Genomic DNA, 138,142 nt, shown 5'->3' with positions numbered 1-138,142 from the left:
GGCCTATTTCTGGGTTTTCTATCTCTGTTCATTTGATCCATGTCTCTATCCCTCTGTCAATACCACACATCTTTGATTCCTGTAGCTACATAAGTATCGAAATAGGGCAGACTTCTGCTTCCTCCCAATTTATTCTTCTTTTTCAAAATGTTTTAACTATTTTAGTTCCTTGCCCTTTCATGTAAATTTTAGAATAATCTTGTCTACATCTACAAAAACCCATTGCTGGCAAAAACCTGTATATCAATTTGGGAAGAATTGACATCTTTATTACGTTGAGTCTTCCAACCTATGAACAATGTATGTCTCTCCATTTATTTAAATGTCTTTGATTTCTGTCATCAGTGTTTTATAGTTTTTAGCATGAGTCCTGTATGTTTGTATTAGATTAACCCCTAAGTATTTCATTTTTTGAAAGATTGTAAGTGGCATTGTATTTTTAATTTGGCTGTCCATGTGTCCGTTGCAAACATATAGAAATACAGTTGATTTTTGTGTCTGTTCATCTTGAATTCTCTGATTTTGCTGAACTCCCTTATTGGTTCTAGGAGGGTTTTTTGCTTTTTTCTTTTTAAGATTTCTGAGGATTTTCTACACAGACAATCACAGTCATGTCATCTGCCAACAGAAGTTTGTTGGTTTGTTTCCTTCTGAACTGTATGACTTTTATTTCCTTCTCTTGTCTTATTGCACTGACTAGAACTTCTGGCATTTTTTGAATAAGAGTAGTGAGAGTAGACATCCTTGCTTTGTTTCCAAAGTTTAGGGAGAAAACATCCAGTCTTTCACCATTAAATATAATTGTAGCTGTAGTTTTTTGGTAAATTTTTTTTTTAATCTAGTTGATGGAGTACCTATTGCCACCTACTCTTATTTTTCTGAGAGTTTTCATCATGAATGGATGTTGAAGTTTGTCAAATGAATTTTATGTATCAATTGATATAATCATGATTTTTCTTCTTTTACTATTGATATGCTGAGTTCCTTGATTTATTTTGAATATCAAACCAGCCTTGCTTCCTTGGAATAAACTCCACTTGGTCATGGTGTATAATTCTTTTTTTTTTTTTGAGGCAGAGTCTTGCTCTTGTTGCCCAGGCTGGAGTGCAATGGCACAATCTCGGCTCACTGAAACCTCTGCCTCCTGAGTTAAAGTGATTCTCCTGCTACAGCCTGCCCAGTAGCTGGGATTACAGGCGCCCACCACCACACCCAGCTAATTTTTTGTACTTTTAATAGAGATGGGGTTTCACAATGTTGGCCAGGCTGGTCTCAAACTCCTGACCTCAGGTGCTCCACCCACCTCGGACTCCCAAGTGCTGGGATTACAGGCGTGACCACTGCGTCCGGCCCATGTTGTATAATTCTTATTAAATGTTGCTGAACCATATTTGCTAATATTTTGTTAAAAAGTTTCACTTCTTTATTCAGGATGAATATTGGTCTGTAAATTTTTTTGGTGTTATCTTTATCTGGGTTGGCTATTAATATAACAGTAGCTTTCGGAGCCAAGATGGCCGAATAGGAACAGCTCCGGTCTCCAGCTCCCAGCCCCAGCGACACAGAAGACGGGTGATTTCTGCATTTCTGCTTGAGGTACCGGTTTCATCTCACTAGGGAGTGCCTAACAGTGGGTTCAGGACAGTCGGTGAAGCGCACTGTGCACGAGCCGAAGCAGGGCGAGGCATTGCCTCACTCGGGAAGCGCAAGGGGTCAGGGAGTTCCCTTTCCTAGTCAAAGAAAGGGGAAACAGACGGCACCTGGAATATCGGGTCAGTCCCGTCCTAATACTGCACTTTTCCAACGGGCCTGGAAAACGGCACACTAGGAGATTGTGTCCCGCACCTGGCTCGGAGGGTCCTATGCCCACAGAGTCTTGCTGATTGCTAGCACAGCAGTCTGAGATCACGCTGCAAGGCGGCAACGAGGCTGGGGGAGGGGCGCCCGCCATTGCCCAGGCTTGCTTAGGTAAACAAAGCAGCCAGGAAGCTCGAACTGGGTGGAGCCCACCACAGCTCAAGGAGGCCTGCCTGCCTCTGTAGGCTCCACCTCTGGGGGCAGGGCACAGACAACCAAAAACTCAGCGAGAACCTCCACAGCCTTAAATGTCCCTGTCTGACTGACAGCTTTGAAGAGAGTAGTGGTTCTCCCAGCACGCAGCTGGAGATCTGAGAACGGACAGACTGCCTCCTAAAGTGGGTCCCTCACCCCTGAGCAGCCTAACTGGGAGGCACCCCCCCAGTAGGGACAGACTGACACCTCATTCAACCGGGTACTCCTCTGAGACAAAACTTTCAGAGGAATTATCAGACAGCTGAATTTGTGGTCTCATGAAAATCCGCTGTTCTGCAGCCACCGGTGCTGACACCCAGCCAAACAGGGTCTGGAGTGGACCTCTAGTAAACTCCAACAGACCTGCAGCTGAGGGTCTTGTCTGGTAGAAGGAAAATTAACAAACAGAAAGGACATCCACACCAAAAACCCATCTGTACATCACCATCATCGAAGACAAAAAGTAGACAAAACCACAAAGATGGGGAAAAAACAGACCAAAAAAACTGGAAACTCTAAAAAACAGCACCTCTCCTCCTCCAAAGGAACGCAGTTCCTCACCAGCAACGGAACAAAGCTGGATGGAGGATGACTTTGATGAGTTGAGAGAAGAAGGCTTCAGACGATCAAACTACTCTGAGCTACGAGAGGAAATTCAAAACAATAGCAAAGAAGTTAAAAACTTTGAAAAAAAATTAGAAGAATGGATAACTAGAATAACCAATGGAGAGAAGGGCTTAAAGGAGATGATGGAGGTGAAAGCCAAGTTTCGAGAACTACACGAAGAATGCAGAAGCCTCAGTAGCAGATGCGATCAACTGGAAGAAAGGGTATCGCTGATAGAAGATGAAATGAATGAAATGAAGAGAGAAGGGAAGTTTAGAGAAAAAAGAATAAAAAGAAATGAACAAAGCCTCCAAGAAATTTGGGACTATGTGAAAAGACCAAACCTACGTCTGATTGGTGTACCTGAAAATGATGGGGAGAATGGAACCAAGTTGGAAAACACTCTGCAAGATATTATCCAGGAGAACTTCCCCAATCTAGCAAGGCAGGCCAGCATTCAGATTCAGGAAATACAGAGAACGCCACAAAGATACTCCTCGAGAAGGGCAACTCCAAGACACATAATTGTCAGATTCACCAAAGTTGAAATGAAGGAAAAAATGTTAAGGGCAGCCAGACAGAAAGGTCGGGTTACCCACAAAGGGAAGCCCATCAGACTAACAGCTGATCTCTCAGCAGAAACTCTACAAGCCAGAAGAGAGTGGGGGCCGATATTCAACATTCTTAAAGAAAAGAATTTTCAACCCAGAATTTCCTATCCCGCCAAACTAAGCTTCATAAGTGAAGGAGAAATAAAATACTTTACAGACAAGCAAACGCTGAGTGATTTTGTCACCACCAGGCCTGCCCTAAAAGAGCTCCTGAAGGAAGCACTAAACATGGAAAGGAACAACCGGTACCAGCCCCTGCAAAAACATGCCAAATTGTAAAGACCATCAAGGCTAGGAAGAAACTATAGCAACTAACGAGCAAAATAACCAACTAACATCATAATGACAGGATCAGATTCACACATAACAATATTCAAATTAAATGTAAATGGGCTAAATGCTCCAATCGAAAGACACAGACTGGCAAACTGGATAAGGAGTCAGGACCCATCAGTGTGCTGTATTCAGGAAACCCATCTCACGTGCAGAGACACACATAGACTCAAAATAAAGGGATGGAGGAAGATCTATCAAGCAACTGGAAAACAAAAAAAGGCAGGGGTTGCAATCCTAGTCTCTGATAAAATAGACTTTAAACCAACAAAGATCAAAAGAGACAAAGAAGGCCATTACATAATGGTAAAGGGATCAATTCAACAAGAAGAGCTAACTATCCTAAATATATATGCACCCAACACAGGAGCACCCAGATTCATAAAGCAAGTCCTCAGTGACCTACAAAGGGACTTAAACTCCCACACAATAATAACGGGAGATTTTAACACCCCACTGTCAGCATTAGACAGATCAACGAGACAGAAAGTTAACAAGGATATCCAGGAATTGAACTCAGCTCTACATAAAGTGGACCTAATAGACATCTACAGAACTCTCCACCCCAAGTCAACAGAATATACATTTTTTTCAGCACCACACCACACCTATTCCAAAATTGACCACATAGTTGGAAGTAAAGCTCTTCTCAGCAAATGTAAAAGAACAGAGATTATAACAAACTGTCTCTCAGACCACAGTGCAATCAAACTAGAACTCAGGATTAAGAAACTCAGTCAAAACCGCTCAACTACATGGAAACTGAACAACCTGCTCCTGAATGACTATTGGGTACATAATGAAATGAAGGCAGAAATAAAGATGTTCTTTGAAACCAACGAGAACAAAGACACAACATACCAGAATCTCTGGGACATGTTCAAAGCAGTGTGTAGAGGGAAATTTATAGCACTAAATGCCCACAAGAGAAAGCAGGAAAGATCCAAAATTGACACCCTAACATCACAATTAAAAGAACTAGAAAAGCAAGAGCAAACACATTCAAAAGCTAGCAGAAGGCTAGAAATAACTAAAATCAGAGCAGAACTGAAGGAAATAGAGACACAAAAAACCCTTCAAAAAATTAATGAATCCAGGAGCTGGTTTTTTGAAAAGATCAACAAAATTGATGGACCGCTAGCAAGACTAATAAAGAAGAAAAGAGAGAAGAATCAAATAGATGCAATAAAAAACGAAAAAGGGGATATCACCACCGATCCCACAGAAATACAATCTACCATCAGAGAATACTACAAACACCTCTATGCAAATAAACTAGAAAATCTAGAAGAAATGGATAAATTCCTCGACAAATACACCCTCCCAAGACTAAACCAGTAAGAAGTTGAGTCTCTGAATAGATCAATAACAGGTTCTGAAATTGTGGCAATAATCAATAGCTTACCAACCAAAAAGAGTCCAGGACCTGATGGATTCACAGCTGAATTCTACCAGAGGTACAAGGAGGAACTGGTACCATTCCTTCTGAAACTATTCCAATCGATAGAAAAAGAGGGAATCCTCCCTAACACATTTTACGAAGCCAGCATCGTCCTGATACCAAAACCTGGCAGAGACATAACCAAAAAAGAGAATTTCAGACCAATATCCTTGATGAACATTGATGCAAAAATCCTCAATAAAATACTGGCAAACCGAATCCAGCAGCACATCAAAAAGCTTATCCACCATGATCAAGTGGGCTTCATCCCTGGCATGCAAGGCTGGTTCAACATACGCAAATCAATAAATGTAATCCAGCATATAAACAGAACCAAATACAAAAACCACATGATTATCTCAATAGATGCAGAAAAGGCCTTTGACAAAATTCAACAACCCTTCATGCTAAAAACTCTCAATAAATTAGGTATTGATGGGACGTATCTCAAAATAATAAGAGCTATCTACAACAAACCCACAGCCAATATCATACTGAATGGGCAAAAACTGGAAGCATTCCCTCTGAAAACTGGCACAAGACAGGGATGCCCTCTCTCACCGCTCCTGTTCAACATAGTGCTGGAAGTTCTGGCCAGAGCAATCAGGCAGGAGAAGGAAATAAAGGGTATTCAATTAGGAAAAGAGGAAGTCAAATTGTCCCTGTTTGCAGATGACATGATTGTATATCTAGAAAACCCCATTGTCTCAGCCCAAAATCTCCTTAAGCTGATTAGCAACTTCAGCAAAGTCTCAGGATACAAAATTAATGTACAAAAATCACAAGCATTCTTGTACACCAATAACAGACAAACAGAGAGCCAAATCATGAGTGAACTCCCATTCACAATTGCTTCAAAGAGAATAAAATACCTAGGAATCCAACTTACAAGGGATGTGAAAGACCTCTTCAAGGAGAACTACAAACCACTGCTCAATGAAATAAAAGAGGATACAAACAAATGGAAGAACATTCCATGCTCATGGGTTGGAAGAATCAATATCGTGAAAATGGCCATACTGCCCAAGGTAATTTATAGATTCAATGCCATCCCCATCAAGCTACCAATGACTTTCTTCACAGAATTGGAAAAAACTACTTTAAAGTTCATATGGAACCAAAAAAGAGCCCGCATTGCCAAGTCAATCCTAAGCCAAAAGAACAAAGCTGGAGGCATCACGCTACCTGACTTTAAACTATACTACAAGGCTACAGTAACCAAAACAGCATGGTACTGGTACCACAACAGAGACATAGATCAATGGAACAGAACAGAGCCCTCAGAAATGATGCCACATAGCTACAACTCTCTGATCTTTGACAAACCTGACAAAAACAAGAAATGGGGAAAGGATTCCCTATTTAATAAATGGTGCTGGGAAAACTGGCTAGCCATATGTAGAAAGCTGCAACTGGATCCCTTCCTTACATCTTATACAAAAATTAATTCAAGATGGATTAAAGACTTATATGTTAGACCTAAAACCATTAAAATCCTACAAGAAAACCTAGGCAATACCATTCAGGACATAGGCGTGGGCAAGGACTTCATGTCTAAAACACCAAAAGCAATGGCAACAAAAGCCAAAATCGACAAATGGGATCTCATTAAACTAAAGAGCTTCTGCACAGCAAAAGAAACTATCATCAGAGTGAACAGGCAACCTACACAATTGGAGAAAATTTTTGCAACCTACTCATCTGACAAAGGGCTAATATCCAGAATCTACAATGAACTCAAACAAATTTACAAGAAAAAAACAAACAACCCCATCAAAAAGTGGGCAGAGGACATGAACAGACACTTCTCAAAAGAAGACATTTATGCAGCCAAAAAACACATGAAGAAATGCTCATCATCACTGGCCATCAGAGAAATGCAAATCAAAACCACAGTGAGATACCATCTCACACCAGTTAGAATGGCCATCATTAAAAAATCAGGAAACAACAGGTGCTGGAGAGGATGTGGAGAAATAGGAACACTTTTACACTGTTGGTGGGACTGTAAACTAGTTCAACCATTGTGGAAGTCAGTGTGGCGATTCCTCAGGGATCTCGAACTAGAAATACCATTTGACCCAGCCATCCCATTACTGGGTATATACCCAAAGGACTATAAATCATGCTGCTATAAAGACACATGCACACGTATGTTTATTGCGGCACTCTTCACAATAGCAAAGAGTTGGAACCAACCCAAATGTCCAACAACGATAGACTGGATTAAGAAAATGTGGCACATATACACCATGGAATACTATGCAGCCATAAAAAATGATGAGTTCGTGTCCTTTGTAGGGACATGGATGAAACTGGAAACCATCATTCTCAGTAAACTATCGCAAGGACAAAAAACCAAACACCGCATGTTCTCACTCATAGGTGGGAATTGAACAATGAGAACTCATGGACACAGGAAGGGGAACATCACGCTCCAGGGACTGTTATGGGGTGGGGGGAGAGGGGAGGGACAGCATTAGGAGATACACCTAATGCTAAATGACGAGTTAATGGGTGCAGGAAATCAACATGGCACATGGATACATATGTAACAAACCTGCACATTGTGCACATGTACCCTAAAACCCTAAAGTATAATAAAAAAAAAAAATAAAAATTAAAAAAAAGGCTTTCAAAAAAAAAAATATAACAGTAGCTTTGAAAGTAAATTGGGAAGTGTTCTATTTTCTCAAAGAGATTGTGTAGAATTGATGTAAATTCTTCTTTAAACGTTTGGTAGAAGCCTTCAGTGAAATTATCTGGACTTGGAGACATCTTTTTTTGAGAATTTTAAAATAACAAATTCTATTTCCTTAATACTTATAGGGTACTGAAATTATCTATTTCATATTGGGTGACTTGTGGTAGTTTGTGATCTTTGGGGAATTGGCTCATTTCATGTAAGCTGCCAAATTTATTTTTGTTGAATTATCTATAGTATTTCTTTATTATCCTTTTGATATCTGCAGGTCTGTACTGAAAACCGTGTTTCATTTCTGATATTGGTAATTTGTTTTGTTTCTCTCTCTCTTTCTCTCTTTTGGTCAGTCTTGCTAGAGGGTTGTCAATTTTATTGCTTTTGTCAGAGAACTGCCTTTTTATTTTAGTGATTTTCTCTATTGTTTTTCTGTTTTCAATTTGTGTGTGTGTGTGTGGTATTTTGTAGTAGAAGTAAGGAAAAATACATCTACTCCATTTTTCCAGAAGTGGAAATTCCTGAGTCTTGTTTTAGGACCAAATTTGCTCTTTTAAAGTGAGATTAATCCCACTCATCAGGGTGAAGCCCTCATAGCCCAATCATCTCTTACAAGTCCTACCTCTCAACACTGTAACAAAGTCAACTAAATTTTTAACATGGGGACTTTTGGAGGGGACAAACATTCAAACCATAGCATCTATCTATCTCCAAACTCCTTTCCCAGTAGTTTATGCAAGAGAAGGCAATTTATATTCTTACACTTCACTCTGTGGTCTTGTTACTCTTTGCTTCCTGTCTATCTTTCTAATCCTGACAAAGAATAAATTCATTGTCAAATTACATCATGAACAATAATTTTAATAAGTGTAGATGAAGAAGAGAGGACTGTGTGCTGTAGTGGTCAAGGAGGGCTTCATGGAGGTGGTGAAGTCTGAGCTGCATTTTGAGGTATTGGTACAGATGGAGCAAGAGTGATGAGAGAAGGACTAGGTATGCCAGTCTTGGACACAATGGGACAGAGGAGTGAACTCAGAAAAATACCAGGTGTATTAATAGACACTTAAGCAATTTGGCTTACTGTAGAAAGGCAATCAAAAATATTAAATTACCTTATATTAAACACATATTATATCTGTGCATTTATGTGCATATATGTATGTCTATAGTAGTGACCTTTTTTTATATATATATTAAAAATGAGACTCTCTTAGTCTGGCTGGAGTTTCTCTACTCCAGGCAGAGAGTGTTCAGGGAGTTCAAAATACTCTCTGATTGGTACGGAACCTGGAAGAATTGTAAGAAAGAACTGGTTGTCCCTTGGGGTTCAGATAGATCTCAGCTATTTGATGGAATTGGGGGAACCTCGGATGAGGCTGCATTAGAGAATGAGAAGAGTGGCAGAGACCATGGACTTCAAGGCTAGAAGGCCAAGTGTGAGCAGGGGAAGGTATCTGAGCTACTGGAGGGGAATCCGTGCAAGTCTACCTCAGTTCTTGCCTTCTCAGTAGAAAGAATTTAACTGAGGGGCCTAAGTCAGAAAAAGAGACTGAGACAAGTTTCAGAGCAGGAGTAAGGGTTTCTTAAAAAGCTTTAGAGCAGGAATGAAAGAAAGGAAAGTACACTTGGAAGAGGCCCAGGTGGGCGACTTGAAGGACGAGTGCCCCATTTGACCTTGGACCTAGGATTTTATATGCTGGTCGACTACTGGAGTCTAGCGCCCCTTTCCTTGGATCCTTCCTCCAGGGAGAGCTGCCTGCATGCGCAGTGGCCTACTAATCCCAGGGCGACAAGAATACACAGTGTGTTTACTGGAGTTGTACACATGCTCGCCTGAGGTGTTCTCACCTTTTCTGGTGGAATGTCCCTGGAAGGTCATACTACCCATTTTGCCTCTTAACGTGCATGCTCGAGCCCACTCACCCAGTTCGTGAGATCTTATTGGAAGCTTCTGATGACCAATTTCAGGTGTTATTATCTATGGGGAAACTGCCTCTCCCTGGCGCTGGCTGCGACCTATTGTTATTTTAGAGGGGCAGTGTGACAACTGCTTGACCATCACCTGACTTCCCTGGTGGGGTGTGGGGGAGCCCTGTCCTGCCCTGCTCATGCCTGACGAACTACCTACTGTAACACAAGCCCGGTTGTGGGGACAGATTACACGTCCAGAGCGTGAGAGTTGGGCTATTTGCATCTTTTCCGACCTTCAAATGCTTGAGCACTCTGGAGAGGAGAAACCAATGATGATACCAGTACCACAGATCTACTAGTAACCGCTTGTGTAAAACTTGGTCATGAGAGACACAAGGTGAGGCGGGAACTGAGGCTTGTGGATTGGAAGATGTGAAAGGAAAATATCTTGGGCCTCGAAATCACTAAGCTAAAAGGAAAATTCAAGCTGGGAACTGCTTAGGGCAAACCTGCCTCCCAGTGTATTCAGTCATCCTTTTACTCACTGAGATAAATGCATATCTGATGGTCTTCTTTGGAAAGACCAATCAGAAACTCAAAAGAATGCAACAGCGTGTCTCTCACCTAGCTGTGGCCTGGAAGCCTTTTCTCGTGCTTCGCGTTGTCCTGCCTTTCTGGACTGAACCAATGTTCATCTTACATATGTTGACTGATGTCTCATGTCTCCCTAAAATGTATAAAACCAAACTGTGCTCTGACCACCTTGGGCACATGTCGTCAGGACTTCCTGAGGCTGTGTAAGAGGCTGTGTCGCGGGTGCACGTCCTCAACCTCTGCAAAATAAAGCTTGATACATTAACTGAAACCTGTCTCAAATTTTCGGGCTTCACACAGAGCTCTGCCGACTTCAGACCAGCTTCAGACCACAGGGCTGCTGCGAATGCCACCAGCCCCACCCCCATCAAGGCCTCCAAGAGGAAATAATTTGGGAGAAAATTAATGGAAAGGACTGGAGTTTTGGCATGACGGATCTAGGGGACAGAGCACCGAGACTTAGGGGTAAGCTAACCGTTAGAATATTTATACTCACCAGCTGGTAAAGACTGGGATAAGTGGGTGATTTATAACATTAACACATGCTGCCCATGTACTGGGCATCAGGGAAGGTGTTTTGTGTCCATTATCTCTTTTATGTGAGGTAGGTTTTATCTTTCTGATGAATGAGAAAACGAAACCTCAGAGTAGTTAAATGCATTGCATCCAATAACAGTTAGGGGTAGATCTGATTCCAGTGTGAGAGTGACAAAAACTTAACCATGAGACCACCAGGGAGTGAACATTCTGGTTTTGCCTTGGCTCCATGACTGAGGCTCTGATCAAACTGTAAGTCTAGTACTGAAGAGCTGGGGCCATACATGAGTCATTCATTCAGTCTGGCTTCTACAGCATCTAGTACTGGCCTCAAATGGACATGTGACAAGCAACTCTTGAATTGACTTGACCACATTAAAAACAGCATCTGAGTAGTTAGGAAGTGGCCGATAGGATGCAGTCTGCAGGAAGTTTGCCGAAAGGGTGTCTTCTCCTGCCAGGCCATCAATAGGGTAGGGAGTGTAGGCAGGGTGCTCTGTGGGTTGACCTGTACATCTGTGATTCATAATGGCCTCCTTTTGCCCTATCTGGAGCTGCATGTGATTCTTGGGAGGCTCATCTCCAAGTAGTGCCTCAAAAATACGGCCAGGTGAGGCTGCTCACACCTGTAATCCCAGCACTTTGGGAGGCTGAGGCGGGTGGATCACCTGAAGTCAGGAATTCGAGACCAGCCTGGCCAACATGGTGAAACCCTGTCTCTACTAAAAATACAAAAATTGGCTGGTGTGGTGGCACATGCCTGTAATGCCACCTACTCAGGAGGCTGAGGCAGGAAAATCGCTTGAACCTGGGAGATGGAGTTTGCAGTGATCTGAGATTGTGCCACTGCACTCCAGCCTGGGTGACAGAGCGAGACTCTTTCTCAAAAAAATAATAATATAAATGGCTAAACTTTCTATTATTTTTAAGGTTGATGATGAAATAAGCCATAGGTCTGGGAAGTATGTAAGCTTGAAAGTTGAAGAGTTCTAAAGTCTTACTTCCTCTGGGGAGGATAAAAGCTGTGGTTCTTTTGTTGCGATAATGACAGACTGTCAGTGTCTGTCTGTTTGCCTGACTCCCATTCGCTGAATAAATGCTGGTAATTGTTAATTGCTTTGAGAAGAAAAGTGACTCATAGCTTGAGAGTGACTTGCATATCAATGTTTCAGGCCCTCCGTGCTGGTTTTCTCAAGAGGGCGGGGAACTGGAGATGGCATGGTTGCTTCCTCAACTGCTTTTGGCCTAGACTGATTCAAGTGTGATTTTTCTTTTTTCTTTTTTTCCCCCAAGAGATAACGTCACCGGGGAATTTAAACTGTGGGCCAGGGGAATGACTGCTTCTTTTTTCTGGTCATCTTGGTCTGCAGATCATGTCTTCCATTTCATACACAGTGGAGAAGATAAAAAGCATTTGATCAAATTTCTAGCAGGCTAGATGTTAAAGGCTGATTTAAGTGGCTGCCCACGCTTACCAGGGGCCTTAAGTGTCTTTCACTCTGATTGCTCCTCGGAAAATATATTAACCAACCACTGATTGATGGCTGTGTGTTAGGCCCAGCTGCAGCTGTAGTGATGCCCTTTTTCATTTTAAGGATAGCTATAAACTAAGAAGGCGTCCCTGGGCCCCACAGGTCAGGGGGCTTTTTCTGAGATGCTAGAGACATGAGATCCTCAAAGCACTGTTTTTGTTGATTGCTCCATCCTTGGGGCATGGTAGCTGTTTCTCTTCAGCTTATTCTGGCTTTCTTATTTTCTGGTTTATAATGTGCTCCAGGTTGAAAGAAATTTTAAAGTCAAGAGATTTTAAGGTGAGAACTCCAAGAGTTTTCAAAAGGGAAACCATTTTTAAGACCCCCAAATGAGGACTATAACCCTCCTCTTGACCTCTCCAGTGTTTGGTACACATCTTATCCTCTTCCCTTCTTGTGTGTCAGACTCTGATACCAGCGACACAAGTCAGGAATCATCCATTCCAGGAAGCCTCCCTTTGTAACCTATCAATGAGTTCACCTTACTTGCTGCCCAGACAGAGCTGATTTCTCAAGACTGGGGAATCGCAATAGGGAAAGAGTAATGCATGCAAAGCCGGCCAAGCCGGAGATCAGAGTTTTATTATTACTCAAATCAGTCTCCCAGAACATTTGGGGATCAAAGTTTTTAAAGACAATTTGGTGGGAGTGGAGGGGCGGTGAGTCAGGGAGTGCCGATTGGCTGGCTTGGAGGTGAAATCCTGGGGTGTCCCAGTCTTCTTGCACTGAGTCAGTTCCTGGGTGGGGTCACAAGATCAGATGGGCTGGTTTCTCAATCTGGGTAGTGCTGGTTGATCCATCAAGTGTAGAGTCTGCAAAACATCTCAAGCATTGATCTTAGGAGCAGTTTAGGGAGGGTCAGAATCTTGTAGCCTCCGGCTACGTGACTCCTAAACTATAATTTCTAATCTCGAGGCTATTGTTAGTCGTCTAGTCCCCAGGCAAGAAGGAGGTTTGTTTTGGGAAAGGTCTGTTATCATCTTTGTTTTAAACTCTAAACTCTAAACTAAGTTCCTCCCAAAGTTGGTTCAGCCTATGCCCAGGAATTAACAGGACCCCTTGGAGGTTAGAGGCAAGATGGAGTCATTTAAGTTGGACCTCTTTCCCTGTCTCCGTCATAATTTCGCAAAGGTGGTTTCATCTTGACACGCTCCTTCCTGGCAAACACACAGGCAGAGCTCCTTATTCCTACCATATGCTCAACCCAGAAAGCAGGCACATGAGCCTTACTGGGAGGACTTCGAGCAAAGTCCTGAGGACCAGGTCCCACCTCCAGATACTTGCTGATATAGTTCATTTGCAGCAGGTTCCAGACATTGGTATTTTTTATTTTAAAGCAATCATGCGATTCAACTGAATAACTGGCCTAGAATAACCTCTGTATGAAGGCATTCTAATTATATTAATAAATATTTTATTTAGCATTAAAATATTTAATTGTTAAAAAACTGCATGACTTTTTTTTCTGCATACTGTCTAATTTAATCCTCACGTCGATTATGAGAGATTTTGCAGTGGCAGAAACAGGCTCAGAGAGGTTAAGAATATGCTAATAAGTAGAAGGGGTGAGGAGTTACACCTGGTCAGTGTGACTTGAAAGCTCAGAATTTTAATTACTATTGTAGATGCTGGCTTGATTTTCTTTGCTTTCTGCTGGGCTCAGAACTCCTTGAAGGGGAAGACTATGTCTTTTTATATCTCTATTTCCAGTGCTCACCATTATGCCCCATGTTAGTTGGAAACAAATGAATTCTGAATATTCTTCATGAATGTGAGGGCTCTTTAACAGAGAGATGGGTCTCAGCCCTGAGTTCTGGGTCTTCAGGGTTATTTATTCTTCTGTGTCTAGTGTTATTTATTCTCCTGTGTCTGGCTCATGCAAATTCTTCTTCTTCCAACGTCCCTCTTATCCTATCCATTGATTCTGATTTCATACTTACTTCTATTTTACCTGTGAAGTTTTCCAGGCCAATTGTGGCTAAATGGTGTTTCCTTCTGAACTCTCATGGTATATAAAACGTGTTATTTGACTTAGGACTGAATCTGTACCATTCTTTTGTATGTGTAAAGGCTGTACACTTTCATTTTGATTTGTAAGATAATTGGAATAAGACTGTAAATATCACCAGAATCTTCTCTTTTGAATATCTTAAAATACCCAATGTGGCCCCTGGTATAGAGTACTTATGAATTGATTTCTGTTTATCTGTTAACTTTATTCTGTTAAATAAATTTAATAATTTATTAAATTATAGAAAAATATTTCTAACTTCGGAAATAAAATTATTAGCATCAATAACTGAGTACATAAAGGTTTATTTCTTTATTAATATAAAGCAATTTATTAGTCTTGCACAAGCATGCCACAGAAAGCAAGAATATGCAGAGGTAACATACATTTTAAAATAATACATATACTCCTATCTTTTCCTTTCTCTTTATCACTGTACATAGATATAATATTCTCTTTACCATAAGCCCACTTTTCCAATTATGGACTTGTATTTCATAGGCATTTCACCTATATTCTTGGGGAATAATTTTTGAAGGAGATAGTGTAATGTGGAGGTTAAAAGTGTAGTTTTGACATAATATATTAGCTGGGCTACTGTGGGTAATGTAATCTCTCAGGCTTTGTTTCCTAATCTGTGAAATGAGATACTAGTATTACTGTCTAAGGTTGTTGTGAAGATTAAATGAGATAATAAAGATCTTAGTGGAATGACCATAAATAGTCAGTACTTGATGAATGTTCACAGTATCATTATTAAAATTTTTATTATCATTAAAAGGTTTAAAATGTGAGCTGCTTTCAAAGGCACTTTATATCCCCAAATAGCAGCAGGAATTTTTTTTTGACAAGTAGGTGTGGGCAGCTACCTATCGCTCGGCGTGCCTCCCTTTCCACCCATCCTTTGCAAGTCACATGTTGGTGTCCCTTCAAATCCAAGCTCCATCCACATCATATGGGCAGGTCATAGAAAGCAGCTGCCAGTTTTCACCACTTTCCCCATGTATTTGAAGTAAAGGAGATGTATATTTTTGTTGTACCTGAATTTCAGACAGTGTCTTGGGCACTGTCTGTGGGGATGCTGGGCCAGTGCAGGAAGAGGGCCCAGGAACCATGCTGAGGGGCTGAGGGGCTGAGGGATTAGATGGAACATGAGATCCCCCTGGCCATTCTAGACAAGGCCCCTCAGGTGGGTATGAGAGATTTAGATGAGTTCAGTCTACAGAATCACTTAGATGTATCTGACATCTCTTTCTAGATGATTCAGCTGAAATTGACACCATTGTTTTACAAGAAGAGTCAGGGATAGCCTAATATCATACACACATTCTCATAGGAGCTGCTCTTACTTCTTCTCTCTTTCTACCTTTGGCAGAGTGTTCTTCGTATTAAATATTTAGCCTTGGAATGAAACCATGGTGCAGTCAGGGAGGGGAGGGGCAGGAGAGTGGTGATGCAGAGATAGAGACGTGGAAGCCCCAGAAAACAAAACTAGTGACAGGTTGTCACACACGTAGGGGTTTGCCTGGGATCCCTTGGCTATAGCTTCTTTTGCCTTTATGATGGCCAGGACCCAACAAATTCATATTCAGCCATTTCCATGTGATAACCCAGGTCTCTCTGGGATATGATGTTTCAGCCTTCCTAAAGGCAGAGCTGAATCACGCCTTTACAGGTGCTAAACACTCAAGAGAATGATTCTCCCTCTGTGTGTAAGTCAAAATGGTAAAAATACTCAACATAGGTAAAGCCCAGCAAGGTTTTGAGTTTAATATTCCCTACGATGCTTCTTTAGGGACTATTAAATATGAAATGTTTTCAATTTTTTTCTCTCTGTCTTGATGTTTTGGGTATACTTTCCTTTCAGAAAACACATGTCTAGTTTCAATGGGAAACTAGAAGCTTTGGCACTGCTGGGAGTACCAGGCTGTACTAGGAAAATGTCGAGTGGTGCCTACGGCTACTGCCTTCATTCCTTGGGAGACTTGGCCAAGGCCAAGAAGTTCTATATGCCTGGATATGAGGCCTAGGTACCTCAGAGAAGTTGGACACCATGGCTGGACCAAGCCTTTTATAGCCTTTTCAAGTTGGCCAGGGAGCCTGCCACTAGGAAGAAGACAGAGTTAAAAAACTAAGTTTCCCCTGGATCTGGACAAACATTAAGCTATGGTATGCTTCACAAAATATCAATATTCTTTTTTTTTTGAGATGGAGTCTCACTCTGTCGTCCAGGCTGGAGTGCAGTGGCATGATCTCGGCTCACTGCAACCTCCATCTCTCAGGTTCAAGCAATTCTCCCTGCCTTAGCCTCCCAAGTAGCTGGGATTACAGGTGCCTGCCACCATGCCTGGCTAATTTTTGTATTTTTAGTAGAGATGGGGTGTTGCCATGTTGGCCAGGCTGGTCTTGAACTCCTGACCTCAGGTGATCTACCTGCCTTGGCCTCCCAAAGTGCTGGGATTATAGGCGTGAGCCACCACACCTGGCCGAATGTCAATATTCTTTAGGATGGGTGCATAGACTTAATAAGGGAAGATATCTCTTCTCATATTCTGACACCTCCAATGAATTCCATAGTACACACAGCAAAAAAGAAATTAAAGAAGCATTGTTAGAATGTGGACTATAGATTTGACTTAGTGAAATGGTCCAAGTCTTGGCTGGCCACCAGACTGGCTCTGGGAAACCCATAGATGATGGGTGGGGATGAAAGAAGGGCTCTGACATCTTCTCTTCCCAAAATGAAACCTAATTTAAATAGTTTCTGTCAGCTATTTTTGACAGCTGGGTTAACTACTATTCTCATTTTCCCTTCTCAAATAGTGGTTTTCTTTGACTATTGTCCTAAAAAGAAATGCATATGAAATTTTAAATTCGCTGCTCAGCTAGCCAGTTTCTGGAAGAGAACTATCAGTAATTTGCAGGTTGGCCTGATCGCTCCTTCTACCTGGGTCAGAAGTTTGAGGGTGAGGAGTCTGAGCCCCAGTTGAATATCTTTTAACAAGTTGCTGTTTTGTTGTGTTTTATGGTCCTCAGTTTGGCTTCTGGATATATTATGTCTCTAGCACTGTCAGTGCTAAGTGGGTTCCCTACCTCAGCCTGGGGATTAGAGGGAGGGCAAGGGGTGATGTGAGATGCAGGGTGGGTGATTCAGGCACAGCTTCAGAACCAGGGCCATTGTATCTGCTGGTCTCTTCTTGCGCATCACAAGTCTTCTTCGCAGACATAAACCACTTCAGAGAGGGCACTCTCCTGCCTCTCAAACCAAAGCTTGGATTGAATGTTGATGCATCAGAAAGAAGTATCTGGTTGGCTTTGTTTACTCTATCTCATGGTGAGGTCTCTCTCCCACAAAGCTAGGCATGAAACAACTTCTCTTCTGCTTTGGGGTTCCAGAAGGAATAATTCATCTTCCAGAGCCTGGGTATGAATATAACTCTGTATTTAGAGTAGATATCTGGGAATTTAGGTGACAGGAATTAGGCATGGATGTTGCCTCCTAGTGATCTTTCAGAAAGACAAATCTAATCATCTGACTTCTGTGCTTAAAGATCACTGATGGTTCCCCACTGTACAGTGAATAAAGTGCATACTCCTTAAATGACAGCCAAAGTTTTTAAAAATAAGGCTTCAGCCAAACTTAAAGCTTCTGCCATTGCTCAGCTTTCAAACCCTGTATCCCAGTCAACCAAACCGTAGACCATTTCCAGTGGACAACAGTTTATCTTTATCAAAATCCCTTTGGCCTTTTCTGTGGAAATGAACAAGCTAGTTCTAAGATTTATATAGAAATGTAAAGGGTCAAGAATAGAAATGTAAAGGGTCAAGAATAGCAGTCAGTCTTGAAAATGAAGCACTTGGAGGACTTACGCTGCTAGATAATCAAGACTCATTGTAAACGCACAGTATCTAAAACAGAAAGGACAGATCAATGGAACAAATTCAACAGTTAGAAACAGACCAACACACATTGGACTGCCTGAATTCTGGCATGGGTACACGACAATGAACTTGAGAAAAATAATCTTTTCAATAAAAATAGTCTTTTCACACATTATTGGAAGGAGGGTAAACTGGTAAAGTCACTTCAGAAAACCATTTGGTATTATTTGCTGAACAATTCAATTTCTAGATAAATACTTAAGACAAATGCATGCATATGTGTACCAGAAGATGTTACACACTAGCATTATGATCACCTAAGACTGGAGGTGACCCAAATGTCTATTGATAGCAGAATGGGTGAATAAATTGTGACATGTTCACACAAAATATGAAGGCCCTTGAATGCCATGGAAAGGCATCAGACTTTAATTGTTAGGTAATAGGACACCATTCAAAGCTTTTGAGCAGAAGGACAAGATAAAAACGGTGTGTCAGGAAATTACATCTGGTAATGCTATATAGAGAGGAAATTTTTACATATTGGGACGTAGCTTTTTCTTTTCAAAAGGCCCTTGTAAATAACTCTTTTCAATAGGCAATCTAAAGTTATGCAATGTTATCTTGAGATAGTTTTTTTCTTTTTCTTTCTTTCTTTTTTTTTTTTTTGATACGGAGTCTCACTCTGTCGCCCAGGCTGGAGTGCAGTGGTGTGATTTGCGCTCACTGCAAGCTCCGCTTCCTGGGTTCACGCCCTTCTCCTGACTCAGCCTCCCGAGCAGCTGCGACTACAGGCGCCCGCCGCCACACCCGACTAATTTTTTGTATTTTTAGTAGGGACGGGGTTTCACCATGTTAGCCAGGATGGTCTCGATCTTCTGACCTCCTGATCCGCCCCCCTCAGCCTCCCAAAGTGCTGGGATTACAGGCTTGAGCCACCGTGCCCGGCCGTTTTTTTCTTACCATAAAGTGTTTTCATGTTGAGACGTTTCCACTTCAAAAAATTGTACCTAACAACCCAGAGTATGCTCTGAATTTCACCTTATCAAACTCTTTGTTTCTTGCAAATAATTTTCTTGCTCAAAACATCAAGAGCAAATTAAAAAAAAAAAGTAGACTATCAGTGGATTTAGCTGCCTATATTTTCAACTATAGACTTTACAGTGGATATTTTTCTTCTCTGTATGGTTTGGTTATAATTCTAGCTTAGGAAGTTACGGTTGTCACGGTTTAGAGACATTTTGATTCTAAAAATAGAAATAATACGTGAAGAGAGAAAGTTCACTTCTTTATTTTGAAGTATTTATTTAGTATCAAAGTTGTCTGTTACTCTAATTCTTAGGCTATTTACCTACATCACAACATTTACTTGAGGAATATTCTTTTAAAACAGATCAGTTATGTGAGAATGAGAAAGACAAGGGAAAATCTAGATTTGTATCCTTTTAGGTTTTATTTATCACATATAATTACACATTACACATTACATGCAGGAAACTCACAATATGGCCTAATATGTTTATGTATGCTGGTACATCAAGAATAATACAATGCAAAAATTCATAGTTTTTACATACAACTAACTTAAACAGTCAAATAGGAGTAGTGTAAAAATAATTTAGTGATTTGCTCACTGTTTGATATACTAGTTGACATTTTGATCTGCACATGAGACCATTATGATTTAGCAGGTAGTTCTTTTGAAAGCTACATCTGATCATCCTGTCCTACCTGGAAATGTGAAATAATAGCTTTGTCTCTACAGTAAATGAAGATATTTATTTTTCAACAGTAAACAGACATGATGATGGAACTAACACACTAATGAAGAAAAAAAAAAAAAAAAACCAAAAACTTAAAGAAAAACTCCCAGACCATCAAAAGGAAAACGACGTTGTGTTTTTTTCTTTTTTTAAACATTCCTTTTTGTGCATTATCACAACAAGAAATATATGTATTTGTCTCGATGGTGAAATAGAGGTTTCCAGGCAAATATTTTTGAAAAGCAGATGTGGGGAAAGAGCTTAAAAACACACATAGAAAGCATGTTGTGCTCACTGTTACAACTGTGGATTTCATACCATGTTTTGAAAGGTGATTGTGTTTTTATTTACTTGGATATAAAATCCGTAAAACAGAAACTATTCTAGACTTTTTTATTTTAATACGACCAGTTGACATTTCTATGTCCTGTTTAGATGTCTGGACTACTGCAAATTAAAATGTCACCCTGGCATAGAAGCTGAATCCACGTGCAGAGCAGCAGGAGTCTAGCTTTTATTTCACCCCTAACACTGTCAAGGAAACGAATTAATTCTGCCCTTCTTTCAGACTCAGGAATATAAGCAGCTACAAAGAGGACAATGGGTGTAAGGGTTGATTGCTTATGTTAGGTTTGACTTAAAGCTATAGAACAAAGAAGGAACAATTCAGTTGCCATTCCTATTCCTGGATAGAAAAAAAAGTAGTTTGTGGGCAGGAGTCTATTTAAAATGTCTGAATTTAATCAACCATGAGAGGATCTCATTTACTCAGATTCTTTTTTTTTTTTTTTGAGACGGAGTCTTGCTCTGTTGCCCAGGCTGGAGTGCAGTGGCGCCATCTCGGCTCACTGCAAGCTCCGCCTCCCAGGTTCACACCATTCTCCTGCCTCAGCCTCCTGAGTAGCTGGGACTACAGGCGCCCGCCACCACGCCTGGCTAATTTTTTGTATTTTTAGTAGAGACGGGGTTTCACCGTGTTAGCCAGGATGGTCTCGATCACCTGACCTCATGATCCACCCACCTCAGCCTCCCAAAGTGCTGGGATTACAGGTGTGAGCCACCGCACCCGGCACTCAGATTCTTTATAATATTTTGATTTTTTTCCCATGGAAACATTATATGTGTCTTTTAAAACCAAGGGTTATTAGTTACCTGAATTTCAAATGCAATTTAAAACATGGAGGACATCTTTTCTTTTCTAGTGGAAATTATATTTGGATAGCAAAAACTGTGTCATTAATGTTATAAAAAAATGTAATGACAAGTGATAGAACACCTAATCTTTAGACTTACTTTTTTTTTTAACTTTCCTATTTGCTATGTTTGACAGAGTAGTTTTTCAATTTTTAAAAAAATAAATCTGCACTTGCAGGGTTTCTTTTTTCATATAACATAACGAAAACAACAAGATCACTCATTGTTTTACATTTTAATAACTGGTTATTTAAGTATGTAAAAGTTCAGGAAATGTATTGCCAGGGGAAGGATGATTTAGTGAAAACAGGCATTTTTTTCTTTAATTCTCATTAAAATAATGGAAATGTATATGCCAATATAAATTCCCATTTATATTGGTATATATATTCCCTTTATATATTCTATTTATATTGGTAGATACATTTTCATGGAATGGCATATATACTTTCATATAATGGTACTAATGCCATTATATGGATATACAATTAGTATATAAAGGGAATATATATACTAGTATTTCTAACTTAATTCCTATTAAATTGATGGGGATTTATAGGCCAATATTCATATAGCTATGCCTAACACAGAAATTTTTATGGTAGAAGTATTAAATTATAAATGGTAGCATTGAATTTTATGGATTCAAGATTTATGAAAATTTAAATATTTCTGGCCAGGCGCGGTGGCTCACACCTGTAATCCCAACACTTTGGGAGGCCGAGGCAGGAGGATCATGAGGTCAGGAGATCGAGAACATCCTGGCTAACACAGTGAAACTCCATCTCTACTAAAAACACAAAAAATTAGCCGGGTGTGGTGGCTAGTGCCTGTAGTCCCAGCTACTCGGAAGGCTGAGGCAGGAGAATGGCGTGAACCTAGGAGGTGGAGGTTGCAGTGAGCCGAGATTGCGCCACTGCACTCCAGCCTGGGCGACAGAGCAAGGCTCCATCTCAAAAAAAAAAAAAAAAAAAGAAAATTTAAACATTTCCATGAAATTGATGATTTGGGTAGAGATAAAATAATTTAAATTTCAAATTAAGATTTAGATAGAGGAAGTATAATTGAAAGCAAATTCTAATTTTCATTTTAAGTTTACTTCCAGAGTAGAAATGTAAATAACAAGAGTGCAAGTAAATTATTGATGCTGGACTTTCAAATAAGGAGGTAACCCTTTGGTAAATTGTATTTTAGTATTGATTGCATTTTATTTTGATTACAACTATCATATAATTCCGACAGGTCCATTTCACTATGTTGTGTGTGTGTGTGTGTGTGTGTGTGTGTGCTGGGGGGGAAGGTGTTGGTGGTAAAGTACACTTAAAATGCAAAGTGCCTAAATGATAAGAGAAACTTCAACCAAACCAGCCATTTAAAAAATCACAGGAGTCTTCAACAGCTTGAGCGGCTGTAGAGCAATCCCCAACAGTCTGGGAGCTCATCAGACCTTGAACTAAAGAAATATGTTTCAAGAATAGATATAGAACTATTTTTCAAATGAATGTAGACATTCTATGAGAACTAAAATACACATCTGAAATGATTATCGACATTTTAGTTTTTCCATTATGATTTTCTATAACAGTGGGCACTAAAACTCAACTATGTGGAAGTCTCCAATCATATATGATGTTGACATGAGGTTCCTATACTTCAAAATATTAATAAAACACAGATACGTTAAAACTCCTATTCTTTTTTGACATAATAGAGCCAAATTGACTTATGTTTATAGATCCAATTTAACATTAATTTCCTGTTTTTTACAAAGATCTCTGTGCACTATGCAAAAACAGGGCTAGAAGAAACAATTCTAGTTTTTACATTTATGTCAGAAATAGCATAGCTATTACCTGGCAGTTCCCATTTATCAGACCCTCAGCTCTGCATGAGGTATAAGGTAGCCTTTTTCCTCAGTGATGTCTTTATTTGCTCAGTCTCCAGCTGTCTCTGTGGGAAACCAGCTAGTTCCAGAACAACCAGCATGATTGCTTCAACTGTCTTCAGGATCAATAAGAAAACAGTAACCAAACTGATCTCTCAATTTCCTACTGTGAGTTTCAACCTTATTATGAGAAAAACAAGCCTTAAAAGAGGTGCCTATATTTTAATATGCATGTGTACATTCATGGAGCAACATACATCCTGGCACAAGGATCCTCAATGGACTGTCCCAGTTCTTAGACCTCACTGGAATTTTGCTATGGTGAGCATTGCTTCAAATAAATGGTCCTTCAGCCATTATTAGGAATTGTATTAAATAATTTGGTGTATAGATTTGGTTATGATAAGATTTAGTTAGAAGGCAGGAGTTCATTATAAAAGTGAAAAAGGAATCCCGTAGTCAGAATTAACTCCACCCTCATTTTATTCTTTTAATAAATGGGTAGGCCGGGCGCGGTGGCTCACACTTGTAATCCCAGCACTTTGGGAGGCCGAGGCGGGTGGATCACGAGGTCAGGAGATCAAGACCACGGTGAAACCCTGTCTCTACTAAAAATACAAAAAATTAGCTGGGCGTGGTGGCAGGCGCCTGTAGTCCCAGCTACTCGGGAGGCTGAGGCAGGAGAATGGCGTGAACCCGGGAGGTGGAGCTTGCAGTGAGCCGAGATTGTGCCACTGCACTCCAGCCTGGGCGACAGAGCGAGACTCCGTCTCAAAAAAAAAAAAATTGGTAAAGTTTATTAAGAAAACACACAAATCACTGGGCAGCTCTTCAGGTAAACACCAGTTTTTCTTATTGTTATTCTCCCCCAGCCCATGCAGAAGGTATATGATTGAATTACAGGTAGCAAGGGGATCCTGAGAACACTTGCCAGATTACTATTTGTAATACTGAATTTATAAATCCTGGAAATACTCTGTGATTTGAACCTAATTTATACAGATGCAGTAGCGTGCATGGGGAGTACTCAGCTGGGGAGTAGGCCTATTGGTTTTCTCTGGTCCCTTGAGAAATAAGGGCCGTGAATTTCCATAAAGCAAATGAGTTTTGAGTTAATACAGCAGTGATCAGTTACAGCTTACCACTGAGACAGAGCACTGGGTGAGCTTGGGGGCAGACGGGAACAAATTGTATTACAGACAAAGAGAATGACAGGAAGCCCTTATTTTCCTGTTTTCTGAATGGACCCCTGCAGAGGCAGGAACAGGCATTAGGAATCAGGTTTGCCACCTGCAGAGATGCAGGAGAACAAGAATCAACCTATGGATTTCTTGTGCTAGTCAGGATATTGGAGATTGAATTCCGACTGGCTCTAAGTCAAAATGATGGAGAGAAGAGCGTTGTTATTTAGTGAAAGCAAGGGGTGGGGAGGGTTGTAGCTGGCCCACCACAATGTCATGTCATGAGCACAGATACATCTCAATTGGTGGTATGGACCTCCTAATCTAGTCTGGTAGTTCTTATCCTGAGTGTGTATCTGTGTGATGACAAATATTTCAGGGACAAGTAAAACGTCTTAAACACAACAACAAACAAATAAACAAGCAACAGCAACAAAAAACCCAAACAAAAACCCAAACAAAACCTCCCCCCAAGCCCCTAAACCCTTAAAGAGTAGGCAAGTAGGGGATAGGTGTTTCTGAAAACACCTAACTGGCCATTTTATTCAAATTCACTTTATAAATGAGACCTCTTCTTTTGGAAGTCTCTGGCGGAATCCTTAGATGATAATGGCCACTGATTTCAAAGCATGACGTCTCAGAACACAGCAAAGAAAAGCCACATGTATCACTATGGTAGGAAAAGTGTAGAATTTAATACTGCATCTCAAGGTTGTGTTGTGTAAAGGAAACTTTGGGCACATAGCATGGCACGTGGCACTTTTTTTTTTGAGATAATCTCGTTCTGTTGCCCAGGCTGGAGTGCAATGCTGAGATCTCGGCTCACTGCAACTTCTGCCTCCCCAGTTCAAGCAATTCTCCTGCCTCAGCCTCCCGACTAGCTGGGATTACAGGCGTGCACCACCACGCCTGGCTAATTTTGTATTTTTAGTAGAGATGGGGTTTCATCATATTGGCCAGGATGGTCTTGATCTCCTGACCTTGTGTTCGGCCCACCTCGGCCTTCCAAAAGTGCTGGAATTATAGGCATGAGCCACCGCACCCAGCCGGCACTTTTTTATCTGGGGAAAGTAAGAAGTCTAATATGTCACCAGCAGGACCCACATGTTTACCTCTGCTTGGAGAATCTTTGAGGCATTACTGAGGGCTGTACACCTGTCACTGAGCCTTCCTAACACAGAGCAGTGAACAACCATGGAAGCCACATCTACCCTGCAGATGAAAAGAGGCACCAGCTGATTCTAGGCTTGGTTGTTTTGGTGTCACAGCAGTGTAGGGTGGTGACATTGCCACCACAACCAGATACAGAATATGAAAAGCACTTCTGCAACCCAGAAACCCAGCTCCTGAGGGAACCAGGGAAGAAGAGCCTATGAGACATTTGAATTTTGCAAATATTGGGTAGTGTTGGGACACTTCTGCCCTTCTTGAAATGGGGGAACATAATTGTTGTTCTCCTTCCCAGAACTTCTTTGTCTTTGTCCTCTTGGACAGTGAAATCACAACCATTAGGCCACACAGATGTAATCTCCTCTCCCTTCTCTCTGGTCTTGTTAATGAAAGCAGTTTTGCTGTGCTTAAATTAATGAGGCTCACTCATGTTGTTCAGTGAATATGGCTATGTTCAATTTTACCCAGACTCTTAGGAAAACAGTTGTCTTCTTTATTTCCTCTTTTTTCTCTTCTCCTATATCTTCTGTGGTTTATACCACTTATCTCATTTCCATTTGGTATTTTGTAACCCTGTGAATTTCCTGGAAAATTTCTAGCCTTAGTGGGCAATGCAAACTTAAACAAAACATTTATGCATTTGAAGCAAAAGAGCATAAGTTTTAAGAGAGTTTAAAGCAAATGGGATGTGATAGCCTGTTTTCAACCTTTAGGTCCTTTCAAAAATCAAATTGCAAAGGAAGTTGTAGGTAATATTGGAAACCACCTTGCTCTGGAAGGTTTTTTTTGCTAAACATTCCTATTACAGTGCATGTGACAATATGAAGATGAATTTTCACCACTGTCTCAAAGGGCCTCTGTGCTCTCTCTTTAAAACCTAAAACAAATACTTATTTTTCTTTGTGAGTATGCTTATGCTAAGAATGTAATACTTTTAGTTGGAACTTAAGCAAGAAAACTCTGAATCTAAACCTGTGTAATGAAAGAGGTTTATTGCTTAAGAGGTTTAGGTTTTATGTACACAATTGTGGGGCAGGTAGAAAACAATATTTGACTCATGAAATAGCTTTGGATGACAACAAATCATTGAGATGTATGATAGAGGCAAATTCAGGTACCATCAAAATTGTCAGTAGCCCCTTACATGGGATATAATTAGTATTACTGTTCTTTCAAAATCGAAAATGAAGATACATCATCTGAAAAATATAAATATATCTATTCTTACCCTGAAACGTTTTGGGCTGCTCTGGTTAATATTGGGCAATTTTTACACTAATAAAAAACTGGTATAGTTTTGTGTTGCTCCCACAGGACAGAAGTTTTCCTGAAATACAGAGCTGTAAAACTGTCTATTGTAGCTGCCTGTGCTTGGCTGTGGCCTTCGGTATGTCCTGTACCTGGTCTGAGAGATTCTACAGAACCTTTACAACTTTGAATAGATGGCTACTTCCTCTACAAAATGTCTGAGTGCTTTTAGAGATAATTTCTTTGGATAAAAGGTAGTGAGGTGAACTACTTTCTCTTCGTAGCAGCAAGGTGTGTTGGCAAATAATTCCAATGGTAGAATGGTTAATATGAGTAAGCTTTCATCTTTTTTCCTTGCCCTTTATTATTTCTACTGGATTCTTACCTTGCTCTTCCCTTCTGCATTGTCTGAGACCCAGTAGTATGTTCTAGGAGCATAATAGTGTATTGCATTAAAGTTTTACTTTAGTTTCGAGCATATGAAGTACTTTTTGATGCAAATGGATTAAAGACTTACTGTTTTTTGAGACTGAGACAAAAAGGAAGGGGTCACCCCATGTGTCACAGGAGGTCAGAGGACTGTTTTCCGTAGGTATGCGATTCCTAGGAATTAATGTCTAGAGCTCTAACATCCCACCCCATACCTATGGAAAACAACTTCTTCTGTGATTTTGTAAAGTTTAAGTGCAATTTCAAGTGCAGGTTTTAATGAAGTTCTCAGTACAAGGTAACAGGAAATGCAAAGTGAGTTGAAAAAATATATTATTAAATTTGTATAAAATGCATGATGGGAAAAACCCCTAGAAAATTGATCTTTCTCTGAATATCTGCCTAGGGTCTAGAATAATCTTTTCATATATTTGAGTCAGAAGATGCTTTCAAAAATTGATACATTTAATTTTAATGATTTCTGAGCTCTTAAAATTTCTTTAAAAATGTATACACTGCATTTATTCAATATTGTGTGGAAAGTACCTTGCTACAAAAGTACCTTTAGTCCACTGTCAATCTGCTTTTCCTCCCTTAAAATCTCAGTGTCAATGGTCCTTATATTTGTAATTCAAGTGTCAGGGGTGTTTGAACCAGAGTGACTCCATCTTGAATAGAGGCTGGGTAAAATAAGGCTGAGACCTAGTGGGCTGCATTCCCAGGAGGTTAGGCATTCCAAGTCACAGGAAGAGACAGGAGGTTGGCACAAGGTACGAGTCACGAAGACCTTACTGATAAAAGGATGTGGTAAAGAAGCTGGCCAAACCCCACTAAAACCAAGATGGCAATGAAAGTTACCTCTGGTTTTCCTCACTGCTCATTATACGCTAATTATGTTGCATTAGCATGCTAAAAAACATTCCCGCCAGTACCATGACAGTTTACAAATGCCGTGGCAATGTCAGGAAGTTGCCCTATATGGTCTTAAAAGGGGAAGAACCCTCAGTTCTGGGAATTGCCCACTCCTTTCTCAGAAAACTCATGAATAATCCACCCCTTGTTTAGCATATAATCAAGAAATAACCACAAAAATAGCCAACCAGCAGCCCTTGGGGCTACACTGCCTATGGAGTAGCCATTCTTTATTCCTTTGCTTTCTTAATAAACTTGCTTTTGAGGGAGAAGAAAAGGACCAATCAGTTAGGTAAACAGCTAAGACTCGTTCTCAGAGAAGCGGCCTGCCTGAAAAATCATAGCTACAGGGAAAAATGGAGCAGCCTGAGGAAAACTCAGACTATAACTACTGCACTGTTAGAAAGTAAGGCCCAGCATAGAAGCCTTTTGTTCACTGTGTGATTAGCGGACTCCCAGGAAAAAGTTTCCTCCTTTTTTCTGCTCCGTGGGAACTTGCAGGGAGGAAAGTGGCTTACTTAAAACAAACCCACAATTATACAAGAGAAGCTATGCTTTGTGCATGCCTAGAGACACCCCATAGCAGCATAGATAGAGGCAGTTGTACAGACAGCTTTTCAGATAAGAGAAGTTACTCAAATAGCTACAGAGATGAGAGGAGTTTCTTATAAAAGCTTTTGGAGGCTGGGTGCGGTGGCTCACGCTTGTAATCCCAGCACTTTGGGAGGCCGAGGCGGGTGGATCACGAGGTCAGGAGATCGAGACCACGGTGAAACCCTGTCTCTACTAAAAATACAAAAAAATTAGCCAGGGGTGGTGGCGGGCGCCTGTAGTCCCAGCTACTCGGAGAGGCTGTAGTCCCAGCTACTCGGAGAGGCTGAGGCAGGAGAATGGCGTGAACCCGGGAGGTGGAGCTTGCAGTGAGCCGAGATTGCGCCACTGCACTCCAACCTGGGCGACAGAGTGAGACTCCATCTCAAAAAAAAAAAGAGCTTTTGGATTCAGCTGTAAAAACAGCAACCCACTTGGGCTCCCATCTCTGCTGCAGAGAGCTTGCCTCTTTTGCTTATTAAACTTTTGCTCCAACCTCACCCTTTGTGGCCATGCTCCTTAATTTTCTTGGTTGTGAGACAATGAGCTCGGATAACACCTTAGACAATGAGACCGTTGATCCTGACCCGTTTCACTTTCACTTTACTCCTGAATTCTTTCTGGCATGACGTCCAGGAACCCTCTTTTGGGGTCTGGATCAGACCCCTTTCCAGTAACAGAAGCGCTTAGGACACAGTAATATTGTTTGCATTAAATTGAACTTGACTCATCTGTCTACTGCTTTAAGAATGGTATTCGATATGGGTGGTATTGCATAACAAAAGGTTGAACATTTGCCACACACTGCAGCTCACAAAGCTATCCACATTTGGTTTTGCTTCTGGAGCAGTGTGTAATGTACACAATTCCTTGTACTTTTTATATTTTTGACGACAGTGAAGAACACTGACTATGGGTTGAAATTATTTGTAATTAAATGGATTAAATGGCTCTTAAATGGATGTCCCAGAGTTGGACTCATTAATTGACTTTTGCCTTAGACCTTACTTGCAGTGGTCTTAAATGCAATCTGCATGCCCTGTTCTATGACTATGTATCCTGAACCATATCGAACTGGGGGAAACACAGTGGTTAGAGTTGTAGTGGCCCAGGCATTTATTAACTTTCATGTTCTCACTCTTCTCCTGAGCCCAAGCAATAGGCCTGTGAGTAAAGACTTATGTTGAGAATCCAGGCAAGAATCTTGATATTTCTACAAGGGCAGTAGGGATTCCTTGATAAACCAATTTTCTGCTGGTGGATATTTCTATGAAGAGGATAATGTTTCTTCCAGCAACAGATTTTTTGGTTCTGATTGACCTCCAGAATTGTATAACCACAACCTGGGTGTGTGTGGCCAGTTGAGAAGCTGAAAACCTTAAGCTACCATGTCCTATTCTTAGTTTGCTTTGGCTAGAACCCTCTAGAATTTGTAAAACCACAACAGATAGTATCAGCTTCTGCAGTATTCATGGCGTAAGTGGGAGAAATTTCTAGTGCCGTCTTATCTTGGTAATTGCCAGTAGATGGAGAATATATCTGTATAAAACTGATTATCTTTATTATATGAGAGATGCAGTATGCATCTTATCATTTCCACATATTTAGATAAAACATTTAATTGAAGCATTACCAAAAAGATCTTGTTTTTAGCTTTTAAACATATAAATAGACTTGACTTAAGTAAAGATTTTGAACGTTTTGGGGACTTTTTGATAAATGGTGGTCGGAATCTTTGCAGAGGTGTTTTCTTTGTATCTTACATTTATATATATGTTTCTGAATTTCAACTTTTGCCTGGATCCTGAGATGTAAAGGGCATGCTGTGATAATGTGGGAAACAGAATTTGTTAGCATCTTTTCGGTAATATTAAATGAGCTAAGTGAGACTTTTTCAATAATAAAATTTGCAAGTGAATGGATATCAGTTTTATCAACACAGTCATATTATTGAAGGAAATGAATGCTCTCTTACCTACTCATAGCTGTGTCTTAGAAGAGTTTATTTTAAAACTGCAACTGTCTATTTCAATGTTGAGAAGTGTTTCAAATGGCCAAATTAGGAGTTCTCCTTCTGATAGCCCTGTTGGGATAGGATAGCAGGGTCCTAGAGACTCACCAGTGCCCCAGCCGAGTCTCTTTCCTCTTCTTTCCTTTCTAATGATTGGCAAGGAAAGAGGGATGAAGGAGCAAAATAACAGTGGAGACTGAAGGAGAAAAGACCACTAACTACTTGGAACACAATAAGTTAGAATTTCCACAGCAAGTGATCAGGTAAAGAAACAAAGCTTCCGCCCCATATCTACAGTCTGCATTTCTGGGGTACCAACCCAGGAAGAAGTCTCATCCTTAGGCAAGGGTGAAATTAGAAGGAAGAAAAAAGCAGAATATTCCATTTTCTTTATCTTCAGATTTTATCAGAAACCTTAGCCCATCTAGTTGAGTCAGGGTTGTTATGTCTCTCCTTGCCTTGGAATTGCAAGGTGGTTCTAGCAAATTTACCTTAAAAAATAGTTTTGAATGAAAAACGTTGACAATGCCCTTATTTATTATTTACTTTAGAACATCTTATTTTAAAAATAACTCCCTTTATTGTGTATTCTGTGTAGAGTCACAAAGATGACATGGAAGAAACTTGTTCACACACATGACATTTGTGGAAAAAGATAGATCAGGTCCTGCTTGAGGACAAAGTTGCTCTCAACAATGTGCCAGATAATTCGTACTAGGAGCTGGTACTAAGCAGAAACAATGATTGCTGAAAAACAGACTGATGAGCAAAAGCAATACTATGTCATCCCTTGGGAGAAACCATCATAGCCCATGAAAAGCATAAATTTTCCTCTTCGGTTATTTACATACAAATATTACATTGTGTTCTGTTTGAATTATCCATTTTACTTATGGAAGCTCTAGTAGTGTATATATGTAAATATATACACACTAGTACACTTATTTAACATTCTAAATCTTTTTAAGGTCCTTGTTTTAGTTACTTTTGTCAGAAAATATAAAAAACATAATATATGACTATTATGGAACATAATATTTGAGAAATGGAGATTATTACAAGCAAACATGAAACTTCATCAGAAGGGAACATTAAAACACTTATTTTGGCTTTTGTTTTTTCCCATCTACTGGATACATGGGTTGAGTCCACATAACTATAGCCAGTAGATCTGAGAGTAAATTCAGTTATTCTGATCCATGATAGCTGTTTTCTAGAAACATTGCTTTTGTATATCTGGCACATATTTGTGCCTTGTCAGATTGATGAAGAAATACAAATTTTACAATGGAGTCTTCTGGCAGATTGTAGACTCAGGAATACTCAGAAGTCAGCAGCCTAGTTTTTTACTTGTATCTTCATAGGTAACTACAAGGTATTTGATTCACTTAATCAATGCTGACAAAAGTTCAAAATGGAAAGCTTCTCGGCATGGGCCATCTGACTTGGCTGTCTACCTAGATCAAGTAAAATGGGTGATTGCCAAATTTCTACTGTGTTTCACAACAAAGAAAATCAGTTAAAGAGGAGAATTGTCATAGAGAAACTACTTAGAAGATTGACACTTTACAAAGGAAATCTTGACATTTAGCAGAGATCAAAAAGACCAAAATACTGATGATGACATTATATAAACACAATCTTCAGGAAAATATTTTTTGGGCCATTGTTAATATTTCACATCCAAGTAACTACACAGGATTGAAAAATAGATGACACACTTTTCTATATGGTCATTTGAGTCTGTCTTGAGATTATGTTTATTGGATTTATTATTTAAAAAAAGTTTAAACTGTTCTGGCAATCAACAAAAACATCTGTCATTTTATCACACTGATTCAAAAGGCATAAGGATTCTGAGCTGAGTTAAAAAAAGAAAACAATATGTGGGGAGCCTGCAGTATGGAGAAACCAGTGAGAAATAAAGAGTACATTTAAATGCTTGACTTCCTGCATGGATGAAGTGATGAGCTCATTGACTATTACCTTTTGTGAACACTTAAATAGGAGCAAGAAAATTGCACATTTAAAACTGAGGAACGAACCACTGAAAGCCTAAGAATGAAAAATCCCCCATGATGACTCTTTGGAAGTATTTGCAGTGCATGAGAATCAACCTTTCTACAGCTGACACATGACTGTGTTTCAGATTACCTTTCATGCTAATCTCTTCCCTTGCAATTACGGAGCTAGATGAAAGAGACGTTATTTTTTTAAACAATACAAAACCAAGAAATGGAGGTGAAAATGATGCCTTAGCCGGATGCTAATTTTAAGATGAACGTTAAAGGTCTAAAATAGAATAATGGATTCATTCCCTTGCAAAACACTAAAAAGACTCGGACCTTCCATTCAAGGTGCTTTGATCAGAGGTAGCATTTACTTTATGTGTTACTACGGTGAACTTAACAAAAGATGGTTTTTCTTTGATGAGGTCATAAATATTTGCTTAAAAACAAAATCTTACAGACAGAAGGGTCACCTTTTATGATGACTTCAATTCACATACCACGGTGGGTTTTGCTTCCACTAGGTGTCTTGCACAAACTGGACTCCTCAGTGTGGTATATTCCTTTCCTTCCAAATGCTCCACTTATTTTGGCTGTCCCTCTAATGTGCAGAGCAGAGTGGCCAGAGAGGAAAGAGGTTGGATGACATAAAAGCAGGCACTTTCCTAGAGAATTAGAGCCTCCTACACATTCTTGAAGCAACCTGCTTCCACATACATGGTGGCTTCTGAGCTTGGTGAAGGTCGGAATGGCATGAGACTCTGTTAGGGCAACGGAGCAGTTTCTGCTTCCAGATTTTCTAGCTGAAAGGAGAGAAAGAGCAAAGACAGTGAACATTTCAGATGTGGTTGCAGCACACATTTGTTGAGCATCTTCTGCTCGTAAGAACTGCATTGAAGACCTTCATGTATACTTTCACCTGCAAGCCTCAGTTTTTCTTAAATATCAAGACATTAATCAATCTCTTCAGACATTATGAATAATCTTCTGGCTCATTATGAATATGCTCTTCATTTGTGTATGCTACTGAAAAGAACTGTATACTAGTCATTATAGAGATATTATTGATAATTTCCTTGAAAAAATACATTTTAATTGAAACTCTTTCTCCCCCTTTTTTTACCCTCTTCCTCCCTCTTTAGCCTCAAATCATTTATGACGTGATCAGAATTTTGAAAGAAAAGCGGTGTTTTTTTCAATACTTCTGATCTTATTTATTTCCAGATAAAGAGATTTCTATTTTTACCCAATTCTCAAAATTAATGATTTTTTTTCCTATAAGTGATTTGAAGTTCACCCTACCTGATCCCCACTGTAAAGCTGGCATATGTGTTGAACAATAACATTTGCTTAGACACGCGGAAATGTGGCCTGCTATTTTCAAGTAAGGAAAGAGGACTGTGGAAATAGAGCAAGTTTTGCAATTAACAAATACTTGTTGCTATCATTCATTATAACACTGCTGAGGAGAAAAGGAGATGTTTGTATAGTAAGCATAAAAGGGTAAAAGGTCATTTTTTTAAATTTTATTTTAGTAAATTTGCTTGATCCATGTGCTTTGCCATCTGCTTTTTCTCTCTTTTTTCTCCCTCATACACACACACACAGACACACACACACACGCCATCTTTTTAAGCCATTTGATGCTTTACCTTTAAATATTTCAGTACCTGTTTTCTAAGAATAAAGAATAGGTTAGGTCATTCTCAGTTTAGGGAGAGGCAGTCCATCATGGCCAGGAGTGTCCCTGCACACCCTTGCTGACCCTGACAAATTGCAAGGTCTAACTGTCCTCTGACTCTGATCATTTCTGTAGTTGTTCACACAGGCAATTAAGAAGGCACAGGCCACCACAGCACTGATGTGGCTGCTTGCTCATAGGGGAGGTTTGTTTATTGCTCCCCCAGGTGCTGAGACTTAAGCTCTGGGTTCCTCAACTGTGATACGACCCACTGTGTGTGTGTACTGCAGTCTGGTCCCATCGTATTGCCTTGTGGGATTTGGGAGCAGGGGAACTGGCACTATTATGCTAAAGCTTCTGCTGTTTGCTGTGCTTTGAGTAGTCAATTGCCTGAGTCTTTTGTCTAATTTCGGCACCTATAGGGCTGTGGCAAAGCAACCTACTTGCTTAGTCATCTCTTTTGGAATTCTGTTATTCTTGCCATCTTCTAAGAGGTTGAAATTCTTCTCAAAGTGGCACAAAGTGCAGGGTGCCAAGACAGACAACTTTTTGGAAGAATAAAAAGGCAAGAACTCATAAGCTGGGTTCAGGGACATTTGTGAACTCCCTGGGTCTGGTAGCAAATATTCTGGCCCAAATGGTGCAGAAGGTGGGCAGCGAGTGGTCCACGTCTGTCCTACCTGTTGATGAACAAGAGTTGAGTCAATAGATGGAGGTTGAAAGGTGAGGGATAAAATCCAACAAGCTGCCATGGTTTCTGTTTGCTCGTCTATGGGGTAGAGGACGGAGAGAACATTCCGGTCTCCATTAGGGAGGAAAGCACAACAGTGTCAAGTTGTAAGTTACAAATGTGTACACCTGAAGGGCAATGTATACCCACAGAGAGTACCAAGATGCAGACCCGTGGGGAGAGAGAAAGGAAAGAAGTCCAGGGGTGCTTTGATCAGCAGACAGAGAGGCTGTTCGACACTTGGCTGCTGCATTGGTGTAGCAAAGGAGTAAGAAAGGTTATGCGTTCGAGCATGCAGAACCAAGGCTGTCTCATGTGGGACCTTATATTTTAAAACACTGTGCAAATTATGTCATTGAGATAGAATCATGTCCCACAATAAGGTTTGCTACCCTGGATTTCTGTTTTAGTGACTACATTATGGTAAATCCAAGACGATTTTTCTTTTCTTTTCTTTTCTTTTTATTTGAGGCAGAGTCTCGTTCTGTCACCAAAGCTAGAGTGCAGTGGCACGGTCTTGCCTGACTGCAACCTCCACCTCCCAGATTCAAGCAATTCTTATGCCTCAGCCTCCTGAGTAGCTGGAATTATAGGCATGTGCCACCACGCCCAGCTAATTTTTGTGCTTTTAGGAGAGATGGGGTTTCTCATGTTGGCCAAGCTGGTCTCGACCTCAAGTAATCTACCTGCCTCAGCCTTCAAAAGTGGTGGGATTACAGGCATGAGGCATCATGCCCAACCAAAGAAGATTTTCTTAAGTCAGTAAAATCTCATGAAACCCCATGGAGGAAGCTATTTAAAGCCTGAGGGCTGAAGCTGCCCTAGACTTGTTCTGTCCTGGACAGAATGACAGCTTTGATGATGAACCCTCACCCAGAGCACGACCAATGCATTTTTAAGATTGCGTTTCTCCCTCCAAGGCTGAGGACTCCATTACTTTTCTTGCCAGGAGACCCTGTACTTGCAGCTGTGCTGATTTAGGGCCCCTAGATGTCCAGGATAAAAACACTACTCCCTAAACCAGGTAAGGTCTCTGCAATCCAAAACAAAGCCCAGGATGGGAAAAACCAAGCCCCTCCAAAGGGACCTGATCATAAGGCAATGTGGGCATGCCTACTAAACAGGAGCTCCCAAAGAAGGGAATGATCGGATGATCCCCAAAGAAACTCAGTCCAGATATCCAGCGACGGTGGGCCCTAGGGAGGCAGTTAGTTGTTTACACAGATGAAACTCTACGTTCCTTTATAGAACCACATTCCTTTGTGGAGATCAATCCTCCTCTAATGGAGGGGGAAGCCAGATTGCTGCCTCAGGGCAAATCACCCCCTCAGAACCTCTACTGTCTGACTTTAAACTTCTATATCCTGATTCAGACTCCTTTAAGGACAAGCTCTCTTCATTCCCAAGAGGAATCAGAGGCATTACACCTGATGGGGGGAAAAATGGAGGTAGAGGAGAGAAGGAGGGGTCCAACTCTTATGTCTCTCTCTCTCTCTCTCTTTTTTCTTTTGAGGCAGAGCCTTACTCTGTCACCGAGTCTGGAGTGCAGTGGTACAATCTCCGCTCACTGCAACCTCCACCTCCCAGGCTCAGGCAATTCTCCCACCTCAGTCTCCCGAGTAGCTGGGACCACAGACATGCACCGCCACACCTGGCTAATTTTTGTATTTTTGGTAGAGACGGGGTTTCACCATGTTGCCCAGGCTGGTCTCGAACTCCTGAGCTCAAGCGATCTACCCACCTCAGCCTCCCAAAGTGCTGGGATTACAAGCTTGAGCCACTGAGCCGCCTTATGTTTCTTTTTGATATCCATGCTCAAATGACTAAGTACTAGGTTCTCCTGAGGGACTGCACTAGGTTCTCTGAGGTCCTTCTCTTGTAAGGACCACACATTTAATTACCCAGATTTGATACCAAAATATGGGAAAGGAAGTAACTGTATCCACTGGGCAGAGCTGTTTAGAGCCCTGTTATCTACTACTTTTGAGGCTCCTAGGGCTGAATGTGTAATTGGTATTGATAATTTACATTCTTGTTCTGTAAATGTTCATGATGTCCAAGAGAGACTTTTTTGATTGAAAGAGCCATTTGTAGAGAGGGATAGAAGGGTGCATGCACAACTGATCACAACTTGGCTTTGGTTCTCTTCTAAGTTTTTTTTTTTTTTTTTTTTTTAATTAGAATTCCAGAAGGAGAAAAAAGGAAACCACAACCTTCACCAAGGACTTAAATACAATGGGACTAATGAAAAATGTAATATCTCAATGTAACAGCCTTGTACGGCCAGTGAAAAAAAACTAATGGGAATCTGGAGGCTTGTGTTAGATCATGCCAACTGAATTTAGTTGGTATTATAGTCCTGGCTGTTACAGACATTGTGACTGTAAATGAGTCAATTCCCTCTGATAGCACCTGGTGTGCCATTTTGGATTTTGGCCATGTATTTTTCTCAATCCCTTTTGCACCCAAAGATTAAGACCCCTTCCCTGGCTGGCCCTCTAAAACATGTTTACTGGGCTGTTGCAGTACTACTTGAATTTCCCTGTTAATTTATCACCAGTAGGTTGGTCAAAACACAGGACAAGCCTCTCTCTCTTTCTCTCTCTCTCTCTTTTTTTTTATTGCAGAGAAACTGGGCCTACTATATTGATGACATTTATTGAAAGGCCTCAATAAAATTAGCCGATGCTAAATCACATGAAGGCCCAGAAGGGCTCTTAATTCTGATAAGATACAGTACCAGCCACCCAAGTCAAAATCTCCAAAATGATGCGGACTAAGACTCAAAAGTTGATCCTAGACAGTAAAGAAAATATTCTTTGCTCTATGGCTCTCCTAAGAGAAAGGAAGCCTGGCACTTAATTGGAGTATTTAGATCTTAGAGGGGACCTAAGCTGCAGGTGACACTTGGGTCAGTGTAGCAGGTTGTTGCAGCAGACCACCCAGGGGGCCCTTTTCAACTCCAGGCTTCTGGAAAGGGAAACAGTCTCCACCTGGAGGCACCCCTTGGCATTCTGGACTCACTGCTTCCCTGGCAGCACTCCCTACTTCACTGGGGAAAGAACACCTTAGACCCTGGAGGTGCTCAGAGGAGGGAATAATGAATGCTCTTTTTGTCTCTGAATCCCAGCCTCTCACTTGGCAAAATAATCGCATGGTCCATCAGAGACAAGCAGCAGCTCTGATTGCCAACCCGTACCACTGCTGGATTTATCAGCTGGATTTATCATCCTCATCCATGTGCTGTGGGATCAGAAAAATCTCCTGTTGGCCTGCTTGGTCCAGAATTATTCTACTGTGCCTGGTGTATCAAAGTCAGCTCCCCAAAATGAATCACTCTTTGTACCTGCACAATCACTCAGACAGCTCATACTGATTCATGTGCTTCTCCTGACACTGAGTGCCCTTGAGTCATGCTATGTAGGGCTGTCCAGGTGACAACTACTTGACGACCCTGCCCATAGAGCTTAACCAAACCAAGGTCATGGTGATCCAAATCAAGTTATATGTTCATATGTGGGAGAGAGTGGCCCAGAGGATATCCATCCACTGGAGCATGTGGGGGTTGCTATTTGGTTCATCTCTGAGTCCTTGCAATAATTGGCAATGGCACCACTCTTTGGATTTCATTTCCTTTGTTAGTCCCCTAGGTAAAGAGGGCTGTCCTGCCTGAGGGATACATGGTTCTGTTCCCCAGCATCAGAGTCCACATTTTAGAGACAGGCCAGGAAACTATTCTTAAGTTTAGCTAGCCTAGCCAATGAGATGGAACAAACCGTAGAAGATCAGCAGGTCAGTCTTAGCTCCCTGATTGTAAATGGGTCATTGATTGGCCTTAGACTACAGTCTGGCTGAATGGGGGAGAATTTATATGGTTGCCAACTGTTCCTGTTGTGTTTGGATTAATATCCATGGTATGGTGGAGCAATCCATGCATACCATAAGAAAGGAAGGTAGGTCCTTATCTGAAATTCGACCTATTAGTCTTCTCTGTGATTTATTTAACTGGGTCTGGGATCCTGGAGTGCATGGTGGAGGTCAATACTGCAGACTGACCTCATCCTGTGGATGGGATTCTGTTGACAATAGCCCTAATCCAGTACTGACTGAAATAAGTGGAAACAGATTTGGTCCTAGTCCTTGTCAATATGTCTAATTCAAGTTGCTGATGGGGTGGCATAATCGTATAAAAATTTAAGTTCAGCCAAGAATATGCTAGGCTGAACATGAATTATCGGGAGAGGCAGTCCACTGAATAACCCTGCCCATTCTTACTGACCGAGCTGAACTGCAAGATCTAATCATCTTCTCACCCTGATTTGTTTCTATAGCTAGTCATAGTCAATTAACAACCTTTACTGCCTGACCACATGAGGACCACAGCATTTTGAGACTCTGGCTCCTGGGGAAGGAGTATTGATTTGTTTACTGCTTGCTACAAAAGACACTGAACCCATATCTCTGAACTCCTCAGCTGCTGTGCAACTCATTGTATGTGTAGCAGCAATTTGGGTTCATTGTGTCACATCATGAGACATAAAGGCAAAGGAACTGGCGTTAGCATGCTGATACTTATGCTGTTTACTGTGCTGTAATAAGTGGTTTTCTCTGGTCCACTGAGTCACACTGTCTATTTCTAGCACCCATAGAATTGTGACAAAGCCAGCCTACTTGCTTGCTAAGATATCTCCTTTGCAGTTTTGGAACTCCCTACCATTATCTAAAGCTGGGTTTCTTTTCTGATGATAACCACAGTACGGTTAGTAGATTTGACATTTGACATTAGATACGATACTTAGACACATATGTTAAATACATAGATATAACACAATTCTCTGCTATGGGTTTTCTATTTTTGTCAACAATTTTTTAAACTATAGTTTTTGGCCGGGCGCGGTGGCTCAAGCCTGTAATCCCAGCACTTTGGGAGGCTGAGGCGGGTGGATCACAAGGTCAGGAGATCGAGACCATCCTGGCTAACACAGTGAAACCCTGTTTCTACTAAAAATACAAAAAATTAGCCGGGCGTGGTGGCGGGCTCCTGTAGTCCCAGCTACTCGAGAGGCTGAGGCAAGAGAATGGCATGAACCCGGGAGGCGGAGCTTGTAGCGAGCCGAGATGGTGCCACTGCACTCCAGCCTGGGCGATAGAGGAGACTCGGTCTCAAAATAAATAAATAAATAAATAAATAAAAACTATGGTTTTTCCAGGAAGTCAACTAGCAAATACCCTTGGGCTATTTTTGGTCCTATTTAAAAAAATTAAATGTTTGAAAAGCTTTTAAGGTTCAAACTGAAGCTGATTTAAGGCATTTTTAATCTTTATCCACACAAAGATTGGTGTGTATTTCCTGCACTTTTGGAACTAAAGAAAATTGGAGAGATTATCTTTTCAACTTTGTCAATCTATGGAAGCAAACATAACCTTGAGAGGTGAAGTGGTGTGCCCAGGTGCATTGGAGGAGGAAAGCTGGTTTAATATTTTTATTTTGCGGCCACTCTCCTCCACCTCCATTTTTTCTTTTCTCTTTGTGATGCCATTCAAAGTTACAATTGAAGGCAATAACAGGCTTGGGTACTTTTGAAGCCCATCAGAGTTTGAGCCAGTAATAGGCTTCAAAGTCTCATTTATTACAGAAACCATAAAAACAGAGCCATACGACCTCTGGTCGTCCTCACTGCTACACTCCCACCAACACCATGACAATTTACAAATGCCATGGAAACATCAGGAAGTTACCCTATATGGGCTAAAAAAGGAGGCGTGAATAATTCACCCCTTGTTGAGCATATCATCAAGAAATAACCTTAAAAATGGGCCACCAGCAGCCCTCAGGGCTGCTCTGTCTATGGAGTAGCTATTCTTTTATTTCTTTACTTTCTTAATAAACTGGCTTTCACTTTGAAAAAGAAGTTTATAAACCTACCTCACTGTGCTATTATCTAGATCATAATTAAACATGGTATAGTATTACAGAAATTAGTAAGAGCTTGTCAAATCTATTGTTAGAAACACAACTGGTATAGGGTTTACCTAATTTCCGGGTCCAGTAATGTTCTAAGAAAATAAAATTTATTTTGCCATAACTAATAATAACTTGCTCTTAGAGGTTACTTGCTTTCTTTCTAAGTACTTTCAAAATACATTTTAATGATTTATTCCAGGTTCTAAAAGCAATCTGTACAAAGCTAAGTATTCTGTGGTTTTCAATTGCTACAATATTCCCATTAAACTTGGGATTCTATTTCTTTACCCTCGTTTTCCAGGACTCCTTCCATTCTTATTTGCTTCGGAGATTATGATTTGTGTTTCATTGCAGTTTGTTCACGACTCCTCTTAATGTTTTAATATTGCCGTGAGATTTGACCTCATTCGGAGCCTCCTGGGATTCTCTAACAATATCTTCATCTTTATTGGCCTTTAATTTTTTTCTTAATAGTGTCTCAAGCTGAAGGTCATTTTTTTTCTAAAAGAAGCTTGAAGTAATATAAGGGTTGAAGAATTGTGCCTTTCTCTTGTCTTCCATGAATATGGAGTCGTTATTGTTGTTTGTTTGTTTGTTTGTTTTTTGCAACTGGTTAGTGGTGTAGAAGAAAGCTTTCCTTAGAGAAATTTTCAGAGGAGGATCAGACTAAAGTCGGGACACCTGGGGCTTGGTTCCAATTTTCTCAAGGATTTCTTTACAAACATCACAACTAATTTGGACCTTAATGTTTCTTCAGCTATTGAACAAAATTAAACAGGTTAGATCAGTGGTTCTTGACTGATTTCTGCTGCCTGCTTCCACTCCAGGATACATTTGGCAATATCTGGAGGCATTTTGGTGTCACAGTGGGAGATGGGTGGGTGCTACTGGCATTTAGTGTGTTGAGACAAAGGATGCTGCTGAACATCTTACAGTGCCCGCAATGTCACTAGCGCCAAGGTTGAGAAGGCTTGGGTTAGTCCACTTTATGATCTCTTTTGGTACATTATTTCATTCTTTTTAAATGTTATTTACAAGAGATGAAATTCAATTTTGAGGGAAAAGGAAAAGAAGAAGATGAAAATAGTAAAGCCTCACTGGATGGCTTAGAGTAATAATATTAGCCAGTTGCCTGACACTTTGGATGGATAATCATCCATCATGCTTACATCAAAGCTAAGTGGTAGTTACTACAGTTATTACCTTTCTTACAGATGAGGAAATGCAAGCAGAGAGTGTTAGAAACTTGCCCAAGAACATTCAGCTCATCAGTAGTATGATCTGGGGCCATTTACGTTTTTAGGGTTTTGGCTATCCTAGGATTTTGGGAGGCTGAGGCAGGTGGAGCATTTCAACCCAGGAGTTTAAGACCAGGCTGGCAGCACAGCAAAACCCTGTCTCTACAAAAAGCACAAAAAATTAGCATGGTGTGGTGGCGTGTGCCCATAGTTTTAGCTACTCAGGAGGCTGAGGTGGGAGGATCGCTGGAGCTCGGGAAGTAGAGGCTGCAGGGAGCTGAGCTGGTGCCACGGCACTCCAGCTTGGACAGCAGAGCTAAATCCTGTCTCCAAAAAAATAAAGTAAATAAATTTTTAGGGTTTTATCTTGCATCTGCTGTTCTTATCTAATTGTAATGTTTCCCCTTAACCTGAAGAAAACTTTAAAATTAAATTTACATATGTTTATTTAAAAATATAATTATCTGACTTTTTATTTACACAAATTTTCTTAAACTGTATTTGAAAACTAGGTGTTTGGAAAGATTTCACTATCATCTTTTACGTTTAGTAAGAAAAAAGGTATACAATAAAAAATACATTTCTGGCCTTCAATTTCTCCATTTATAGGAAAAGGATGTTTGGATAAGATAGTCTGCAGTGTTCTTTTTCAGTTCCAGTGTTTGAAGAACTGTGAATATTTTGCATCTGCTTGACAAATCCAGTTACATTATTGAGATTTAGATGTTGATATTTACTATACTATAGCCATTTGCAAATCTATTTGTCATATTGAACTTCTGAAGCAATCAGAAAGAAATTCAGTTATAGCATACGCAAGCCACACTGCAAGCCTTAGTTGAAGCATTTAAAAATTCTATGAGAGAATTGTTCCTCCCATTTCCCTTCTACTTCCAAAGAGTAGCTCAAGGAGAGCGTTTTTAAAAGTTGATGGTTTGAATTTGAATAAGCCCATATTTAATGATACTTCAGGAATTTTGAATATAAGAACACCTTAGCTAATATAATAGAGAAGAAGGAAGAAGAGTAAGAGTGAGATATTCTTCTTAAGTTGACAGATTATGAAATGAGTTAAATAGTTGATTGTATTGTCAAATGTACAGTAGTCGTATCTCATCCCGCATCCACCTTTCACTGAATTTTCTGGTTGTCAACGTTTTAAAAAATATTTTGCTATTTGTCGATTAAGTTATTCTTACTTCTTAATATCATCTTTCATAGAATTTGCTTTTCTATTACATCTTAAAGGAATCCATTTCATCATAATAAGAAATCATTTACTTTTTACACTCTAAGGAACTTAGGTATAGAAAACTTGAATTTTATATATGTGGATATATATATTTATACATATAACATGTAAATATATATTAGGAATCTTGGATTATATATATATTTATATTTATAAAATCCCCTAAACATATCTTTTTTAACCTTTATAAATATTTGATAATGTGACAAAAGTAGAAAGAACCTAGGTAGGTGTTGCTAGATTTTGTAGATTTCTAGTATTCTTGGGATTTCTGGTGTCTGTATGGAAAACAGAATAGTAGATGGTAGCTGATTTTACACAAAAAATGTGCTCTATACATTAGCTCTTTTTCCTTCGTTCTTTCCCAAGAAATACTTCACTTTATATAGACAAATGGCTCACATTATTTTTCTATATATTCATTCTTAAACTGAGAGGGCCAATATTCAAAGTGTGATGAAATATTCAGCCTATATTTATTTGGTATCTGATAATGATATGGAGTCAATTTATCAGGCTATTTAGTTCTTTGCATGTGTTTCTAATATGTTCAGATGTTATAGAAAGACAACATGGTTAATTTCCTTTGATTCATACACAGTAAAGCAACAAGCACTACCTTAAATTCATACTTATCTCCCACCAGTTAGGGTTAATATTTATGGGTGTTTATTCCTTCAGCACACACCACTGGCAATGGGGATGACTGGGCTTGCATGGGCTCTGTGACTTTTTGATATCTATTATGATATATATCATGATATGATAATATATAATATATTGTGATATATATCATGATATGATAAAATATAATATATTATGATATATATCATGATATGATAATATATAATATATTGTGATATATATCCTGATATGATAATATATAATATATTGTGATATATATCATGATATGATAATATATAATATATTGTGATATATATCATGATATGATAATATATAATATATTGTGATATATCATATATGATAATATATAATATATTATGATATATATCATATATGATAATATATATTATGATATATATCATGAATGATAATATATAATATATTATGATATATATCGTGAATGATAATATATAATATATTATATATCGTGAATGATAATATATAATATAATATGATATATATCATGATATGATAATATATAATATGATATATATCATGATATAATATATAATATGATATATATCATGATATAATATATTATGATATATATCATGATATGATAATATATAATATATTATGATATATATCATGATATGATAATATATAATATATTATGATATATATCATGATATGATAATATATAATATATTATGATATATATCATGATATGATAATATATAATATATTATGATATATATCATGATATGATAATATATAATATATTATGATATATCATGATATGATATATATTTGATATATATTATGAAAACTTCGTGTTTTTATGAAACTCTTCATGTTTATTATGAAAACTCTCCATGTTTTTAAAAACTACGATTACAATTTAACATTTGAAATGAATCTTGTTTCTAGCCTTCCCTACTCACATCATATATATATGTGTGTATATATATGTATATATGTGTATATGTGTGTGTATATATGTATATGTGTATATGTGTGTATATATGTATATATGTGTATATATGTGTGTATATATATGTGTGTATATATGTGTATATATGTATATATATGTGTGTATATATATGTGTATATACGTGTATAATCTTTAAGAGATTTTATTGCAGTAGAGTAGAAGTCATAGAACATATGATTTCCTTCCTCCCTCTCTCTCTCCCTTCCTCTCTCCCTCTCTCTCTCTCTTTCTTCTTTCTCTCATTCTCTCCTCCCTCTTTCTTTTTCTTTTCTCTTCTTCCTTCCTCTTTCTTTCTTTCTTTCTTTCTTTCTTTCTTTCTTTCTTTCTCTTCCTTCCTTCTTTCTTTCTTTTTATTTTCTTTCCTTCCTTCCTCCTCTCCCCTCCCCTCCCCTCCCCTCCGCTCCCCTCCCCTCCGCTCCTCTCCTCTCCTCTCCTTTCCTGACTCTCATTCGTTGCCCAGCCTGGAGTGCGGTGCCACAATCACAGCTCACTGCATCCTCAACTTCCCAGGCTCAATCAATTCTCCCACCTTAGCCTCCTGAGTATCTACAACTACAGGTGCATGCCACCGCGCCTGGCTTTTTTTTTTTTTTTTTTTTTTTTAGTTTTTTGCAGAGATGACTTTCATCAGGTTGCCCGGGCTGGTCTTGAACTCCTGGGCTCAAGCAATTCACTGGCCTCGGCCTCCCAAAATGCTGAGATTACAGACGAGAGCCACTGCACCTGGCCTGGCTCTAATTTTTTTGCTTCATCATGAAAAGTTCAATTCATGTCAAACTCAGAAACTCTACTCTCAAAGGAAACAAATTCTGAGTGTGAAGGGAGAGGACTGATGAAATTGTGGCTTTGGATTCTTGATTTCCAGGGAAATAATAATTAGAAAAGGAAAATTATCAGTAAGACAAATTTTGTTCTACACCCTACAGAAATTTCTATTTCTTATAATGTCCTCTCCAAATTAATTTTGCCATTTTGTCAAATTTTAGCAATTTACAAATATTTATTTGCAACCTGCCAAAAGATATAGTGATCAGAATGACATCCAAAAGTTAACAGCTGGTTTGTGATAGGTCATATACATTCAAATATCCTTTCCTTTAGTGTGAAGGAGAAAATGCAAAAGCAAAAATAAATACTGTGAAACTGCATTTCAAAATCATAGAGGTAGAAGTAAAAATAAACGTGGTGTTGTTGAAAGTTAAAAGAGAAAAATATGCACCTTTTCATATTTAGCATCCAAAACTACATGAGGTAGAAAATAAAGATTGACATGTTCCAGAACACTAAATCTCAGTGAGAGTATTTTTACAAAAAATGGCTATAAAATAGCAATTCACCACTTAAGTTTAACCAAATAAGATGACATCTCATTTTGTTAGTTTTGAAAGGAAAAATATGTTGCTATGTTTTTCAGTTAGTTACATTAGTTAGAACAGTAAGCAAAAGAAGATACTCCACCATTTTAGTTAATCCAATCTTTAAAACTAAATTTCCCTAAATTTCTCAGGTCTGAGACCATGCTGAGAAGAGTGAAAAATAGACTGGAATATATCAGGGCACATTGATTAAAAGCCTGGGTTATAAGATGGAATTTAACTGGAGTCAATAGTTAGCCACTAATTAAAATTTTTTTTTAATTTTTAAAAAAATTTTATAAATTTAGTAGAGACAAGGTCTTGCTATGTTGGCCAGGTTGGTCTTGAACACCTGGCCTCAAACAATCCTCCTGCCTTGGCCTCCCAAAGTTCTAGGATAACAGGCGTGAGCCACTGCACCCAACCCTCAGCCACTACTTTTTAACTATAACCTTGGGCAAGTTACTTCCTAAAACATTAGTTTCCTCAACTATAGAGTAGAGGTTACAATCCATATCTAATATGATTAAATAAGATATCCCATCCCAGACACAAAATGGTCAATATACGTTATTATGAATAGTCTAAAAGCCAAATTTTTCTAGGGATAAACACATTTTTAACTAAACAACATTTTCTCTCACATATCACAATAATTTATAGAAACACATACTAATTTCTTCTGCTATGTATGAAATATTAATTTTAAACCTACATTTACTCTAATTCCATACATGCAAAAAGAGACACGCCTATATCACGCACACACACACACACACACACACACACGGAAACATTTTCTTTTTAAACTATGGAACTGAAAGAATAGCCATTTTGGTTTCATTCACAAAATAAGCATTAATATTGTCTACTGCTGTAATTTTGTGAGCTATTCTTATTTGAATTTTTTTTCCCATTGAATTGAAACAATTTCTTTCCCAAATTAACTCTCCACAGATGTCTTGTAAAAAAAAACTGAGATCAACTTTTGGAAGTGATGTAGTTTATTTTAAAAGTAGGCTTCTGCTTTTAGTTTAGCTGGGGATAATATAGTTCACAGTTAAACCAAATACAGAGCATCTCCTAACTTCTTGACCCGCTATTTTGATTAAAATGTCAAGAAAGTGCTTTAATAATAGTAATTAGAGGGTTTAGGACTGGACTTGCCATATTAATGGAAAGGAATTAGCAGGACATGCCACGACGTTCACTTTATCACTATTATATTACTTTTTCCTATAAGACCCACAGGTAGATATGTCAGAATATTAAGGCTTTTTCCAAGGATAATTACATTATTTCACAAAACACATAACTCACTTGGTGAAAACATTCATGTCAATCAGCTTGACCGAAATGGCTAGGCAGGTTAGACAAAACAGTAAATTTGCTACTTTGGAGATGAAGGTACAGTTTAAATAAGAGATTTCAGTTTATTGCTTTATTTGAAAGGCAGATTCTTGGACCCTCACATAATGAACTATAATTTATTAGAGCAGTTCTTAAGAACTTACATTTTCTGGAGCTCGTAGTAAATTTTGAGAATCTGGCTGAGACCGTGTGATAATAATGGAGTGCAAAGTAGCATTGTGTAGGAAAGCAGAGAAAAGCCGTGGGGTAATATTCGAAGCCCCGGGTGCTTGTCTGGATTCTGCCTCCTCCTGGCTGTTTGATATTATATAATGATTTAACTTCCCTGAGCATTTATTTTCTCACATGTACCCATCAGAGTTGTTATAGGAAGCAGATGTGATAATGCCCATAAAAGCACTTTTGAATCTGTACATTGCCATATAAGTGTAAGGCAGCATTATTATGGTGGTCGTTAGTACTAGCCTGGTGCAAAAATTATTGCAGTTTTTGCCATTGAAAGTAATGGCAAAAAACGCAACTACTTTTGCACCAAACTCTACCGTTTCAGTGATAATTCAACTGATCTAACAGTGTTGCTTTTTTCCCCATATAATGCTAAACGTTTTCAATAATCACCTATATGTCAAGATACAAAATGCATTACAAAGATACAAGATACAAAATGCCAGGCACAGGGGCTCACGTCTGGAATCTCAGCATTTTGGGAGGCTGAGGTGGGCGGATCACTTGAGGTCAAGAGTTTGAGGCCAGCCTGATCAACAAGGTGAAACCCCATCTCCACTAAAAATAATACAAAAATTAGCTGGGTGTGGTGGTGCATGCCTGTAATCCCAGCTACTGGGGAGGCTGAGGCAGGAGAATCGTTTGAACCAGGAGGAAGAGGTTGCAGTGAGCCGAGATCACACGACTGCACTCCAGCCTGGGCTACAGAGTAACTCCATCTCAAAATAAACAAAAAACAAACAACAACAACAACAAAAAGAAAATGCATTAGATAATATGATTCGGGTGGAAACCAAGTGGGCAAGGCAGGTTAGCTGTGGCCAACAGTTCAGGTTTGAGTTGAACCTGAAGTGATCGAAATAAACAAGGGAAGTGTTTGAAAGCAAAGTGAAGTTCAATAGGACAACAACAGTGTAGGGTGTGTGTGGAGAAATTAAATTGCACTGAGAGCAGATGGAAAATAAATGCCTATGCCGTAGTCTACCTAATAAAGATCTAAAAGTCATAAAGACATCAAGCTGAACATAAATCAGGCACAGAGGCTACAGCTGGAGCAGTAGGCTGAGCCCAGGCATGCACAAAAAAACCACGAAACCATCTTTTTTGTTTTTTCATATTCAGCTAGGGAAAGATCTCTTTAGGGCACTGAATCTGGTCTCCTCATCAAAAGCACTCGTTAGAAATAAAATTAGAAAACAACCATGAATGTAACCGATTTTTTGAAAAGTATAAATAACATTGGATCAGAGTAATAAAGGTTGAGGAGGAGAAAAGGAAGAAGGCCTATTTTGAATATTTTCCCATTACTGACGGTAAGAGGGTTAGGATACATAGCCATTTAGGTTGTTCGTCAGTTGCATGATGAAGGGGTCATGCCTTCCACATCTCCTGAAATATCCTCAGCCCTCTCATCATTTATTCAACAGACATGAATCTGTCCAATGCTTTGGATGTTTTGGAAGTACTTTCTTTTCTTTCTTTCTTTCTTTTTTTTTTTTTTTGAGATGGAGTTTCATTCTTGTTGCCCACGCTGGAGTGCAATGGCGCGATCTGGGCTCACTGCAACCTCTGCCTCCTGGGTTCAAGCGACTCTCCCGTCTCAGCCTCCCAAATAGCTGGGTTTACAGGTGTGTGCCACCACACCTGGCTAATTTTGTGTTTTTAGTAGAGACGGGGGTTTCACCATGTTGGCCAGGCTGGTCTCGAACTCCTGACCCCAGGTGATCCACCAGCCTTGGCCTCCCAAAGTGCTGGGATTACAGGCATGAGCTACTGTGCCTGGCCAGAAGTACTTTCTTTTTAAAGTGCTAGACTCTGGCCTGGGAGAGCAAGACAGACATGGCTCCTGTCCTCAGGAAGTAATGGCTTCCCTGTCTCATGCAGCATGTCCTTACTACGGATTGTTAGCAAAAGTGGTCATAATTATTCCCTCCCTATATCCCCATCCTTTTGCAGTGCGACTGCAGATCCTATCACCAAGAGATGGAGTCTAATTTCTCACCCTTTGAATCTAGGTTGGCAGGATGACTTTATTTGACCTGTAAAACCACGGAGTTGACCGTATGCCAGTTCCTGCTCTATGCCAAAACACGCTTTCCTCTTTTCTCTCTCTCTTTCTCTCTCTCGGAATCTGTGACCACCGTGAGAACAAGGCTGGGGTAACATGCTAGAGGGTAAGAGTCCACGTGGAGCTAGTCATTCTTGCTGAGGCCATGTAGATCAGCTAGCTGACCACCCGCCCATCGGGCAGCTGCCCTCCGAGCAAGCCCAGCCAATACTGGAAGAACGGTCCAGCCAAGCCCAGCTCCAGTGGCTGTTCTACAGAATTGTAAACTAAATAAATGGTTGCTTCTAGTCACTACGTTTTGGAATGATTTGTAATGTAGCAAAAGCTGACTGAGCAGCTCTTAACTGTGTAAGTATGACTCTAAGCTTATTTTGGGCACAGAATTTTCTCATTGGCTTATCAAATTACCTTGATAACTGCCAAATCGCCACTCCACTTTGCGCTGTATGGAAATTGCCTCAGTGGACAGTTGTCAGAATACAGACACCCTGGGAAGGTTTGATATTGGATCTCTGATCTGCAGAATATGAAGTTGACTAATGTGCTTGAAATGTGACATATAGAGTATAATATATTCCTCAAAGAAAGTACAAATACATAAGGCAGAACATAAACATCCACAACCAATATAAACTTCAAACAAGTAGTTGAAAAGTTAAATGCAAATCCTATTAGCTTTGTTTTCCAACATGATGGGTCATGATGTGAAACGACGACCAAACACCTATTTGTCACATTCTGGATTTGTACAACTAATTTAACAGGTCCTATAGACACAGCCATCAAGTCTCCAATTTCTCCTTCAAGTCATTTTATTATGTTGATATATTATTGAAACTATCACTAGCAGCTTATGTATTGTTCCAGTTGTCTGGTTGTAACTGCTTTAATTCTAATGATGACACATGAATGGAGATTAGTGAAAGGGAGCTTTGATTTATCTTAATTTTTAAATATGTCAGAGCATCTTTCCCTCTTTTCCTGGCAGCCTCTCTTCTGTGTCCAGTTCTCTCAGTTGGGCATTTTGGGACAGCAGCCAATTCCAGGGCTAATGTGTTTCTGCTGTTATCTTACACTGATGCTGCTTCATAGAGGCAGCGATGAAGATAAGGCCTAATTGGATGTATTTTTAAAGAAAACCTTTTAGTTACTTGGAACAGAACTCCTCCAATTAGCTTCTTTTCTCTTCTGTCTGGCTGTACAATAGCCATACTGATGTGAAAATGCTGAATTTGGAAGGGAGTCAAGGGCAGTGTCAGGCAAGTGAAGAATAATCGTGCTTAACTCAGGAGAAATGCTCCACCAGACGGGCTGGGAGCTGTATTTCCATGAAGGCAAGACGAGTGAAGGATAGCTGGGAGGTCATATGTGACAAGAGGTCCTTGCAGTGGTCCAGGGTACACTACCAAGCAGCCATGCTCTAGAGCCCAGCAAGACAGGGAAGGTACAGGTAGGCACTAAAGGAGAAAGAGTCAGTACTTTATAATGGCCGTTATTTTACTCCAATGGAAATATTTTACTTCAAAGCAAAATATTTTACCCTTAGCTGAGGACTAGGCATTTTAAGCTGCAGTCTTTAACATGTTATCCCCAGGTTGGTGAAAATCTATTTAAATCCCTGCCCTTTTAAAGTTACTTACAAGATTCTAGCAGCCACTGAATAGGAGAGCTGCTTAGCATTAGGTTGGTGCAAAAGTAATCGCTGTTTTTGCAATTACTTTTTAAAAGTAGCTCCTAGTAAAGGGAGCAGGTTTAGCAGTCTTGATGTGGAAAAAAACGTAGAGAAAAGAAGCAGAGTCAAAACCATTTCTTTCTGGCATTCATTTCTGAAATGGAATTAGAAGTGAGACATAATAAGTTAATTTCCCTTTGGCTGGAAGTGGGTCTGCCATCATTACCTCATGCTCTCCAGGGGGTGTGAGTTCGTGTGTTCCTTTGAGTATCACTGAATACCGGGGTATGAGGATTAATGTCGCCCATGACGGATGTATCTGGGCCATATTACATTAGTCCTCTGGTCAATTAGAAAGGTTGAGCCTGGGCTGGGCTGGATGGCAGAGTGGGGTAAAGAGGGGACAGTGAGAGACAGGGTGTGGTCAAGAGACAGCAGGAGGAAGCCGCTGCGCCTCCCCTAGCTTCTCAATCATGTGACTTGCTATTCATTTCTCTGGAGCCATCTGTCCTCACAGTCCTGATGCCTGACTCTAGGAACTTTAGCCAAGATTCCGACTCCAGCCTTTACTTCATAGGAAGTTTGAATTTGAATTCACTGTTAACAAAATTATACAGGCTGTGATTTTTGGATACTGGCATCATTATTTAAAATTTACTTACTTAGATTAATATTAAAAATTAAGCCATGTATTTGATTGATTTTATAGATCAGAGGTCAAATTTAGCCAACCAGTGGCTTAACCAAGTAATATTAACTTGGAGACAGCCTTTTCTCTTTCCTCCTTGTTGATTTCCCATATGATTATAATATTGTGTGTAGGTCTTGAATTTTCTGTGTAGGTCTTCATTTGTACTCCTCTGGGCACAGAAATACACCTTCCAAAAGCTAGTCGCTATTCACCCTATTATCTCCAACAAGCACGAGGTCTGTTAAAAGTTGTTTAATCTAATAAATTTATTAGATTAATATTCATATATTAATAATATATTATTCAGTCTAATATGTTTAATATTTGTGCTAGAGTTCAGGTAGCAAACCAATAGCTCAAGAAAAGTTAGGGATGGTCATTTTTTAATCTTTTCTCCTTTTCCATGATGCTAATTTTCTGTGAATATCTTGCATCCATGACCACAGTGGGCAAGGCACTGACCCTCTCTCTTTAATCACAGAACCAGGGCAAGACTGGCTTTTGAGAAATAAGAGGGATATGGCAGTGACATCTATGAATTATATAATAATTCTGGGGAAAATGAAAAGGATTCTAGATCAGAATTACTTCTACAATGTGCCAAAGTCATAAATTTTGCATAGAAGTAAAGGCCATAAAAATAGTTATTTTGAATAGTTTCACGGATTTCTCATTGGTGTATCTTTATACCTAAATGAATATGTACAGTCAAATATAAAGAACACAGTTTATATAACAAACCTCTTCTCTAACACTAGAACCACAATTTGCTTCCCCTCTTCCCTCCATTCTCATCCTCTATAATGGATTAAACTCCTAGTTTGGCACAAAGCCTTATAATTTTTATGCCATCCCCAGCGGATACACCTAATTCTAGAGACTGCGTACCTGATGATTAGTTCTATCCACTGTATTGGCCGTGGAGGGGTGGTCTCTAGTGTTCTGACGAATTCGAGTGGAGTTTTGTTGCTCAATGTTGGAAGAGGTTGGGATACAGAACTCTCTGAAGCATCGTTTGAAGTTTTCATCCAGAAATGCGTAAAGGACTGGGTTGAGGCAGCTGTTTGTGTAACCTAGAGCAATGCAGAAGTGCCAAGAAACAGTCTGGAACGTAGTTTCTGGGATTGTAACCAAGGCTTTAATGATGACGTAAATGTGAATGGGAGTCCAGCAGACGATGAACACAGCCACCACCACCAGCACCATCCTGGTGATCCTTCGAAGATTTCTGTCCTTTTCTTTGGAGCCAGAGAGCATGCGGACACTTTTGAGGCGCAAGATCATCAGTCCATAGCACACGGTAATGATGAGCACAGGCATGATGAAGGCAAAGATGAAAACACAGATCTTCAGCAGGTTTTCCCAGTACCAGGTTGGATGAGAGAATGTTAGTGTACAATCTATGGAACCTAGAAGAAAGGAATTTAAAGGAAAAATCAGCAGCAACATTTAGTTATGTCATAAGGTGTTAATATTGCCATTTTGCTCATTCATTTTTAGCCTTGACCAGAGCTAACTGAAGGCTATGAAGAAATTGTGGAAGAAACTCAGTTGTTTGTTACTTTTCAAAGAAAGTTTTACTTCTAATTTTTTTTTTTCTAAATTTTCCATTTTGCAATCCACTTTGATCACATTAAGCTTTCATTCAGGGAACAAAAATGAACCTCTCAACATGAGCTAGATCCTCCATGAGGTCTATATTGATATAAAAAATGTAATAATTGTCCACAGTCTCTAGGTGGCTCCAGATAATGGATGTTTTCACTTCATTTTTTGATGGATTGTTCAATATTCTGATATTAGATGTAGAAAGATAAATTTGCCATGTAGTCAGCCACTTGAAAATTTTAAACAAGCCTCAGTGTAATACTCTTTGGGTTTAAGCTCCAATTACACTTGGGAGAGCTATGTTCTAATTTACACACCATTTTTATGAAGTAAATACAGAACAATCAGAAATAGATTGTATTCTCTTTAAAGGGTTTAATAGGCATAAATTATGAGGAAAATTCCTATTTTTAAGTATTCAAAGGCATTTTTTTTTTACTAGAAAGAATAATTAAAATTACAATTTGACTAAGACAATGGGGCACTCCATAAATACTACTTTGCTTATGACATCACCAACATATCAGGCTGTGAACCCTCCATCCCTCAGGCTGGTAACATCACTCACCATGCCTGTATTTTGTTGTAGCCATGAACATTACAGGAAGACCAATGGCTGAAGAGAGGATCCAGTTGCAGACATTGATAATTTTGGCATTTCGGGGAGTACGGAAATCTAAGGCCTTGACAGGGTGGCAGACTGCAATGTATCGATCAACACTCATGGTGCAGAGGGTGAATATGCTGGTGAACATATTATAGTAATCTATGGAGATCACTATCTTGCAAAGGATGGTTCCAAATGGCCATGTTCCCATTAGGTAATTCACACTCTGGAAGGGCAGGGTACTGGTGGCTAAGGCATCTGCCAGAGCAAGGTTGAAAATGTAGATGTTGGTGGCAGTCTTCATTTTGGTGTATCTAGGAGATACAGGAAGAAGAGTGAGAGTCAGTAAAAGATACTAATGTAAAATATAGGTAAGCTTCCAATAATAAATTTGCATGAATTAGTAGAAAGCTTTTTTGAGATTAGATATAGAATTGTTTTCCAGTATTAGCTTGGCTATTTACAATGATGTCAATGATGTGCCTATTGGCTAAATAGCTGCAATAATAGCAACGATGCTGCTTTGTTGAGTTTCTTTTTTTTTTTTTTTCTGATAGGATCTTGCCCTGTTACCCAGGCTGGAGTGTAATGGTATGAACAGAGCTCACTACAGCTTCAACCTCCTGGGCTCAAGAGATCCTCTTGCCTCAGCTCCTGAGTAGCTGGGATCACAGGTGCATGCCACCATACCCTGTTAATTTTAAAAAACTTTTGTAGGGACAGGGTCTTGACATGTTTCTCAGGGTGGTCTTGAACTCTTGGGCTCAAGCAATCCTCCCTCCTCGGCCTCCCAAAGTGTTTGTGTTACAGGCATGAGACACCACACACAGTGAGGGTTTTTATTTTTATTTTGTAATGTGTCAGTCATTGTGATAGGTCTAATAGAAAGAGGGAGATTCCAGTCAAGTAGTAGGGGCAGAGACTGGACAGTAATTCTAAATATAAAAGAGAAAATTTTAGCTATATAAATATAGTTAAAATTATCAAGAACTATAATTGTGCAAGTGTCTATAGGTATGTACACAAACACATGCACATGCAAACACAGGTGATTATGGGGCACAGAGATGAGGCATCTCACAGAGCATAATGCAAAGGGAACAGTAGGAGTTAGATGTGGAAGGCATCCTGGAAGTGCAAGTTTAATCTCAAAGTACAAGTAGGATGACTGAGTTAGACACTGGCGGGAGCAGGTCATTCTAGACAGAGAGGTAACAGAGAGAACCCCAACAAAGATGTAGAGTTGGAATGGCCTGATGTGTGTATCAAGCACATTCTACCAGGGAATGGCAAGGGATCTGACTGGGGAAGAAGAGAGGCCAGTACGTGAAGAACTTGTCTGCCATGGTAAGATTAGACCCTATCCAATCCACGATGAGGAACCCAAGTGTGTTTGCTTTGTTTTTATTTTTTAATGCTTTATTGAGGTGGAATTGACCTATAATAAATAACACATAATTAAAGTGTACAATTTGATAAGCTTTGATACCTGTGTACACCTGTGAAAACACCACCATAATTAAGATCAGAGATTGGCAAACTATGGTGTGGAGACCCAATCAGGCCACTGCCTCTTTTTATAAATAGTTTTATTGGAACACAGATATACCTATTTAAAAACCCATAAGTGTTTTGATGCTACAACGGCAGAGTTAAATAATTGCAACAGAGATCAGATGACATGCAAAGCCTAAGTTATTTACTATCTTGCACTTTACAGAAAAAAATGTCAACCCTTGATGAAGGTAATGACATCAATTGCTCCCAAAAGTGTCTTTGTGTAGCTCTTTAATCTTTCCTTTTTGCCCCTCCCTGTCCTCATATCCCACCCTCACTATTCCTTAGGCAATTGCTGATCTCGGTTTGCTTTCTGCTCTTATAGATTAGTTTGCATTTCCTAGAAGACGCAAATAGAATCATTCAGTATGTACTCTTCTTTTTGTGCTGCTTCTTTCACTCGGTGTAATTATTTTGAGATTCATCCATGTTGTTGAGTATAACAAGAATTAATTCCTTTTTATTGACAAGTAGTATTACTTATCCATTCATCTGCTTTTTTAATCCATTAACCTATTAATGGGAACTGAGTTGCATACAACCTTTGGATGTTACAAATGAACTCTTATGAACATTCATGTGCAAGTCTTTATATGAACGTATGCTTTTCTTCCTCCTGGGTAAGTATCTAGGAGTATTATATGTTTTCAAGGCCTGCAGAAATTAGAAATACAATAGTAGAATAGATAAGCAGGTACACTTGCAATAATACATTATATCTGATGACAGAAGTATACCTTGTAAACATTGGACATCTTTTTTTTTAACATTCCACATATATTTACCTTAATTTAGTAATAGTACCTCAGTTTCACTCTGGGAACCACTCATTTCCCATTCTCAGTCCAGGTGCTTTGGGATAGGCTGTATTACCAGTCCAGGGCGTGAAGACGTTCAGTGATTGGGGCCATGGTGAATGGCAAGGATGGTCTCAAGTTCCAACCAGAGCCAGTGAGAGTTTATTTTGAGACTTATGGAGAAAGAGTGTATTAGTCTGAGAAGATGCATGGTATGTAGTTGCTGGAGGAGCTTGTCTGAAAATTGACCTAATCTGGAGGATGTGGATTTGAGAGCGTGAGAGAGAACCCCACACCTGAAGCCAGGCCCTCCTTGGGCTTCTGATTTACATGGTGCCATCAATTCCTTTTAAATGTTAGCTTGTGTTTACTGTTTTTCCGTCACACGAGGTTGAGTCTAACTCATTCAGCCCAAGACAGCTATTGGTTGGAGGCCCTTTGTTTAGGACTGAATTCAGTGTCCAGGAAAGTGTTTTGGTTTCAATAACATCAGGAAAGTGATTTCATAAATCTCCTCGGGGTCAATAGGACGGCTTTGTTAGCGAAGCTTTAAAATTCTGATACCTGATCTGGTCTGCAATACTTGCAGAAGCTGCATTACTGCCAGAAAAGCTCCACATTTTCAGACTTGGGGGCTTTTTTTTTGGACTTACTTTGGAAGTTTTACTTTCTTAATGGATTTTAAAGAAAAAGAACCATTTAACTTGAGGAGAGAACATAATTTGCTTTTAGTTTGGACTCTAAATATGGCAAATATAAAAAGGATAATGTAGACAAATACTCCAAAGTACAAAAACCAACAAAAAAGCAAAATTAAAACTGTGGTTTTAAGATTTAGAATAATTGACCTTGGTGCTCAAGAAGTTTAAACATTTTTGATTTTTTTTAATAAGCAGAAGTTTCTCCCCAAAAGCAGAAAATAACTTTTGCTAGATTCACCGTTGGTTATAGACCTGTGTGATCTAAAGACATGCTTCATTGCATTCGCCACTTTCCTACTCAGCAGACCTTACGTTTCGTGGCTTATCTTTAATGGTGTTTTATGTTAAGTAATTGGTTTCTTTACAGGCAGTTTTCTGACTCATGATACTTCCAACCTTTCCTTCAGGCTTATCTTAGCACTAAGTATTTCCAATATATGTTTATTTTAATTAAAAAAAATCATTTCCTTCTCCAGAGTGAGGTATTTGTGAAAAAAGAAAATTTTGTCAGGGTTCAACATGGTGAAAGGAAACGTGTTTATGCATATGTTAATTAGCATGCTAGCCATTCCACAATGTGTATACATTTCAAAACATCATGGAGGTGTATATGGTAAATATATATAATTTTATCTGTCAATTTACCAAATAAAAATAATAAGAAAAGTGAACATTTATAAAAATTCTTTCAATGGGCATTTTATAGGAATGATGCTGTTTAATTTTTCTCAATTTATTTAAACAGCCTTCCTCTAAAGATAGCCAGCATTCTTACCTCAGTTACTCATGCTTTGGATCACAGCAACATATAAAAGGGAGCTCAGCGATCTTCTAAATATGTGAAAGAAAATTATACAAAGCTAAAGGATTAAGAATTCCAATTGCCTCCAGCATATACCCAAAGGCTTTCATCTAAAGAGATGGTCTAAACAGAAAACGAATAATGTGGGCTGGGCCTGGTGGCTCAAGCCTGTAATCCCAGCACTTTGGGAGGCTGAGGTGACTTGAGGGCAGGAGAAGGAGACCAGCCTGGTCAACTCTGTCTCTACTAAAATTAGAAAAATTAGCTGGGGGTGGTGGCAGGCACCTGCAATCCCAGCTACTCGGTAGGCTGAGGCAGGAGAATCGTACCACTGCATTCCAGCCTGAGCAATAGAGAGAGACTGTCTCAAAAGAAAAAAATGGGCAAGCTTTTCATTCTGTTCTGATGTGGTGGCATGAATGTTGTCCCAGCAAAGTTCAATGAATGGTCAGAGTCACACCATGGGCCTTGCACAGGAGCATAGGACTCAGAGTTAGCAAACCAGCAAAAGAAGTGACCTGCAGGAAGAATTATCTTTGCCATTCAGTTTACCTGAGTGGGTCCAAGTAGAACTCCTGGCTATTAAAACACAAGTCTTTTTCCTTCCTCCATGCCTATTGCTTGGTACTGTGCTGTGAATGCGTTCTGTGGCAAAATGGGCAAAGAGAGACTCATCTGGACTCACAAGCAGTCCTGATATTGACCCTTCCTATGGTAGCCACTGAACTCTGTCTTCTGCTCTAAGCAGTGGCCCAAGCTGTTTCTTTCTAATTATCCCATTAAAATTTTTTGTAGTAGGTATTTCTTTAACTTTGGTCTAGATGATTAAATAGCTGTTTTGTTTTATGAATTCAGAAGAATTTACCACGCGATTCGTTTTTGAAAAAAATTGTGTTCTTCTGAGAACTGTCAACGTTTGACCCACTAGAGTAATTTTTATGGAGCTTCCAGAAGTGTTGGGGAAAAGGCATTGTGAGGCCCATTTGTTGGCAGCTCACCTATTCTTTTACGTTGCATATATGACTTTCGTTTATAAATGTTCTTCCTTTCTTATGGTTATAAAATAATTCCTACTTATCTTTTGACCTATTCTTCACACAATTCTCCAACTATTACTACTTACTAAAATGTGATTGATTTTGACCCATTTGTGTTAAGTGAAGCCAGACTGAATAAAATGCCTCTGTACACCTGATGGGCTTTGTAAACTTCTGTTTAGTTTTGTGGTTAATTCTTTGAATTGTGGTGATCATGTCTCAGTCCAGAAATAAAACTGATCAAGAGAGTGAGAGGAGGAAAGACACATTTTAGAATCCAGCGTGTGTGTGTGTGTGTGTGTGTAATTCCACATCATGGCCCTCTTATTGCTCAACTACCTTTTTCATAAGTTCACAATAGAGTCGCTGGTGACGGACGGAAGAGTTCCACCGCTTTTGGGGCTGATTTTTCTGCCTTTTCAGTTTTTTTACCAAGTAGTGTGAAGAAAGATACCTAATTCAGTAAGAATTCAATGAGCCCCTTTTATATGTTCAGCAATGAGCTTGGAAGGATATATTTCTTGCATTTGCCATGACTTTTATGTCCACCTACCCTCACATAGAAATTAACCTTTTTAGTCGAGAAATAAAATCCTCCCTAGAGTGTCATACTTTAATACTCATAATTGTTTGGATCAATCCAATGAGATAAAGATATTTTCCTGCATTTCAAGTAATTATTTAGGCAAAGAATGTGGTCAAATGAGTATCTACCTGAGTTAATTTATCCATTATTATCCATCTATTCCATTCTGATATCCCAGGTGTGTTTTTACTTGTGAGTGTGTGAGTGTGTCTGTGTGTGTGTGTGTGTGTGTGTGTGGGCAGGGGGGGTTCTAAAATAAGAAAAAGCATAATCAAAACTAGTGATTATCCTCTCATTGGCATTAACATGGAGAAAGACTATATATTAGGTTGCTATTTTGTATTATATTCTCCACTAGGTTAGGGAAGGGGAGAATGGAGGACTTCTCACTTTGCTATAAAATGTTGTGAAACATTTAATTTACATTTATTTCAAAGTGATGTTATGTGGTTAATGACATTTCCAATGAGCTACTATCAGCAAAGGGAAAGAGTGGTGATATCAGACCTCTGAATCCTGGGACAGGAAAGGAACTATTTCTTGCTAGTTTGCCTCAAAAAGAGAAGACGGGGGAGAGGCCTGTATGAAATTAAGCAAAGAGGCATTTCCATCCAGAGGGCAAGTGGCTGTTTCCATCCCTGTGTGTCACCAGAGTGGGATGACTATCGGTCTTCTTCTTTTTTTTTTTTTTTTTTTGAGATGGTGTCTCGCTCTGTAGCCCAGGCTGGAGTGCAGTGGGGTGATCTCCACTCACTGCGAGCTCTGCCTCCTGGGTTCATGCCATTCTCCTGCCTCAGCCTCCCAAGTAGCTGGGACTACAGGTGTCTGCCACCACGCCCAGCTAATTTTTTGTATTTTTAGTAGAGATGGGGTTTCACCGTGTTATCCAGGATGGTCTCGATCTCCTGACCTCGTGATCCACCCACCTCGGCCTCCCAAAGTGCTGGGATTACAGGCAGGAGCCACCGCGCCTGGCCGACTATCAGTCTTCTTGATGGCATGTCACCCTTTCTCTCCACATCCTCTTTGCTGTTTTGTCCTCTCCCAATCTTCTCTGCTTTCTTCTTCCTCTAGGTCCCCTAATGACAAACCATGAGTAAACTATCTTTCAGACAGAGCAAGGGGAAGTTGCTTTCTCAGAACCATGATGAACTTTGTATATAGAAAATGTAAAACGAATAATTAATTGTATTTTTATTTTCGCATTTGGTGCTTAAAATATCAGAGGAAAATCTGTGTATCCTCATAATAATTGTGTAGAAGCTAATGGCATGCATTTCTATTGTGTTACCTCTTCTGCTAATCTCATGGTTTCATCCTCTCTTGGTTTCTATTGGCCTGCCTTCTCCTTTATTTCTCTTATTTTCTGGTATGCATTTTTTTTTTTTTTTTGAGACGGAGTCTCGCTGTCGCCCAGGCTGGAGTGCAGTGGCGCAATCTCGGCTCACTGCAAGCTCTGCCTCCCGGGTTCACGCCATTCTCCTGCCTCAGCCTCTCCGAGTAGCTGGGACTACAGGCGCCCGCCAACACGCCCGGCTAATTTTTTTGTAGTTTTTTAGTAGAGACGGGGTTTCACCGTGGTCTCGATCTCCTGACCTCGTGATCCGCCCGCCTCGGCCTCCCAAAGTGCTGGGATTACAAGCGTGAGCCACCGCTCCCGGCCTCTGGTATGCATTTTTGTAAGGCTCTTCAAATTCTTGTTTTGGAATTGGAAACTGGGGTGGAGGATGAGGAGAGAACATGGCCACACACCATTGCACTACTCCTCTGGGTATAGGAAAGGAAATGGAAAGAGAGATACTTCCATTATAGCTAAGAGACCTTGCTTTCTCATTTTTGTATTATGCTTTCTGGAAGTGCCCATTTGCTGCATTATTCGATTTCTGAAAATTTTACTTCAGGACATGGATAGCACGTATCAGAAGTTTATATAAAAATGACATGTTTTGCTTCTCTGATTTCTGTGTTCTGTGATAAGTAGTATTTATGTATTATAGAAAAATGTTACTATGTTATATTCTCTGATATATATAAGCAGTTATAACTAGGTGAAATATTCCTATCTGTGGCTTTGATTTTTGTTTGCAAATATATAGAATATTTATTTTTTTGGACTAAAGACTTTGAAAACAGCATCAGAGCATCCATTTCAGGAGCTAGAGATTTTTGGTTTACAGAGAACACTGCTTTGCTTTTATTCTAAGAACCTGATATTTAGAGCTTAGAAATAGCTTAGCTTTCAAACTTATAACTTCTAAGGGGAAAGGTCATTTCTTATATTTTATGATCTGGGAATTTTATAAATGAAAAATCAAGTATGCATTACTAGCAACTTCAAATCATGGTATAGCCCTAGGTATTTCTTTAATACGAAGGAGCAACAAAGAAGACAACTTCAAAATATGATAAAACAATTTCATCATTATCAATATTAGAAAATTACCTTTTGTAGAAGTGCAAACATATGCTGTAGATTTTAAATTTCTCGAGAGTTTAGACAACTAGTAAAATTATTTTTTACTGCACTTAGTACAACAAATATAAGGCTTAATATACACTTTTGGGAATGACATTGTACATATAATCACTCACTATAAGTAAAATATGAAAAATAACATGGATAGAATAATTTAACAAAATAAAATAGGAAAAAAAATCCATTCAGCATAGAACCCAGCACAAGATGGGCACCAGCAAATGCTTGTTGAATGGAGTTTAAATAAAGAAATAAGGACTTGGGTTATTTTATTTTTTGTGTGTAAGATAAAACATTTTTTTCTTAGGGAACCAGCAATTTTTGAAGTCAGAATGAAGAGGGAATATTTGTTTTTGCTGTGCCAATTCACTATCAAATTAAAAAGAACTTCAATCATAGAAAGTCATGGAATAAAGAGAAGATTCCAGTGAGACTTTCAAGATCACATTGTCTAAGAGAAAGAGGGGTGATAGCAGACCTCTGAATCCTGAAAGGAACTATTGCTTGCTAGTTTGCCTCAAAATGAGAAGACCAGGAGAGGCCTCTATGAAACTAAGCACAGAGGCACCTTTGCTTGATGGTGAAGGACCCGAGGCACACAGAGTTACAAGTATTTGAGGCTTTTCTCCCATTTCTCTAGACTCCATCTAAAACTAAAGAGGAGTCTAGCTTGTATTGTGGGCCACGTGTATTTCTAGGAGTGCATTGCTGATCATGTTGTAAGCAGTGTGTCCCAGAAGTACTCTTCCACCTCTCTGACCACATCGAAGTAGGCATGCAAAGCTTTCTTATCTTCTTTTCAAAGATGACTGTGCTGAGAGTATCTCGGAAATCTTGAGACATTTTCTCATTATCGTGAATGCTGTAACAGTCATAGTTGTTTAAAGGAAAGCTGAGTTTTTTCCATATCCTTTGCTTTCTTTTCTTTTCATTCATTCATTCATTTATTTATTTATTCATTCATTTATTTATTTATTCATTTATTTATTTATTTAGAGACGGAGTCTTGCTCTGTCGCCCAGGCTGGAGTGCAGTGGTGCGATCTCGGCTCACTGCAAACTCCGCCTCCCCCAGGTTCACGCCATTCTCCTGCCTCAGCCTCCCGAGTAGCTGGGACTACAGGAGCCTGCCACCACGCCCGGCTACTTTTTTCTGTAATTTTACTAGAGACAGGGTTTCCCTGTGTTAGCAAGGATGGTCTCAATCTCCTGACCTCGTGATCCGCCTGCCTCGGCCTCCCAAAGTGCTGGGATTACAGGCATGAGCCACCGCGCCCAGCCCTTTGCTTTATTTTCTTACAATCCATGGTTTGAACCTATCAGTTCTATGTAAACTGACTGACAACCTCTCTGTTCCCAGTTTGGTGACTACATTTTCTCCTTTTGTTTGGACATCTGTGCTTGCTTGTCATATTGATTTCTCAGAGACAATACTTCTCAAAATGCACTTATTCTTTCTCACCTCTTCACCCCACCACTACCACAATGAGAAGAACACAATAATCAGTAACATCACTTACGAAGATACAACAAATGGAGAATTGGGATTATTAGAAAGAAGGATCAACAAGACTTAACTATTTTTTGGAAGGAGGGAATAAAAGAAGGGTGTAATGTGACTTCTGCATTTCCAGCATGGGAGAATGGATAGATGGCAATATCACTGTCTAACAGAGAAGGCAGAGAGGAAAAGCATATTTGGTGTTGATACTTTGGATGTGTGGTGTTGTGGGACGAAGGAGACTGTTCATTAAGCCACTGGAAATGTCCACAGTTTAGCCGAAGCCACTCACGTACGGGTCACCAGACTCTAGATGAGTCTAATCATGTGAGCAGATGGGATGGCTCTGTGCTGTGATGCAGAATGGAAAGAATGCTGAAGGCAGAGAAGGATCAAGTTCCAGAAAAAAACAGAGAGGAAAAGAGGGAGCGAGACAGGGAGGAAAGATAGGAATGCACTTTGCAGGCTGTGTCAGAAATATGTGAGTGTGAGAGAAATGAGGTTTGAAATGTCAGAGGCAGAAGCCAATCTGTGGGAATTTTTTTAATCATCTTGCACACATTTTTGTAAGTAGAGGATTTGGTTTTTATCAATTCTCATCTACCATGACTATAGCTGATTATACACGTAACATGCAATTATTCATAGACTATAACTTTTCCATGGCAATTGTCTGAAATATAATTTATCAGGATTCTTGCATTCGAAGGCATTAAGTTTGCTGCAGTTCTATAGTCATGAGTATGTCTGTATATGAAATCACATATTTCATGCATCTTAACATATTGAATTACATTTCACTTATGTGATACAAACTTTCCTGATAAATCTTATAGCTCATATAAGAAATGGTCTTGATAGAAATGTCCCCAAATATGACAATCTCAAAAATTTAAATGAGAATTCCAGGATCAATGTGCAAACTAAAAACTTACGTAAAATATCAATAAAAATAAATAAATTTTTGATTAACCATGCTAGAGAAACTAATTATTATTCCCTTTTCCATATAGAAAATGATAATCTGAAATCGTTATCAAATAATCAGGCATTCCTAAAGTATGCAGCCTACCATTTAAGAAAGCATTACAGAGGTATGGCAGGGAGTTAACCAACAAAAATATTATTATTTTTCTGACCAAGTGCAGTTGCTCACATCTGTAACCCTAAGCTCTTTGGGAGGTTAAGGTGGGAGGCTCCACTGAGCCTAGAAGTTCTAGGCTGCAGTGAGCTACGATCATGTCACTGCACTCCAGCCTGGGCAATAGAGCAAGATCTCACCTCTAAAAAATGAAAACAAATTAAAAAGATAAATTAAAAAATTATCTTTTCTGGATTTTGTGATATTTGTGGTATTTGTCAACTTTTAATACTTTATATTTCTAAATGATTTTTCCATTGAATTATCTGCTTTAGTTTCTTATTTTTACTTGTGATTTTCTATCGTCTTCTTACAGAGCACTCCACTGTGTATGAGTCTTGAGCCCCACCCCACATATTTTGAGCTCCTGCCTGCTCACCTCTCAGCTCTGGCTCTCAGAGCTGGTCCTGGACTAAGCCTGATTATCTCGCTGGTCTCTGCCCTGGATTTCTGCCACAGGAATCTAGAGGGCTCACTTCCCTCATGCAGTGCAGGTGCTTCTGGCTGGCATGAAAGTTCCCAGCTCCATCAACCTCCTCTACCCCATTTTGGGTCTCCTCTGCATATTGCAAGACCATCTCAGTTTCTCTTTGCCTAGTGCCACCTGGCCAGATTTCTACTCCCCTCTAGCTACTCCAGGGCACCCTGGGGCACTCTGTGAAGTGTCTCTCTCCACAATTCCAGTCAGGCAAGAGGTCACATCTCTTATTGTTTTGGATTCCTTTTGTTTATTTCCCCATAAAGAGTTTTTCCTGGAGTGAGGGAATGAGATGTTCAGTTGGTAAAGGCAGGGCTCACACTGAGTTGATTTCTCTTGTTCTCTTTCTCCCGTCCTCTCAAATGTCTTTCCCCAGCCCAGAACGTTTTCCTCTCTCCTCTCTTCTTCCCTGTGTGGCAGGAGCATCAACATTTTCACCAGCTTTTATTTTCTAATCTATGGCCTATGGCATAAGCTGTATTCTTTCAGTCTTTTAGGATGACTTTTTTTTTTTTTTCTTTCCCCTCCTGAGATAAGGTCTGGCTCTGTCGCCCAGGCTGGAGTGCAGTGGCACAATTCTGACTCACTGCAGCTTTGACCTCCTCTGTTCAAGCGACCCTCTACCTCAGCCTCCCAAGTAGCTGAGACCACAGGCATGCATCACCATGCCTGACTAATCTTTTGTATTTTTTGTAGAGATGAGAGATGGGGTTTTGCCATGTTGCCCAGGCTGGTCTGAAATTCCTGTGCTCAAGTGATCCTCCCTCCTTGGCCTCTCAAAGTGCTGGGATTACAGGTGTGAGCCGCCACATGCAGCCTAGGATGTGTTTTTCATAATTAAGCCCAAGCTTCAGAATTCATTAAACATTTTCCTTCTCATCCATCTAGTTTTGCATTTTAAAGCTAAAGCTTTCAAAATTCTATAATGGAATTGACAGTCATTTGCTCTCCCTGTGGGTTTTCTCTTTCTTGGGAATACAGGCTTACTCTCATAGTCTGGTTTTAAGGGTAACAGACCTGCAGTATAAAAAGGAATTACTGAAAGGGAATATATGCAATGGATATCATTTTTATTTCTTATTTTTGCTAAGTGCCTATTAGGTAACTGGTAAGGAAATTAAATAGGCAGTTGGAATATGGAGTTTAGAAGAGAGGACAGGACTAGAGGTGTGACTTTGGGAGTAGTTGACATATGGGTAGTTTATAAAGCATGGAACTGAGGAAGAAAACTTAAGGAGAAAGTATATGCACGGAAGAGAAGAGGGCCTATGTTAAAGCTCTGAGAAAGGTAGAAGAACTAAGGAATGGCCAGAGAATTTAAGCAAGAAACCCAGAGCTGGGGTTAAGGAAGTCAAAAGAGGAAAGATTATCATGAAGTCTATAGCGGTCAAATTTGCGGAATGCAGAGAGACTGAGTAACAGAAATATGTTCACTGCCTTTGGCAAAACACCCGTTAATAACGTTGGCAAATTCCTTGGAGTGGTAGGGTTGGATGATAAATAGATATGAGTTAAAAAAAAAAAAAGTAGATGGGGAGTGAGGATCTGGAAGTCAATGATTTAGAAAACTCTTTGGAGATATTTTGGTATGAAGAGGGAAAGAGAGAAATGTGAATTCAAGAAAGAATTTTTTTGTTTTAATCAATTCATTAATTCATTATTTTTTTTAGATGGAATCTTACTTTGTCACCTAGGCTGGAGTGCAGTGGTGCTATCTCGGCTCACTGCAACCTCCGCCTCCCAGGTTCAAATGATTCTCCTGCCTCAGCCTCCCAAGTAGCTGGAATTACAGGCTTGTGCCACCATGCCTGGATAATTTTTGTATTTTTAGTGGACATGGGGTTTCAGCATGTTGGCCAGGCTGGTCTTGAACTCCTGACCTTAAGCGATCTGCCCACCTCAGCCTCCCAAAGTGCTGGGATTACAGGCGTAAGCCATCATACACGGCCTTATTTTGTTCTTTAAAAAACATGATTTGAAGGCTGGGCGTAGTGGCTCATGCCTGTAATCCCAGCACTTTGGGAGGCCGAGGTGGGCGGATCATTTGAGGCCAGGAGTTTGAGACCAGCCTGGCGAGCATGGTGAAACTCTGTCTCTAAAAACAAAACAAAACAAATCCCAGAAACCACCCCCTTATGATTTGATATACTACAGAATCTATGTGTATGTTGTAGCAATGGAAACTTGAAGAAGCAGGGAAAATAGAGTATGTGCAATGTCCCTAAGAAACTGAAAGGGGGTGGGGTTTGGAGCACATGTGGATTGGTTGATCTCTTCTTGATTATTACTGGCATGAAGACTGAAAATATGGGTACAGATACAGAAAAGGCTTGTAGATCTATTGAGGACTTTTTTGCCTGCTTTTATTTTTTTCATTGAAAGCCCTCTCTTAACCACAATTTTTTCTGTTTTATAATTTTCATTTCTATTTTACTTTTGAGCAAAACTTCAAGAAAGAATCCATATTCACGGACCTGAATTCTATTGGAAAGGAACAAAATAAATATTTGTTGGATGAATAAATAAAATAAAGCCCGGAAGTATCAATGAAAGGAAATGATAGAGAAGAAAATGTGAGAGGTCTAGAAGAGAAGAGAGCAGGAAAGTAAATTTAGCAAAGAAATATTTGCCCGGCAGTATTAGGTGCTCATTTGAGATTTGTAGTTTATAAAGAAGGGGTTAGGATGATGGATTGAAGAGCTCAGTTTTGGGGGAGGTATCAGATTCAGGGTCTGCAAAGGAAGAGGTGCTGGTCTGAAAGGCGGTGATTCTTACAGGGGAGATTTTGGAGCTCTTGATAACCAGTTCTAGGATATGACTATGGAATCCTGGGCCAAAATATACCTAGAGTGAAATATTGATAATGAGCCCTATTCAAATACTATCTCCTTCATGATGTCTTTTGATCCTTTCCAGGGGTGTGAACGCTCTAGGTTGAGTTCTGCTAATGAGTATTGTTACTATTGCTGCAGTTACTGCTACTTCTACTACTTATTCCTTTTGTTCTTATTCTTGTTATTTTTCTTCTTCCTTCTCCTATTCCACTTCTTCTTCCTCTTTTCTTCTTCTTTCTCCCAATTCTCCTCTTCTGGTTAGTCTGTTTTATATTATAGTTATGACTTGATTATACCTCCTTTAGCACGTGCAATCTTTAAAACAAGTGTCGAGTCAAACTTGCCTTTTTTCTATTCAATTTTAAAATAAATTTTAATCAGTTCATGAAAAAACAAATTTTTGTGTACAAAACACTTGTACACAAGTTTCAAATAATACTAAAGATCCCTTTAAGCCAATTCCAGTATCATATGCCTTTTTTTTCCCCCTCAAACACATATATACCACACACTCTCTCTGTCTTGAGTCTGGACTGTTACATTGCCTTGACAATAATTATGTTCATAAATATGTGCTCTTAGAGAATATGCAATGCTGCATTATTTATTTATTTTTTATTTTTTTGAGGTGGAGTCTCACTCTGCAGCCCAAGCTGGAGTGCAGTGGCATGATCTTGGCTCACTGCAACCTCTGCCTCCAGGATTCAAATGATTCTCATGCCTCTGCCTCCCAAGTAGCTGGGATTACAGGTGAACGCCACCATACCCAGCTTTTTAAAAACTATTTTATTTTATTTTTTTATTTTAGTAGAGACAGGGTTTCACCATGTTGGCCAGGCTGGTCTTGAACTCCTGACCTCAGGTGATCCACCTGCCTTAGCCTCCCAAAGTGCTGGGATTATAGGCGTGAGGCATGGCGCCCGGCCTGCTTTATTTATTTTCTTAACTCAAATAGTAACATACTCTATCTACCTTGTATATATTTTATAAGTTCCTTTAACTTTTTAGTCAGCAATATAATTTTGTGGGCTCTTCATTTTAATACCTGTAGACTTCGTTCTTTTTTTTTTTTTTTTTTTTTTTTAGATGGAGTTTCGCTCTTGTTGCCCAGACTGGAGTCCAATGACATGATCTCGACTCACTGCAACTCCACCTCCTGGGTTCAAGAGATTTTCCTGCCTCAGCCTCCTGAGTAGCTGGGATTACAGGTGCTCGCCACCACGTCCAGCTAATTTTTGTATTTTTAGTAAAGACAGGGTTTCACCATGTTGGCCAGGCTGGTCTCAAACTCCTGACCTCAGGTGATCCATCTGCCTCAGCCTCCCGAAGTGCTGGGATTACAGGTGTGAGCCACCGTGCCCAGCTTAGTTCATTGTTTAAAACAGCTGTATAGTAGTATTTCATATGAATATGCCTCATTTTATGTATCTTTTTTGCCGGTTGGCATTTACATTGTTTATTTTTCAATATTATTAGCAATGCTGCAGTGGGTGTTGCTGTAACTGTTTCTTTGTGCAAATCTTTCTCTGCTGGTGTTAGCAGTTTCCAGAGGATCCACATTTCTGTTTAGAGAAGGTCACCCAAATTACCTGGAAAAGTGGTTGTCCTCCGATCTGAGGCACATGATAGTTTGTTCCTACATCCTCCCAATATTTGATGTAAAAAAACTTTAAAACATCTACCAGTCTTTTTTTCTTTCCTTTTTTTTTTTTTTTGGACAGAGTCTTGCTCTGTCACCCAGGCTGGAGTGCAGTGGGGTGATAACAGCTCACTACACACTGCAGCCTTAACCTCACTGGCTTAAGTGATCCTCCCACCTCAGACTCCCAAGTAGCTGGGACTGCAGGCACACACCACTGCACCTGGCTAATTTTTTGTTTATTTTTTGTAGAGATGAGGTCTCCCTAGAGTGTCAAGGCTGGTCTTGAACTCCTGAGCTCAAATGATCTGCCTGCCTCAGCCTCCAAAAGTGCTGGGATTACAGGCGTGAGCCACTGTGTCTAGCCATATCTACCAATATTATGAATGATATGTAATATGCCACTATTGTTTCAATTAACAGTATACTAATTAGAGGTTGAAAATAATTTCATCTATTTCTGGGTTAATTGTACTGACTGCCTCTTCTATGAATTTATTTTTTGACCATTTTTATTAGGTTGTCTTTTTCTTACTGATTTATAAAAATTTAAGATATATGCTGCAAATATTTCCTCAAAGATGGCTATTGTTTAACTTTATTCAGAGTGTTTTTGTCCCTTAGGAGTATTACATTTTGACTACCTGTGGTGTGTGTGTTTGTACACGTTTTTCATAAAGGTCTTACTTATTCTGAGGTTATTAAAAATGATCTCTGAAATTTTCTTCTGATAATTTAAAAATACTGATTCTTTTACAGGGTGCATTTTTTAAACTTTGTAAAAATAATATATGCTTACTGTACAAATACACAATACAGGAAAATACAAAGAATAACATAAAAATAAAGTAAAATCCTACTACATGGAGATAGCCTTTTCAAGCATCTCCTTATACATGAGAAGAAGAGTAATGATAATGAATATTATCTACATGCCAGGTATTGCACTAAGTAATTCATGAAGTTGATGGGGTTGGCATTTCATCATCCCCATTTTACAGGCAAGAAAACTAAGGCTCAGAGGGATCAGCTCCCTTCCCCCAACTTGTAAAGCTGGTAAATGACAGCCTGGGATTCCCCAGGTGTGTTCACTGTTCCACCCTTCCTCCCTCTAACAGATGGGAAGTCTCTCAGAGGTGGGGTTGAGTCTTCCAAGTCTTCCACGCCCTCTGCATAGGAGCACTCGAAATGCTTATTTTACGCTGAAGTGGGTGGATCACTTGAGGTCAAGAGTTTGAGACCAGCCTGGCCCAAATGGTGAAACCGCATTTCTACTAAAATTACAAAAATTAGCTATGCGTGGTGGCCTGCACTCATAATCCCAGCTCTTCGGGAGGCTGAGGCAGGAGAATTGCTTGAACCTGGGAGGTGGAGGTTGCAGTGAGCCGAGATTGTGCCACTGCACTCCAGCCTGGGAGCAGAGTGAAACTCCGTCTGGAAAAAAAAAAAAAAAAGTGCTTATTTTAGTTGGTTATATAAAAAACAGATTTAATCTCTATGAAAAAGGTATAAAAACATAATTTCATCCATGTAATGAAAAATGCCAGTTCTTTTTACTTTGTCCCATTCCTGTTGCTCACCGTATCATTTTCAATACTTGTAACTGATTATTTTGCTATTTACTTCAATGTCTCTACAAAGCATTGAGGATGTAACCTCTAAGAGAGCTAGTTTGGCTTAAGATTCCAAGTAGTTTTTGTTCACTTTGAAAATGTTACTTATTCATTGTCTTCTTTGTGCCAATTGTGTTGATGAAAACTCTTATTCTATTCCCTTTAAAAACATCATTTTCTCTTCTCTTATAGTACTTGCAATCTTATCTCTTTTGTATGTTCCTGAATTTTATTAAAATGTGGCAAGAATTTTTAAAAATATTTATCGTGCTTGGAACACAGAGACATCAGTTCAGTCTCATCCCTTTCTCTAGTTATAGGATGTTTGGGGCTATTATTTCTTCCAATATTGCCTCTCTTCCATTTCTTTTGTTCTCTATCTTTAATAGATACATTTTAGCTTTTCCGTGTCTATCCTTCTAGTATCTTATGTGTTTCTTCATACTCTCCATTTCCATCCCATTTTCTTTTCTTGTCTTTTTTCTTTTTTTTTAAGAAGGAGTCTTGCTCTGTCCCTTGGGCTGGAGTGCACTAGTATGATCTCAGCTCACTGCAACCTCCCACCTCCCGGGTTCAAGCGATTCTCCTGCCTCAGCTTCCCAAGTAGCTGGGACTACAGGTGTGTACCACCACACCTGGCTAATTTTTGTAGTTTTAGTAGAGACTGTGTTTCACCATGTTGGCGAGGCTGGTCTTGAACTTCTGACCTCAGGTGATTTGCCCGCCTCGGCCTCGCTAAATGCTGAGATTACAAGTGTGAGCCACTGCGCCTGGCCTCCATCCCATTTTCTATGTTCTTCCAGCTCATTAACATGCTCTTCGCCTTCTCTTTCTGCTTTTCAGCTCACCCATAAAATCCTGAATGCCAAAAATTATGGTTGTTATTTTTAGAATTTCCAGTTCGTTCCTATATTTAACAAACAATTATGTGTCAGATACTGTTCAGAGTGCTTTACTAATGCTAAATTATTTAATCCTCATACCACATACATAAGGTACATACTATGACTATCTTCATTTTACAGATGAAAAAATGAAGACACAGATTGGTTAAGTAATTTGCCCTGGAGACATCCAACTAGTGATTGTTGTCAGAGCCAGGATTGAAACCCGGGTTGTCTGGGAATTTGGTTGCTATGCTTTGCTTGTTAATAACCACCTCTTATTATTTTTGAATTGCTTCCTCCTATTTCAAGAAAAAATTCTCTCCTTTATCTCTCTGAAGATGTGAAATATGACTTATTATCATTCGTTTTTCTGAGACAGGGTCTTGCTCTGTTGGCCAGGCTGGAGTGCAGTGGGACAATCTTGGCTCATTGCAACCTCCACCTCCCAGATTCAAATGATTCTGCTGCCTCAGCCTCCCGAGTAGCTGGGATCACCACCACACTGGCTAATTTTTGTATTTTTAATAGAGACTGGTTTTTGCTATGCTGGCCTGGCTGGTCTTGAACTCCTGGCCTTAAGTGACCCACACGCCTTGGCCTCCCAAAGTGCTGGGATTACAGGCATGAGCCACCATGCCTGATAAGACTTATTCTAAAGTTCTTGTGTGATTGCTTTTTTATTCTGTTTCCTCAAGTGTAAATTCTTCTGTTTGTTGTGTTCCCACTGCTGCCCTGTCTCTTTCCTGGCACAGTCACTCTTCAACAGTGTGATGATTACTGGCTTTGAGATGATCCTTGAAGTTAATATTCCCTGGTAGACTGTTCACTGCTTCTGCTTGTGCAGCCTGGCTGGGGATAAAGGTTAGAATTAGCTACTGAGTTTACACACTATGCAGTTTTCAATAAAAACAGAGGATGAGATGGCTTGCAGTAGACATAATACATTAGTGGCTGGTCATCTGATTTCAACTACTTATCTTTCCTTCTAATCCTGTAGAGAAGTGCTAGTTTCCCAGGTATAGCCTAGGATCTCTGCCCCAAGTATGCATGAGGACACTGTTGGTTATGTCTTGCCCGGAAGATATAAAAGAGTAAACTAACATGCCTGCTACCACTGTGGAAGTCTGCCTCATTATGGAACATCAGTGGGGTTGGCTCCACTACCTGTGGCTTATATTGGCTGTTCTTAGTTTCAGGTATTCTTTCAGCATTTTAGTTTATCTGCAATGGGAGAACCTCCTTTCTTCTGAGTTCATGTTTCATGAGTAAAGTCATCCACCATTTCTCTGCTTTGATTTCTCTCAGTTCCATTATTCACTCCTTTCAAAAGGAGGAGTGACTTAGCTATTTTATATGTTTAAAGAATAGGATATGTATAGCTTTCTCCATTTCTCTCTTTCTTTGAGATTCACCTTCCCAAGGAAAACACAAAACTACCCTATTTTCTAAATTTTAAAGGGGCTGGTATCTGTGTGCGGAGGTCACCAGTGGTCCAAGCAGGCAATCAGCTGGTTGAGTATGCTGCATTCTGGGATTAGAATGGGGAAGCCATTGTTACTGCACAACTTTCCATCATAAAGACATTTATCAGTAGTGACATTGTTAATTCATTTTGTCTTATCTCTCGGTTCAAAAATGGCAGAGAAAACAGGAATAACCTTTAATAGGGCCCTTTAAAATATCACATTGTTTAGTAAGAATTTCTCTGTCATTTTCATAAACTAATGTATGACTGTCCATTGATTTATTGCTTTATATTCTCTAAAAAATCGTTTCTATCTTGTTCTGGAGTTTGGGGACCAGGAGTGGAGTCTTGTGCTTGTTCTCAATTAGCTATCTTGAAAATGAAAGATTGCATTCACTTTAAGCAAGTACTTAGTGTTAGTATTGAATAAAAGCAAATCTTGTGCTATCAATGAATTTGAAAATACATTTCAACCTTTTGCATTCTTGCACATGAAATCTTAGTGCTATGTAACATATGTGATGATTATAGTAGTATTATCTGTTTTATCTATTGGTTTATAAGCTTCTGGAGTTCAGAGACCATCTTCAATCTGCACTCAACTGCCTGCCTTGCTATGCCTGAGCAACATGATGCATTCTCTTGATCCTAACGGCCACATTTATATATTTGTTTAATTATGACATTCCTGATCATCTCACATTCTTAGGAGATTTCCCTCCAATAAGAATAAGCCATATCTTCCCAGCCCTTGTTATCTTACCACTCCCACATTGATTCTCATTTTTATCCCTCTCTTATTGCCAAAGAAGAATGGACAGTATATAATAGTCAGTTGAGTAATTGTGAGAAAGACCAAAAAAAGTCCCTGACAGCTTTTGGGGAGCAGCCTAGTTGCTAATCATCAGTCTGTGGTATTCCTCTGTGGAACAAAATTCCATAGAATATAAACATTAGATAAGGACTCTCCATGGTGTGATACAACAAGACAAAAATAAGTTAACTTTGTAACCATGCCTGGAACAGAGAGAAAACCCAAATCACCCACAACCATAAAAATGCCAGGCATCTCCCTTTCCTGGTGAACATTAAGTAATCACTGCTTCTTATTGCCATTGACCACTGCTCAATGACAACTCTAGCCTTACATGCTTAATTCTGCCTCCTAGATAAAAAATTACTGATGCTCATTCATCAAATTTCTCTTGCTTTAAGACAGCACACTGTCTAGATAGACCGTTGTTTCTTTGAATCTTTTCCCAAATCACCAAATATACACTGAAATCCCTGGGTGTTCTGTGTTCCTTGCTGTAGCAAGATCAATACACCTATTTTTTTAAAAAAAACTACAGGGATATTCCCAGTGGTTTTGGCTGGTGAGTATGGATAATAGAGTGTACTTGAAGATAACAATTAGGATCAGGCTTCATGATGTGCAGGCTGACAAAAATCAGCAATTAGAGGGAAGCATTAGACATTTTCCAGTGATGCTGACAGATGGGTACAGGCCACTTAGGGGGCATTGTAGCTACATCAGCTGCTGCCCCACTGAAATCTTGGCATATATACTTACCCAGTGTCTATCTGTAGCAGGCAAAAACCCACCTCAGGAAGACCTGGGGGTATGAAAGCTAATATTGGATACCATCTCACCTTTTTTTATGAGCTGCTTCCTTCCTTCAGCAGCTATGACTACACACTGTGCCTTTAGCTAGATCTTCACCATGATCTAGGTTAAGTCTCTTTCCATATTATGCATTCCATACCTTCAAATATCAGTTAAACATGGTCTTAGGTCTAGAAGTTATCAAAGTGAAGACCTGCTTGCTCAGTTGTAATCAAATGGCTTATACTTACAGTGAGTATTTTCAATACCTTCTAGAGGTATTTTGCACCTTACAATGTCTATCCAATGTTCCCTTAATTAAAATATTAATCGTTAAAGGATTAAGAAACAAAAACCTGCCTTTTACGGTAGAAACATTCTTAGAGATTCCTGAGTCATACCAACTGCTTACTCATCTTAAGAGCAAAGTTGGCTCCATTAAAATGCTGTGAACCCACAGACCAATGAGTAACTAAAACTACCTTGATTTGTTAATTTCCTCCTATATTTGGCTTCTTAACCAAGTTAGGAGTAAAACAGTCCAGCATATTCTAGTAGTAAGAATATTGGGTTTGGAATTAGGATATATAAATCTGAGAACTGTCTCTGCGATGTTAGTCAAGTTGCTGAGTCCCAATTTCCATAAACGTAAAGTGGCGAATATATTACCAAAAAATTATCTTTAAAACAAATTAAATAATAATGGAGATAGATACTGTTTTTGAGCATTATAATTAGAGCCAACATTTGTTGAATGCTAGGCATTGCTCTAAAGAGTTTACTTGGATTTTTATTACTTGATCTTCATCACAGCCTTTCAAGATGCACCCCTTAAATAACAGTGGCAAAGATTCTGGGCAGATGGATGAGTAGAAGCATCGAGAATCTGTCTCCCCATCTAGTTAAAAACTGCATTGGCATAATCTGTCTGTTGTAAATATTTTTGAACTTTGGAGTGTTGTTGAAGGCTTGCAACTTCCAGGGGAATGCTTGACAGTAAATTTGGTTAATTTTGGTTAATTTCTGCTCTTATCTGGCTAGCAGCTTTCTGTCTCTCACACGAGCCTGGTGGGAGGCAGTGCATGAGCTGCAGGAGCAGCTTGCATGCAGCTTGTGGGAGCCAGGGTAGGCAATAAGAACCGTGTCATCCAAATAGCAGAACCTGTGTTCTGAGTGTTGACTGTTGCTTCTGATCATGGAAGGCAGACACAAAGGCAGATAGTCATTGTTGTACCCTCTCACCTCACCTCCGAATATTACAAATTTCTTTCCCTATAGCTGAAGCAACTTCTAGGGAATTTAAATTACCAGGGCCGTTTCCCCCCTACTTCATTTGTTTTTCCTTTTTATCCTTTTTTGGGGGTCAGACATTAAAGACTAGGATATTCAAAAGAAACTGCATATACAAGGAAAATCAGAAAGTCACTAACAAGCTGAGGGAGAGGCACAGGCCAGTAAAAAGCCTGAGAAGACCTTAAGTTTGTATCTCAGTGACTTTCAACAAAGGTGCTAAGTAAACACAATGGGGAAAGGGAAGTCTTTTCAATAAATAATATTGGGAAAACTGGATTTCCATATGCAGAAGAATAAAATTCGACCCTTATCTTTCACCAGATAAAGTATAAATCCAAAGTAAGTTAGCAACTTAAATGTAAGACCCCTAAACTATGAAAATGCTAAAAGAAAACATAGGAATAAGCTTCATGACACTGGTTTCTGCAATGATTTTCTGGCTATTACCTTAAAAGCACAGGCCAGGGCTTGGCGCGGTGGCTCACGCCTGTAATCCCAGCACTTTGGGAGGCCGAGGCGGGCAGATCACAAGGTCAAGTAATCTAGACCATCCTGGCCAACATGGTGAAACCCTGTCTCTACTAAAAATACAAAAATTAGCTGGGTGTGGTGGCATGTGCCTGTAATCCTAGCTACTGGGGAGGCTGAGGCAGGAGAATCAGTTGAACCTGGGAGGTGGAGGTTACAGTAAGCCAAGATCTGGCTACTGCACTCCAGCCTGGTGACAGAGCAAGACTCCATCTCAAAAAAAAAAAAAAACAAAACAGGCCACAAAAACAAAATCAGACAAATAAGATTACATCAAACTAAAAAGCTTCTGCACACTGCAGGAGACAAATTACCAGAGTGAAGAGACAACATTCAAAATGGGAGAAAATATTTGCAAATTATACAGCTGATAAGGGGTTGATATCCAAAATACGTAAGAAGCGGGGGTGGAGCCAAGATGGCGGAATAGGAACAGCTCCGGTCTCCAGCTCCCAGCCCCAGCGACACAGAAGACGGGTGATTTCTGCATTTCTGATTGAGGTACCGGTTTCATCTCACTAGGGAGTGCCTAACAGTGGGTGCAGGACAGTCGGTGAAGTGCACTGTGCGCGAGCCGAAGCAGGGTGAGGCATTGCCTCACTCGGGAAGCGCAAGGGGTCAGGGAGTTCCCTTTCCTAGTCAAAGAAAGGGGAAACAGACGGCACCTGGAATATCGGGTCAGTCCCATCCTAATACTGCGCTTTTCCAACGGGCCTGGAAAACGGCACACTAGGAGATTGTGTCCCGCACCTGGCTCGGAGGGTCCTAAGCCCACGGAGTCTCACTGATTGCTAGCACAGCAGTCTGAGATCACGCTGTAAGGAGGCAGCGAGGCTGGGGGAGGGGAGCCCGCCATTGCCCAGGCTTGCTTAGGTAAACAAAGCAGCCAGGAAGCTCGAACTGGGTGGAGCCCACCACAGCTCAAGGAGGCCTGCCTGCCTCTGTAGGCTCCACCTCTGGGGGCAGGACACAGACAAACAAAAACCCAGCAAGAACCTCCACAGACTTAAATGTCCCTGTCTGACTGACAGCTTTGAAGAGAGTAGTGGTTCTCCCAGCACGCAGCTGGAGATCTGAGAACGGACAGACTGCCTCCTAAAGTGGGTCCCTCACCCCTGAGCAGCCTAACTGGGAGGCACCCCCCAAGTAGGGACAGACTGACACCTCACTCAACCGGGTACTCCTCTGAGACAAAACTTTCAGAGGAACTATCAGACAGCTGAATTTGTGGTCTCACAAAAATCCGCTGTTCTGCAGCCACCGCTGCTGACACGCAGCCAAACAGGGTCTGGAGTGGACCTCTAGTAAAGTCCAACAGACCTGCAGCTGAGGGTCCTATCTGGTAGAAGGAAAACTAACAAACAGAAAGGACATCCACACCAAAAATCCATCTGTACATCACCATCATCAAAGACAAAAAGTAGATAAAACCACAAAGATGGGGAAAAAACAGACCAAAAAAACTGGAAACTCTAAAAAACAGAGCACCTCTCCTCCTCCAAAGGAACGCAGTTCCTCACCAGCAACGGAACAAAGCTGGATGGAGGATGACTTTGATGAGTTGAGAGAAGAAGGCTTCAGACGATCAAACTACTCTGAGCTACAAGAGGAAATTCAAAACAATAGCAAAAAAGTTAAAAACTTTGAAAAAAAATTAGAAGAATGGATAACTAGAATAACCAATGGAGAGAAGGGCTTAAAGGAGCTGATGGAGCTGAAAGCCAAGTTTCGAGAACTACACGAAGATTGCAGAAGCCTCAGTAGCAGATGCGATCAACTGGAAGAAAGGGTATCGCTGATGGAAGATGAAATGAATGAAATGAAGAGAGAAGGAAAGTTTAGAGAAAAAAGAATAAAAAGAAATGAACAAAGCCTCCAAGAAATTTGGGACTATGTGAAAAGACCAAACCTACGTCTGATTGGTGTACCTGAAAATGATGGGGAGAATGGAACCAAGTTGGAAAACACTCTGCAAGATATTATCCAGGAGAACTTCCCCAATCTAGCAAGGCAGGCCAGCATTCAGATTCAGGAAATACAGAGAACGCCACAAAGATACTCCTCGAGAAGGGCAACTCCAAGACACATAATTGTCAGATTCACCAAAGTTGAAATGAAGGAAAAAATGTTAAGGGCAGCCAGACAGAAAGGTCGGGTTACCCACAAAGGGAAGCCCATCAGACTAACAGCTGATCTCTCAGCAGAAACTCTACAAGCCAGAAGAGAGTGGGGGCCGATATTCAACATTCTTAAAGAAAAGAATTTTCAACCCAGAATTTCCTATCCCGCCAAACTAAGCTTCATAAGTGAAGGAGAATTAAAATACTTTACAGACAAGCAAACGCTGAGTGATTTTGTCACCACCAGGCCTGCCCTAAAAGAGCTCCTGAAGGAAGCACTAAACATGGAAAGGAACAACCGGTACCAGCCACTGCAAAAACATGCCAAACTGTAAAGACCATCTAGGCTAGGAAGAAACTATAGCATCTAATGAGCAAAATAACCAACTAACATCATAATGACAGGATCAGATTCACACATAACAATATTAATGTTAAATGTAAATGTGCTAAATGCTCCAATCAAAAGACACAGACTGGCAAACTGGATAAGGAGTCAGGACCCATCAGTGTGCTGTATTCAGGAAACCCATCTCACGTGCAGAGACACACATAGACTCAAAATAAAGGGATGGAGGAAGATCTATCAAGCCACTGGAAAACAAAAAAAGGCAGGGGTTGCAATCCTAGTCTCTGATAAAATAGACTTTAAACCAACAAAGATCAAAAGAGACAAAGAAGGCCATTACATAATGGTAAAGGGATCAATTCAACAAGAAGAGCTAACTATCCTAAATATATATGCGCCCAACACAGGAGCACCCAGATTCATAAAGCAAGTCCTCAGTGACCTACAAAGGGACTTAAACTCCCATACAATAATAATGGGAGATTTTAACACCCCACTGTCAGCATTAGACAGATCAACGAGACAGAAAGTTAACAAGGATATCCAGGAATTGAACTCAGCTCTACATAAAGTGGACCTAATAGACATCTACAGAACTCTCCACCCCAAGTCAACAGAATATACATTTTTTTCAGCACCACACCACACCTATTCCAAAATTGACCACATCGTTGGAAGTAAAGCTCTCCTCAGCAAATGTAAAAGAACAGAAATTATAACAAACTGTCTCTCAGACCACAGTGCAATCAAACTAGAACTCAGGATTAAGAAACTCACTCAAAACCGCTCAACTACATGGAAACTGAACAACCTGCTCCTGAATGACTATTGGGTACATAATGAAATGAAGGCAGAAATAAAGATGTTCTTTGAAACCAATGAGAACAAAGACACAACATACCAGAATCTCTGGGACACGTTCAAAGCAGTGTGTAGAGGGAAATTTATAGCACTAAATGCCCACAAGAGAAAGCAGGAAAGATCCCAAATTGACACCCTAACATCACAATTAAAAGAACTAGAAAAGCAAGAGCAAACACATTCAAAAGCTAGCAGAAGGCTAGAAATAACTAAAATCAGAGCAGAGCTGAAGGAAATAGAGACACAAAAAACCCTTCAAAAAATTAATGAATCCAGGAGCTGGTTTTTTGAAAAGATCAACAAAATTGATGGACCGCTAGCAAGACTAATAAAGAAGAAAAGAGAGAAGAAACAAATAGATGCAATAAAAAATGAAAAAGGGGATATCACCACCGATCCCACAGAAATACAATCTACCATCAGAGAATACTACAAACACCTCTATGCAAATAAACTAGAAAATCTAGAAGAAATGGATAAATTCCTCGACAAATACACCCTCCCAAGACTAAACCAGGAAGAAGTTGAATCTCTGAATAGACCAATAACAGGTTCTGAAATTGTGGCAATAATCAATAGCTTACCAACCAAAAAGAGTCCAGGACCTGATGGATTCACAGCTGAATTCTACCAGAGGTACAAGGAGGAACTGGTACCATTCCTTCTGAAATTATTCCAATCGATAGAAAAAGAGGGAATCCTCCCTAACACATTTTATGAAGCCAGCATGGTCCTGATACCAAAACCTGGCAGAGACATAACCAAAAAAGAGAATTTCAGACCAATATCCTTGATGAACATTGATGCAAAAATCCTCAATAAAATACTGGCAAACCGAATCCAGCAGCACATCAAAAAGCTTATCCACCATGATCAAGTGGGCTTCATCCCTGGGATGCAAGGCTGGTTCAACATACGCAAATCAATAAATGTAATCCAGCATATAAACAGAACCAAATACAAAAACCACATGATTATCTCAATAGATGCAGAAAAGGCCTTTGACAAAATCCAACAACCCTTCATGCTAAAAACTCTCAATAAATTAGGTATTGATGGGACGTATCTCAAAATAATAAGAGCTATCTACGACAAACCCACAGCCAATATCATACTGAATGGGCAAAAACTGGAAGCATTCCCTCTGAAAACTGGCACAAGGCAGGGATGCCCTCTCTCACCGCTCCTATTCAACATAGTGCTGGAAGTTCTGGCCAGAGCAATCAGGCAGGAGAAGGACATAAAGGGTATTCAATTAGGAAAAGAGGAAGTCAAATTGTCCCTGTTTGCAGATGATATGATTGTATATCTAGAAAACCCCATTGTCTCAGCCCATAATCTCCTTAAGCTGATTAGCAACTTCAGCAAAGTCTCAGGATACAAAATTAATGTACAAAAATCACAAGCATTCTTGTACACCAATCACAGACAAACAGAGAGCCAAATCATGAGTGAACTCCCATTCACAATTGCTTCAAAGAGAATAAAATACCTAGGAATCCAACTTACAAGGGATGTGAAGGACCTCTTCAAGGAGAACTACAAACCACTGCTCAATGAAATAAAAGAGGATACAAACAAATGGAAGAACATTCCATGCTCATGGGTTGGAAGAATCAATATTGTGAAAATGGCCATACTGCCCAAGGTAATTTATAGATTCAATGCCATCCCCATCAAGCTACCAGTGACTTTCTTCACAGAATTGGAAAAAACTACTTTAAAGTTCATATGGAACCAAAAAAGAGCCCGCATTGCCAAGTCAATCCTAAGCCAAAAGAACAAAGCTGGAGGCATCACGCTACCTGACTTTAAACTATACTACAAGGCTACAGTAGCCAAAACAGCATGGTACTGGTACCACAACAGAGACATAGATCAATGGAACAGAACAGAGCCCTCAGAAATGATGCCGCATAGCTACAACTATCTGATCTTTGACAAACCTGACAAAAACAAGAAATGGGGAAAGGATTCCCTATTTAATAAATGGTGCTGGGAAAACTGGCTAGCCATATGTAGAAAGCTGCAACTGGATCCCTTCCTTACATCTTATACAAAAATTAATTCAAGATGGATTAAAGACTTATATGTTAGACCTAAAACCATTAAAATCCTACAAGAAAACCTAGCCAATACCATTCAGGACATAGGCGTGGGCAAGGACTTCATGTCTAAAACACCAAAAGCAATGGCAACAAAAGCCAAAATCGACAAATGGGATCTCATTAAACTAAAGAGCTTCTGCACAGCAAAAGAAACTATCATCAGAGTGAACAGACAACCTACAGAATGGGAGAAAATTTTTGCAACCTACTCATCTGACAAAGGGCTAATATCCAGAATCTACAATGAACTCAAACAAGTTTACAAGAAAAAAACAAACAACCCCATCAAAAAGTGGGCAGAGGACATGAACAGACACTTCTCAAAAGAAGACATTTATGCAGCCAAAAAACACATGAAGAAATGCTCATCATCACTGGCCATCAGAGAAATGCAAATCAAAACCACAGTGAGATACCATCTCACACCAGTTAGAATGGCCATCATTAAAAAATCAGGAAACAACAGGTGCTGGAGAGGATGTGGAGAAATAGGAACACTTTTACACTGTTGGTGGGACTGTAAACTAGTTCAACCATTGTGGAAGTCAGTGTGGCGATTCCTCAGGGATCTCGAACTAGAAATACCATTTGACCCAGCCATCCCATTACTGGGTATATACCCAAAGGACTATAAATCATGCTGCTATAAAGACACATGCACACGTATGTTTATTGCGGCACTATTCACAATAGCAAAGAGTTGGAACCAACCCAAATGTCCAACAACGATAGACTGGATTAAGAAAATGTGGCACATATACACTATGGAATACTATGCAGCCATAAAAAATGATGAGTTCGTGTCCTTTGTAGGGACATGGATGAAACTGGAAAACATCATTCTCAGTAAACTATCGCAAGGACAAAAAACCAAACACCGCATGTTCTCACTCACAGGTGGGAATTGAACAATGAGAACTCATGGACACAGAAAGGGGAACATCACACTCCGGGGACTGTTGTGGGGTGGGGGAAGGGGGGAGGGACAGCATTAGGAGATACACCTAATGCTAAATGACGAGTTAATGGGTGCAGGAAATCAACATGGCACATGGATACATATGTAACAAACCTGCACATTGTGCACATGTACCCTAAAACCCTAAAGTATAATTAAAAAAAAAAAATAATACGTTAGAAGCTCTTACAAGTCAATAGCAAGAAAGCAAATAACCTAATTAACAAATGGGCAAAAGACCTGCACGGACATGTCTCAGAAGGCATACACATGGTCAACAGGTATATGAAAAAAATGTTTAACATCAGTAATCGTCAGGGAAATGCAAGTCAAAACTACAATGAGACATCAGCTTGTACCTGTTAGAATGATGACTACAAAAAATACAAAAGGTAAGTGGTGGCAAGGATGGAGAGAAATGGAAATCCTCACACAATGTCGGTGGGAGTGCAAATTAGTAGAGCCATTATGGAAAACACTGTGGAGGTGCTTCAAAAAACTAATTTTACAACTGACATATGATCTAGCAATCTCACTACTAGGTACATATATCCAAAGGGAACAAAATAAATATGTCAAAGTGATAGCTACATTCCCATGTTTATTGCAGCACTATTCACGATAACCAAGATATGGAATGAATCTCAGTGTCCATGAATATATGAATGGATAAAGAAAATGTGGTATATATACACAATGGGATACTATTTAGCCATAAAAAAGAAGGGAGTCCTGTCATTTGTGACAGTGGGTCAACCTGGAGGACATTATGTTGAGTGCAATAAGCCAGGCACAGAAAGACAAACACCACATTATTTCACTCAAATGAGAGATTTACAAAATTGATCTCATACAAGTAGAGAATAGAATGGAGGCTGGGGTGCTCAGGGTGAATTGGGGTTGAGGTTATATAGATCAAAGAAGACATAATTACGGTTAGGAGGAATAAATTCAAGAGATCTATTGTACAACATGGTGACTATAGTTAATATTGAAATATGGTACTATTGAAAAATGCTGACAGTGGATGTTGTGTTTTCATTACAAAAGTGATAACTAGCTAGATTTGACCATCCTAGAATGCATGTATACTTCAAAATATCATGTTGTACATGATTTAAGAAATTTACATCGATTACTTGTTGAAATGATAATATAGATATATGGGATTAAGTAAAATATACTATTAAAATTTAAGAAAATACTAAAGGGAGTCTTGCAGGTTGAAAGGAAAGTACAGTAGACAATACCTCAAAGTCATGCAGAGAAATAAAGGTCTCAGTAAAGGTAAATACATTGACAATTATAAATGCTAGTATTATTGCAACAATAATTTGTAATTTAACTTTTTGTAAATAAAAAAAGTTTACAAGTGACAAAGAAAGGCATTATATGTCAATGTTTCACAACAAGAAGATATAACAATTACAAACAGTACGCAACAACAGACCATTAAAAAAGATATGAAGCAAAAGTGGACAGAATTGAAGAGGGAAAGAGATAGTGCCAATATCTTACTCTGAACAAAGGATAGAATAATCAGATGAGATAAATAAGGAAGTAGAGGACTTACAAAACACAATAAACCAACTAGGTTTAACAGATACATACAGACCACTCTACCCAACAACAACAGAAAACATTCCTCTTAAATGCACATGGAACATTTTCAAGGATAGACTATATGTTAGACCACAAATTAAATCTCAATAAATTAAAAAATAAATATTATATACAGTATCTTCTCTCACCACAATTTGATACAATTAAAAAAATCAGTAACATAATAACATAAAGAAAACTGGAAAATTCACAGGTTTGTGAAAATTAAGAACACTCTTAAATAACCAGTGCTTCAAAGAGAAAAATCACAAGAGAAATTAGAAAATACTTAGAGATAAATGAAAATTAAAACACAACACACTGAAATTTTTTTTTTTTTTTTTTTTTTTGAGACAGAGTCTCGCTCTGTCGCCCAGAGAATGGAGTGCAATGGTGCGATCTCGGCTCACTGCAAGCTCCGCCTCCCGGGTTCACACCATTCTACCTCAGCCTCCCGAGTAGCTGGGACTACAGGCGCCCACCACCACGCCCAGCTATTTTTTTGTATTTTTAGTAGAGACGGGGTTTCAACGTGTTATCCAGGATGGTCTCGATTTCCTGACCTCGTGATCCGCCCACCTCGGCCTCCCAAAGTGCTGGGATTACAGGCGTGAGCCACCGCGCCCAGCCAACACACTGAAATTTTTATGATGCAGCAAAAACAGTGCTAAGGGAAATTTTGTAGGTATAAATACTTAAATTTAAAAATCTTAAATTAACAACTTAAAAACTTAAGGAACTAGAGAAAGAACAAAGTAAGCACAAAGCTAGCAGAAGGAAGGAAAAATTGGAGTAGAGATAAATGAAATAGAAACTAAAAAACAATAGAGAAAATGAACAAAGACAAAAATTGGTTTTCCAAAAATATTAGCAAAATTGGCAAATCTTTAACTAGATTGGCTAAGAACAAAATAGAGAATAATCAGATCACTACAATAAAATATTGAAGTAGGCACATTACTATTCTTTATACATAAATAAAATAATTACAAGAGAGTTCTATGGACAAATTGTATGCCAACAAATTGGATAATCTGGATGAAATGACCAAGTTCCTAAAAACATAAAAACTACTGTAATAGTCTATTTGAGCTACTATAATAAAATACCATACGTTGAGTGGTTTTAACAACAAAAATGTTTTTTGTAGTTCTGGAGGCTGGTCAATTGAAAATCAAGGTGGTAACTGATTTAATTCCTGGTGAGGGATTTTTTCCTGGCTGGCAGGTGCAGCCTTCTCACCGTGTCCTTCTGTGATCTTTCCTCTTTGCTCAGAGGAGATCTCTTTCTCTCTCTCTCAATTTTTATAAGGCTACTAATTCCATTAATGCACTAACCTCATTAGTACCCCATCATTATGATCTCATTTAACTTTAATTATCTCCTAAATGCCTTACCTCCAATTACAGTCACATCAGAGTTAGGGTTTCAGCATATGATTTTTTTGGGGGGAGTGGGAGAGTGCATAATTCAATTCATAACACCTCTCAAGACTAAAGTACAAAGTAATAGAAACTATCAATAATAGGAGATTGAGCCTGTAATAAAAACATCTCCCAATAAACAAAAGCCCTGGTCCAGATGGCTTCATTGATGAATTGTACCAAACACTTAAAAAAAATCAAATTCCAATCCTTCTCAAAATTTTTCAATATAACGAAGAGGAGAGAGCACTTCCTAATTAAATATATAAGGCCAGCATTACCCTAACATCAAAGACAGACAAAGATACCACAAGAAAACACTAAACCAATGTCCCTTATAAAAATCAAAGCAAAAATCCTCAGCAAAATATTGTCAAACTAAATTCTAGAGCATATTGAGAGGATTATACATTATAATCAACTGGGATTTATTTCTGGAATGAAAGGATGGTTCAACATATGAATATCAATCAATGTAATATACCAGATTAACAGAATGAGGAAAAGAAACCACATGATAATGTCATTTAATGCAGCAAAAGTATTTGTTAAAACTCAACACACTTTCATGATAAAATACTCAAAACAATCGAAATAGAATCAACCATAACATATTAAAAGCTGTATATGAAAATTCCACAGCAAAGATCATACTCAGTGTTGAAAGGCTGAAAGCTTTTTCTCTAATATCAGGAACAAGACAATGATGGCTGCTTTCCCCACTTCTGTTCTATGTAGCATGAGAGTTCTAACCAGATAAAATAGGTAAAAGAAATAAATCTGAAAAAAAATACACCTAAATTAGAAAAGAAGTAAAATGAATATGTTTGCAGATGACATAATCTTATAAGTAGAAAATACTAAAGATTTCACACACACAAAAAACCTGTTAGAACTAATAATGAATTCGATGAAGTAGCAGAATACAAAGTCAACATATAAAAATCAGTTGCATTTCTATACATTCACAATGAGCAACCTGAAAAGAAAATTTGAAAAATAGTTTAATTTATGATAGCATCAAATGGAATAAAACACTTAGGAATTAAGCAAGGAGGTGAAAGACTTGTACAAAATCTACAAAACGTTGCTAAAGGAAATTGTGGCTCACGCCTGTAACCCTGGCACTTTGGGAAGCCAAGGCAGGTGGGTAACAAGGTCAAGAGATGGAGACCATCATGGCCAACATGGTGAAACCCCAACTCTACTAAAAATACAAAAATTAGCTAGGCATGGTGGCACACACCTGTAGTCCCAGCTACTTGGGAGGGTGAGGCAGGAGAATCACTTAAACCTGGGAGGTGGAGGTTGCAGTGAGCCGAGATCGCACCACTGCACCCCAGCCTGGTGACAGAGTGAGACTCTGTCTCAAAAAAAAAAAAAGAAAGAAAATTAAAGAAGACATAAATAAATGGAAAGGCATCCCATATTCATGGATTGGAAATGTAATACTGTTAAGATGTCATACAATGTGATCTTCAGATTCAATGCAATCTTTATCAAAATCTCAATGAAGTTTTTGCTGAAATAGACAAATTCATCCTGAAATTCATATGGAATCTTAAGTTAAACAGTATAGCCAAAATAATCTTGAAAAAGAAGGGCAAAGACAGAGGACTCACACTTCCTGAATTCAAAACTTATTTTAAAGTAATAGTAATCAAAACAGCATGGTACTTGTATGAAGCCAGACATATTGACCAATGGAATGGAGTAGAGATCCCAGAAATAAACCCTTGCCTACATGCCCTAATGATTTTCAAGAAGAATTTCAAGAACTTTCAATGGAGAAAGAACAGTTTTTTCAACAAATGGTGTTGGGAAAACTGGACATTCACATGCAAAAGAATAATGTTGGAACCTTACCTAACCTGATGTATAGAAGTTAACTCAAGATGGATCAAAGACCTAAATATAAAAGCTAAAATTATACAACCCTTAAGAGAAAAAATAGGGCAAAATCTTCACAACATTAGATTTGACAAAGATTTCTTGGATATGATACTAAAGGCATAGGCAACAAAAGCAAACATGGACACACTGGATGTCATAAAAATTGAAAACTTTTGTTAATCAAAGGACACTATCCATGTAGTAAAAAGGCAACCTACGGAATGGCAAATATATTTGAAAATCATATATCTGAGAAGAGATTAATATCCAGAACATACAGAGAACTCCCAAAACTCAACAACAGAAAACAACCCAATTTAAAAAATAGACAAAGGACTTATTCAAGAGTCTATTCAGACTTTTCTCCAAAAAAGATTTTTGAATGGATAATAAGCATATGAAAAGATGCAAAATATCACTATTCATTAGGAAAATGCAAATTAAACCACAATGAGATACCACCTCACATTCATTAGGAATATCACTGTCAAATAAAGCAGAAAATAACAAGTGTTGGTGGGGATATGAAGAATGTATAGGACCCTTATAGACTGCTGGTGGGAATGTAAAATGACATGTCAGTGTGGGAAACAGTATGACAGTTTCTCAAAAAATTAAAAACAGAATTACCATATGATCCAAATACCCAAAGAAATTGAAAACACTGTCTCCACAAGATATTTATATACCCTTCACATCAGAATTATTGAGAATTACTAAGGCATAGATGTAACCACTCAATAGATGAATAAATAAACCAAATGTGGTTCATATATACGATGAAATGTCATTCATCCTTCAAAAGGAAGAAAATGTTAACATATACTACAACATGGATCAACTTTGAGGACATTATGCCAAATGAAATAAACCATTTATAAAAGATAAATACTATATGATTCTTCTTATATTAGTTAACTAGTTTAGTCAAAACCATAGAGACAGAAAGTAGGATGGTGATTACCAGGGTTTGGGAGGAGGAAAGAATGAATGGGTATTATTGTTTAATGGGTATAGAGTTTCAGTTTTGTGAGATGAAATGAGTTCTAGAGATGAATGATACTAATGATTGCGCAATGATATGGAGGTACTTCAGACCACTGAATTGTATACTTACAAGTGGTTAAAATGGAAACTTTATGTTGCATGTATCAATAAAAATATGAATTAGGGTTAAAAAAGAATAAGAATGGCAGAGGCAGAATTTAAATTCATATTTAAATTAAGTAAAGTTTAATAATTTAATAAAGTTAATGCTCTTTACTACTACGTTGCACTGCTACCATATATGCACCATGAAACATAAGCTATCTGTATAATAAATAATTATAAAGTACAGTAAGCTTTACTAACTCTTTACAGGGGTTTGTGCAAATGATGTTCACAAAAATTCTAGTAGTAACTAAGACAACCATGATTATTGTATCTATTATTGTATCTATTTTAAAGAGAAGAGTACTGAAGTTTAGAACAATTGTCAAAGACAAAAATGTTTAACATTGTTAGCATTGTGCATTTGAAATACCTGGATATTTGTTGCTATGCAAGCAAAATATCCGGATAGTTAAGATTTGTTTTAGTTGTAGTTTTGTGTGTGTGTTTTCTGGAGATTTAAGCACTTAGAATGTTTAATACTAGCACAACAGATTAGAAAGAATTATATGTCAGGATACTGTTTAGGAAGCTGAAATTGAAACAAGGATGTTCTCATTGTTCCTAAGTTTTACAAAAGGGAGATTTAATTAAGGTCTATAAAGACTTAATTTCAAATCCTATTTGTCCAAACTGTTGATGAGCATTCCTGTTTATCCATTTTTGTGTGTCATAGTACCTGCTGATGTCTGAATATTTTGGGATTTAATGAATTCCTGCAACAGTAGCTTTCCAAAATATTTTAGGACCAACTGATAGATAAATAAAGGTAATGCAATTAGTTCCTGTAGATCTTGATTTATATAAAATTATGTATTTATGATGACTGTTTTCCATCCAAGAATTACACAATTATTTATAATTTAACAATCATGCTGACTTGAGATTTTTCTAGGAAACAGAAAGAAGCTTACTGAGATTTTTTTCAGTCAGAGAGTTTTTTTGGAAGGTATTTTCCTTTCCCTGTGGAGAGCTCAATAGCATTTGTAAGGAGAAAATATGATTCATGAATAAGCTAGTAATTTGGCAAAGCAAACAAGTCCCATTAGTTTTTAAAGCTTGAAATTTTAGTCTTATAGTGCAATAAGGGTTATTAAATCAATATGGAGTTGTCTTCCGACTTGGAATAGACTCATTTGTCACTAACAACATTTTTAGCTACAAATTATGTAACTATTTTTTTAATAGGAAAATTCCAAACATTGATTTATATTTTAGTAAAAAAGCTCTCTAATGTAATACTTTATTACTTTTCAGGATCATCTACTACTTCTGAAATGTTCTCGCTTTTTACTTGTTTTCATATGATTAATTACATTTTTCCTTATACTATTAGACATTCATATTTAAAAATCTGAATAACACTGAACTATATAAAAACTGAAATATAAATCACTCTAAACTCAACAAGTACAGCCAAACTCTGGGAACATTTTGTTATATTTAATACTCTAACTTTGTGATCAAAGTTATACATTTCACACTTTTCCTAGCTAAAGACAAAAATGTTATTGAGCTTCATGTATTAAAGCATCTTAAGAATTATGGGCATGTTTTTAATTTTCATAGAATACATTACATTTTCATAATTACTTTTGTTCACCATAAAATCTTCTTAGTGTCAACATTGAGTCAACATACGTTTCCTTAACACCTTTTTTTTTTCCAACTATTATTTTTGTTTTAGGGAGTACATGTGCAGGTTTATTACATAGGTAAATTGCATGTCACTGGAGTTTGGTGTTCAAATGATTTTGTCACTCAGGTAGTGAGCATAGTGCCTGATAAAAGTTTTCTGATCCTTACCCTCCTCCCACCTTCCACCCTCAAGTAAGCCCCGGTGTCTGTTGTTCCCCTCTTTGTCCATGTGTAGTCAATGTTTAGCTCTCACTTATAAGTGAGAACATGTGGTACTTGGTTTTCTGTTCCTGCATACATTGCCTCAGGAGAATAGCCTCCAGCTGCATCCATGTTGCTGCAAAGGACATGATTTCATTCTTTTTTATGGCTGCATACTATTCCATAATAACACGCCTCTTATTTTTATTTTTGCCAAGCGCATGATAGGCACTGGTTCTACAGTGAGACATATCTCTCCTAAGTCTGTTGACAAACCAGAACCAAGTGATTTCTAAATGGTATGTTAGATGTTACAGCACAGTGAGGGTAACATGGCAGTGTTGAGAGGAGTACTTAATGCTCACGTAGGTGACAAGAATGTTGCAATTCTTCCAAATTTGTTCTACTAGATGGAGAGTGTCTATGAGAATATTAAATTCACTTACTGGGGACGTGTTCCTGACCCATTTTGCCAAGGATTTTGTCTCTGATGGTGGCAGAAAGCCATTAATTTAGGGTGGGCCCCAAAGTTTTCCAGAAACTAATATAAATCTAGTATCTCCAATTAGCCTGCCATGTATCTACTTTCCAGAAGTAAATATACACCACTGTTAAATATATTTAAATTCACAAATTTTACTACCCGTTTTACTGAGAGTGAGATATTTGCCAATATTTTATTACCAGTGTATTTTCTGCTCCATGAAGTAAGAATTTCTTTTCTTGACATAGACTTTGTACTTTTAAATATTTGTGAAATAATTGGTGCAGAGTAGAGGCTAGAAATTTTCTTGTGTCACCTAGTATAACCTCCTTGCGGGATACATCTCTAAGATGAATCTGGATTTCTTAATGACACATTGTCTTGTGACTTCTTTCTTCCCATTTTCTAGGGAAGCATTCTACCCGTATTGTCCTCCTGTTATTATGGCTAGTGCCACCTCATCTTTTTCTCCCAGGGAGGCAGAAATCCACTGATTTTTCAGGGGAAAAAATTCATACAACTAAGAATTCTTCTCTCAGTGTTTGTCAGTTTTCAGACTATCATATTGATACAAAAAGCAAAAATCTCATTTACTGGAAGTCTCCTCAGATACCTTATTCTTTTCCAATCTGTTTCTAAGACAAAGAATATGGAATGGACTGGAGTAGTCTATGGGAAGAATTTGGCATGGGAGTTGAATGGACTAAGTTTCCATGTTTTTCATAAGTGACCCCATTAACCATTTGAGAAGCAAAGAGAGTCGTGAGTAAAAAGGGGGGGTTTCCACTACTTTTCTGGGTACTTTTGGTTCTTTTGGTCTATTTATTTAGGCTCACTGGAGTACCACCGACATGCCTGGTTACTTGCACTTGGCAGTAATTCCAGCTAATCTGCCTTCAGCCTGTCCATCTGGTGTTTTGTTCACTAGGGTAGGGATGCAAGGATATGGAGCAGGATGTCTTTTCTTTTTTTTTTTTTTTTTTTGAGGTGGAGTCTCGCTCTGCCGCCCAGGCTGGAGTGCAGTGGCGCGATCTCGGCTCACTGCAAGCTCCGCCTCCCGGGTTCACGCCATTCTCCTGCCTCAGCCTCTCCGAGTAGCTGGGACTACAGGCGCCCGCCACCACGCCCGGCTGATTTTTTTATATTTTTAGTAGAGACGGGGTTTCACCGTGGTCTCGATCTCCTGACCTCGTGATCCGCCCGCCTCGGCCTCCCAAAGTGCTGGGATTACAAGCGTGAGCCACCGCGCCCGGCCTCTTTTCTTGAATTTAATTAGTGCTGCTTCAAACATAAAATCCTTGAGGAAAGTTGTACCTTTTATTCCAGATTGATTCTTCTTAGATTCTTCCAGATCCAATTCCTCTTCTAGATTCAATTTTTCTCGGTTACTATTATCTTGTTATAACCCCTCTCCCATTTGGATTCCTTGTGGCAATAAATTGGGAAGAGGAAAAGGCAGACACTTCATGGGCTTAGGTTCTCTTCTCAACTTGAATGTAGAAAATACCCTTGGAAAATACCTTGGCATCAAAATAATTAAAAAAGCTCTTTTACAATAATTTTTATCTTGGGAATTTCAAGTTTCTTTGAAACATTAGCTCTCAGTGGAACAATGATTTAAAAGTTACTTTCGAAAATTAGAAATGGAACACTGAGACAAAAAGGGCTGAAATAAATGTAGCGTTAACATAACATTGTAATAAATTCAGTGTAGTGGAACATTTCAGCTACTGTACATCACATGAGTATTTGTTACTTTGTTAGGTTCTGAGATAAAAGAATTAAAACAGGCAAACAAACAACAACAAAAATATCAGACACAGTCTGTCCTCAAGGAGCTTGCATTCCCAAAACTGGAATTTTTTTTTTAAAGTGTAAAAAAGGATCATGAATGTAAATGGAGATATGCAAATGTAAATGGAGATATGCAAATGTAAATGGAGATATGCAAATGTCACAGTGCTTGGCTGAATAACACATCCAGGAAGCCTGACTAGATCTCCAGCTTTCAGCACTGAGCCTGGCAGAGTGGCTGTCTCTTGACCAGTCTGCTGATAGGAATTGCGCTCACTAGTCACACGTTGAGTAATGATGCTGTCGAGGATAGATTATGACAGCACCTTTAGATCACAATTGAGGTTTTGTAAATAGAAGTTACACTAATAATTGATGGGTTCTATTTTACCAGGTTAAAAGGCTGACTCAATTAGAGACCTAGATCCAGTTATCCTAGAGACAAAAGGTCAATTCAAAATGTCACAGCCTAATATGAAGGAAAATCTCCAGGGTTTGACTTGCAAGGAGACAGGCGTCTCATTTCCTTTATTCCGATTTCCATGAGGAAGTGCCTATCAATAAGGAAAATAGGCTGCCAAATAGGGAACAATTCTGGAAGGTAAGATATAAAAGCTACCTTAATATACCTGTCAGCCATCCAAATGAACCCTCAATAACTGGTTTGAAAACCTCTCCTTGATGCAATTGAATAAAACAATTTTTAAGCACTTAGGTTTCAGGGTAATGTAGCTCTCAGTTCAAATCTTACTTCCATCATTTACTAGTTGGACAAATTTGGGCTTGTTACACAAATTTTCTGAATTCTATTTTTCCCATCTGTAATAGTTGGAAAATATTAATACCTTCCTTAATGGCTGGTGTACAGATGAAAATTTTTTTAATGTAGTGTATTTAAGGATTGTTAGCATGGAATCTGAACTGTAGTGACTTTCAGTAAAAGTCAGTGATGATGATGATAAGACGGTGATGATGATAATGAAGATGGTGATGATGATAATGCTTTCTATGGGTTTCAAATTTAATGGGTGCTAATTTATTCTCCAAGGCACATTGCTAGGGACCAATATTCTACTATGTTCATGTTTATTTGTCCTTAGAATATGGGCCCAGGTTAAGCATTCATATTTACTAAAGTGTTACTTTTTGTTTTGACTGTACTAACATTGCTTCTAGATGTTTCTCATGTGTGCTAAAGATAATTGATGCATTCTGACCTATGATTGTTCTGAAAGCACAACTGTTTTCAAAGGGCTTCTTTGACCAATTATCTTTCCAAAAATGTTTTGGTCTGCTAAATTTTACAACTTCATCTATTTCAACTAGAATGCTGACCCAATATATTCTGCTTTAATATCAACTTAACTTCAAACAACCGTGTGAATAAAAACATGACAGCTATAACAAACATCATTTTTCATCTTTTTACTGGTGTTAGAATTTTTTTGATATAGCAGAAGACATATATTTATACAAAAATTTTTTTAAAGATGCATAAAAGCAAGGGTGTGTAGAAAGCATGTTAATTCCTTCATTCATATGCTGTTATTATGAGTTTCTAAATTGCTGAGAAAATAATACTCCTGTGGAAATGATCACTGGTGTGCCTTATGTGTTTTAAGTTACGCTTTGTGGCATTGACTAACATACCAAAGTCTTTTGTGGAAATGTGATGTATTTGTTTATATGCAGACAATTTCTTCTTTGTTCAGAATAGTGGTCCTTTTCTAAAACAGAGTGTCAATTTTTCTTTTGATAGTTACATCTTAAATTCCACAAAACTGATACAAAACTTTTTAAAATGTGAAAGTTTCAGGTTTGACTTCCAGCTTGATTTTTCTCCTGCCTGTCTTCGTGTGATAGGTTATTCATAAGTAGACTGGTCATCGTTGCAATACAGTGACATAGTAACAAATGTCTGAAAGGAATGATTCCTGAGATTTTCTTCCTACAAATTCCACTCATACAGGACTCTGCTCTTCTGTGCCGATATCCTTACTATTTGTAAAATTTTTACAATATCTACTTTGAGAAAAATACTTATAAATTATGGTCAATAGCACTTTTTTTCATTCTTTTATGAAAATGAACAAAGGCCTTTTCCACTCACTGCTATCTTGTCTCTGAGACATAAATAATACCTTTAACAAAATTTGAGAAATGGAATAAAGACTTAAATTAAGAAGTTATTGCATTGATGGGCTTGGTGATGGAATAAGATGAGCTATAGTAATTGATTGTAATAAACCTTGAGAACAGTGTTTTTCTGTTACTGTGATGGAAAGAACACAAGGTCAGTTATTATAGTCCTATTCTTGGCATTTATTAACTGGTAAAATTGTTTAATTTTCTTATCCACTAGACTGTACCTTTGGGAAAAAGTCAGACTGTGTCTATTTTGCTCACTGATATCTGAAACTCCTAAGAGAGTGCTTTGTACATAGTGCTCAACAAACGTAGTTCATGTTTATTCTTTAAAATTAGTCTATTTCTTTAAAATGAGTCTGTTCAATGTCTTCCCTGTTTAGACTCACAAAAATTTTATGAGACTCAAACTGCTCAATTTAGGGAAAAATGTAAAGTTTATAAAATTAAAAGGACTAAAGGAATATCTTTAGTCCTTAGATATGTGTTTTATGTATTTTATAAGGAAGTTGAAAAAGCTTCCTTTTGTCATCAGAAGGAAAGACTATTTGAAGGATTTCAATTAATGCTATCTGCTTTTAATGGGACTACCAATTTCAGTGGCCTTGGATCTTTAACATGCTCATATTTAATTTTATTCAGCCCATGTGGTTTTCTTTCCAGAGCTGATGGGGGCTGAGTAAGAATGAAATTATAATGTTGATAATAATTTCCCTTGTTCTTCTTGGCAGGCACAATGAGGCTCTGATGTTCAGGTTATACTGCTGGCAACGTTTTTCAATTAACATTTAATACTCCCCCAGAAAAAGCTCAACCTCTCACTGGCACTGAACCCAGCATTTCAGTGAAAAAACACTCAGAAACAAAGAGGCCTTCCCTTCCATTGATCTCCTTGTTCCCACAGCTTCTGTACTTGGAAGAATCTTAGTTCTCAAGGGCACCGTAAGATTCCAGGTTGTCATTCTCTGCTGCATCCTCTGCTTGCTTTATTTATAGAGTTTACTGTCCTGAGTTAGGAAGTTGACAGACATCGCATAGCAAGTCCTGGAAAAATCCATCGTGAAGGTGTTAGAAATAGACACGTGGGCCCACTGAATTGTCGTTAATGCGTCCTTCATGCAGAAAAGAGCTCCATCAGGCTGGGCATGGTGGTTCACGCCTGTAATCCCAGTACTTTGGGAGGCTGAGGCGGGTGGATTATGAGGTCAAGAGATCAAGACTATCCTGGCCAACGTGGTGAAACCTCATCTCTACTGAAAATACAAAAATTAGCTGGGCATGGTGGTGAGCACCTGTAGTCCCAGCTACTCGGGAGGCTGAGGCAGAAGAATCACTCGAACCTAGGAGGCAGAGTTTGCAGTGAGCCGAGCTGGCACCACTGCACTCCAGCCTGGTGACAGAGCAAGACTCCGTCTCAAAAAAAAAAGAAAAAGAAAAAGAAAAGAAAAGAGCTCCATCATTTGACCAATTTTACTGTGATTAGAGAATCAGACTCAACAGGGGTCAGGATGACTCTTTATAGGGATGAAATTAGAAATGCCTAAATTCTCAAAGCTGGTGTTCAGAGAACACCATTGTTGTTAAGTTATTTCTTCTCATTCAAATGAACAGTGCTGCTGAGGACAAAGGAGTTTTGTCACATGCAGTTAGCATTTAGACTTAGATCCTGCTTGAGATTCTTTCACACCAAGATTTAAGTAACAAAAATGCTGTTTTGTTTGAACTTCACCGGTTTGCATATTTTTCCCCCACTGACTTTATTAGACAATATAAAAAGACTTATCAGTAGGGAACCAAATGAGTTGCAGTTACCTGTCCTTCGAATTTTCTTCACATAATCATGTCCCTGACACGATGGTTTTGGAATGACCCAGTGCATGTAGAAGGAGTTGTTGGGAATGAAGAGAAGCATGACAAGAAACAGTGATACTCATGCAAAGCCTAGCTTCTCCTCTGCGGAACGTAGGAGTCTAAAAAGATAAACTGTAATCTGAAATATTATAATGGATAATATATCTGAGCTAGGGAAAGGCAAAAGCCCTGAGTGAGTGTTGGTAGGTCGCACACTGATGGTGTGAGTCCAGTGGGAGGGAAGATAATTAGGAGCTAATAAAACTCTTTAGCTTTTATTTTTTTGTTTATTCATTTATTTTTTAAGACAATGTCTCACTCTGTCACCCAGACTGGAGTGCAGTGGCACCATCTTGGCTCACTGCAACCTTCACCTTTCAGGTTCAAGCGATTCTCCTGCCTCAGCCTACCAAGTAGCTGGGATTATAGGCACAAGCCATGTTGCCTGGCTAATTTTTGTATTTTTAGTAGAGATGAGGTTTCACCATGTTGGCCAGGCAGGTCTCGAACTCCTAACCTCAAGTGATCTGCTCACCACAGCCTCCCAAAGTGCTGAGATTACAGGCATGAGCCAATGTGCCCAGCCAAGCTTTACAGAACACTTTAGAGTTTACCACATATTGTCACATATTTTTATTATCTAAATCTTATCTATTTGGACCTAACACCCATGTGAGGTTGAATATGGCTATTTTTCCTTTATTAAGGGTTAACTAATGAGATTCAAATAGGTATCTAGTGTAGTCACTGGGAAGAGGCAGACATCTAAATGTGTCTGCTTTTCAAGTTTTTTTTTTTTTTTTTTTGAGACAGAGTCTCGCTCTGTCGCCCAGGCTGGAGTGCGGTGGCGTGATCTTGGCTCACTGCAAGCTCCGCCTCCCGGGTTCACGCCATTCTCCTGCCTCAGCCTCCGGAGTAGCTGGGACTACAGGCATCTGCCACCATGCCTGGCTAATTTTTTGTATTTTTAGTAGAGACAGGGTTTCACCGTGGCCTCGATCTCCTGACCTCGTGATCCACCCGCCTCAGCCTCCCAAAGTGGTGGGATTACAGGCGTGAGCCACCGTGCCTGTCCTAAGTTTTTTTTAATTTAAATTTTTGTGGGTACCTAGTAGGTGTTAGGTGTGTATATTTATCAAGTATATGAGATGTTTTGATACAGGCATGCAATGCATAGTAATCACATCGCAGAGAATGGGGTATGCATCCTCTCAAGCATTTATCTAAACATGTCTTTCATTACATGTTTACTACTCTATCTACTCCACTATGCCTACTCTGAAGAGAAATGATTGGTCAAATTTAGAGACATTTTCAAAACATCCTGAGCTTTTGCTTTTCTGGAAGGTAATTTAATTTACTACTTGTTCTATAAATAACCCCTTAAAGTTCAGAGAAGTAAAATATAAAGACAGATTTGTTCAATATTTTTCACAAACAGAACTCAGTTTTCTCATCCATAAAATGGATAGGTTGGACCAGACCTGTCCTTGATCTTGGCTGCATGGTAGAGTCACCAGGGGAACTTTTACACTTACTTATGCCCAGGAGCTGCTGTCCCTGAAGATTCTGATTCAATTAACCTTAGGTGGGTTTCCTTTTTTTTTTAAGCTTTCCAGGTAATTCTTTTTTTTTTTTTTTTTTTTTTTTTTTTTGAGATGGAGTCTCCCTCTGTCGCCAGGCTGGAGGGCAGTGGCGTGATTTCAGCTCACTACAAGCTCCGCCTCCCGGGTCCACGCGATTCTCCTTCCTCAGCCTCCCGAGTAGCTGGGACTAGAGGTGCACGCCGCCATGCCCAGCTAATTTTTTGTATTTTTAGTAGAGGCGGGATATCACCGTGTTAGGATGGTCGCGATCTCCTGACCTCGAGATCCGCCAGCCTCAGCCTCCCAAAGTGCTGAGATTACAGGCGTGAGCCACCGTGCCCGGCGTACGCTTTCCAGGTAATTCTAAGGTACCACCAGGATTCAGAATCACTGGACTAGATGATCTGAAAGTATTCTTCTTCTACGTGTCTAAGCATATTGTGGGGATTTATAAAATGGCTCTGATGTTCCATGAGTTAATTGGAAGGAGACTCAGTTATTATTCATTTTATCTTGTCTGGGTTCCTTGCTAGAATTTAGATCCAATTCTTGCTTAAGAGAGTCTGGGAATTATAAAATTTTGCAGTGGACTCTATGTCACCCAGTTTAAACTCTCCTTTAACTTAACTCTTCTTGCAAACTTTTTCCTGATGGTCATCTGGCTAATCTAAAGAATTCCTTTACATGTGAGAAAGTTTCCTCTAAGCATGGCAGATCAAAGGAGCAGTCATTTAGATATGGATGGATGGGGACAAATTTAAGGATGTAGAGTCAGGCAGGGTGGAGATTTCAGTGAGTCTTAAGGAAATCATTGAACAAAACTGTAGACAAGAAGCCAAGGGATTATAAACCTCCTTAGAATACCTTGGCCTACCCTAGCACTCCTTTTTACCCAGCTAGACAGTCCGAGTCCCAAGGAATAAGTAATAGCATTTATTTTCCAAAGCAACTTCTGAGAGCTGCAGAAAACATTTTTTTTAAATGAGCAATATGTAAGTCAGACAGAAAAGAAAAAAGGTCCAAGCAATGAGCTTTTATGTTTGAAATGGCATAAAGAGAGTTTGAAGCTGCCACTCACTATCTGGTCACAGGCAGTGGGTGCAGGGTGGCAGGTGTGCAGGCATAGGTATCTTGGAGGACAGATTTTATATTTGCCAAGAAGTTAATATGAATTTGCAAATGACAGTTTCCATTTTTCCTGAAAGCTTCCAAAAGATCGAAGACGAAAATACTGTGACAAGCCTAGCAAATTGCACTTACTTAACATAACTACGAAGCATATCCAATAGAGAGAAATTCTTCAGAAATGCTATTTTCTAAGCACTTACTCCTTAATCACTGGCTAAGGGTGGTAATAAACCTTGCTGATTATCTGAGCCAAATAAAGAGTTGAGGGTTAGAGACGGAGGCCTGGGGTGAAATAGAGATAATTTTGTGTGGTGGTTATTATAGCACAACTTCGACCTCAGTTCCAGAAGAGCAATATGCTCTGTCATAGCAATCTATGGCAACTGTTCTGGTTTGTGGTAACTTCATATTTGTGTTGCTATTTTCTGATGTTGAAAAATACTGTGAGTTGGTCTAGGTTTTTGTTAATTTTTAATTTTTGTGGGTATATACATACCCTATAAATATACACACCTACTAAGTACTAGGTTATTTTAACAAAATGTTTTGCCTTCATGTAGTAAACAATATGTAATCAAATTTTCTAAAGAAGATGATGTGTTCCTATTTCATGACCACTGCAAGAATAAAATTTTACTTAAGATGTTCTGTATCAGAGTTTGGCAAATGACAGCTTGTGGGCAAAACTCAGCCTACCACTTCTTTCTGTGGTCTTCCAGCTAGTAACAATTTTACGTTTTTAAATGGTTGAAAGAAATCAAAAGAAAAATAATGTTTTGAGGCATGTGAAAATTATATGGAAATTCAAGTGTCAGTGTCCATATAAAGTTTTACTGAAATGCAGTCATATCCATTCATCTATGTGTTGTCTATGGCTTCCTCTAGGCTGCAACAGTAGAACTGAGTAGTTATGACAGAGATTATCTGATTGTAAAAACCAGAAATATTTACTTTCTACCTATTTTATTTTATTTTACTTTAAGTTCCAAGATACACATGCAGAACGTGCAAGTTTGTTAAACAGGTATACATATGCCATGGTGGTTTGCTGCACCTATCAATCATCATCTAGGTTTTAAGCCCCTCATGCATTAGCTATTTGTCCTAATGCTCCTTGTCCCCTTGCCCCCCAGCCCCCGACAGGCTCCATTGTATGTTGTTCCCCTCCCTGTGTCCATGTGTTCTCATTGTTCAACTCCCACTTATGAGTGAGAACATGCAGTGTTTGGTTTTCTGTTCCTGTGTTAGCTTACTGAGGATGATGGCTTCCAGCTTCATCCATGTCCCTGCAAAAGACATGATCTTATTCTTTTTTATGGCTGCATAGTATTCCATGGTGTGTATGTAACACATTTTCTTTATCCAATCTATCATTGATGGGCATTTAGGTTGGTTCCATGTCTTTGCTATTGTAAACAGTGCTACAATAAACATACGTGTGCATGTGTCTTTATAGTAGAATGATTTATATTCCTTCGGGTATATACCCAGTAATGGAATTGCTGGGTCAAATGATATTTCTGGTTCTAGATCCTTGAGGAATTGCCACACTGTCTTCCACAATGGTTGAACTAATTTGCATTCCCAGCAACAGTGTAAAAGCGTTCCTCTTTCTCCACGGCCTCACCAGCATCTGTTGTTTCTTGATGTTTTAATAATCACTATTCTGACTGGCGTGAGACGGTTCTCATTGTAGTTTTGATTTGCATTTCTCTAATGATCCGTGATGTTAAGCTTTTTCTCATATGCTTATTGGCTGCATAAATACTTTGTAACTCTTATAGGAAAGACTGAGCAAAGCCATCGCTCTTCATGCAATGAATAGGTCTTATGTGCATCTAAATACAGTAAAATGAGATAAGAGTCTTACCTCAGAATCATTTAGATCCAAATTTTACGTCGGCTAATAAAAGTATTTTGGTATAAAATAGGATTTTACTTTCCAGATGGAATGTCTAGTTTACTTGTGCATTTTCACCATTCGCAGTTTGGAGGCAGCAGGCTAATTCACAGTCCTAGAGCCATTCAGTTTTAGTCAGAGCCCTTTTTAGTTGTTTATCAAAAATTAGAGTAAGGATTTTGTGGCTTAATAAATTTTTCCAAAGTTTGCTAACTGTAAATATCAAGTAATTGTTGTAATTGTTGTGATTTTATAGCTATAGCATGGTTATTATTTATTAGGTAAAAGTTTCCTTTCCATGTTTTAGAGTTTTACTGAAAAAAGCATAAGACTTCAGACAAATGAAATCCTACATTGTAAGGATAATTTTGACGTTCACATACTTATATTACATAATTACAATTTTACTTAAACTTCTATTTTAGAAATATAAAGGAATCATTTTAGTTTTGAAAATTTTATTTCAATATGCAAAATAAAACATGCTAATATATATTTTAATTTTAAAAGTATTTGTTTTTTGTGGCTATGTAGTAGGTGTATATATTTATGGGATACTTGGAATGTTTTGATACAGGCAGATAATGTGAAATAAACGTGTCATGAGGAATGAGGTATCCATCCCCTCAAGCATTTATCCATTGAGTGACAATCCAATTACATTCTTTATGTTATTTTAAAATGTGCAATTAGCTTGTTATTGATTATAGTCACCCTTTTGTGCTTTCAGATAGTAGGTCTTACTTATTCTTTCTAATTTTTTTGTACCTGTTGGCCATCCCCACCTCCTCCCACCCCTCATCAGCCCCCACTACCGTTTCCAGCCTCTGGTCACCATGCTTCTACTCTCTAAGTTTATGAATTCAATTGATTTGATTTTTAGATAACACAAATAAGTAAGAACACACAAAGTTTGTCTTTCTGTGCCTGGCTTATTTCACTTAACAGCATAATCTCCAGTTCCATCCATGTTGTTGCAAATGAGTGGATCTCATTCTTTTTAATGGCTGAATAGTATACCATTGCGTTTATGTACCACATTTGCTTTATCCGTTAATCTATTGATGGACACTTAGGTTGCTTCCAAATCTTAGCTATTGTAAACAGTGCTGCTGCAACAAACATGGGAGTGCAGATATCTCTTTGATGTATTAATTTCCTTTGTTTTGAGTATATACATACAACCAACCAAAATTGAACCAGGAAGAAAACCAAACGCTGAATAGATCAATGACAAGTACTGAGATCTAAGCCATAATAAAAAGTCTTCCAGTAAAGAAAAGCCCAGGACCTGATGGCTACACTGCTGAATTCTACCAAATATTCAAAGAAGAACTAATACCATTCCTACTCAAACTATTCTAAGAAATAGAGGAGGAAGGAATGCTTCCAAACTCATTCTATGAGGCCAGTATTACCCTGATGCCCAAACCAAAGACATATCAAAAAAAGAAAAATACAGGCCAATATCTCTGATGAATATTAATGCAAAAATCTTCAACATAATACTAGCAAACAGAATTCAATAATACATTAGAAAAATCACTCCTCGTAACCCAGTGGGATTTATCCTTGGGATGCAAGGATGGTTCAACATATGCAAATCAATCAATGTGCTATGTATATGTTTTTTTTTTTTTTGAGACGGAATCTTGCTCTGTCACCCAGGCTGGAGTGCAGTGGCGCAATCTCGGCTCACTGCAAGCTCCACCTCCCGGGTTCACGCCATTCTCCTGCCTCAGCCTCTCCTAGTAGCTGGGACTACAGGCGCCCGCCACCATGCCCAGCTGATTTTTTGTATTTTTTAGTAGAGACGGGGTTTCACCATGGTCTCGATCTCCTGGCCTCGTGATCCACCTGCCTCGGCCTCCCAAAGTGCTGGGATTACAAGCATGAGCCACTGTGCCCGGCCAACGCTATGTATATTTTAAATTTGTGTGATGTGGTTAGGTATCTGGTGACTGATGAGTGAGCTATACGGGAGTCCATTTTGTTTTCAAACGATTCTACCTGATTATAATAAAACGTACGACTTGTCATCATGTCGTGAATTTGCTACCATATTTAATATGGAACATAGATTCCTGATTTTCTTCTTTACTAGTGTTTTAAAAATATTTCCTTGAGGAACATTTTATATATATTTGATTCTCATTATTTGAGGATTCTGTATTTGAAAATTGGCCTGTTCACTAAAATCTATTAATATTTACCCCCAAAATAATACTTGGCTTTTGCAGTCATTTGAGGACCTGTGTGGACTTGTGTAGAGCAGCAAAAAATTTGAGTTGCTCTCTGTGCAGGTTCCCAGGTGAGGCCAAACAAGGCAATGCTCTGCTGTCTTCTTTCAGCTTGTACTGTAAACAAGTGTCCTGTTCACAATCTATTTATTGCCACCTTTTTCACATTTCTGTGTTTTTTTGTTGTTGGTGGTGGTGGTAGTGGTGACTTCACTGTTTAAAATGATCTCAAACATAGTGTGGAAGTTCTGCTTAGTGTCCCTAAGCCAAGAAGACTGTGATGTGGCTTATGTAGAAAGTACTTGTGTTAGAGAAGCTTTGTTCAGGCATGATTTATAGTGCCGTTAACCATGAGTTCAATGTTAGTGAATCAGCTATATATGAAATCAAGTGTCTTTAAACAGAAACACACATAAAACAAGGTTATGTATGCATTAGCTGGTGAAAATTTTATAATCAGAGGCTCACAGGAATCTAGCCCTATGTATCCCCTAGAAGCAAAGCTTCAGTATTCACGAATTCTGTAGTCATAATGACTTTATGGAACATAACTATCATGAATAATGGGAATTGACTATATTCACTTTTTATTTTTTTACTTCTTCAAATTTTACTTTCTGCATTTTTATTATAAGAGTAACCACATATTCCCTTTTTAAAATTTGTAAACTCAGGAATATATGCATATATAGACATGTACGTGTTTGTATTTGAATTTATGATTTGCTAATATGTATCTATGGTACAGATCACTTTTCATGACTCAAGTGATAAAAGCTAAATATGTGGGAACAAAGTGAATTGAGAAAATTATTTAAATTAGATTTTATACTCGAATAATTTGAGGTACATCTGAATTACTAAAAGCTTAGAATTATACAGTATTTTGAAGATATACAGTTCTGTTGGTCAACTTTGAATGTTCGATTTCTCACCGAAACACAAAGAGATAGATATAGTTCAAGTCTTTAAGTTTTATCAAGTGACATTTTATAAGGCCATGAGAAAATGCATTATTTTTTTTTAACAATGGTAGCATGTATTTTGGGTTATATTGCAGGGAAATTGGTTGTAGGAGTACTTTGGAGAGGCTGTAAGAAAGGATGGATTTAAGTCGATAATGGAAAAACAAGAAACATTTTGATAGGAAAAGAATGAGAGATATGTTATGGGAAAACAGAGAGAAAGAAAAATAAAGGAAACAGTATAGAAGAGATAAATATGAAGCACATTGGAAGATAGTGAAGGAATCAGGTTGGCCTAGTTTACTTAAACGTTAATTTAAATCACACTAATGGTTTTCAGTGAATATGAGTGGTTAATATTTGAATCACTTAGGACACCTACTGTAAACTGAATGTGTTCCCCTCAAATTCACATGTTGAAAACCTATTCCCCAGTGTGATGGTATTTGGAGGTGGGGCCTTTGGGAGGTGATTAGGTCATGAGAGCAGAGCCGTTATGAACACAATTAATGCCCTTATGAAAGAGGCCCTAGAGAGCTTCCTTGCCTCTGTGCCTTGTGAAGACATGGGGAAAAGGTAGCTGTCTATGCAAGAGGGCCCTCAGCAAATGCAGAATCTGCTGGTGCTTTCGTCATGAACTTCTCAAGCCTCGAGCACTGTAAGAGTAAATTTCTGTAGTTTGTAAGCCACCCAGGCTATGGTACTTTGTTATAACAGCCTGAACACATGAAGACACCTACTTACAGTGCATAAGCTAATATATTATTTAAAACAAACAAAAAGCAAACAAACAAAAATTGTACTTAACAACATTTTTGTCTGGACAGACACTTATATCCAGAACAGAATGATCTCTCTCTCGTTTAAACCCATCACACACTTCATCTTACGGGAAAGCCCTATCCACTGGTTTACGAAAGTTCACTTGATTAGATTTGGTGGAACCTCTTTGCATCAGATTTGGAATACAACATCCAGGATATGACTAATATCTAAAGGCAAATATTAAAACCATCTCCTATAAATTAAACAGAGAATGACAGACACAGAGAGAGAGAGAGAGAATTTTGCCCACGCTCCACCTTTGCCAATCATGCTTTTAGGCGTTATGCATTCCTAACCCTTAAGGAGGCAGCACATACTCTGACTCACTGTTTTCCATTCCTTGTCTCTCCCCATCTTGCACCCAGGCCCTCAGGTACACAAAACAGCAGGACTTTTTGCTTGGGGCTCCTTGTGCAGTAAGAAGATGACTTTCCCCTCTCCTTCCTGCATTTCTGCTCAAACATGTGATGCTCACCTGGTGGCTTCTGTGGGGTGGGGGTGGGGGGAATGAAACATGATGGGGTTGCACCTTTTCCCACTTAACCACTTGCCTATACTCTTGAAGCATACGAATAAAGGCTTGACTGTAGCTTTCTGTTTCACTTATTGTCCTAATCATAAACACTATACCTGGTAGTTCAGAGCATGCTCACTCTTTCTCCCTTTGACAGAACCTATTTGAGCTTATATAGAATCCAAAGGGCTGTGATGGAATGGCAACCACGATTGTCTAGTTTTGTGGATGATTCCTCTTTCCCTCCAGATTGTATTGCTGGGAAAAACATGCTTTTAATAGTCATTGAAGTTGCCATAGGACATTTTAGTACTAGAAAGGGTTTAAGATTTTTTTAGTCCAATTTGCACCTTTTTACAGATAAGGAGAGTGGGGCCTTGAAGTCGAGCCACTTGGGGCCCTGAGCCAGGGCAAGGTCTCTCTTCCTTGCTGTTCTTCCTTTCTAAATTTATATCTGAGAAATTGATGGGGAAAGAAAAAAAGTTACCTGAGGCAAGAAAGGATGGATAAAGAAAGGAGTCGCTTGGGAAGCTCAATATATGATGCTTATTGTATATGACGTTTCTTGCATTTGATGCTTCAGCTCACTTTTGAAGACTGAAATCTTCCTGAGCTCAATTAATCACAAGATACTCTTAATGTTACTATATAACATGAAATTAATGGAAAACGGAGTGGTAGGTTTTTTTGTTTGTTTTCTTATACCCTCAGATAATTTGCCAGAAGGCACAGGAGGCTTTATTTCCTTTACATGGCACAGACAATTCTGCTCCTATCACCCTGAGCTCAAGAAGAAGTAAACTGAACACTGGACATGACTGGTGCCCACTCTCTCTCCATTCAGCCAAACTTACCTGAAAAAGCCTTTCCTAAATCCCAAGGCAGGAACAAAAATGGAAGCAAAAGCTTAGCTTCTGAACTCTCTTGGTAGTTCTAACTGGTGCTGCCTATTAGAATTTTTCTTATGAGTTTTTGATAGTTAGGAGAAAACCTTTATTGATAGGCCTGTAAGAGCTCTATTTATTAACTAGATTTTACTGTGCTAACATATAGTCACCAATTATAAAATAACACGAAGGATATTCAGCAGAGTGTGAGATACGACCTTGTGTGAAGGTGAACCATTTTGAAAAGTGGTTGCTTGGCAAGGAGTGGGAAACTGGAAGAGTAAACCAAGGAAGAAGAAAACAAGGCATGTTCTTGAGATGGTCACAACGTGAGCAGGGCCTTCTGACGTGCCTTGTAGTTGGCACCTCAGAATTGTGCACCTGAGGAGAGAGGGGAGCAAGGGCAGCATTTGTCCACAGGCTTCAATTTCCTGGTCAAGGGAACTTCCCTGAACTTCCAAATAGTGCCTTTGTGGGTACCAGGCTGATTCCTAGGGAGGGCAATTACTCCAATAGAGAAGCCCTAGGGCAGAAAGTAAGTGATTTTGATGCAGCCAAGATGAAGTGTTACTCAGTTATGTTTGGGTAAAACTGACTGCCATATCAATGGCTGAGGTAGAAGGCAAGGTGAAGGACATGAGGTGGGCACGAAAAGGATATGAAACAACATGAAAGACATTGGTTTCAAATTTTGCCTGGTGGAGCCCTAGAAATTCTATGGTGGTCCCTTGGGGACAGCACTGGTGGGTGGTACGGGGATGCAAGGTGAGCAGTGCTCTTGGCCACAACAGGTTACATCTGGGCAGTTGTTCTGTGATCTGTTTTACATATTGGGTCCCAAGTTCTTGAAATAAGTGTCTACATCTAAAAACAAGTTCGAAGACTGCTGTCACAGGTAATTATTTCAGTTAGATAAACATTAAACTTAGTGAGGATTAAAGACTTGGAATTCTTGTATTTTAAAACGACATGCACCATTTAGTCTTGGTATTCACCCCTAGTACTTTTTTTTTAATTTAATTTTTTAGTTTGAGTCGGAGTCCCACTGTGTCGTACAGGCTGGAGGGCAGTGGCGCGATCTCGGCTCACTGCAGCCTCTGCCTCCGGGTACAAGCAATTCTTGTGCCTCAGCCTCCCAAGTAGTTGAGATTACAGGCATGCACCACCCGGTCCGGCTAATTTTTTTATTTTTAGTAGACACAGCATTTCATCATGTTGCCCAGGCTGGTCTCAAACTCCTGACCTCAGGTGACCCACCTGCCACAGCCTCCCAAAGCACTGGCATTGTAAGTAAGAGCCACAGTGCCTGACCACCACTAGTACATTTTAAAATCTCATATGGTCGTATGTTATTTATCAAAATGAGCTTATTTTTTCTTGCTGCTGACCTTAAAATATCTGTTTCAACTACCTCCTTAAACGGAATCCTAGGAGAAATGATATTTTCAACTTTTATATGTAAGAGATCCTATTAGATGTTCAAAATCTCAAAGTAAATATTGTCAGCATTTATTATTTGAATACCTACAGACACCAATTAATTATTTTTATTTTCTTCTTAGCAGTAGAGAAATTATGCTTTATTTAAATTTATTAACTGATTTATTTTTTTGCAGCAGTAGCTGAGGTTTTTTTCTGAGTATTATACCTAAATATTAATTAAAACAATTAGCTTAGAAAAATGCTTGCAAATACATTTTTACAAATAATTTTTAACACATTTTTTTTTTAATAAGATCAGTTAGAAGTACTCAGAAGAGTTAATGGCCAGAATGTTTGTTTGTTTTCTTTTATGTTTGTTGGTTTTATTTATATATGATGATGTATTCCAAATCTGTTTGTTGGTTTTATTTATATATGATGTTGTATTCCAAATCTGTTTGTTGGTTTTATTTTAGTTTCTAGCATTGGCCTACTGGAACTACAACAACTTGGGGTAATTAGGGAAATTATGTGTTTAAGCTTAAACATATGATATGATACCAATTATAAAACGTTATGAGAACATACAAAAACATTTACTATGTATGTGTGTTTCCAAATGTTTACCATATATATATATGTGTTTCCATATGTAGTAAATGTTTAAAAACATGCATGTGAATACTCACCACTAAATTTATGACAGTGGTAGTCTCAGTGAAAGGAGGGTATTAGGAGCAAAGAAGAGACTTCAACTGTTTCAGTCTGTCTATCTATCTATCTATCCATCCATTCTTTAAGGGAAGAATTGTTTTGTAATTATATATTTTTTATCTTTGGAGATGTTTCATAAAATATCAGACAGGTCATTCTTTCAAGAAAGAAAAGACAGAGAGAAGAATATAGGAAATGCGTTGATTGGTAATGCCATGCAAATGACAAAGACACAGCTTACAACCAAGGAAAGTAAAAGCAATTTAGTGTGTTAAGGAGACACAGAAGAAGAGTTGTTCTTCTCTGAATTGGTATCTATATGGAAAATAGCACTTAAAGTTCAAATTGTAATAGGTACCAGGAGCCCTCCCTTACTAAGTGAAAGGCATGCAATTAAGTTAGTATTTTTTAATGTAAGCCATTAAATTGAGAACTGAATTTTATTTAGTGTTTTCCACTTTAAATCCATCCTCTAATTAGGATATTTTGTGGGTTTTAAAAAAGTGAATTTAAAAAAGTGAATTTCTAAATAAACTATTATCTATTTTTTGAAAATTACTGATCATATTTAGTGATATATGCATTCAAATTGATTCGAATATATGTGTGTGTGTGACTTTATATATATACACACACTATATATATCCTTATATTAGATAAAACATTATTGTTCACTAATTTGTAGCTACCTAAATCTGGATTAAGTTTAAAAGCTTGTACTTCTGTTTCAATCAAGTATAACTGATCATTTTTAAATTTAAACCTGAATCAAATATTTAGTATATAGAACAAGTATAAGCTTACAGGACTTTTTCTAAAATCAGAAATACTTGCTAGGAAGGAGAAATGACAATAACATCTTGCATGTATTTAAATGCTCTTCTCTGATAATTAGTTATATTGAGAATTTATCTAACCACATTAAGAAATAGTCTTAAAAATGAAGGTACTATTACTTGGCACTCTTCATTGGAAATTTACTGAAAGGATGGTTTATGCAGCCCACAGAAATCTCAAAGTTTCTAGCCCTCCACTTTTCAACAGTGTCTGTACATACCATGTTCATAGCTACATGAACAAACCTTGGAAAAAGAATCTCCCAACATAAATACATCTGGGATTATATTAGTTTTTGCAGTTATGGGTAATTCTATAGTTTGGTTCAGTTATTAAATATTTTCCCAAAAGTGAAACATCTCCGGTGGCTGTTACTTTTTGTTTTGATTTTTATTCTTCACAGTTCTTGACAATGAAATACTAGCATCCCATATTAAGTGATTGCTACTTTTTGTAGTATTTTCATCATATTTTCTAAAATCTTTGTGGTAATTTTCATAAGGTTATTCTCCAAGCATTATTTTTCTTTAAAACCAAAAAAGCTTTCAGGTGACAGTTACTGATAACATTTTTATCACTTAACATCTGGATTTAAAATCTTTAGAACATATTACAGTTTCTCCTTTCCTCCCTTGTATTCCTTAGAGCAGCCCTGTTTAAGAATCTCATTTAAGTGATACTACTTAATAATGTTGTTGATGAAGGGATGATGATGATGGTGTTACAAACAGAACCAAAGAGTTAATCACAGCGTCCATGTTAGCAGTTATTTTTGTTGTTGTCGCCATAGTCATCTGAGCCTCATGATTCGCTCAATGTACTAAAAAATTTTAATAAATATTACCTTAGTATAATCGGAAAACTGCAACTACTTGATCACTCAATAGCATTTGTTGAATTTTAAATAGGGAAAGAAGTGAACATTTCTCCTCCTCAATACTTAATAGATGCAACATTATATCCAGCATTTTAGCAAGGACAATACATCCCTGAACTGATCATTTTCTAGTTTAAACACCGCAGCCTGGAGACAGTCAGTTAAATGTTCTCTGCTAAATAGACATACTTGCTTCAATCCCCAGATGCTTTCCCTGTCGCTTCATCTGTCACTAACTTGCCCATTTTTCTGTTTCACAGTCACATTCCAAGAGGGTTACCTAACCCTGCAATTAAAACTCAGCCTGCCACAGGTGGGTTTTTGGGATGACCTTTCAAATAGTACTGCATTTTGTAAGAACTTTCAGTACTGAGAATAAAGCACGATATCATGTTCTCAGTAAGATGCAGTGTCATCATGTTTCTCCAAGTCAACAAGAGGCCAGAGGTAATGCCTTTAAAACTAACTCACCCAACCAGCAACCTCTTCTACACTGGAATAAGACCAATCTGCTCATTTCACAGCCAGTTGCCACTCTATTGGCTTTCTCTGTATTGCAAAGCATAAACTAAAGGGTAGAAAAATGAGGAAGGAAAATACCAAGAAGAAATAAAAGGGAATAAAATATTATGTTTCAGATGGCAGGATTCTAGATGCTTTGGTAATTTTTGTTTCATGCTTTTTTCCTTCAGGATTTCATACAGAATTTGGAGATAATTTGTTATTCCCAAGTTATTATCGCTATATCAACCCACTCTGTCAACCTAATAGTCGAATTAACTCAAATCATGATTTGCCAGCACAATAAAAAGAAATTATGTTAGCTAGGAGAGATTTAGTGGCACTGAATTAATGAACTATCTGTTCTTAGAGAAAATAATTTACATTTTCTGTGCCTCAGTTTATTTACTTAGCATAGGTAATCTCTAGAGTCCCTTCTAGCTTAATTAGTTTATGATTCTATGAATTTCTTTTAGAAAAAATGAGAAACATATTTTCCCTTCACAAAGCAGGCCTTTAATTATAACTTTTATTGTCATAACTGCAAAATGAAAGTTGGTTTTTAATCTTCAGTGTGAATCATTGTACTGAATTACTTAAAGTAAATGTTTTTAAAAATAAATTCTTCCATTGATCTTCTTGCATTTTTCCTTCTGTTATTAGCCTTCCTCTCAATAGATGGTGCTCTTTTCTTACAGACAACACTTATCTTATTCCTCATCAAAAGATCAGGAAAATTAGCTTTACTCTTTAAAAATCATTAATTAAAGAAATCAGACAGATGAGTAGAAAGAATTGCTTATAAGCAATTTGCAGCACCTTGATAATGAAAGCCTACTGGAGAGAGCCATTGTTAAATGATATAAGAGCTCCACTGAAACCTGCAATACTTGCTGAATAGGTGAAACAAATATTGTAACTAAATGTGAAAATGCCATGTTCCCTACATACACATACCCCTGGTTAAAAAAAAAAAACCCTCGAATTAGGAGCTATTTTAAAGTGTTAAAATACTTATCTTCTTTAACAAAAACAGATATATGGCATTTCACATTCACATGTAGTATTTGAATATACACATCAACACCAACAAAATCAATATCAATCTCAATCAATATTGAGAGCTTCCACACTCTGCCAAATATACCTGGAACATCTGGGTAAACAGCAAGTGGACCACAATTCTTTTGAATTAATTTTACTTGATAAGAACACTTTGTTTAGAGCACCCATCACAACTTCCTGTATAAGAGTCTCTGCAGTTTCTAATGTGGAATTATGATGCTTTTGGTCACTCCTAATTAGCTCCAACTTGTGGAGGCATTGAAATACAGCCATGTCCTGTGGTTCTCCTGAACTAACCTACCCATTCCAGATGCAGTTTGTGACTTAGGCGATCTGAAGCTACTAGTGGCAAACTGGTCTAGGTAACACAGCTGTCATGTTTGTTATAACAGAGGAAAACTACCATGGAGAGATGCTAGGAAAACTTCCTCTACCTAGTGTTGCCTCAGGATGGAAGGAAGAGTTGGGTAAGGGCTGCTATGGCAGGGGAGAAGAAAGGGTGGGGTTGTGGTACAGGGAAGTACTAAACCAGCAGGAGTAGGAAAGTTGCCAAGGTCCATCTCTAAAGAATTGAGAAGACTTGAGACTGCTCCCCCTGCCACACACACACACACACACACACACACACACCGGCCCCAACTAAATTTGGGAAAGCTAACTAGAATTTCTCTCCCATTATTCACAACTTACTCTTTCCATAGCTCCTGCAGAGGGACTGAGTGTAGGACTCTGCCAAGAGCCCTCTTTGCTCTGTATAAGGAAGAGATCTAAGACTATGCTATAGCCTCCCCCCGCCCCCCACCCCTAGACCTTTGTAGTTTTTTACCAAAGCAACTTCTCTGCTCCTGAAATTTTGAATTCTTTCTTTATCAATTGAGGAAAAAATAGAAAAGTAGGTTTTCTCACAGAAATAACAATCACTGTCCGTGGTCGCCTCCAGAGTCCCCCCAGTTTACCCCCCCTCTTTCATCCTCCCGCCCAACATTGAGCCTTGGGAGTTAGGTGTCTCTTTGTACCCCCTTAAGCCGCTGAACCCTCCGTTCGGAGCCCTGGCGCTTTCCTTACCTGACAATCACATACATGACCAGGAAGTTTCCGAAGAGCCCCACCACGCACACGATGGAGTAGAGGGCCATGATGGTGATGGCCGTGATCATGGAGGGACTGCCGGTCGGAGGGCACAGGCTGTCTCTCCCGCCCAGGTCGGTGCGGTTCGGACCGCATGGGTCGGACAGGTTGCCATCTAAGTGGGACAAGTTGACCCAGGAACCGGGGCTGGGTGCTGGGGAGCAACTTGAGTGCGCCAAGGCATCAGTGCAATTGCTGGCGTTCGTGGGGACAGCGCCACTGTCCATGGTACTGACGGCCGGCCGGGCACCGCGGTGCGAGGTAGCCAGGAGCACCGACACTTTTCGGGTTCCAAGCGCCTCAGCCGCTTCCTTTCGCCGCTGCCACAGCTCCTGCTATTTCTTACAGAAACCAGTCCTGGCTGAGACAGAGAGGAGCGTCAGGCGGAGGGGACCGAGCTGAGCATCTGACATTCTCCTCTGCCTGTTGCCCCCTCCCACCTTAGTAGTTCACAGAGGCTCATCCCCTGCCCCGCACCGCTGCAGGAGGGGAGGGTGGGCCATGCGGGATTCGGAGGCTGGAAGGGAGGGAGGAGGGAAAAGGGGTGGATTTTGCGCAAAGCGATCCAAGGAGTAGGTCTCTTCACTGGGCACTCTTCTGTGCAAACACATCTAAGGGAGGGAGATGGAGAGAAGGGTTGGGGAGAGAGATAGAGTTAGTCTTTGGCAGCAGTAAAAAATAAGAAAGGGGGCTAACATCACTCAATTTTCCAGCGCCTTTTTCTCCTTAAAATCTGGCAGGGAATACATTGGCTTGATGAAACCCTAACAGCCCTAAAACCCCAATGCTCTTCCATCCCTACTGCCAATTTTGATTATTTAGGAATGGGGGACACACAATCTTCTTTTGCAGTCCTTGTTGCCTCCGTTGCCAACATCTAAGAAAAGGTAATAATGTTTCTCCAGTTTTCTTCCCTACAAACCTGTTGGGAACAACAGCGATCCTTTATTTTCTGAAAAAGAAATGAGAAACAAATAAACTTTTGTGCAGAAAACCTGTTCCTCATTTTCCCCAATTTCTAGGGTGAAGCTCTGTTTGCCTCTGATTTTGTTTCAGTGGGGAAGAGGCATAAGAAGTGGTTACAGAAATCAGAAGGTTGTGGCATCCAGTAAAGTCAACTAAAGATAATGTTGATCTTTCACATCTTAAATTTCATAGACCTGTTTGGAATTGTTTATCCTTTTTATCTGAAGACTTCCTCGATAGACATATGCTTCTGAGAAGAAGGTTGTTAAAACCAAACAAAATTTGCATTCGGTCTGTTTTCTAGTGTAAAAATTCTAGGAAAAGTCACATAATATATGGAATTAGAGTGGCCTACAACAAGATCTTTGAGAAACATGGATACGTTTTTGAATTTTATACCTTACTTCTAAGTCCACGAGTGCTTCTATTTTAGAAATAAATTTGTAAATACCAAGAGTAAGTTCTTGGTCTTTTTTTTTTTCTAAAGTTAACACCAATTCTGAAGTAATTCTCATTTCTGTACATGTATATATTTGTGCATGTATGTATATTTTAACCATAAACATTGAAAATACATGTCCCCAGTTGGTCTTGAAAAATTAACTGCAATCTCAGGGAGCAGGGAGGGAAGATCTTGAAAGGAACATTTAATTCCAATATTATTTTTAGGCATTTATCTTAGAAACAGATAACTCATAGGTAAACTCGGTTAATTATAGGCTATTTTGCCAATGTTCAGTATTATTTTTATCCTCTTACATTAAAGCATATAATTTACACAGTAAAATGTTACAGAGATTTCCTAGAGACTAACAAAAATACCTTAAAATATATTCTTCCATGAAGTAATGTAACAATTCTCTTACATTGAGCTGAAATCTGTCTGCCTGCATTCAGTTCCTTTGTGCTTAGTTCATGTGGAAGACAAGATACAGTGTAATAATTCTTGACCTTGGAGTCAAATCATTTTATAAATCAGCTTTGTAACTTTGTAGCTGTATGAGTTTGGACATGCTACTTTACCCTACAGGATGATAGTCTTCTCATTACTTAAAAAAAGGCGAGGGTAGGCTAGTAATATTTACCTCATATGTCTGTTAGCAGGATTAAATGAGTATACATTGCAATAGTAATTGCTTAATAAGTGATAACTCCTTACCATTATATTTCACATATTTGAAATCAACTGAGTATTCTCTTTTGCAAGTTAAACATTAGCATCATTCAGTTGTTTCTTATAAGATGTAGTTCTGAGTCCTTTCAGTGGCCTTGCTGTTCGTCTATTCTCATTATAGTTTGTCTATCTGCTCTGAAACTACAGTTCCAGTGTTAAAAATAATGACCTAAGTTTGCCCTGACCAAAAAACAAACAACAACAAAAAAAACTAAGCCAGATTATAAACTTTATCTTTCTACCAGTACAATGAAAGTCCCATTTTTTTTTTTTAGTTTTATTTTTTGGTCATGTTGTTCTCTTGACTCTCCTTAGGTTTACCAATGACAAAATTTCCTAAACACAATCCAAGTCAATTCCACAAATACTAAAGATCTGCTTTGGACCAGGTGCTGTGATAGGGGCTGGAGTTTAAAAAGATGGATACAATTATTTTTGATTACGGAAACTTTCTTCTTATGCCTGGTGAATCATATGTTTCACCTCCTATAAATTTATAGTTGCTTTGGAGGGAGCTCAGTACAACACTATAGATTTTTTTACTTTTAAGTTATATCTTGTTAGATCCAGTTCATGATTCTTATCCACCAAGATCTTTTGGAATGGTGATTCTGCCATCTTTTGTATGCACTTTTTAATATACTTTATTTATTCTCCTAGCTTTGTACTCTGTAATAAGGTTCCTCAGGGAGGTCTGCTCACTAACACAGTACTTAATACATAGTGGACTCCCTCCCTCACTCTCTGTGTTTCTTTCTATATTAAATATATATGAATATGCATGTGCATAATATTTGAATTCAGTTGAAAAAATGATTAGCATATATTTTCTGCCATTATACCCAGATAATGGCATAAAAGATATACAATCTGGGTGATAAATAAAATAATATAAAATAAAAATAAAATAATCTAGGTGATTTTTTTAATGACACAGTTTGAAAATAAAACATCTTTATGGGAAAACCTTAATGAAGATGTTTTGTCCTTTTTGACTCAATATAGTCTGTCAACCAACCAGGACTTAAATGTATAGACTTATGGACTAGCCATATGCCTTTTCTTCTAGAATTATAGGCAAAGAGCAACCCCATTCCCATTGCCCTTTTCTAGAAACAGTTGTTTTTTTATTCTGTTTTGTAGAAAAATGTAATTGCTCTCTAGAGCAGGACTTGAACTTTGTGCTTCATATTCTCAGCTGAGATTGATTTTTTCATTTTCTATTGGTCTTCATCATCTTTCACTGAGGATAGTTATTATCCTTCTATTTTGAATATAGAATATTCTGATTATCATTGCATGTCCTTCCTTAAGTTGTTTAACATTTATATCTTGGTATCTTTCACCCATTTAATATACAATTCAGGAAGCTGCAGAACAAATTTAATTTTCTTTCAAATATATTGACAGCCTTGAGAAACCTAGAGAAAAACTGTTCCAGAAATAATAAATTAATACCACTTAATATGTAGTATAAAAGCACCTCAATTTCAAGCTTTTGTTATTTCAGAGTTTCCCTATGGTATGTTCTCCGTTTCCTCCATAATTGTTCATTTCCTACTCAATTGGTCTGAAGTCTGTTGTGAAAGTTCAAGTCTCTCATAAAAGGAGACGGACTGCAAATAAATGAGTCAATTTATTACAAACATAATTATTTTATACAGTATTGATCCCAAACATATCTTTTATTTCATTGAGCCTTAATATGTAATCTGTACAATAGAAATATCTTTTTGTTGATGCTTCTTGCTTAGCCCAGGCTTTCTATTCGAAGCAAGAATAATTTATTATCTATCAATTTAGATTTAAACTTGCTATCAAACCCATATCATGCAACATTTTTCACAAAAATTATTTGTTTCAAAGCAACATATTTATTCATAGCATGGATGAATCCCAGGAAAGTGCTAAAAGTCACTTCTCTTCTTTGAATTTCAACATCTATTGGCTTAGTTATTCATAGAATTGCCATCATCCTACACTTACTTTAATAGCTTAGTCCTGATTCTGTTGAGAGTGGCTGTTAATGGAACACATGATTAATGGCTATTAATGAGGAACACAAACATAAATACTATGCAGGAAACAATTACAGTGGTTTAAAGCTCAGAAAAATGGGACATCCAAGGTTTCATTGGAGGAACATTTTATGTATTTGTTTATAGATATTTTCTATGTTATCTAACATTTAAATGTGCATAGCTAATGAGAATGCAAATGCATTGTCATACAATATTATCCTTGATCACTGGATTGCCGCATACATATCAAGTAAAATGGAATAGGCACTCTTTATTTGCATGGTAAAAAAATAAATAAGTAAATGAAAGCGAAAAACTCCTGGCACCAACTTCTACCCAATAAACCTAAAACAAAGGCATCTAGAATAAAGTGGATGAAAGCCCTGGACTTTTGATTAAGAAAAAAGCAGTTCAAAATCCAGTCTCAACTATTTACTTCCTTCTGACTTACTAAATTACTTATACTTCTTGATATTTGGTTTCCTTTTCTGTAAAATAAAAATATGAGAATCAATTTCAAAGAGGGTTTATAGGATTACACACATATGAAAGAATCTATCCTTTGTTGTTTGGCTTTTTATATCCTGTTGTATGTGGCCAAGAAATTAGCAAGAAGAATTATTATAAATAATACACTATATTTAACTGTACAGAATCGTCCTTAAAGGACCTGATTCTTTTAAGGGCCTGAAGGTAGTATCTAGGGTCCAACTAAATCAACTCTTTTGAAAATTTATCCAAAAACAACTAGTTTAAATGATACATGAGCCTAAATGTCTTTCTAAAATCTGGAACCTCATTTCTATTCAAATCTTAATCTTCAATTTCCAGTTACAGAGGTTTGCCATTACCCTAGTACAGCCCCTTATCACTTTCTAATAGATAAACAGTTGTCAGATGCTTCAGTCTCAGGACTCTTTACACATTTTTAAATTATTGAGGATCCAAAAAGCTTTTCTTATTTAGGTTATCTTTATCACAGTCTATCACTGTAGAAATTAAAACTGAGAGCTCTATAAAAACATTTCTTTATCATTATATTATATTTTATTTTATTTATTTATTTTGTTAAGACAGAATCTTGCTCTGTCGCCCAGGCTGGAGTGCAGGGGCGTGATCTCAGCTCGCTGCAAGCTCCACCTCCCTGCAAGCTCCACCTCCCGAGTTCACGTCACTCTCCCGCCTCAGCCTCCTGAGTAGCTGGGACTACAGGTGCCCGCCACCAAACTCGGCTAATTTTGTTTTTCTATTTTTAGTAAAGACGCGGTTTCACCGTGTTAGCCATGATGGTCTCGATCTCCTGACCTCGTCATCCGCCTGCCTCGGCCTCCCAAAGTGCTGAGATTACAGGCGTGAGCCACCGTGCCCGGCCTCAGTCATTCTTTAAATAAAAATAGTGATCCACGGAAAAAGTGGTTAGTTCAGTTCACAGCTCAAACAGTCAACATGCGCTTTTCTTTGGGACAAGCATTCTACTTTAGTTTGTGGCAGAAGCTTCATGTGTCCTTCCCATTTCATCATACACAGATTTAAAGAGATGTACTCAAGGGCCAAGATTTAATACAATTAATACACTTTACTGATCCATTAATTATATTTTTAAAAGTGGAACTTCTTTCGTGTTTTTCTTCTGTGAGTGCACGTCTGTGAAGAGTACAGTGACTCCTAGTATGCCATGGGGTTACTGTCTCGATTCCTGCTAAGGTATTAGCAGTTGAACTCATGATTGCTTATGCCCCATTCGTGCAAAAATACAATATAGTGAAAAAGCCATGTAACTTTCTAGAATTATTATTAAAATTGTTTTGACCTCGTTGATCCATGGAAAGAGTCTGAGAGACCCCACAAATCCACAGACCACACTTTCAGAAGCACTGATTTAGGTCATTATAAAAATGTCTCAGCTCTTTCTTTTGTTTCCTTTTACTCCATTGAACGTTTGTATCAGTGCCATGTAAATCTTTCTAAAATCACTTCTTGAGCAAATCACTCTTTTGCATTATAGCCTTCAATACTGACAAAAAAAAAGTGTATTAACCTGCATTCTTATCTCTGTACGACTCTCTGTGCTTCCTTTCCCTTGATTCTTTCTCTCATCCTCCCCTCCCTGAACTTCATGCTCCAAGGGTCATGGAGAAAGCAGTGGGGGTAGCACTTTTCCAGCGCTTTAATTCTGCTTTCAAACCCTTGCACATCTGCCTTTGTATAAAAGACTCACGTTGGTGTTAATACCCTGGGACTATTCCATTTTCATTAAAAACTGGCACTTTATTCATGTTTTCATCTCTAACCCAAGGCCTGCCTTCAATTTTCTCTCTGTTTTTCACAGCTTCCCTTTCTCCTCCTCCACACTTTAAAATCTGGCCTTTATTTCCAAGGACTTTAGGGACTTTCATAATGTTAAACCTACTGGAGTTTTAGTCTTTATTTTATAGCATCTCTTATCTCTCTCTTCCATAACTTTACTTTTAAAAATTACTTTCCCACCCTGACAATTTCTTTTGGTTTATCTTAATGCTTTCTTCTTCCCTTGCTTGCATTTTAAATGTTGATGTTTTCCAGCATTCTATTAACCTTTTCAACATATTCTTAAGTAATCTCAAATCATTCTTTTTTTTTTTTTTGCATTTCTTTTTTTTCTTTATTATTTTTTATTATTATACTTTAGGTTTTAGGGTACATGTGCACAATGTGCAGGTTTGTTACATATGTATCCATGTGCCATGTTGTTTTGCTGCACCCACTAACTCGTCATTTAGCATTAGGTATATCTCCTAATGCTGTCCCTCCCTCCTCCCCCCACCCCACAACAGTCCCTGGAGTGTGATGTTCCCCTTCCTGTGTCCATGAGTTCTCATTGTTCAATTCCCACCTATGAGTGAGAACATGCGGTATTTGGTTTTTTGTCCTTGCAATAGTTTACTGAGAATGATGTTTTCCAGTTTCATCCATGTCCCTACAAAGGACATGAACTCATCACTTTTTATGGCTGCATAGTATTCCATGGTGTATATGTGCCACATTTTCTTAATCCAGTCTATCGTTGTTGGACATTTGGGTTGGTTCCAACTCTTTGCTATTGTGAATAGTGCCGCGTAAACATACGTGTGCATGTGTCTTTATAGCAGCATGATTTATAGTCCTTTGGGTGTATACCCAGTAATGGGATCTCAAATCATTCTTGTCTTGATTTTAACCTATGTGCTGACATGTCCAACCTACATCTCTAGCTCTGTTGTTCCTCTAAAGCTTCAGATTCTAATACAGATAAGTTTGGTAGACATTTCCACTTAAATAACTCATGAGCACTGGAAATACAACATGTCCAAAGCATTTTCACGTTCCTATCCAAACATAGTTCTCTTAATGGCATCACCATCTCCTGAGTTCCTCAAGGCAAAAATCTGGCAGCCCTCCTTGGCCATCTAGGTAGGCAGCACTGTTCAGTTAGAAATGTGAACTTTGAACTGGGTGAGGTGGCTCATGCCTGTAATCCCAGCATTTGAGAGTCAGAGGTGGGAGGATTACTTGAACCCAGGAGTTTGAGACCAGCTTGGGCAACATAGCAGAATCCCATCTCTACAAAAACAAAAAATTATCCAAGTGTTGTGGTGCAGGCCTGTAATCCTAGCTACTCGGTAGGCTGAGGTGGGAGGATCACTTGAGCCCAGGAGGTTGAGGCTTCAGTAAGCTATGACTGTGCCACTGCACTCCAGCCTGGGCGATAGAGAGAGATCCTGTCTCTAAAAACAATTTTAAAACAAGTATAAATTCTCATGCCCCATTTCTTGCTAAAATCTTGTTTAAATCACAGGCCATTTGTGTGACAATGAACAACTTAATCAGCTGGTTGATGGCCTGATGTTTTCATTTGTAAAAGTGAGTTTCCATAATGCTTACTTTATAAGACTTTTATGGGTGTTAAATAAGCTTTGTTAATAAAGCACTTACAAGAGTCCTTGGCACAGTATGCATCATATAAATTTTTGTTAAAGAAAATCGCAGACTGCTCTCACTGCCTTTCCCACATTCAACTACCACGATTGTTGACTCTACCTTTTGGTATCATTTTTGTTGTTCAGACTTTCATGGCTCATACAGAGTTGTTCAGTGAGCTCTTAACTGATCTATCTTCCTACATGTTCATCCTATACACTGTAGCCAAAAAGAGATTAAAAGAATGGAAATCAGACTGTGCCCTTGCTGATCAGGCTTGTTGGCTTCCCATAATGTACAGGATAAAGTTAAACATCCTGACATCTAAGATCCTTGAGGACAAACCCTTCCAGCTGCATTTCTGGATACCCACCGTTTGCTCCTAGCTCACCATGAATCCTGAACAGCTTATAATTCCCTGTACTTGCCATGCTCTTTCTTCTCTGTTTTTGCTAATTTTTTTTCCTCTAGCACACAGTAGATATTTAATAAACATTTTATTTTTATTATTTTTTTTTTCCGAGACGTAGTCTCACTCTGTCACCCAGGCTGGAGTGCAATGGCGCCATCTCGGCTCACTGCAATCTCCGCCTCCCAAGTTCAAGCGATTCTCTTGCCTCAGCCTCTCGAGTAGGTGGAATTACAGGCGTACACAACCACGCCCAGCTAATTTTTTTTCTTTTTTTTTTTTTATATTTTTAGTAGAGATGGGGTTTCACCATTTTGGTCAGTCTGGTCTTGAACTCCTGACCTCAAAGGATCTGCCCACCTCGGTCTCTGAAAGTGCTAGGATTACAGGCGTGAGCCACTGAACCCAGCCAATAAACATTTCTTGACTCACTGTAAGGCACTGGTTCTGTTGACATTATAGACTGGCAGTTATGGAATATAGCAGCTCCTCAGTCTTTTCTGTAGCAACTGATTGCCAGGAGAGTGGTGTAGACTCCATGGTTTGGTGCATTCTAGACATATGCAACAGAGTAGCTCAGAACTTAATGACCTGTGCCAAACAATTAATTGATAATGTTCTCTTTAAGCACTTTTAGTAAAATAATAATTTAAAATTGTCCAAATACCAATATTTTATATTAACAGTAAGATATTGCATTTTTGAAATGAGATTTATAGAAATGCGAACTACTCACAGAACTTTTGATGAAATTAAACTATCATAGAAAATTAATTATTTTAATTGCTTTAAATGTAAAATTAAACTTCCATGGTAACCTTAGAATTAAGTTACACTTAGATTCTTTGTGGCTGAAATTTCTGCTTCTTATCTTGGATTATATAGTCTAGGCTTCATTTGCATCCATTTGCAGGTTCAGAGAGCGGTGTAACTTGTCTTTGTGTTTATCTGTTCTGTTACTGCTTTCATGTAAGAACAATGAAAGCAGTCCATGTATTTTAATGGTGTTTATCACTCTCAATTCTTTTCTGCTTCATAGAATGTTTCCTCTTTTCAGTGAAGAGATTGCCAAAATTGATATAGAACAAGGTCTGTTACCCAAATTTCTTCTCTAATCTCTCTGTATTTTTAGTAGAGATGGGGTTTCACCATGTTGGCCAGTCTGGTCTCGACTAGACTGTCTTTCTTCTCTAATCTCTCTGTACTTTCCAAATCTTATAGGGGAAAATACAAAAAAAAATTTTTGTACTAAAAATTAATTTGCTACTGGGAAAGTTGAGTGCATGTATTTGGTGAATACTTTCTATTACTCTGATTTTTTTTAGCTTATAATTTTACTTGTTTTCTCCTCATTTCCCTTGAAAGTGTCCAAGCACACAGTGAGACTATTGATTAAAGTAAAGTGACGCTTTGAAGTTCATTCTTAATTATACCTTACTATAAAATGTTTAAATTCTTAAAGAGACAGACATAGTCCTGTTCTGAATCTTTAAAATTTTTCTGGGCATAAAAGAAAAGTTCTAAAATCCCCAGTGTCCCCACAATGCCTGTCTTTTTATTTTCTTAATCAAGTTTAAGAACCTTGAGAGCAAAAACCAGGATTTACCCTTCTTCACAAATATATTAATATATCCTCTTCTTAAATGTAAATGCACAGCAAGGGGAGACTCTCAGAAGTCTACAGTATGTCAGGTATTCTACTAATTTTTAAGGAAACAGACCTGAATAGAATATACATGGGTACATGACTAAACATTTCCTGATAGGAGGCTACAGAATTATTAATGATAGCCCATCATCTTAGTCCATTCTCATGCTGCTAATAAAACATATCTGAGACTGGGTAATTTTTAAAGGAAAGAGATTTAATGGACTCACAGTTCAACAAGGCTTGGGAGGCCTCAAAAAACGTAAAATCGTGGCAGAAGGGAAAGCAAACATGTCCTTCGTCACATGGCAGCAGCAAGGAGAAGTGGAGAGCAAACGGGGAAAAAGCCTCCTATAAAACCATCAGATCTCATGATAACTCATTCACTACCATGAGAACAGCATGGAGGTAACTGCCCCCATGATTCAATAAGCTCCCACTGGGTCCTTCCCATGACATGTGGGGATTATGGAAACTACAATTCAAGATGAGATTTGGGTCGGGACACAGCCAAACCATATCATCCATCATATGTCTAGAAAATCTCATCCGAAACTGTGCTTCCTTGTATATTAACGTATCCTTTAATGTAGCTGCAAGTGTTTAAGTCTTTATTTTTTGAAGATAGAACTGGTTTTTTTTGAAATATTAAAGCCAAGTTTATGCATTGTACTCATATTATTTTATTTGTGGTTTAAAGAAAGACATTCAGCTTTAGTGTATGTGAATGAAATTTCTTTTCAAAAAATAGATTTATGAATTTTTTGAAGGCAATTTCAAGATTAGTCCTGAACCAGCAAGTTTTTCTAGAAACAGATAATCTTACAAAATGACCATTTTAAAAGACTGCTTTCATTTATTCATATTCTAGAGTGTTTAGTTTTTTTTAAAGGAAGCATTTAATTTGTTGTCACATTGCTCAAATACTACTTTATAAAATGTCAGTCTTACATATATCCAAATATTTTAAAGGCAGATCAGAGTTTAAAGGGGGTACTGTTTAATATGTGAATCTGTATTTGAGCTTAGCAAAGCCCCATGGAAGAGACATAGAGACCTCTACAAGAGAAGGGCTACTGATAAGCTAGACCAAATAAAATAATAATATTGGATTTCTGGTGAAGCAAGATAGCAGAATAAAAGGCTCCAGCAATTGTCCCCCTGATAAGAACACCAATTTAACAACTATCTACACAAAAAACTACCTCATAAGAACCAAAAATCAGGTAAGCACTCACAGCACTTGGTTTTAAGTTCATATCACTGAAAGAGAAAGAGGCACTGAAAGGGTAGGAAAAACAGTCTTGAATCACCAACACCATTCCTCCTCCATTCCCCAGCAGTGGGTGGGCAGTGTATGGAGAGTGTTTCTGTGTGCTAGGTAGAGGGAGATTGCAGCATTTGTGACACATTGAACTCAGTGCTGTCCTACTGTAACAGAAAACAGAACCGCACCAAACTCAGCTGATGCCTGCCCATGGAGGGAGCATTTAACCCAGCCCTAGCCAGAGGGAAATCACTAATCCCAGTGGTCTGAACTTGAGTTCCTGCAAGCCTCACTACTGTGGGCTAAAGGGTGCTAGGGCCTTAAATAAACTCGAAAGACTATCTAGGCCACAAGGCCTGCAACTTTTAGGCAAGTCCTAGTGCTGAACGTGGCCAGTAGACAGTGGACTATAGGAGCATGTGGTGGCTAAGGGAGAGCTGGCGTCACCCCTCCCCCAGCCCCAGGCTGCACAGCTCACAGCTCCAAAAGAGAGATCCCTTTCCTCCACTCTATGAGAGGAGAAGGAAGAGTGGGGAGGACTGCGTGTTGCATCTTGAATCTCAGCCACAGCAGGATATGGCCTCAGTCAGACTTATGAGGCTCTCTTTCCAGGCCTTAGCTCCTGGATGACATCTCTAGACACATCCTGGGCCAGAAGGGAACCTGCTGCCTTCAAGGGAAGAACCCAGTCCTGGAAAAATTTATCACTTGCTAATGAAGAGCCCTTGAGCCCTGAATAAGCAGCAGCAATACTCAGGTACTATGTTGAGGTCCTTAAGTAAGACTGGAAACTTGATGGCTTCAAGTGAGACTCAGCAGGTTCCCAGCCATGGTGACTATGGGGTGAGACTCCTTCCACTTGAGAAAGTGGCGAGGGGAGGGGGAAGCAAAGGGGACTTTGTCTTGCACCTTAGATACCAGCTTGGCCACAGTGGGGTAGAGTACTAAGTAGGTTCATGGGGTTCCAGGACTTGGCCCTTGCATGGCATTTCTGGGCCTGCCTTGGGCTAGAAGGTAACCCATTGCTATGAAGGGTGAGTCCCAGTCAAGGTAGCATTCATGATAAGCTGACTGAAGAGTCTTTGGGGCTTAAGGGAACAGCAATGGTAGTCTGGCAGTACTCCCCATGGGCCAGTAGTGGCTCTGGCCACAGGGTGAAGCTCCTCTGCCTTTGGAAAGGGAAAGGAAAAGTGGGAAGGACTGCATTTTGTGATTTGATTACCACCTTAGCCACAGTACAATAGAATATCACATAGAGTTCTAAGGTTTTTGACTCTAGAACCTGGCTCTTGGACAACATCTCTGCACATGCCCAGGGCCTGTGAGGAACTTGTCACACTGAAGGGAAAGACACAGGCCTGGTTGGCTTTGCCACCTGCTGATCGAAGAGCCCCAAATCCTTGTGTGAACATAGGCCACAGCCAGCGAATGGTTATAGCAGGTCTTGAGTAAGACCCAGTGCTGTGTTGGCTTGAGGTCTGACCCAGCAGAGTCCTGGTAGTAGTGGTCTCAAGGGTGCTTGTGTCACACCACCGCCAGCTCCACATGGCTCAGAACAGAGAGAGAGGCTCCGTTTGTTTGGGAGAAAGTAAGAGAAAAAAAAAAAAAAACAAGAGGAGTCTCTACCTGGTAATTCAGATAAGTTTTCTAGATCTTGTCAAAGACCATTAAAGTGGTACCTCAATGAATCTTCAAGAACCACAACATTACTGGGGTTGAGGTGCTCCCTGAAGCAGATATATCTTAGATTAGAACACCGAAGTTATTTTGAATATCTGGAAAGCCTTCCCAAAATGGACAGGTACAAATACAAACAAGCCCAGGCTGAAAAGACTACCGTATATACCTAACTCTTCAATGCTCAAACACAGATGAACGTCTACAAGTATTAAGACAATCCAAGAAAACATGAACCTACCAAATGAACTAAATAAGCCACCAGGGACTACTCCTGGAGAAACAGCAATATGTGACATATCAGACAAATAATTTAAAATAGCTATGTTGGAGAAACTGAAGCAAATTCAATGCAATGCAGAGAAGAAATTCAGAATTCTATCAGATAAATTTAACAGAGATTAAAATAATTAAAAATAAAACAGAAATTATACAGATGAAAAATGCAACTGACATACTGAAGAATACATCACAGTCTTTTAATAACACAATTGATGAAGCAGAAGAAAGAATTAGTGAGCTTGAAGACAGGCTATTTGAAAATACCGTCAGCGGAGACAAAAGAATAAAGAATAAAAAACAATGAAACAAAGAAGCACACTTACAAGATCTAGCAAACAGCCCTCAAATGGGCAAATCTAAGAGTTATTGGCCTTAAAGAGGAAGTAGAGAATGAGATAAGGGTAGAAAGTTTATTCAAAGGGATAATAACAGAGAACTTCCCAAACCTAGAGAAAGATAGCAATATTTAAGTATAAGATGGTTATAGAACACTAAGCAAATTTCATCTAAAGAAGACTACTTCAAGGCATTTAATAATCAAACTCCCAAATGTCAAAGGTAAAGAAAGGATCCTAAAAGCAGCAATAATAAAGAAACAAACAACATACAATTTAGCTCTAATATATCTGGTGGGCAGCCTTTTCAGTGGAAACTTTACAGGCCAGGAGAGAGTGGCATGACATACTTAAAGTGCTGAAAGAAAAAAAGAAAATTTACCCTATTTCTGCATCAGATATACTTTAAACATGAAGGAGAAATAAAGACTTTCCCAGACAAACAAAAGCTGAGTGATTTCATCAACACCAGAACTGTCCTACAAGATATGCTAAAGGGAGTACTTAAATCAGTAAGAAAAGGACATTAATGAACAAAAAGAAATCATCTGAAGATACAAAACTCACTGGTGATAGTAAGTACACAGAAACTCACAGAATATTATAACATTATAACTCTAGTATATAATCTAAACTTACCTTAAGTAGAAGGAATAAATAACGAACCAATATAAAAATAATAACTACAGCAACTTTTCAAGACATAAGCAGTACAATAAGATATAAATAGAAACAGCAAAATGTTAAAAAGTAGGGGGACAAAGTTAAGGTTTAGAGTTTTTGTGTTTTACTTGTTTGTTTATGCAAAAAGTGCTAAATTGTTTTCAGGTTAAAATAATGAGTTACAAGATAGTATAGTATTTGCAAGCCTCATGTAACATAACTCCTCCCCAAAATACACAGGATACACAAAAAATAAAAAGCAACAAACAAAACCATATAACCAGAGGAAATTACCTTCACTGAAAGGCAGATAGAATGGAAAAAAGAAGGAAGGTAAGACCACAAAACAACCAGAAAACAAATAACCAAATGGGAAGAATAATTGCTTACTTATCAATAATAACATTCAATGTAAATATACTAAACTCTCCAATCAAAACATAAACAGTAGCTGAATGGATGAAAAATCAAGACCCATTGATCTGTTGCCTAAAATAAACACACTTTACCTATAAAGATACATATACACTGACAATAAAAAGATAGAAAAGGATATTCCATGTCAATGGAAACCAAAAAAGAGCAGGAGTAACTATACTTGTATCAGACAAAATAGATTTCAAGACAAAAGCTACAAGGAGAGACAAAGAAGGTTACTATATAAAGATAAAGGGGTCACTTCAGCAAGCAGATATAACAATTTCAAATACATTTGTACCCAACATTGGGCACCCCGATATATAAAGCAAATATTATGAAAGCTAAAGAGAAGGATAGGCCCCAATATAATAATAGCTGGAGACTTCAAAAGCCAACTTTCAACATTAAACAGATCTTCCAGACAGAAAATCAACAAAGAGACCTCACACTTAATCTGCACTATAGACCAAATGGACTTCATACTGAACATTTCATGCAACAGCTACAGAATACACATTGTTCTCCTAAGCATATGAATCATTCTCAAGGATGGACCATATGTTAAGTCACAAAACAAGTCTTAAAACATTCAACAAAATTGAATATCAAGCATCTTCTCTGTTCACAATGGAATAAAACTAGAAATCAATATCAAGAGGAATTTTGGAAACTGTACAAACACATGGAAATTAAACAATATATTCCTGAATGACCATGAGTTAATGAAGAAATTAAAAAGGAAATTGAAAAAATTCTTGAAACAAATGATAATTGAAACACAACATACCAAAACCTGTGGGATATAGCCAAAGCAGTGCTAAAGAGGGAAGTGTGTAGCTATTAAGTGCCTACATTAAAAAAATTTCAAATAAGCAACCTAATAATGCATCTTAAAGAATTAGAAAAGTGAAAACAAACCAAAGATAAAATTAGTAGAAGAAAAGAAATAATGAAAATCACAGCAGAAATAAATGAAACTGAAATGTAAAAAACAATACAAAAGATAAACAAAACAAAAAATGAGGTTTTTGAAAAGATAAACAAAATTGACAAACCTTTAGCCAGACTAAGAAAAAAAGAGGGGAGATCCGAATAAATAAAAGTCAATGATGAAAAAGAAGACATTAGAACTGATACTGCAGAAATTCAAAGGATAATTAGTGGCTACTATTAGCAGCTATATGCCAAGAAATAGGAAAATCTAGAGGAAATTGACAAATTCTTAGACACATACAAGCTACCAAGATTAAACCATGAAGAAATCCAAAACCTTAACAAACCAACAACAGGTAATGAGACAGCAGCCAGAATAAAGTTCTCCTAGTAAAGAAAAGCCCAGGACCTAGTGGCTTCACTACTGAATTTTACCAAACATTTAAAGAAGAACTAATGCCAATCCTACTAAAACTATTCTGCAAAATAGAGGAGGAGGGAATACTATCAAACTCATTCTATGAGGCCAATATTACCCTGATACCAAGACAGGACAAAGGCACAGCAAAAAAAGAAAACTACAGACCAAGACCTCTGATGAATACTGATGCAAAAATCCTCATGAAAATACCAGCAACCTGAATTCAACAATATATTAAAAAGATAATTCATCATGACCAAGTGGGATTTATCCCTGGGATTCAAAGCACACACAAATCAATCAATGTGATACATCATATCAACAGAATGAAGGTCAAAAACCATATGATCATATCAATTGATACTGAAAAAAGCATTTGATAAAATTCAATATTCCTTCATAACAAAAACCCTCAAAAAACTGGGGCTAGAAGGAACATACCTCAACATAATAAAAGCTATATATGACAAACCCCCAGTTATTATCATACCAAATGGGGAAAAACTAAAAGCCTTTCCTCTAAGATCAGGAGCATGACAGGGATGCTCATTTTCACCACTGTTATTTAACATAGTACTGGAAGTACTTGCTAGAGCAATCAGACAAGAGAAAGAAAGTGCAACCAAATTGGAAAAAAAAGAAGTCAAATTATCATTGTTTACAGATTATATGATCTTATGTTTGGAAAACTCTAAGGACTGAATCAAAAAACAATTAGAATGCATCAACAAATTTAGTAAAGTTTCGTGGTACAAAATCAACATACAAAAATCAGTAGCACTTCTATGTGTCAAAAGTAAACAATCTGAAAAAGAAATCAAGAAAGTAATTCCATTTACAGTAGCCACAAGTAAAATTAAATACCTAGGAGTTAAATTAACCAAAGTGACAGATGTCTATAGTGAAAACTATTAAAAAAAGTAATAAAAGAAATGTAAAAGGACACTAAAAAATTGAAAAATATTCCATTTTCATGTATTGGAAGAATCAATATTGTTAAAATGTCCATACTACTGAAATCAATCTATACATTTAATGTAATTTCCATCAAAATCCCAATGACATTCTTCACAGAAAGAGACATAATAGTCCTAAGATTTATGTGAAACCACAAAAGACCCAGAATAGCCAAAGCTCTCGGGAGCAAAAAGAACGAAACTGGAGGAATCACATTACCTGACTTCAAATTGTACTACAGAGCTAAAGTAACCAAAACAGCATGGTACTGGCATAAAAACAGACACATAGAACAATGGAACAGAATAGAGAACCCAGAAACAAATCTATGCACTTACAGTGAACTCAGTTTTTTTTTTTTTTACAAAGATGCCAAGAACATACATTGGGAGAAAGACAGTCTCTTCAATAAATGGTGCTGGGAAAACTGGATATCCATATGCAGAAGAATGAAACTAGACCCTTATCTCTCATCATATACAAAAATCAAATAAAAATGAATTAAAGACTTTAAGTCCTCAAACTATGAATCAATTACTAGAAAACATTGGGGAAACTTTCAAGGATGTTTGTCTGAGCAAACATTTATTGAGAAATACCCCACAAGCACAAGCAACTAAAGCAAAAATGGACAAATGGAATCATGTCAAGTTTAAAAGCTTCTTCACAGCAAAAGAAACAATCAACAAACTGAAGAGACAACCTATAGAATGGAGAAAAGATATGCAAACTACCCATCTGCCAAGAGATTAATAAACAGAATATATAGGGAGGTCAAACAACTCTACAGGAATAAAATCTAATAATCTGATTTTTAAAATGGGCAAAAGAATTGATTAGACCTTTCTCCAAAGAAGATATGCAAATGGCAAACAGGCATATGAAAAGATGCTCACCATCATTGATCATCAGAGAAATGCAAATCAAAACTACACTAAGATATCATCTCATTCCAGTTAAAATGGCTTATATCCAAAGGGCAATATATCCCAAGGCAATAACAAATGCCGGTGAGGATATGGAGAAAGAGAACCCTCATAAACTGTTAGTACAAATGTAAATTAGTACAACCAGTTTGAACGTTCCTCAAAAACCTAAAAATAGAGCTACCTCATCATCCAGCAATCCCACTGCTGGGTATGTAATCCAAAGAAAGGAAATCAGTATGCCAAAGAGATAGCAGCACTCCAATATTTATTGCAGTACTGTTCTCAATAGTCTAAATTTGGAAGCAAACTCAGTGTCCATCAACAGAAGAATGGATAAAGAAAATGTAGTATTTATATATATTAGAGTACTATTCAGCCATAAAAAAGAATGATACTGTCATTTGCAACAACATGGATGGAACTGGAGGTTATTATGCTAAGTGAAATAAGCCAGACACAGAAAGAAAAAGTTCGCATGTTCTCACTTATTTGTGTGATCTAAAAATCAAAACAATTGGACTCATGGAGATAGACAGTAGAAAGATGATTGCCAGAGGCTGGGAAAGGTAGTCAGAGGGTATGGAGGAGGTGGGGATACTCATTGGTTAAAAAAAAAAAAATCATTAGAAATATTGCATAAGACCTACTATTAGATAGCACAGAAGGGGCGAGAGCCCGCAAGGCTGTGGGGAGGAGGCTGGGCCCCTGCACCGGAAGGGAGGGCGGAAGCCACGGGACATGGAGCAGAGGCTCTTCTCTTCTTCAGGAAGTTACTCCAGGATTTGAATCATCACAAGAGATTCACCAGAGGATTTTATACACTTGGACTGTGGCAGCAGACTAATTACACCATAGCACCAGGCTAAAGAAGAAAAATCACATGATCATATCAATAGATGCAGAAAAAGCATCTAACAAAACCAGCTCTTATTCATGATCAGAACTCTCAGCAAACTAGTGATAGAGGGGAACTTACTCTACTTGATAAAGACCATGTACAAAAATCTTTCAGCTAACATCGTACTTAATGGTAAGAAATTGAAGCTTTCCCACTAAGATAAGGAGCAAGGCAAGGATGTCTCCTTTCACCAACCCTTTTCAACATCATATTTATCATATTTGTTGGAAATCCTAGCTAATGCAATGAGACAAGTAAAGGAAGTAAAAAGTATACAGATTGGGAAGAAGAAGAAGAAAATAGAACTGCCTTTGTTTGCAGATGACATGATTGTCTATGTAGAAAATCTGAAAGAATTGACCAAAACAAACAAAAAAAACCCTCCTGGAGCTAATAAGCAATTATAACAAGGTGGCAAAAATAGGCTGATATACAAAAGTTAATTGCTTTCCTATATGCCAGCAACAAACAAATGGGATTTGAAATTAAAAACAAAATCCCATTTACAATAGTTCCCCCAAGTTAAATACTTAGGCATAAAGCTAACAAAAATATATAAGACCTTTATGAGGGAATTTATAAAACTCTGATGAAGAAATAAAAAGCTAAATAAATAGAGAGAGATTCCATGTTTATGGATAGGAAGACTCAATATTATCAAGACATCACTTCTTCCCAACTTGATATATAGATCCAAGGCAGACCCAATCAAAATCCCAGAAATAATTTCCTAAATACCAACAAACTGATTTTTAAGTTTGTAGGGACAGGCAAAAGACCCAGTATAATAAACATAATATTGAAGAAGCACAAAGTTGGAGGACTGTCACTATCCGACTTCAAGACTTATTATAAAGCTACAGTAATAAAGACAGTGTGGTATCTGCAAAAGAATAGAAAAATAGATCAATGGAATAGAATAGAGAGCACAGGTATAGACCCATATAAATACTATCAACTGATTTTTGACAAAGGAGCAAAGGGAATACAATGGAGAAAAGATAAGTTTTCAACAAATGGTGCTGAACAATGGGATGCTCACACGCAAAAAGATGAATCTAGACATAGACCTTAAACTCTTCACAAAAATCAGCTCAAAATGGATTACAGACTGAAATGTAAAATGCTAAACTATGAATCTCCTAGAATATAGCATAGAAGAAAATCTAGATGATCTTGGGTTTGAGCTGAATATTTTAGATCCAACACCAAAGGCATGATCGATGACGGAAATAATCGATAAGCTGTACTTCATTAAATTAAAAACAACTACTCTGTGAAAGCACTGTCAAGAGAATGAAATGACAAGCCACAGACCGGGAGAGAATATTTGAAAAATACTTTTGATAGAGGCTGGTGTCCAAAGTACTCTAAAAACTTACCAAGGAAGACATACACGTGGCAAATAAGCATATGAAAAAATTTTCAACATTGTATGCCATTAGCAAATTGCAAATTAAAATGAGATACCACTATATACATATTAGAATGGCTCACATGCAAAACATGAACACCACCAAATGCTGGCGCAGCAAGAACTCTCGTTCATTGCTGGTGGGAATGCATAATGGTAGAGCCGTTCACAGTGCCAATCATAATCCGAAAGACAAAATCCCAAATGCCATAATCTCAAATGCCTATAAAGTGTTCGGTTGTGTTTTTATGTTTCTCAAACAAACCTTCTTTACAAATGTAAGTAAATGTCTTTAAAATTTTTTTTAATTATCTTTCCAGAATTATATTGTGATTTTGGTCTATCAGAATTGGGATTTTGGGGACTTCGGACATTAGGGATTTTGATCTTTTGGGATTTCATCATTTGATATTACAGCATTTAGAATGGTATCTTTCAGGAGTATGGCCCAAACCCCAGCCACTGTAGAAAGCAGTTTGACAATTTCTTTAAAAAACTAAACACCCAGCCACTGTTGAAAACAGTTTGGCAATTTCTTAAAAAACTAAACATATTTTTGCCATATAATCCCATAATCATGTTCCTTGGTATTTACTCAGATGAATTGAAAAGTTATGTCTGTATAAAAGCTGCATACAGATGTTTATAAACAGCTTTATTCATAATTGTCAAAATTGGAAGCAACTAAATTGTCTCTCAGTAGGGGAATGGATAAACTGTAGTACATCCAGACAATGGGGTATTTTTCAGGGCTAAAAAGAAATAAACTATCAGCTGGGTGCGGTGGCTCACGCCTATAATCCCAGCAGTTTGGGAGGCTGACATGGATGGATCACTTGCTCCCAAGAGTTCGAGACCACCCCGGCCAACATGGTGAAAACCCGTCTCTACAAAAAATACGAAAATTAGCCAACCATGGTGGCATGTGTCTGTAGTCCCAGCTACTTGGGGGACTGAGACAGGAGGATTGCTTGAGCCCGGAAGTGAGCCATGTTTGTGTCTGGGCAACAGAGCAAGACCCTGTTTCAAAAAAAAAAAAAAGAAAAGAAAAAAGAAGCCATTAAGCTATGAAAATACATAAAGAAACCTTAAATTCAGATTTCTAAGTGAAATGAGCCAATCTGAAAAAGCTATGTACTGTGTGACTTCAACCATATGACATTCTGGAAAAGACAAAACTATGGAGACACTAGAAAAGTCAATGGTTGTGAGAGATTGGAGAGAGGGAGGAAAAAATGGGAAGAGTGTACAAAGTTTTAGGGCAGTGAAACTATTCTATATGGTACTATAATGGTGAATGCATGTCCTTATATGTTTGTCAAAACCCATAGAATGTACAACACCAAAAGTGCACTCTGATGTAAACTATGGACTTTGGGTGATAATAATATGTCAATATAGGTTAGTTGATCGTAACAAAGGCAAGAGGTGTTAATTGTGGGGAGGCTGTGTGTGTGTGTGGGTGTGTGCAAAGGTCATATGGAAATTCTCTGCACTTGCTGCTCTGTTTTGCTGTGAACTTAAAACTGCTCTAAAAAATAAAGTTGATTTTTTAAAAAAGCATGCTATCAGTAAGCCAAAAAAAAAAAAAAAAAAAAGCACAACAGGGTGACTACAATCATAATTTAAGTGTACATTTCAAAATTACTAAAGTAATGTAATTGGATTGTTTGTAGCACAAAAGATAAATGCGCGAGAGGTTGGGTGCTCGATTTGGCATGATGTGATTATTACACATTGCATGCGTGTATCAAAACATACCATGTACCGTATAAGTATATATACCTACTAGGCACCCCATCAAATTGAAATTAAAAAATAAAAAAAGTAATATTGTTAATAAATTTGTGATATAAGAAAAAACAAAATTTGTGGGGGAGAAATTATGTGTTCAGAAAGAGAAGATATTAGGTGGGAGTGAGGTTCCTGGAAAATAGTCTAATGCTGCATATAAGGAATGTGGGCCTTGAACCTAGATAGAACACATTTTGTTTAAATAGAATACACTTTGTTTTTCTGTATAAAACATGCAGAGAAAGTTAGTCCTGGGTCAGCGGATAGCAGTATTTTCAGGGATTGAGTCTTCATTCCTGAACCTGCAGTTTGGATAGGAGAATGACACTGTGATTAGAAAAGAGTATCAAATGTTTTCTCTTGGGACAGTATCAGAAAACTTAATCTGTTTTTATTATTTACTAGGACTATAATAGGTTTTAGTCTCCCACATTTTTGATATGCAGGGCCAGAAAAGACACACAAAAAAAGAATTAACGGGGCACAATAGAAAATGAAAAAGAACTTGGAACCCAAGGATGTGTATTTTCTTCTTTTTGTTTGTTTGTTTGTTTTTGAGACAGAGTCTCGCTCTGACACACAGGCTGGAGTTCAGTGGCCTGATCTCAGCTCACTGCAACCTCTGCCTCCTGGGTTCAAGTGATTCTCAGCCTCCCAAGTAGCTAGAATTACAAGTGAGAGCCACCATGCCTGGCTAATTTTTTATATTTTTAGAAGAGACAGGGTTTCACCATGTTGGCCAGGCTGGTCTCAAACTCCTGACCTCAAGTGATCCATCCACCACGGTCTCCCAAAGTGCTGGAATTACAGGCATGAGCCACTGTGCCTGGTCCCCAAGAATATATTCTTGGGAGAAAAAAATCTCTTTGTTTATACCTGAGTGCCCACAGCTGCATGTGAAACAAAAGTCAGAAGACTTTAGTGAATCTTTTGGCTGTGGTTTCCCTGGGGAGTGCTGTAAATACCTACATTATTCTACACGGTGAAGAGTTCAGTGCCTCTCACTTGGTGTGTGATCGTGAATACGTACTGTTTGATTGATTGAACAGTTGGCTTAATTGACTAGGTAGTTTGAGTGGGTAGATGGTAAAGGACACAGCACAGTTATATAGTAACATATCACTTCCACTTAAATGGTCTTATTTGACTTTTTTATTGAGTGGGAATTATTTTATTTCAATTTTTCTAATTCAGCAGCTGATGTTCA

At 38.5% G+C, this 138,142-nt stretch overlaps 1 protein-coding gene across 5 annotated transcripts; it reads right to left on the bottom strand.

Moving 5' to 3' along the window:
- Positions 1-28,853: 28,853 nt before the first annotated feature.
- On the bottom strand, positions 28,854-115,323 carry OPRM1 (opioid receptor mu 1). Of its 5 annotated transcripts, none has more exons than XM_055267728.2 (4): positions 114,729-115,298; positions 54,644-54,996; positions 53,356-53,876; positions 28,854-33,404 (listed from the first exon to the last, which is right to left on the bottom strand). In XM_055267728.2, exons 1-4 carry the CDS (start codon positions 115,016-115,018, stop codon positions 33,366-33,368), a joined length of 1,203 nt encoding a protein of 400 aa, XP_055123703.1. In that variant the 5' UTR covers positions 115,019-115,298; the 3' UTR covers positions 28,854-33,365. The 5 variants fall into 5 exon arrangements, with proteins under 5 accessions (XP_055123703.1, XP_055123732.1, XP_055123719.1 ...); XM_055267757.2 differs by lacking the exon at positions 28,854-33,404 and adding an exon at positions 50,510-50,621; XM_055267744.2 differs by lacking the exon at positions 28,854-33,404 and adding an exon at positions 51,351-51,561 and having other exon boundaries at positions 114,729-115,323.
- Positions 115,324-138,142: the final 22,819 nt, after the last annotated feature.

Source organism: Symphalangus syndactylus, chromosome 2, assembly GCF_028878055.3.
Source record: "Symphalangus syndactylus isolate Jambi chromosome 2, NHGRI_mSymSyn1-v2.1_pri, whole genome shotgun sequence".
Taxonomy (NCBI): domain Eukaryota; kingdom Metazoa; phylum Chordata; class Mammalia; order Primates; family Hylobatidae; genus Symphalangus; species Symphalangus syndactylus.
Note: the sequence above shows the minus strand (reverse complement) of the source record. Positions and strands in the feature narration are given on the sequence as shown.

Bases quoted from the DNA above. Each gene is read 5' to 3' on its own strand.
- OPRM1 (XM_055267744.2), bottom strand. From the start codon at position 115,018: ATGGACAGTGGCGCTGTCCCCACGAACGCCAGCAATTGCACTGATGCC. The intron at 54,997-114,728 runs GTAAGGAAAGCG...TGTATCTCCTAG, and splicing joins GTCATGTATGTGATTGTCAG to ATACACCAAAATGAAGACTG. The intron at 51,562-53,355 runs GTACGCAGTCTC...TTTCTCCTTTAG, and splicing joins TGGATAGAACTAATCATCAG to TGCCTACCTGTACCTTCCCT.